At 39.1% G+C, this 142,723-nt stretch overlaps 14 protein-coding genes, 1 long non-coding RNA gene and 3 pseudogenes across 18 annotated transcripts; 13 read left to right on the top strand and 5 right to left on the bottom strand.

Annotated features, from left to right (window-relative positions):
- The first annotated feature begins 1,745 nt into the window (after positions 1–1,745).
- Positions 1,746–3,270, top strand: LOC116206081 (secoisolariciresinol dehydrogenase-like). Its single transcript, XM_031538834.1, has 2 exons — positions 1,746–1,799; positions 2,310–3,270. The coding sequence occupies exons 1-2, from the start codon at positions 1,762–1,764 to the stop codon at positions 3,112–3,114; spliced, it is 843 nt and encodes a 280-aa protein (XP_031394694.1). The 5' UTR covers positions 1,746–1,761; the 3' UTR covers positions 3,115–3,270.
- Positions 3,271–4,301: 1,031 nt separating this feature from the next.
- LOC116206080 (secoisolariciresinol dehydrogenase-like) lies at positions 4,302–5,628 on the bottom strand. The gene is made up of 2 exons (XM_031538833.1): positions 5,479–5,628; positions 4,302–5,358 (listed from the first exon to the last, which is right to left on the bottom strand). The coding sequence occupies exons 1-2, from the start codon at positions 5,514–5,516 to the stop codon at positions 4,545–4,547; spliced, it is 852 nt and encodes a 283-aa protein (XP_031394693.1). The 5' UTR covers positions 5,517–5,628; the 3' UTR covers positions 4,302–4,544.
- Positions 5,629–10,611: 4,983 nt separating this feature from the next.
- Positions 10,612–17,191, bottom strand: LOC116204179 (annotated as a pseudogene).
- A 2,912-nt stretch (positions 17,192–20,103) lies between these two features.
- On the top strand, positions 20,104–23,524 carry LOC116206057. Its single transcript, XR_004156627.1, has 3 exons — positions 20,104–20,203; positions 20,371–21,024; positions 21,427–23,524. It is a non-coding gene; the product is annotated as an uncharacterized LOC116206057 (long non-coding RNA).
- Positions 23,344–25,802, bottom strand: LOC116206056 (60S ribosomal protein L5-like). The gene is made up of 9 exons (XM_031538796.1): positions 25,647–25,802; positions 25,383–25,452; positions 25,209–25,300; positions 24,777–24,903; positions 24,586–24,665; positions 24,384–24,500; positions 24,105–24,239; positions 23,816–23,985; positions 23,344–23,670 (listed from the first exon to the last, which is right to left on the bottom strand). The coding sequence occupies exons 1-9, from the start codon at positions 25,647–25,649 to the stop codon at positions 23,565–23,567; spliced, it is 900 nt and encodes a 299-aa protein (XP_031394656.1). The 5' UTR covers positions 25,650–25,802; the 3' UTR covers positions 23,344–23,564.
- A 6,650-nt stretch (positions 25,803–32,452) lies between these two features.
- On the top strand, positions 32,453–36,645 carry LOC116206209. Of its 2 annotated transcripts, none has more exons than XM_031539020.1 (4): positions 32,453–32,660; positions 33,549–34,927; positions 35,329–35,354; positions 35,509–36,645. In XM_031539020.1, the coding sequence occupies exons 2-4, from the start codon at positions 33,619–33,621 to the stop codon at positions 36,289–36,291; spliced, it is 2,118 nt and encodes a 705-aa protein (XP_031394880.1). In that variant the 5' UTR covers positions 32,453–32,660; positions 33,549–33,618; the 3' UTR covers positions 36,292–36,645. The 2 variants fall into 2 exon arrangements, with proteins under 2 accessions (XP_031394880.1, XP_031394881.1); XM_031539021.1 differs by lacking the exon at positions 32,453–32,660 and adding an exon at positions 32,738–32,922.
- Positions 36,646–37,022: 377 nt separating this feature from the next.
- On the bottom strand, positions 37,023–38,867 carry LOC116206212 (40S ribosomal protein S25-2). The gene is made up of 4 exons (XM_031539024.1): positions 38,710–38,867; positions 38,473–38,547; positions 37,768–37,902; positions 37,023–37,365 (listed from the first exon to the last, which is right to left on the bottom strand). Exons 1-4 carry the CDS (start codon positions 38,710–38,712, stop codon positions 37,252–37,254), a joined length of 327 nt encoding a protein of 108 aa, XP_031394884.1. The 5' UTR covers positions 38,713–38,867; the 3' UTR covers positions 37,023–37,251.
- An 8-nt stretch (positions 38,868–38,875) lies between these two features.
- On the top strand, positions 38,876–41,250 carry LOC116206210. 2 transcript variants are annotated; one of them, XR_004156647.1, is made up of 2 exons: positions 38,876–39,843; positions 39,981–41,250. XR_004156647.1 is itself a non-coding variant. In XM_031539022.1 (2 exons), exons 1-2 carry the CDS (start codon positions 39,725–39,727, stop codon positions 40,560–40,562), a joined length of 711 nt encoding a protein of 236 aa, XP_031394882.1. In that variant the 5' UTR covers positions 38,942–39,724; the 3' UTR covers positions 40,563–41,224. The 2 variants fall into 2 exon arrangements, 1 of the variants encoding a protein (XP_031394882.1); XM_031539022.1 differs by having other exon boundaries at positions 38,942–39,843; positions 39,971–41,224.
- Positions 41,251–41,755: 505 nt separating this feature from the next.
- On the bottom strand, positions 41,756–43,337 carry LOC116206211. Its single transcript, XM_031539023.1, has 2 exons — positions 42,973–43,337; positions 41,756–42,055 (listed from the first exon to the last, which is right to left on the bottom strand). Exons 1-2 carry the CDS (start codon positions 43,202–43,204, stop codon positions 41,916–41,918), a joined length of 372 nt encoding a protein of 123 aa, XP_031394883.1. The 5' UTR covers positions 43,205–43,337; the 3' UTR covers positions 41,756–41,915.
- A 9,122-nt stretch (positions 43,338–52,459) lies between these two features.
- Positions 52,460–55,932, top strand: LOC116206208 (probable LRR receptor-like serine/threonine-protein kinase At3g47570). Its single transcript, XM_031539019.1, has 2 exons — positions 52,460–55,265; positions 55,366–55,932. Exons 1-2 carry the CDS (start codon positions 52,571–52,573, stop codon positions 55,746–55,748), a joined length of 3,078 nt encoding a protein of 1,025 aa, XP_031394879.1. The 5' UTR covers positions 52,460–52,570; the 3' UTR covers positions 55,749–55,932.
- A 6,647-nt stretch (positions 55,933–62,579) lies between these two features.
- Positions 62,580–66,188, top strand: LOC116202792 (probable LRR receptor-like serine/threonine-protein kinase At3g47570). The gene is made up of 2 exons (XM_031534404.1): positions 62,580–65,428; positions 65,532–66,188. Exons 1-2 carry the CDS (start codon positions 62,767–62,769, stop codon positions 65,900–65,902), a joined length of 3,033 nt encoding a protein of 1,010 aa, XP_031390264.1. The 5' UTR covers positions 62,580–62,766; the 3' UTR covers positions 65,903–66,188.
- A 6,295-nt stretch (positions 66,189–72,483) lies between these two features.
- Positions 72,484–77,445, top strand: LOC116204178 (annotated as a pseudogene).
- A 1,715-nt stretch (positions 77,446–79,160) lies between these two features.
- LOC116202263 (mitochondrial amidoxime-reducing component 1-like) lies at positions 79,161–82,677 on the top strand. Of its 2 annotated transcripts, none has more exons than XM_031533741.1 (8): positions 79,161–79,356; positions 80,563–80,712; positions 80,796–80,972; positions 81,384–81,472; positions 81,570–81,634; positions 81,790–81,892; positions 82,278–82,388; positions 82,466–82,677. In XM_031533741.1, exons 1-8 carry the CDS (start codon positions 79,269–79,271, stop codon positions 82,589–82,591), a joined length of 909 nt encoding a protein of 302 aa, XP_031389601.1. In that variant the 5' UTR covers positions 79,161–79,268; the 3' UTR covers positions 82,592–82,677. The 2 variants fall into 2 exon arrangements, with proteins under 2 accessions (XP_031389601.1, XP_031389602.1); XM_031533742.1 differs by lacking the exon at positions 79,161–79,356 and adding an exon at positions 79,927–80,450.
- Positions 82,678–93,902: 11,225 nt separating this feature from the next.
- Positions 93,903–99,199, top strand: LOC116204505 (putative receptor-like protein kinase At3g47110). Its single transcript, XM_031536625.1, has 2 exons — positions 93,903–98,322; positions 98,533–99,199. Exons 1-2 carry the CDS (start codon positions 95,916–95,918, stop codon positions 98,919–98,921), a joined length of 2,796 nt encoding a protein of 931 aa, XP_031392485.1. The 5' UTR covers positions 93,903–95,915; the 3' UTR covers positions 98,922–99,199.
- A 9,039-nt stretch (positions 99,200–108,238) lies between these two features.
- On the top strand, positions 108,239–111,856 carry LOC116206184 (probable LRR receptor-like serine/threonine-protein kinase At3g47570). The gene is made up of 2 exons (XM_031538984.1): positions 108,239–111,066; positions 111,272–111,856. The coding sequence occupies exons 1-2, from the start codon at positions 108,360–108,362 to the stop codon at positions 111,658–111,660; spliced, it is 3,096 nt and encodes a 1,031-aa protein (XP_031394844.1). The 5' UTR covers positions 108,239–108,359; the 3' UTR covers positions 111,661–111,856.
- Positions 111,857–120,495: 8,639 nt separating this feature from the next.
- On the top strand, positions 120,496–122,562 carry LOC116204177 (probable LRR receptor-like serine/threonine-protein kinase At3g47570). The gene is made up of 6 exons (XM_031536250.1): positions 120,496–121,294; positions 121,442–121,708; positions 121,889–122,055; positions 122,163–122,249; positions 122,318–122,452; positions 122,536–122,562. The coding sequence occupies exons 1-6, from the start codon at positions 120,496–120,498 to the stop codon at positions 122,560–122,562; spliced, it is 1,482 nt and encodes a 493-aa protein (XP_031392110.1).
- LOC116205801 lies at positions 121,919–123,187 on the top strand (annotated as a pseudogene).
- A 145-nt stretch (positions 123,188–123,332) lies between these two features.
- LOC116204176 (putative receptor-like protein kinase At3g47110) lies at positions 123,333–123,960 on the top strand. The gene is made up of 2 exons (XM_031536249.1): positions 123,333–123,351; positions 123,401–123,960. Exons 1-2 carry the CDS (start codon positions 123,333–123,335, stop codon positions 123,787–123,789), a joined length of 408 nt encoding a protein of 135 aa, XP_031392109.1. The 3' UTR covers positions 123,790–123,960.
- The last annotated feature ends 18,763 nt before the right edge of the window (positions 123,961–142,723 follow it).

Raw genomic sequence — 142,723 nt, 5'->3', positions numbered from 1 at the left:
AATTAGTATTTGCTCAGCTAATTTTACAATGTAATTGCTGCTCATTAGTTTACTTAGGGGCTTAAATGATGAACTTTCTAGACCAAGTTTTTTCAACTTTTGGAGCGTTGATACCACATATTATTATAACTAACTTCTGTGGCATAATTAATTAATATGAAGATTAAAATATAAGATATGGGTATTAAAAATAAATTAATAAAAAACACTGCAATAAAAAAAAGATTATTTTCTTTTCGTACGAAACTAAAAAACCTAATTTTCTATTATTATTTTTTTCTATTATCACTAGTTGACCCACAATATATGCTGCTTATAGGTGGGAAATTGTTTCTTTACAATAATATCAGGTCTCTTGAATAAAATAATACCAAGTCCAACTCTTATGCCACATCTTTTTTCCATCATTGATGTTCTTACATATATGAGCAAGCATTTACGTCTCTCTGATCTGAAAGCCCTAATTAATCATCAGCTAGTAGAGAGGAGCTTCTTCACTATCACCCATTGGCAAGAGATAAAATATGTAACTTGCTTATTGTGTATGAAACTTCATAAGAAATTATAATATCTGAGATATTTTTCTTTTCCCCCTCTTGTCAGATACTCTTGTTTCCATAATTTTGTCTACACAGCTCGTCTGATATATCTATAGTTCGGGGTAAGCCCGGATTGTTGATAGATAATAAGATATATACATATAATAAAGTTAACTAAACAATGTAGAGACGAGGTATATTTTAGCAGATGGTCAAGTAGAAGCAAAATCATCTCTCTCTCTCTCTCTCTCATTAATTTCGCGGTGCGATTTTTTTTTTCTATAGAGTGGGCTCAGATTAGTTGTGGAAGATAGAGATGGATTACTTCAATGTTCATGCAGGTTCAAATTATGTACTTAATTGTTAGGTTGGATTGAATTAATGTGTTTGCATATTAAAATTATTAAGCATTAAATAATTTATATGTATCTATTAATTTTAATTTAATAGTATATATTTACAATTACATCACTGTATTCAATTATATATATATAGAGCTGATATTCACCAAAAAATAAAAAAGATCATATATGATGTGGGTATCAATTACAAAATTTAAAATTGATGAAGTAAACACTACAAAAGAAAATTATTTTCTTTTCGTGCGAAACTGAAAAATCTAATTTTCTTTTATTATATTTTTTCGATGAAAAATTTTCTATCATTATTTTAGTCTAAAATCACTAGTTGGCCCACAATATATGCTGCATTATAGATGAAAAATAGTCTTTTTACGATAGCATATTAAACTAGTGTTTGATAAATTAAGTGTTTAAAAATTTAAATTAGTTAAAAATAGAAATGTATAGGAAGAAAAGAGGGATGATAAAAATGAGAAAATATTTTATGAGGAGAAAAGAGTACTAATAAATAAAAAATGACTTATTTTATTAAGTCAACATATTTTGCTTACTCATTAAACAATTTTTGACTGAATGATTAAGTAGATGTGACAATTATATTTCATTTTTCTCTTTCTTTCCAATTCATTTTCCCATGTAATTAACTTCTAAGTACTTAATTTCATTAAGTTATAAACAAACACAACCGTCTCTCTTGAATAAAATATATCCAAGTCCTAATCTTTTGCCGCATCTTTTAATTTTTGCCGGATGTATGGAAATTTCTCCCCTCCTCTTTCCACCATTGTTCTTATAAATACAAGCAAGCATCTAGATCTCTATGACCTGAAAAGCCCTAATTAGTCATCAGTTAACAGAAGATGGAAAGAGCCTCTTCACTATCACCCATTGCCAAGAGGTACAATTAATACTAGTTGTATATGAAACTCACGAAATTAATTATAAATCCAAATATTAATATGCGAGATCTTCTTTTTTCACCCCTCTTGCCAAATACTTTTGTTTCCATATTTTCCTCTATGTAGCCATTTCGAACTCTCTTAGTTCAAGGCAAGCCCGGAATGTTGATAAATAAAAAGAAGATACATATAAAAAGGTTAATTAAACAATGCAGAGATGAGGTACATTTCAGCAGATGGCCAAATAGAAGCAGAATCATGTCTCTCTCTTTCTTATAATTTCGGAGTGAGAGTTTTTATGGTAGAGTGAGTTCAGAATAGTTGTGGAAGATAGAGATGGATTATTTCGATTTTCATGTAGGTTTAAATTATCTGCTTAATTGTTAGGTTGGATTGAATTAATATTCTCATTTTTATAAAAATCTGTGAAAACTGTAGTTAGCCTTTTTTTTTCCCAGGTGGAAAGATAACTTATTATTCTACCTCTATCAACCCATGCGTGCGTGCAGGTTACTCGGTAAAATGGCTCTGATAACCGGTGGAGCCAGTGGCATCGGTGCGAGCACGGCGAGCCTGTTTGCCAAACAAGGCGCCAAAGTCGTGATTGCTGATGTTCAAGATGAGCTCAGCCAGTCTTTGTGCAGGGATATCGGATCCAATCAGAACCGGACTGTTTCTTACGTCCACTGCGACGTCGCGAGTGAGGCAGATGTTCAGAATGCAGTGGATAGTGCGGTGAAGAATCATGGTAAGCTCGATGTGATGTTCAGCAATGCAGGGACTGGAGGCAATTTTGATCCCAGAATCTTGACCATCAACTACGAGAACTTCAGGAGAGTTTTCGATGTCAACGTGTATGGCGCGTTCCTGGCCGCTAAACATGCTGCTAGGGTCATGACCCCGGCCAGAAGAGGGAGCATCCTGTTCACGTCGAGTATTGCTTCCGTGACCTATGGTGATGTTTCTCACACATACTTGGCATCGAAGCACGCTGTTGTCGGGCTGACAAAGAATCTAGGGGTTGAGCTGGGCCAATATGGGATCAGAGTTAACTGCATATCTCCTTTCGGTGTAGCCACGCCAATGTTAAGGAAAGGATTCGGCCGCATGGAGGCTGAAAAGGTCGAGGAAATAGTCTCGACAGCGGCCAATCTGAAAGGAGTCGTGCTGAAGGCCAAAGACGTAGCGGAGGCGGCTCTATACCTCGCAAGCGATGAGTCCACGTACGTGAGCGGGATGAACTTGGTGATCGATGGGGGCTACAGCACCACCAATGTCTCCCTTGGACTGACCATGAAGAAATTCTTTCCATGATCACTTCTTATAATATTGTTACCTAAGGTTGGAGATGGCACTTCGTTCCTACGTTGTTAACTAATGTAACTAATAAAAACACCTATTATGGTAACCAATATGAATTGGTTCACGTGATTCAGTACTTGTTCTGCTTAAATAATGTTTCAAGTTCAAGTTCTTTTGAATGCAGAAAGTTCACGTCGAGAGAACTTTTCCTCTTATGGGCCGACCCGGCTCGATGAGTTTGTTATTATTTTGATACCGATTGTCGAATCACTCGACAATTTGCGACGTGGCACCTTAATTGGCTTCATTCATAAACACTCCCTTCTAAGGATCCTCCATAGGGAAGTTTATCTCATTAATATATAGTCGAGGCACGTGCAGTGAACTCTTCTTATGTGAGGGGCTGGCCTTTACTTCCAAATAATTGATGATTCCAACTACCATCAATAGTCAAAGATGAAGAAAATGCGAACCATTATACATTTTTCCATATTTACACCACTTGATTGCCATTCACTGCACTTTAGTTTGGGAAATTTTTGTGTGTAATAGTTATATATAATGAGATTCGCGTTGGCAAAATCACAAGACATATAAAATTTGTTTATTTTTGTGATATTTCTAAAATTCAAGATAAATTAGAATGTCCAAGAGGATTGTGATTTTACCATAAGAACTCCGTTATATATAATTGTTACATACAAGACTTTATTCAAGTGTCACATGTGAGATTGAAAATTCGGCTTATTGCGACGGCACTCGTCTTTGAGCTGAAACAAAAAGGAAAAAACAAAAAAAGGTTTGCCGGATTCGATTCGTTCGATTGAACTTCATGGATTTAAATATCTCATCAATTGAAAGCACTTTTATCTGTTTCGAATTGTTAATGAATGAAAGAGATGTCATTCGGAAAAAAAAAAAAGAGTGTTGAATTGTATATGTATCTTGTTTAATATTGTGTATGAATATATAGTTGATTATAATATTTACCTCGATCATGAAAAGTTACTTCATGCGAATAAGCTACAAAATGTATCTTCATGCGAAGATCGATTGGTCAATCACGGCCGCAAAAGTCGGGAGATCATAACTCAGGCATTAATTAAAATTGCATAGACACTACAAACTTAAATAAACATGAAATTCGGGCTTCGACCCTGGATTTCTACTAAAAGAATAGGAAAAAGAAAAATGCAAACTTTTCGATGTGAATCCGGATATTCGAAAACTTAATTGGGCCCCGACTAATTCAGTCGAGTCGAGTCGGCACATTAATGGATAAAACTCTCCCAGCATAGATTTTCTACATTTACAAGGACTCAAATCCGAAACTTTGCTTAAGTGGAATAATCGCCGAACTGCTTGAACCAAGTAATGATGGTGAAAAATGCAAACTTTGCTAAGTACGAAACGTTTTACTCCCGAAATGAAACCAAAACTGGTCAAGAAACGAACTTCTTCAAAGCCAATCCTAGGGCAACGTTGGTGGTGCTGTAACCCCCGTCCACCACTAGGTTCACCCCGCTCACGTACTTGGACTCGTCGCTCGCGAGGTACAGAGCTGCATTCGCTATGTCCTCAGCCCTCAGCACGGCCCCTTTCAGATTTGCGCCCTTGCTGACAAGTCGCACTATGGTCTCGTCATCCACGCCGCCAAGCCCTTCCCTCGACATCGCCGTTGGCACGAGAAAAGGGGATATGCTGTTCACTCTGATCCCGTGCTCCCCCAGCTCGACCCCTAGATTTTTGGCCAGTCCAACGACAGCATGCTTTGCGGCAGTATAAGTATGAAGTCCGCCGTTGGCGGACACTGCTGCAAGGCTAGCGGTGAACAGGATGCTTCCCGTCTGCTCCGGGACCATGACCCTCGCCGCATGTTTTGCTGCCAGGATTGCACCGTAGACGTGGACGTCAAAGGTCTTCTTGAACTCCTCGTAGTTAAACCCAGAGATTCCGGATGCCGTGTGGATGTTGCCCCCTGTGCCCGCATTGCTGAACATTATGTCGAGCTTGCCGCGCCACCCCACAGCAGCATCGACCGCGTTGCTGACATCGGTTTCACTAGTGACATCGCAGTGGACGTAGGAAACGGCCAGGTTGCCGGCCTCATTATTAATGTTGTCACGGACCGAGCAGCCGAGCTCATCCTGGATATCGGCGATCACAACCTTGGCACCATGCCTGGCGAACAGCCTCGCAGTGCTCTCCCCGATGCCGCTGGCTCCGCCGGTTATCAGAGCCACCTTACCCTCCAACCTGTACTCCGACTCAGGATCTCTTAATTAAAAGGTCGAAAGAGTACTTTTTGATCGAATGATGATTCTATGTCGGATTCACTAAAAAGTTAAATTAGATCAATTATAATTAATAAATTACCTCTTGGCAATATGTGCCGATAATGAAGCTCCTTTCATCTTAGAGTCTCGAAATGGTCAACTGATCAGAATCACAGGATGATGGCCGGCCCGTTGAAGAGCAAGTAATGGTGAGTTAAAGGGGAAGACTTCATTCGGCTTAAATAAGAAATAATTTGGAGAAATTATGAATAATATCAGGTTATTTTTTTCGATTTCAAGATAGTCCAACTAGGTATCGTCGTGGTTATCAAGCGAACACGTGCACTACTGAGTTATATCATCTTTTGATAGAATAGTATTAGCTTTTTTTCTGCTCAACATAAAAGAATATATTTATCGAAGAGAAATTGTCAATATTGTATGAATATTTCTGATGTAATTGATGTTTTACCATAATATTAAAATAAAAACCGCCCAAGTCCCAACTAACATGGATCGGTTAAGTGGTTGAACATTTATTATGTCTAAACAAGGTCTCGAGTGAACCTGGTGGTGGACGCGGGATACAGCACCACCAACGTTGCCCTAGGGTTGGCTTTGAATGATCGTTTCTTGACAAATATTGATTTCAGTCCGGAAATAAAATCAAATGTTTCGTAGTTGAAGCAAAATTTGCATTGCAGATCATAATTATTTATTTTTGGGTAATTGCAGGTCATTAATTTACTTAGGGGCTTTGCTGATAAACTTTCTACACCAAGTTTTTTTTTCAACTTTTGGAGCGTTGACACCCCATATTATTATTATACCTGACTTGTGTGGCATAATAAATTGATATGAAGATTATAATATAAGATATAGGTATTAATTACAAAATTAAATTATTGCAAAAAAAAAATCAAAAAAATAGTAAATTATTGCAAAAAAAAAGATTATATTCTGTCCTTGAATGTCGTATCACATGCCGTGACAATTTTCTTCCCTGTGTTTGCGGCCATGTAGGACATACTCGTGATTGCGTGACTTAATTTTTAAATTCTCACCGATGCCAGATGACAAATAGTCCGGCTGAGTTGACACAGGGTGTGGGTGACCCGCCATCACAGCCGTGTATGGCGCATGGGCCCCACGTATCGGACGGCTATGGTAGCTGTTTTTACAATCTCTAGTCATCTTGAAATTCCCTCAACCATGAAGTTGAACTAAAATACATCGAGTACACCACTTTGGAGCCTTCATCAGCACACTTCTTCGGAGTCTTCATAGTCTCCTCTTCTATGAAAATAACTCTCTCTTTGCTTCCTTCCTCCTCTGACACAATGGGGCTTTCTATTAAAATCTTTTTTTAATAATAATTTTTTTATTAATATTATTAAAAATTAAGAGGAATTAAAAAATTCTATTAACTTATAATATTATCGCATAATATATTCTTTACACATAAGACTTTCTCTTATTAATAGAAGCCAATCCAAGGCTTCTTTTATTAATAAAAAACGAATATAGTACAATGACGTATGTCATTACCTTATAATAGAGAGATTTTAAATTTAATATTTGATAAAATTATTCATACTTTTTTATTAATTATTAAAAATTTTATTTTATTTTACGATATTTATAGGCTTTCATATAAAAAAAATTGCCCAGTTTAAGATATAGCCGCCACAAATCTCCCCATGTGTCATGTCTGCTCTTTGTCAGACAAAATGGTAGTTTGAGCTTTTTTATTTTTTCTAAATAAATAATCAAGCAAGTGCAGCTGGAGAGCTTTCAACAGTCATATTTATACGCAATCAATTTGACAAAACTCACAATTTAATCTTTGAAAGTATTCTCTCTAAAACTCGATTACTAAGGCCCCATTTGGATTCAAAGAAATTTGATTTTAAATTTAATTTTAACTTTAATTCAACACACTACACAATAAAAATACATATTTCTCAAGTCAAATTTATAATCACATCTTATTTGTCATTTTCCACAATCAAAATCAAAATAACTTTAACTCTAAATCTAAACGACCTCTAAAAGATTTCTCTTCTATATAGTCTCGACATTTGAAACAATAACACAATTTGATCATTCGATCCAAGTGTTGAGTAAATCCATGACAGAACATGCTGACCTGATATGTTATCTGCTCATGTGGCATGTTAAATGCCACGCTGGACCCCCATAGGACCCAAAAACCACATCATTTTTAACCTTTGTTAATTTATTATTATTATTATTTTGGAGTAGGGGTTTGGGGGCAGGTGTCCCCACCCCCTCTCTCTGCTATGGAGAAGCAGAAGAGAGAGAGGGGATGGGGCTCCCTTCCAGCTGGCAACCTCCCTGTCGAACAATGTCGCCGGAGCCCCTTCCTGTCCATTGAATATTGTCATTTAACTTACCATCAAATTCCTTTCCATGAATTGGGCAATCTAATCTTTGCCTTTGAGTGCTGTATGACATCCCCCGACAAAATTTCCTTGTGTATGCTGCAACCTTTATTGATCTCGAGGATTTTCTAGACCATGTCCAGTTCGATTTGCTGTAATCGATTTAGGTGGTTCAATATATGTGATTGTGTTGGTCAGGAAAAATATATAAATGTGTTTGTTAATTTTTCCCAGAAAATTATACAAAAATGTTGGTGACTTGACGTGAAGCTGATAGAAATTTTTACAAAATTCAACTCTAAAGATTCTCCCGATAAAGTCGCCCACGAGAACATTAATTAGCTGAACCGACATAGTTGGTGAGTACATTTTAATAGTATTACTCCATAATAATACAGTATAATTTATATACAATAATAAAAAGAGTAAACTGACAATTTATCGATATTAGATTAAATCATACATTAAGAAATTTTTTTATATCAAATTGGATATTGACAGATTAAGTGTATATCAAATAATCCATTATGTCTGTCTATTGTCCAATGAGGAACGTAAATATTGATGTGACATTATTTCTTACTTTTTTTTACATTAATTTTGATTTTAACCTATTAAATATATATCATATCGCTCTTTTCGTCAGGGGTTTCGTCAAGTTTTTAACGATAAATAGACAGAAATGGGTAATATGATGTACATTTAATAAATCGATGTCAGAATTAATGTAAAAAAAATTTTGAAGTTAGATTTAATATAACATCAATTAGTTTACTCTCATAAAAATATGACTGACACCTCCAACGATGCCATATCAGAAGAGTAACTCAATTTTTACCTTCTCATCGATCATAAAATGACAAATAGCCTTTCAATTATAAATTTGAAAAGTCCTCTATATGTAGTTTAAATAGAGAAAAAAGAAAAAGAAACTCATCATTGGTCCAGATATATGCCCTTAGCATCTTTGCAAAGAACGATACGAAAACCCTTTGACCACCCCCGAGTACGGTGGAATATACCAACCTGGATTGCTCATTAATTGGACACTTATTTTCATTAAATAAAATATCAAATTCGAGTCTTGTGAAAAAAAATTTACGCGAAGAGTTCAAGAACTAATTCGATTCAAGCGGAATTAGTCGGGACTTTTGAACTAGGTGTACAACGGAAAAAGGAATACCCTGGGATCTCCAAACTACAAAAAAATGAGCGTAATTGTTGATTCAAAAATCAAACTTTTATATGACATACACTGTCCACTTCTTTGTTAGTATTCATAGCATTGCATAGTCTCCTTTTCTATAAACATTCCATCTCTCTCTTTGCTTTCCTTTCATCCCGTCCAAGGCCAATCCATAGAAATCTTTGAGGAAGCCAATCCATGCTTCTTTTTTTATGACTCGCCAATTCAAGGCATCTATGGGGAAGCTTTCAAGTGGGCAATTTTCCTTTGCACGACGGAAAGATATCGCCGCCCATAAATCTTCTCATGTGTCATGTTTGCTCCTTGTCAGACAAAATGGCACTTTGTGCCTTATATTTAGTTTTTAAAAATTATAAATCAAGCAAGTGGGGCTGGAAGAAAAAAAAAATCATAGAACTAATATAATGAAATAAATGAGAGAAATAATCTAAAATATTAATTATTTTAATGAAATTTTTCGATCTATCAATTTTTTAAATATTGGTATAAAAAATCACTATGTTTACCTCTATTTTTCTAATATATCAATCCATTAATTAGGCCGTCAAAACTGCTGATGTAACCGTTAATGGCGCTGATGTGGCAAATGGTTGTCTACGTGGATGGCGTGCCACAAACTTTTTAACATAAAAAATCACATAATTTGTTTTGTTAAAAGAATTTTTAATAGAAAAGAAATGTTAGAACAATTACAAATTTGTTATTGGCAAATCAAAAACATATCCATATTCGTTATCACATTAAGTAATATAGGAATTTATACATATTATACTACAAAAAACAATAACCATGCCAAAATAACCGTTCCAACAAAATTTGTGTGCACCAGCATCTATAAAATTTTAGCATGGTTTAACTTGTTGGATACAAATTCTGTTGGAATGGTTACTTTATCATGGAAACGGAGGTAAACGTTATGATTTTTAAGTCAAAATTTAAAATTTTGGTAGATCAAGGAATTTCATTAAAGTAATTGATTTTTCAGTCTATTTCCTCCAAATGAATATTCTAATAACAATTATAGATACATCTGACACTATAAAATAAAATATTTTAAAAACTAATGAAGAAGTATAAGTAATTCTCAAGGAAAAATGAAACTGAAACCTTTTAATTACTAGATGAAAGTGTGTCATATTGCGCCACACCCTTTTCATTCAACACTCATATTTATATACAATCAAATTGGAAATATAGCACTACCTCTTTTTTCCAATTAATGTACAACGGACGAGCATGCCTAATACAATGAAATATAAATTCTAATAGCTATTAAAGAGGCACATATAATCACATCGAATATCAAACATAGAGCCTTTTGATTATCAAATAAGAACGTATGCCACTGCGCTATAATTTTTTTTATAAATTATCTTTATTATCAATAATTTTATTATTTTTTAAAAAACATCACCTTGATAAAAAAAATATATATATGATTAATAAGAAATAAACTTTCACTAAACGTAAGTCGAGTTGGTCATAATTTAAGCATTAAAGTTGCATCAATACTACTAACTTGAAAGAAAGCACAATTCTGCCTTCGACCCCATACTTCAACCAAAGAAAAGAAAAATGAAATGCGAAGTTGTTTCAAGTATGAAACATTATATATTATAGGTCAAGTAAAGAACTTCTTCAAAGTCAAATCAAGAGCAACGTTGGTGGTGCTATATCCCCCATCCACCACTAGGTTCACCCCGCTTACGTACTTGGACTCGTCGCTTGTGAGGTACAGAGCCGCACTCGCTATGTCGTCGATCCTCAGCGCCGCCCCTTTTAGATTTGCACACTCGCTTAGGATTCCCTATATCATCTCGTCGTCCACCCCTCCAAACCCTTCCCTCGACAATGCCGTGGGCACTAGGAAGGGAGATATGCTATTAACTCTGATCCCATGCTGCCCCAGCTCGACCCTGAGATTCCTGGCTAGTCCAACAACAGCATGCTTCGCCGCAACATAAGTATGAGGTGCGTCGCTGGCGGTCACTGCAGTGAGGCTCGCGGTGAACAGGATGCTCCCCATTCGCGTCGGGACCATGACCCTGGCGACATGTTTGGCTGCTAGGAACGCGCCATAGACATGGACGTCAAAGGTCTTCTTGAAGTCCCCGTAGTCGAACTCGCAGATTCTAGCAGTGGGGCTGCCCTCGGTTCCTGCATTATTGAATATCACATCGAGCTTGTCGTGCCACCCCACCGTACCATTGATGCAAATCGTAGCACGACTTCAAGGGATCTAGTTCAAGTTCCAATTTGACCAATTATGCGAGCACGAGCAAAGAAGTTTAAAGATAAATTTAACGGCCTGATTCAAGAGGTTTGGGCTCAAACAAATTCGTTGAGACCCATTGGACATGAATCACGTGATCAACAAAGATCCATTAACATGATTCAAGTTATAGAAGATTCCGAGCGGAGGCCCATTGGACATGAATCACGTGATCAACAAAGATCCATTAACATGATTCAAGTTATAGAAGATTCCAGGCAATGCTAAATTCAGCAAGTATTTGAGGAAGTTTTTAGAATATTTAATGATCAAGATAAGATATCATCAGATTTGTTTAAAGTTTAAATCTCATGGAGATATTCTCGGGATATTTAGATTTCATATCTTTATGAATTATGTCATATCTCTATCGATATTTTAGGTTTTATTTTCCTTATCTATAGAAGGAGATATGGCCAGATTAGGATTACTTTTTATCTATATATATTCATCTTAGTGAAATTTTAATAAAAAAAGGAACATTCAGAAAATTATGAGAGTATTCTCTTTGGTTCTTGGATAACTAATTCGAACTTATCGGAAGTTTTTGTGGCATTCATCATCGACTTATCAAACGGCTTTCCACCACCGTTTGTGGCGTCATCATCGACTTATCAAACGGCTTTTCACCACCGTTTGTGGCGTCTTCCTATATACCGAGGTTCTTGTTTCGCAATAAACAACGGGTTGAGGTCAGTTATACCAAGGTTCTTGTTTATGTTGTAAACAACGGGTCGAGAGTTCGTCAATCAAATCTGATCGTGAAACGATCTTAGGTTCCTTTAGTTGTCGGGTCTCGTCATTCCTGGCGGGAATCGCATAATTTGGTATCAGAGCATCAAACTCCAAATCAAGTTTTCGTTTCAATTTGCTGAGCTTCGTTTCGTCAAGTTTGATCTTTCTGGATTATTATTAGTAAAAAAAGGCAAAAAAAAGTGCTGAAAGAAAAATAAAACAAAACGAAAGAACATAAGAAAAGAAAGAAGTTGTTGTAGTCAATTTGATCCAAATTCTTTGTATCAGACCATTCTAAAGTTGTTATTTCCATTTCTTTGTAATCTACTTTGATTCTGATCCCAAAATTTCATAAAACATTCTAGTTTATTTAATCCTTCATAGTAGTTGTCTTCTCTCTTGTTTCCTTTCTTCCTTAAATTTCCTTCGACCACTAATTTTCCTTGGTAAGTTCTTGTTGAATTGCTACTGGAAATTTTGGAGAATTGTTCGTTTAGTTTCAAGAGATCTGAAAGAGAATTATCGAGTGGAAAAAGGCAGGAGTGGTGAGAACATTAGAGGGTTAAAAGCCACGTTTGTTTGAGTGAAAACACGAGTGTAGAGTGATTCACATTCTTGAGTGTAAACACGTAAGGGAGAGAATTGTGAGGTCATTTCTTTCTAACTTTATTTTGCAACAATCAGGTCTCACAACAGTTCTAAGAGTATTCCCGAAGGTGCTACGAAATTGACTGATTCGAAAATATTTATGGAAGCCATGATGAGTGAGATGAGGCGTGTGATGAGATTGGAGTTTGAGCAGGTTCATGAACGGATAGATCTAATGGAATAAATGTGTGGAGCAGCCACGAAATGCTCCTACTGCACGTAGGAGGGAAAGAGTTCAACCGAGGGAAGTGGGGGTTGAAGATGAAGAGAATTATGGGGCTGGTTTTGATGAAGAAAATGATCGAGATTCGGTTGTTAGTAATAGGAGACATGGAGGGCGGTTTAGAGAAGTTAGGAATCGAGAAGACAATAACTTTGGTAGTATTAAGATGATAATCCCATCGTTTCAAGGAAAGAGTGATCCCGAAGCATACCTTGAATGGGAGAAAAGGGTGGAGTTTGTATTTGATTGTTATAGTTATTCCGAGCTGAAGAAAGTCAAATTGGCTGCAATTGAATTCTCGAATTATGCAATTGTCTGGTGGGATCAATTGGTGATAAATAGGCGAAGAAATAGAGAGCCACCTATATATACGTGGGAGGAAATGAAAAGGGTGATGAGGACGCGATTTCTTCTTAGTTATTACTACCAGGAGCTGTATAATAAGTTACAAAGTTTTAGGCAAGGTAACCGGAGCGTAGAGGAATATTTTAAGGAGATGGAAGTGGCCATGATTAGAGCAAATGTAGAGGAGGATCGGGAGTCTACTATGACAAGATTTTTGGCTGGATTGAACCGAGAAATTCAAAATGCCGTGGAATTACAACATTATTTGGAGTTTGAGGATATGGTGCACATGGCCATCAAGATTAAGAACTAGTTCGAGAGGAGAGGCAATACATGTGCAAGCTAAAGTCTAAGCACATCCACTTGGAAACCGAATCAGCGGAAGAAAGATGAGAAGCAATCCACGTCGAAGTCGAAAACCGAGCAAAAGCAAGATGCAATCAGCCACGTTCCTCAAGATAAAACCGACATTTCTACCTCCAGGAATCGTGACATTAAGTGTTTTAAATGTCAAGGCAGGGGACGCATAGCAAGTCAATGCATGAATAAGCGGGTCATGGTGATGTGAGACAATGGTGACACTGAAGATTCCGACACCGATGACATGCCCCCATTGGAGGACATTCCCATGGAGGAATATTTAGCTCCAGATGCATTGACATTGGTGGCAAGGAGAGCATTCAGCTTACAAACAAAAGGAGTTGAATAAGTGTAGCGGGAGAACATCTTTCACACTAGGTGCTACATCAAAGACAATGTATGTAGTGTGGTTATTGATGGTGGTAGTTCCACTAATGTCGCAAGCACAACAACGGTGGAAAAATTGGGACTGCCCATGTTGAAGCACCTTAGGCCGTACAAGCTGCAATGGTTTAATGATAGTGGTGAGATAATAGTGAACAAGCAGGTGTTAGTTGCATTTCGAATTGGTAAATACGAAGATAAAATGTTGTGTGATGTAGTACTGATGCAAGCAGGACACTTGTTGCTAGGGCGTCTATGACAATTTAATAGGCATGTAAAGCATGACGACTTTACGAACAAATATTCATTTGTATTTAATCAGCGATTGATCACTCTTGTACCATTGACACCGCAGCAAGTATATGAGGATCAAGTGAGATTGCAAAAAGAGAGTGATCAAAAGAAAGAGAGTGATCACAAGAAAGAGAGTGAACAGAAGAAAATGAGTGAAAATCAGAGAGAGGTCGAGAAAAATGAGAGAGAAAAAGAAAATAGGCCATTGAGAGAAAATCAAAGAGAAAACAAAAAAAATTCTATGCAAAAATGAGTGAAATTAAGCGAACAATGTTTTCAAATCAGCCGATTATTGTATTTTTGTACAAAGAGGCATTTTTCAACACTAACGAACTTGATATCGTTCTGCCTAATTCTGTTGTTTCTCTTTTACAGGAGTATGATAATGTCTTTCCCGAGGAAACACCACATGAGTTACCTCCAATTCGAGGGATTCAACATCAAACTGATTTTGTTCCCGGTGCGACAATTCCAAACCGACCAGCCTATAGGAGCAATCCTGAGGAGACAAAAGAGTTTCAACGGCAGATAAGTGAGTTGTTGGAGAAAGGGTACGTGAAGGAGAGCATGAGCCCATGCGCCGTTCCGATTATACTTGTACCTAAGAAGGATGAGATGTGGAGAATGTGTATTGATTGCCGAGCAATCAATAATATAACGGTAAAGTATCATCATCCTATTCCTCGCTTAGATGATATGTTGATGAGCTGCATGGTTCTTGTGTATTTTCTAAAATTGTTTTAAAGAGTGGTTATCATCAGATTAGAATGAAAGAAGAAGATGAAGGGAAAACTGTCTTTAAAGCAAGATACGGTTTGTATGAATTGTTAGTTATGCCTTTTGGTTTGACTAATACTCCAAGCACTTTTATGAGACTTATGAATCATTTTTTGCGTGTATTTATAGGTAGATTTGTTGTTGTCTACTTTGATGATATACTCGTTTATAGCAAAAACTTAGATGATTATAATGTACATTTGAAATCTGTTTTAAATGTGCTTAGGAATGAATTATTTGCTAATATGAAGAAGTGTACTTTTTGCACCAATAAGCTTGTATTTTTGGGATTTGTTGTTAGTACACAAGGTATACAGGTTGATGAAGAGAAGGTACGTGCAATCCAAGAGTGGCATAGTCCCACAAGTGTAAGTAATGTTCGTAGTTTTTATGGACTTGCTAGTTTTTACAGGTGGTTTGTGAAGGACTTTAGTAGTATAGCCGCACCACTTACTGAAGTGATCAAGAAGAACGCCGGATTTAGATGGGGAGAAGAACAAGAGAAGGCGTTTCAGCTAATCAAAGAGAAGTTGACCAACGCTCCTTTATTATCTTTACCTAACTTTTCTAAAACTTTTGAGATTGAATGTAATGCTTCAGGTGTTGGTATAGGTGTAGTTCTCAAGCAGGAAGGACGACCAATTACTTATTTCAGCGAAAAACTAAGCGGGGCAGTCCTAAACTATCAAACTTATGATAAGGAGCAATATGCAAAACACGCCAACAAGAGGCGTCATAAGATGATTTTTGAACCCGGAGATTGGGTTTGGTTGCATATGGGAAAAGAGAGATTTTCGGCGCAAAGACGTTCCAAATTGCTTCCAAGAGGAGATGGTCCTTCTCAAGTCCTAAAGCGCATTAATGACAATGCTTACAAACTAGACTTACCTGGTGAGTACAATGTGAGTGCTACTTTTAATGTTCCTGATTTGCTTCCTTTTGATGAAAGTGATGATTTGAGGGCAAATCCTTTTCAAGAGGAGGGGAATGATGCAAATCGTAGCACGACTTTAAGAGATCCAGTTTAAGTTCCAATTGGACTGATTACGCGAGCACGAGCAAAAAAGTTTAAAGATGAACTCAATGACCTGATTCAAGATGTTTAGGCTCAAACAAATTTGTGGAGGCCCATTGGACATGAATCACATAATCAACAAAGATCCATTAACATTATTCAAGTTATAGAAGATTCCGGGTAAGGCTAAATTCAGCAAGTATTTGAGGAAGCTTCTAGAATATTTGATGATCAAGATAAGATATCATCAGATTTATTTAAAGTTTAAATCTCATGGAGATATTCTCGGGATATTTAGATTTCATATCTTTGTAGATTATGTCATATCTCTATCGATATTTTAGGTTTTATTTTCCTTATCTATAGGAGGAGATATGGCCAGATTAGGATTACTTTATGTCTATATATATTCATCTTAGTGAATTTTTAATAAAAAAAGGAACATTCGGAAAATTGTGAGAGTATTCTCTTTGGTTCTTGAATAACTAATTCGAACTTATTGGAAGTTTCTGTGGCGTTTATCATCGACTTATCAAATGGCTTTCCACCACCGTTTGTGGCGTCATTATCGACTTATCAAACGGCTTTTCACCATCGTTTGTGGCGTCTTCCTATCTACCGAGATTCTTGTTTTGTAATAAACAACGGGTTGAGGTCAGTTATACCAAGGTTCTTGTTTATGTTGTAAACAACGGGTCAAGGGTTTGTCAATCAAATCTGATCGTGGAACGATCTCGGGTTCCTTTAGTTGTCGGGTCTCGTCATTCATGGCGGAAATCGCATCAAGCATCCACCGCGTCCTTTACATCGGATTCTCTGGTGACATCCCAGTGGACATAGGACATGCTCCGCTCTTGATCAGAACCGTTATTATTGATGTCGTTGCAGACCGAGCGGCCGAGCTCGTCTTGGATATCGGCGATCACGACCTTGGCACCGTGCCTGGCGAACAGTCTCGCAGTGCTCTCTCCAATGCCGCTGGCTCCGCCGGTTATCAGAGCCACCTTGCCCTCCATCCTGTAAGGTAACAAAGATTTGACTGATCCCATAATTTCTGTATTCAACCAAAAAGATTAATTGATGAAATAAATATAATTAAATTGAAATTACCTCCTGGCAATGGGTGCTAATACAGAAGCCCCTTTCATGGATCTGAGCTTAGTTGGATTAATGGTGATGGATAGCTTGCTCTTGAAATGTTCAACTCAGACGAGGCCTGTTGAATGTTAATAGATGTATAAATAGAGGGAAGAGTACTCGATGGGCTAAGAAGTAATTTAATAGCTAAAATAATATATATCTCACGCAATAGTCTATCAATTAGTATTTGACTGATCTGAGATGATATTATTTAAGAGTTGAATTTTTTGATACTAGTCGTGCGGACCAATAGAAAAATAAATTTTTAATTAACTGCATGAAGTTATCTATCAACTTGCACGAGTCGTCCAAATAATAATGCATCTCTTTCCTTTCTTGGATATATACACACACAATGGAGGCTATGAACTTAATATATTGAAATAGAAATTATAAATACATAATAAAGTAATACGGATAGTTTTACTGGATATCAAATTTGGAACATTTTGATCACTATACGTGATGTGCATTACTACGCTGTATCATCTCTTAATCTCTCTTGGATATCTGCTTATACATTGTGCGTTAGTCTCACTTATTTTTAGTTTTTTGATCAAGTAGTCCGCCTTAAAAACATATCAGCCGATGATGTTGATGGTTCACCCAAAAAAAAAATCAGTCGAGCTCATCACTCGAAATATGTTTTGCGGTCAGAGCCGACAAATGGACGAAAATTAGTTTACATTTTGCCCAAGATTGGTCTGCGGCCACTCAGATGTTAGTCCAAAGGCTAAAAGCCGAAGGAGACAATCCCCAACGAACACTTTGTCCTTTTTTAAATATAATAATACACACATATATATATATAATATAAATTAGATGAAAACTCGCGTGTTGAGCAGACGATTATGAAGAAATTTAATATAGAAATCTTGAAATATCAAAACTTATTCATATTGTTAATTAAAACTGAAATAAATATTTTATTAAAACAATCAGTATCGAAAAAAATAGTTTGAAAAAGAAATTAATTTAAAAAATTCATTCTGCAAACTGAAATTCTACCAAAGAATAAAAATAACTAAATAAAACTACTTAAAGTTAATAGAGAAAATATTTTTATTAAATTATGAAATCAAAATAATAAAGAAATATTCACGGTATATAAATCAGAATAGTATTACCGTTACAGAAACGACGTCCATAATGTAACTCGAATAGAGATTATGTCAAAACGATCAATATCGAAACAATCAATCTCGAATAAAGTTCATTTAACAAATCAAAGTTCAATCAAGAAAAAGAAAATTTTGGTAAAGATTATTAAAACAACCAAAATATCATAGCAATTAGTTTGAAATTTGCATTAAGAAAATTCTTTCTATGAGTCAAAATTCAACCATGAAAAAAAAACAATTTGGAGACGAAAGTAAAAAAGAGATTTGGAATTATATATAGAATATTGTTCTCCTTTAACCCATTCTGGACTATATATATATATATATACATACAGAGGTCGAATTTGTTAAAAAATAACAATTATATATTTAATATATTTAATCTCTATATAGTAACCATTACAATCTATATATATTTAATTGAAGCGACAACTATATATGCCATCTATATATATTTTGTTGCGGCAACTATATTTTTTATATTATATATAGAGCAATGCAATTATGGTAATGCCTTTATTGAGCTATATTCTATTATAATCTAAATATTGAGAGATGTATATGTATAATCTATATATTCTAATGCATATTTTGTTTAATTGTATATATTTATGTGTGCCTTATGTCATATTAATTTTCTTTTATGTATTTGATTGAGCCTTATATAAATTTTATACATTTACTACATAATTAATTAATTAAATTTCCTTAATAAGAATATATAAAAATTTCCTTAGAATAAGTGATTTCCTTCCTTTATAAGAATATATAATAATTTTCTTAATATAAATCGATGACGTGGCAATGTGAGAGCTTCGCTTTTTATTTTTGATGATGTGGCAGCTTGAGAATTTGGCTTATACTTGTTTTTATATATATATGTGTGTGTAACTAACGGAATATATATAAATTGAAATATATTATCATAATGTAACTAAAAGAATATATATATTACTAAAAAGAAATTGTTAATATTACATAAAGATTTTGGATCAAATTGCTGACCATATATTAAACGTATGAATCATCCATTTATTATTGCGACGTTAAGTTTGACTGTTTGGTACTTTAATGATGTTATCATATCGTCGAATTATTATTGCGACGTTGAAGTTTGATTGTTTGGTACTTTAATGATGTTATCATATAGTAGGTTTTACGCATACATTGCATAGATTTTTTTTCTTTTGTGAACGCGCACATAGATAATTAAACATTTTTTCCCCTATGATTGAATAGATTATTATAATTTTTACATATTAATATATGCGTATATATTTTTTCTCCTTTGCAAATAAAATTTAACAAATTTCAACTCTGAAGAGTATCTTATATAAGGTCAATAGGGCGTACATTTCAACGAAGGCGATAATATAATTTATAACAGAAAACATGTGACAAGTGATAAGATATGACACTGATTATTATTCTTTCCCTCTCGAATATGTCATATCAACGTCCTCTGAAGCAGGGAAATTCTAGTATGACTCCGGAATCCAATCAGCCCTAAAACAATATGTAGATCTTACAATAGTACATATGAGTACTTAATTCTCATGGAAAATATTACTTCTAAGTCATTTCGAGAGAAACATTGGTGATGTTGTAGTCCCCGTCCACCGCCAAGTTCATCCCGATCACGTACTTGTACTCATCGCTCGCGAGGTAGAGAGCCACTTCGGCTATATCCTCGGCCTTCAGCACCGTCCCTTTCAGGTTTGCTGCTGCCGAGATTATTTCCTCGGCCTTTTCCACATCTACACCGCCGAATCCTTCCCTCACTGTTGGTGTGGCCACTCCGAAAGGAGATATGCAATTGACTCTGATCCCATATTGCCCCAACTCAACCCCGAGATTCTAAGTCAGTCGGACAACAGCATGTTTCGACGCCGAGCACATGTAAGTAAAAAAACCATGGGTTACAGGAGCAACGCTCCCCGTGAGCAGTACTTCCTCTATTTTCCGGCATCATGAACCTAGAAGCATGTTTGGCCGCCATGAATACTTCATACACATTACGTCAAAAAATTTCTTAAATATCTCATAATCGATTGCCGAAATTCTAGGATCGTAACCGCCCGGGATCCCCGCATTGCTGAACATCACATGGAGCTTACCGTAGTTCTTCACTGCACTGTCCACCGTGTTCTTAACATCTGTCTCGCTCCTGACGTCGCAGTGGATTAGGAAACTGTCTGGTTCTGGTCCGATCTAATATCCTTGCATACATACAGGCTGAGCTGATCCTGGACATCGGCGGTCACCACTTTCGTGCCGCGCCTTGCGACCAACCTCACGGTGCTCTCTCCGATGCCACTGGCTCCACCATTTTTCAGAGTCACCTTGCCCCCCAAACTGTACTCGAAGCTTGCGCACTCTTTTCAATATACGGTGCAAAAAGGTTGAGTCGTTCCATGGCATTTCCTATGGTAAATTAGCGTGTAATCAACATGTAGAAGACTCAGAGACTTTAAACCAAAAGAAAGTAAAATTACCTCTCGGCAATGGGAGCTAACAGAGGAGCCTCTTTCATCTCTGAGCTTGATTTGTGATTTCCCAAGACAATTGCTCTCAGATTAATGGTCAATTAATACAGCTAAAGGAAGATCAGTTCATTGGCTTAAAATATAAGAAATTATTCAGAGAAAGAGGTACAATGAGATACGCCTTCGCTTGGTAACGAAACGCTTTGGGTTCGATTTTCATCAGTCGGACTATAGGTACCTCTCTATTTAACTTTTCTTTTCATATACTAAATTCATGGATCTCATTGAAAAAATGAATATAAAGATTATTATTGAGAAAATATTGACATACATGATACTGGTGATTTGACTGAGACGAGACAAATTAAAATACTGTTAGAAGAAATCGTTAGTGTATACTAAATTCATGTACGTGATACGCGGGTCTTATATGAATATTTTTTTTTCCCATTCTAATCATATTTTAAACGTTGATTTATTTTGCAAGGCATTTTATTTTAATATCTCTAGTTAAGTAAAATCAATTTGTACCATTTTTCCAAGAGGAAGGTTGTGCTCTCTAGGACCCTCTACCAGAACCATGTGGAGGAGGTATTCAATTCAACATACTGATCCTCGTCCGGCCAACTTTCTTAGGATGGACAGAGGCGGATAATCAGCAGGGTGGTGGACATGCAAGGGTGCGGAGCGATGACGAAGCAGTCCAAGACCGGGGCTGATGCTGGATTCTATGATTTAGTGGAGCACACACTCCAGAAGGATATGGACTTGGATCGAAAGGCGAGAGGGATACAGGATCTTCGTGAGATGACAAAAAAAGGTCCTCCACTACTACTAGGGAGATTTCCTGGATGAACTGCCTGGACTTCAATGTGGCCCTCAACCTCAGCGGGCTACAGAGGCAGGAGGTAAAAGAAGCTCAAGCTGTTGGCCCGAAAGTTCAAGATGACCAACCGCCCAGGGGGGGGTGCAGTATACCTCCTGCACCCAGCCCTCCACTCAGCTGTGTGGAGCGATGCTGACATGGACGAGCTTCTTTTAGGGAAGATCAATGTCAGGCAGGCAGGGGTGTCAAGGCTAAGTTCTTCTTGAGTATGCTTAAGCTCTGCGAGTCCGCTGAAATTTTTGGAGGGAGAGATTGGTGGTAAAAGAGAGAGGGTAGTGCTTGGGGAAGGAAGTCTGTGTGATATCAGGGGAAACGATTCAACAACAATTCTCAGAGGCTTGTGGAGAGGGGATTTATTTGGTTGGAGCTTCACGAATTTATTACTCTCGACGTTCACCTCAACCCTTCAGTTACTCGCCAAGCTATAGGCCAAGCTTCAGGCCTGGGCAAAAGAAGAAGGTCTATGCCTATAGATTGGTCGCAGCAGATTCACCCGAGGAGGGGGAGGACCACGACACATGCTTCATTCAAGAAGGAGAAGATCACAAAGATGTGGTTCGAGTGGAATGAGAATTGGGGGGCTCGAGAGCTCGAGGTTGAGGTGGCTGAGTGCGGCAACGAATTCCTCGAGAGCCCCCGATGATGAGGGAAGATGTGAAAGCTTTGTACAAAAAGGTCAGTCACTTTATTTCTTTGCCCCTTCCACTTACTAACTTCGTCACGTTCTAACTTTCAGGCGAGCTTCCAGAATCAAAGGCCTCGCAATCGACCCTTTTACCGGCAACTCTTAGAAGAACTTGTATTGGTTTGTAGTGATAACAGGATCAGCTTTACGATGGCTTCTTGAAATGTAAAGATTCTTGCTCTCCTTTTAGATGTTCTGCCACAAACTGACATTGTGCTCCCTTGGTATCGCTAATCCCCAGCTGTGATTGGCATTTTTGCTTATCTTCTAATATCGTACTATGACAGTCATTGGCTTCCCCTCTGGACAGCGTCCAGTTGAACAGCAACATGGATGGAAATCGAAATTATGCTGAAAATCTCTCCCCTAACCCTCTATCTGTGTTTTTCAGTCAGGGCGTTGGGTTTGGAGTTTCTAATGCTGAAGATACATTTTTTTTTACCTTTTTCCATCTGTTTACAGGCTAAATTTATCAAACTCTCCCTGTTTAACCTAAATTTTACCGTTTCCTTGATACAGTCCAGGCCCAAAGTTTCGGCATATATTGTATACGCTATACATGTATGTATCTAATCTCATCTTTAATTACTAAGACGCTAACCTTCCCGAATAGAGCTTCTGTACACGATAACTCGAGTTTTATGTGTTTCCTCAAGAAAACTACACTATTATTGGATCGTACTCATCTTTCCAATGGCTCAAAGTATCTTCTCAGGCCACAAAATCATCCGGCAGCTGTCGGCTGGGACCGAGCCTGTGGTGCTTATTCTGAGGATTGCAGATGACCTCGAATTTTGTTGCCTCGTCCGGATTGAATAGCCGATGGTCCAATAGAATTTATGAACCTCTCATGGGAACAAATCCATTATACATGATTCCCGAGACCTTACTACTCTTTATCTTTTAATCTTGTAATTCTGTTTTATCTCTTTCTGAGTTAAAATGTCCAGTTGGAAGAATAAGGGTGTATACACACAGGAAGTTCAAGACGAGCCAAGTTAAAACCTGAAACTCCAGTCCATACCAAGCTAAAAACTCCGAGATTTTTGGGATGCAAATGTGACAGAAGATGATCAAAAATTCCCTCATGACTCTATCAGCCAAAAAATAAAATAAAAAAGAAGCTCAAGACAGTATATAGATAATAATTAAAAAAAAAAAAACTACAAGCTGCTTCTGTATGGCTCAAAGGCTGCTGAGCTTTCACTCGTCATCTTCATCTTCGTCGCCAGCAGCTGAATTGAGAGCATTCAGACGCTCGATCAGACGAGCCTTCCTCTCCTCATACGTAAGCTTCTTGAGGTTGTACCTGTTAACAAAAGTAAGCCAATAGCATTTATTTGTGCCCAAGGCCTACACCGAAGAAAAAAGATGGCTGCCCTACATGTGACTACCATGACCCGAATAGGCCAATATCATAAACCAATGAAGTGAACAATCAAAATTTGCCTTACCTCTTGTGTTCCTTGGGCAGTTGCTTCTCGGATTTCTTCAATGTGGGGTCAGCACGAATGGCAGCATGAACCTTCTTGTACATTGCCTCAATGTTATCAGGCTCAATACCTCTCTTGATGTATTCACTGAAGTGGGACTGATACTTTTCGGGTTCGTCCTCCATCAAGGTCTAGATAAAATAGAACCAGGCAGATGGCTCGATCTAAGTCTTAGTCCAGAACATAGACAGGAAACTCGGGGCTTCTGCTATGCAATCTTACAGAACACATTGAAGAAGATAGAACTTACGCTCATGTATGCAGCAACATGGCCACCATAAATATACTTGCGATGAACATCCACATCAAGCTGCTTGCTATCCTTAGAGAACCCAGCGAACCTCTTGTCACTGTGAGGAATATCAAGACCACCATCCAATGCCCCCTAAGAGATTATAGAAGAACATTTCAGCCTTTTCTCTTTATGAAGTTTAAACACTAAGCATCCGAACAAAAATCATCTCTGCAGAAACTAAGTAAAATCAGAACAAGCCCATGAGAATGAACTGATTCATGAAGTTCACAATACCTTAAGTGTAGCAAAGACACGGTTGCCAGTTGTGGTTCTGACAAGGCCAACATCAAGAAGGGCACGGAAGGGCCTTCTTTCCCCAGCAGGTTCAACAGAGTAATCCTCCCCAGTTGCCTAAAAACCGCAATTGGACAAACCACATATGTGACGCAAAAGATAACTAAAATTTTCGAAATCATCAAAATATCCACCGGCGTACCTCCACATTGCCTTCATATTCACCGTCCATCTCAAGCGTCTTCAACACACGGCGAGCCAAGAGAAGGCCAGTGCAGTAAGCTGATTCATAATAATATTTGCATTATAATACACACAAACTGATATAAAACTTTGCAGGAGAATTTCATGTATACGTGAAACAGAAAAAAGAGATTAGAGAAGCAGCATTACCAGCAGCATAGTTGGTGAGACCAACCTCAAGCCCATAACGAGGCAGCTCATGGGCGTAGGCTGCAGCAAGGACAATATCACCAGCAATGGTGGCGGACACTATTTGTGCAACAATATCCTTGTTGGTCTAATAAAAAGAGGTTAAGATGTAACATAAACTCTTATCTACTCTCCATGACTGCACAAGTGATCGTATTTAATTGTCAACACATTAAGGTCGCCAAAGTAAATTACTATCAGCTGCTCATAATCCAACCAGAGAATCCTAAATCAACAAGCAAGCATTTTGTGCTCATACGTCCATGCGAGGAATTACCACGATGATCATATAGGTGCTAAACCCAATGCAAAAGAAGTGCATGGGCACGAGCTGATCCACCGGATCATTGAAAAGAAAAGGCAAAAATGATAAAGGTGGGTCTTTTAGGATACGAATCGAACCACGAAGCGGTACTTCGGGGTGTTGTACTTGTTCTTGTCCTGGTTAATGAGGCGAATTCTCGCCCTATAGTCGGTCTTCCCTTCTGCAGAACCCAACAGCAATCACTGTTACAATGTATCCATTTCATGAGCCACCTATATCAGAAGTACGGGACAATTGCTTACCTCTTCTTCTCTTGAACTTGACCTGGTACCTCTTGAAGTAGGCCTTCGACTTCTGAGCCTTCACAAACGCCTGCCATAACGAAACCACATACGGAATAACATTAGCACTATGGAAGAGCACAGAATCCTCCAAACATGAGTAGACAGTGGGCAGATCAGATTCCCGTCATCAGAACAATCTACTCCGATTCACCATTAACAACGGATCTACAGCAGGAACTTGGAAATGCAGTAAAGTAACAGCACGAAGACATGCGTACTCACCATTACAGCTTGAGAGCTCGAGCGGGAGGAGAGAGAAGAAGCAGCCGGCCGAGTTGAGAAGAAGAAGAAGAAGATGCAGTGGAGCTAAACCCTACCGCCGATCTAATATAGACGGAATGGGCCGAATCAAGAACGAGGCCCATGCATTAGGGCCCATGGTCCGGCTTGGGCTTCTATGCAAGAGTCCCACTCATAATTCATGGGATCCCACTAATACTACTCTAACGAACACTTTCGTTCTTATGTAGGCTGAATATGCATACTCCCCAGGTCCATCCTCGAAGTTCGATGGATCTGATCAATCAAGACGTGTGATGCAATTGGAAGACTGCGGTTTATGTAGGTGGACTTTACATATAATACATGGTCACACTGACACTTAAGCGAGGATAGTCTATGCAATAGGTCGAAAGGCACCTTGCGTTCCTGCCGAAAAAGATCTATAGATCATATTCAAGCGGAAAACAGACTTTTATAGTCAAATTACTATGGTTCAGGATACCAAATAATGTCAAGGGCATGGTGACCCTACATCGAAGTCACTCGGCTGACCATATGTAGACACCCGACATGCATGTAGCTCATTGCCAAGCTCATACGAATCAGCATTACTAATTTTACTCGATTCGACAGATATGGCCACCCAACCGGCTGACCATATATGTATGTATATTTAGGGCGAGGCCCTAAATCCCCAAAACAATAAATTAGGCAGTGTCAATAGCTTTTTCCAACCTAAAATTGTGTTCAAAAACTTATAATCTCGTCGTGTTTTTTACCAAATTAAGATTAAGATGTCGAGTCGGAAGTATATATGCGCTCGGGAGACAAACCCGGGAAGTTAAAAGAGAAATCAATATCAAAAGTTGAAATTCCATCATACGATAACAAGCTAAAAGCTCCAAGTTCTCAGGGATGCCAATGTGACAAAAGATGAACAAAAATTACCTCACGATAGAAATATCGATAATAAGAAGAAATAAAACTACAAGCTGCTTCTGTATGGTTCGAAGACAAAAAGTATCCTAGAGCCATTAAAGCCCGCAGACCATTCACTCGTCATCTTCATCTTCGTCGCCAGCAGCTGAATTGAGAGGATGCAGTTGCTCGATCAACCGAGCCTTCCTCTCCTCCTCGTACGTAAGCTTCCTGAGGTTGTACCAGTTAAAACAGAAAGAAAGGCGGCTGCACCCAAACACGACCGTATATCATGAAACAACCAATCAGGTGAACAATCAAATTTGCCTTACCTCTTGTGTTCCTTGGGCGGTTGCTTCTCCAACTTCTTCTTGTTGTAGCATGGATAGCAACAAGAAATTCGGGTCGTTTAGGAAACAAATTCGGGTCCAATAGAACGCCTTTTGGACCTCGGAGCCAATTCGGGCCCAATACAACGCCTTGATCAAACATTCGACTGAAGGGACAGATTTTTTGCTTATTAGTGATTTTAACTTACTTATTACTAACACATAGCTCATCGTTAGATCAACCAGAATGTATGAATTAATGGAAGAAGGTATTTTACGGATTACCAATGTTTTGATGAACCGCGAGACGTGATACGTACTTTATTTGCAATACAGGTCGCAAGCCTGTTTGAAACATTTTATAGTTTAGGTTATCAGGCCTCATAATCTCGTGGACAAGTTTGACCAGATTCAATAGTTCTATGGTGTGTTCTATTTCATTATGTTACATCAAATTAATTACGAAAAAAAAAAGATATAATCTTCAAACTGTTCGATCTAGCTAGTACCTAGGTTAGATACGCACCGTAAATGACTTTTTTTACGGTCAATAGAGCAGAACAGTTGAGGAGCACAAAATGATGCCAAGAGCATCACGATTCTATACACAAAGCGTCAAGTGGATGATTAAATACGAATTCGTTACTGTCAATGATCAATACAGCTTTACCCGACGGCGTACAGAACGGGTAATTACGCCAAAAACACTTTGGTAGATCCAAGGGATTTCGAATTCAAAATCGAATAAATACTTAAATTCATTCTTACCATTAAGCCAAACTTCTTGAAATTGAAAGAAGAGAGAGTTTCTCCATGAATATGGGCATTTTGTAAGGCTTATACAATTTTTATTTTTTACAAAATTCAAAACTAATGTATGAGAGTAAGTGTTTTGTATTTGGACCGTGACTGAATAAATTGAGTCACGGAACCCAAACATTGTCCTTCAAGTTCCCCCGCACCTAAGTTTAAAGCACGAAATGAAATATTAACCGTGGTGCGCGTAAATTGATCTGAATGTTAACTCTTGCCCAAAGGGATAACAAAAATTATTGGGACAGCTTGCAATATTATATGCTGCCCTGCATCAGGAAGCGGATGACCGATAAGATAAGAAACGAACAAAAATGCGTCCCGTCTGAGAAGTACGAGAAAAAATAAACAGAGAGAGAGAGAGAGAGAGAGAGAGAAAGTACGATGACGTGGAAGTAAGACAGCCAAACGATTGGCATGTGTCTGGTGATCGGACACGCAGTGTGTGTGCGCCACTAACGTTGGACTGGGACTTTGAATTTGGCCCTATCAAATATCCATTCAAATCGCTCGCCCACCCCCATATTCCGATTTTGTGTTTTCCTAACATGATCGCGAGTCAGGCCACGCAACGTCATCAGGGCCGTCAATCCGCGAGCCCCACTTGAAGTGGATGGTCGTGATTTCAGTATCACCTAACATTGGGTCATGTAAGTGGCTCCGTCAAATTTTTTTATTTTTGATTATAAGATGAGTTCATGAGTGCGATTAATAAAAATGAAAAGAGTTAAAATAAAATTGCACCAGCAATTTCGTTGGCAAAAATTCGACGAAAAAAATCCTGGGGTTCTTAGAGCATCCGAAGTGCAAGGGTCGATTTCGGGGGCAATTCTCCTTTTGGGGGCCCCACATGTGGCTAAATAATCAAAGTGACACCTAAACAAAAGTGACGCTCCCTCTATAATGGAAGTCTCATTTTGTGGCCTGATTCCCACTTGATTTTTCTTTAAAAATATACTTTCATATTTATTAATTTATTATTATATTTACTTAATAAATTAGCATTTTAATTATTCCATTTTAATAAAAATTGCAATTATTTAACATTTATTTTTTAATTTAAATTTTCAATAAAAATATATATAATTAAACAAATATATTAATTACGGATAAGATCGAATGATTAACAATAATATTGCATAACTTAAACATTACATTAGAAAATACATTACATAGAGAACAATATTACATAATTGAAACACTAAAAAGGTAAGAATCGATAATTGGTGATCATGCCCTCAACGGTTATGAAACTGCCAAAGGTGTTCCATCAAATCCGCTTGTAATTGTCGATACTTTTGTTTATCACAAAGGTTAACACTCCTTTGGATATAACTCAAAGATGGAGTAATATTTCCCTTAAACCTTTGCATCGGTCCTACAACCACTTCTTCTTCATCGTCATCTAGGAGCGAGTCGAATCTTCTGACATACATTTCACACTCATCTTCAACAATCATATTATGCAAAATAAGCAAAAAACTTCCTTTTATCTCCTTGCGAACAGGAGATTATTTTGACAAACATTGCCCATTTAGGATATATTCCATCAATTAAGTTGTACCCTATTATGTAGGTATTACCATTGACAATGTAGGTTACTCTTGGAGTGCGACTGTTAAACATATCATCAAATAATGGTGACCGGTCTAACACGTTGAGATCGTTGTTATAACCGGCCACTCCAAAATATATGTGCCATATCCATAGGTCACTTGAAGCACAACTTCAAGTATTAGAGTCGGAACCTCATGGTGACCACCTTGAAACATACCTTTCCATGCTTTAAGGTAGTTCTTCCACCGTCAACGCATGCAATCCAAGCTCCCCAGCATATAAGTGAAGCAGCGGACCGCCTACATCTGTAATAATTTTTGGATATCATCTGCATTAAGGCTTCGAAAACATTGTTCACCGAACACCGATATCACAGCTTCGACAAATTTCTCTAGGCACTGATTTGGCGGTGCTTTCATCGATTCGTATGGAGTCATCGATGGAATCAGATGATATACCATACGCCAACATACGAATTGTAGTCGTGAACTTTTGCAATGGAATATGCATGCTCTGCCAATTGCATCGTCCTTTTGTTGGAAATATGGATCAACAACAGTGATCAAATCCATTATGCATTGGAAGAGCTCCACCTCATTCGAAACCTTCACTGGAAATATGATGGTGGGTACATAGGCTCCGGTGCGAAGTAGTCATTCCATAGACGATCATGCTCCTCTTGACGATATTTATCAATTCTTCGAGGCCTCCTAGAAGAGCTTTCATCCTCCTCCTAAATTTGCATTAAGAGGTCGAGCATTTGCTCATCCAAATCATCGAGCAACAACTCTTCAAGGATGGAAAATTTCTCAGATTACCTGGGGTTTCTAGCCATTTATTGGAAATCGAGATCAACAAGGGGAAGTGAGAGAAAATGTAAAATAAGCTTGTAATATGTGAGAGTGGTGGTCGTGAGAACGTGTGGTGGTCGAAGTTTTCATTTATAAAAGAATTTTATTTTAAATCAATTAAATTAGCCAAAGGCTACAAGTATCGTTGGCTGATTTTAAAAAAAATTAAATGTAACAGCTAGAACCGATTATTTAAAATAAATAAATAAATAAACTAGTCAACAGGGGCTGACAGGCGTATGGACCACGCCTGCCATGTGGCACTGATCCATTTCATTGGGCCAGTGTCGCGGGCTCGAGCCTACTGCAGTGGGAGTGTCATTTAGGGTCCGACCCAGTTGCCACGTGGACCTAACTGGCCTTGAAAATGGGCTCTCACTGCAGATGCTTTTAAAGGATTATGGCTCTCTGCATTACTCTAAATTTCTCGATCAATTTTACTTTTCTTTATTGAAATGGGAAAATAAAAAGAAAAAGAAAACCTCTACCCCTTGGGTCTTTATGCGTCAGCTCTCGTACCAACGCCTCCCAAACAAAAGTCTTTAAAAGATGTGTTATTTGAGCTCCTAATTACAATTTATCTTAACTCAATTTAATTATTTCATGTTGGACCTTACTATGTGGACTTTTTCTCTTATGTTTTAGTATTCATTTGCTCACAATTTCATTTGTACTTGTCAATTGCTGATATATATCATGGAGAAGTATCTTTGAATTCGACGTTCTGGCTAACAAATCGTATGACAATAAGTTTGAAACTCAGTAATAGATCAAACGTTTATGAAAATAATAATAAAGAAAAGGATTGTAAGAGGAATTATTCATGAATAGAAAATTAGTTTTGTTCCAATCCACCATCACCTTGATTAAAATCTTTAATAGATAGGATTAGTTCAAATGGTTCGAACGCTTATTCTCCTTAAATAAAGTCTCGAATTTTAGTTTTGCAAATATAGAAAATTCATGCAAAGAGAGTATTAACCCTTAGTTGACCGATCCGATTTGAACTGAACTAATCGAGCCTAATTTCACCTCTGAGTATAATGCCGACCCAAAAAGAATCTTCAATCATTCAATTAATCCTAAGTCACGACTAAGTCGAGTAAGTTTACTTATAGTTAAAGATCTCTCGGAATTTTCTCTCTTCACAAGATCGAATTTGAGAGCTTTATTGAAGGAGAAGAAGCTGTGTTGAAACACCTAAACCAATCCTGCTGTAGTAGAGACCTACTAATTAATTTGGAAAACGGAGAAACTTACTCCCATAAAAACCGTTTTGTTAGGGATGACACCTATTAAAAGGAAATAACTCACGCCAAAAAGAAAAAAAAAAAAAAGAAAAAGGAAATAACAGTACATGCAAATGGAAATTTTTAATCGTTCCTGTCTTTTAGGTCATAAATATTTCTTACCATGCAAATTGCAAAGTTAATGCTTTTGAGCATGATGTGCTACAGTTTCCTAGTTTATATTTATTTATTTATACTCTCACAAAACACAATCGGGTGCATGATGATCCCTTCATTCTTATACTTTTTTTTTTTAATAAGTGACAGAATTTTCATTGATTCAAAATGTATTTATATCAATATGACCATCCAAAAATAACTCGAACAAATCAAGACGAGTCAACAAAACATTTCGAATTCCGAGCGTGATAGGACAAGTGAAAAACAGATAATCTCAAAAGAGTCTTCAATTGTACGCAGCAGAATTTACATTCCTCAGCTGCTCCATTTCACCAATGGGTACCCTGTTTTTGGTACTTATTAGATTGCATAAATGCAACCTTTTGACCTTTTCACTGACATATGTGGGCCCCTCTCCAAGATTTTCAATTAAACTTTTAACAATTGAATCCCAGATTCCGTGCCTTACCCCAAAAAAAAATAAAAAAAAATCCCCGATCCATATGCGTTGGTATAAGGCGGTGTCTTTGCCGCTGTCTTCTTCTTAAATAATGGTGATATTATTTAACGATTCTAATCGGCCGCCGATGAATGCGGATTTTACTATAGAGGATTTAACGATTCTAACCGGCTGGCCGCCGATGAACTTGAGAATACGGAACACATCAACTGTCATGCCAAATCTAACCGAGCCAATCCGAGAGTGTCCACGCGAGTACGGGTACAATAAAGGATTTAGAAGTTGTAATAATATTATAATAATATAGCAAATTTAAGTCTTAAATATAGAATAATTAGTTATCATGAATATTTAATTGCGTAAAGAAGGGAAAAAACAGAAGGACCAATCAGAAAAGTGCATGTTAGTGGGGCCCTTGTCTCAGAGAAAAATTCTTGAAAATTACAGCTCGGCTGCGGCTGAAGAGGAGGGAGAGGAGAGCTCGGCTCGCAGTAGTTTTCTTTCCTTTCCTTTCTTCCATTGCCACAGCTGGGAAGGCCAACTCTCACTCGCTTTCCTCCTCCCCCCAACGACAGCAATCCCTCCACGACCAGATAAATTTTTTGATTCCTTCTCTCCATTTCTTGCCCTGTTGCTGTCGTTCTTGGATCCCTGCCATCCCAAAGAGAACTGTAACGGTGAGTCGATGCTGGTGAATTCAGTTGTAATTATTGTGGGTCTGCGTCTTTCTGTCTGGGGGTGATTGTTGTTGCCGCTGCCCATTACAGCATGTGCTGTAAAAGAATGATTGGGTGGAGTGACGCGTGTAGAGATTCTGGGGTTCCGTGGTTATTGACTTGTGAAGGGTTCTGTTGAGATGACATGGGATTGGGGTGTTTAAATATTGGTTTCTGGGGATGGTTCACTTTTTCTGTTTCCCTCTCTTCGAGAGGATTTAAGGTAAATTGTCGATCGGATGAAGATGATGAAGGGTGAAAGGACTGGAAGTCATCATTTAGTAGAAACTGTGTTTGGGTTTGGTTTTTCTGTGTTTGCTTCTTTTTGGGCTCTTTTGGTTTGTCACTACACAGGGAGAGGGGATGGACCTCGACGGAAGAGGGCCCTCTGCTCGTTGAATGAATGAACTTAGCATTGAAGAGTGATGGTCGGGTTCTTATTGCGCAGCAGGGGTTTGAGCAAGAGTGGTCGGATGTTTTCCAAAGATTTTGATGTGCTGGAGTTTGTTGACTGCCCCCCAAGCTTTCTCTAGGTCTTTCGGATAGTGTTCCCAACTTCCTATGACCTATGTTAGTTTATGTTTCCGGGAGACCTGTCTTACTTTAAAATGGTCTTGGTAAATCCTTTGCGATCGCTTAGTTTTCACATAATTTGCTTCATCGGTCTGCTGATTTTGCAAACCCATTTTTATTATCCAGTTTCTGTTCCTTGTCTGTAGAGGTTGCATTTTCTCATTTGCTTTAGCATACTCTGTGAGTTACTATTGACCGTCTTCTCTCTTGCTAGTTTCCTTAGAACTACAAAGCGGGCTGGAGTAATTAACTCGTTCTTTTGCTCCTCTTTTTCAGGTAATTCATGGCCTTTGTTTGAAGTGGGAGCTCTCTCGATCAAGTCCGCATTTCATCGTCTTGCCTTAACATGTCTAACCATGTCATGCAATCCTATCATGAAAAGAGAGACTCAGGCGAGGATTCTATTTATGCTCGTCAATCTGTTTGGATGGCTCATTGGAATCGAATGAGTAAAGCAGCATCTCATGCTCGGAACCATCTACTTGTTGATCATAAGCCAATGGAAGGCAATTCCGGTCCTGCAACTAGGCAGCAGCTGCCGTACCTCAGTAGACCTGACGCTGCAACCGATGCTTCTAACTGTGGCAGTGAGGAATTGACAGAAGTGCCTGTAGCGGGATCTGCCAATCCCCCCGATGAGAGTCTGAAAGTATTCTCACATTTCTCGAGGAAAGAGAGATTAGAACATGACCAGCCCTTTCCCATGTTTGGCCTCTCTAGAAATCGAGACAAGAGCATGATGACGCATAAGAATGACCAGGCTAGTCTCTTCTGTGGTCAGGCGGCGGGACCTCAGATTCATCCCAAAATTGGGCCCAGCGCTTCTCCAGGAGATTTTGTGAAGCAGGAGAAGATGTCTTTGTGGACCCCATCTGGTTATGAGACCCGATCACAAGAACGGCTTCTTGACCTGGGAGGTACCTCTCGTCATTTTGATGAGAAAAACAGCTTGGTTGTTTCGGCATCTTCTAAGGATGATTTTTTCACATTCAGCTGTGGATATCCAGTTGGGCCCAGTGCTGGTAGGCTGGAGAAAGTTACTGCCAAAGGGCGTTTGATGAACACGAGCCTTACTAAGTTGGGGCCTGATCAGTGTAATTATCATGGTAGTTCTGCAGTTTTTGTTCAGCAATCGGACAACGATCCCTTGACCAGCAAAGATCAGTTAGCATTCTATCTTGGTAATAATGTGTACCGAAAAAGCCTAAAAGATTTAGGGACTAGTTTCTTCCAAAGCCAAACCAGTCCCTTTGAGGTTGCAGAGGCAGAGTGTTCGTCTCGATCAAGAAGGTCCTTCTTTGATATAGAGACTATGAGAATATGCACCACTATAGATTCCGTGGAAGGCTCGAAGTTCCATCAAAAAATGAAGGAGTTATTCTTTACTGAGAAGAAGACAGATGCTAACTTGTTGAAAGGAGGTAAAATCTTAAGGGAGTCAGTGTCCAGCACCACCCAGTTTAAAGGAAATACCAATAAATTCAGTGAAGTTCTCAGGCTGTCCAGAGGTGGCGGGCAGCAAGGAGTGAAATTGCAACCTCTATGGAGCTCCACGGATAGTGAGGAGAAGGATAATGCTGATGATTTGAAGAACGAGTCTTCTGCGGAAACAGACACTATGGACATGGACGCCCTAAAGGACGACCATCTTTGCGGTATGTACTAACGTAGCCATCATCACTGGTCTCAAGGATTTTGGAAACGACACATATTTGTGATTTGCTAAATTTTCATCTTTTTAGGTTTATCTTTCTTGTCGTGCCAAGTGGATGAAATGATCATTATTAAAAAAAATAAAGTGAGTAAAATGAAGTCAAAAGGGGTTATGCATTTTGGGACGTCTTATAATCCAACATGTCTTGTAGATGTGAAGCGACAAGGGTATAACTTTCTTTTTCCCTCTCTTTTGAAGGAGAACATATAACTAAAAAACTGCTCCTGGTTTTTTATAAAACCGAGCTGCCTTTTGGACTCAATTTAAGATATCAGTGAAGTACATAATTTTTCACTTTAATACCGCATTATATGAAGTGTGTTTCTTTTCTTTCTAATGCAGGCGAAGGAGTGTCGCTGTCAAATAAGGTGCGTTCCATCTACCAACTTCCTATAATTAGTTATGAATATTTTCATTCTCTTGCATAATTTTTGTTCATTGTTGGGATGATACAGGGTCACTTGTTTGTGTAATGTAAGATATAATTTGTTTGAATCATTGGCTTTTGAATATTTATTGCAGAACTGTGTAGCATTCCCAAAATTATTAGCATCGCGAGCTGCTGCAGAGTCCATGAATGAAGAGGGGAGGAGCAGAGAAAATGCTGATATACCCCCTTTAGACCTGAACTATCTTGCGCTTCCTTCAGCTACATCGAGCTCTACGGATGATAAAGAACCGAGCATGTCGAAGACCCAGAGCTTGGATGCAGCGCACCTTCTCCCTACTGCTGATGGGCACATGAATCAGTCGAAATCAACTGAGAGTGCGTCTGACCCAGGGATCAGATGGGTGAAACGACTCAAGCTCAGCAATTCGGAGACCTTATTTGCCCGTGGCACTAAGATCTTGAAGATGGAAGAGGGGACTTCTTCCCCTGAGAAGTTCAACCCTTTCTTGGGGAAAACCATGAAGCGGCGCATGACTAGCTCAGAGCCGTTGACCAGTGAAAAATCCTATAAGAAGAAACCCATCCTGTCCGACCGGAACGACCATTCGGTAATGAAAGGTTGTGGGTCCTGCTCAACGAGTCAGTCCTTGGAAAAGAGTCGAAGTGAGCTGCTTTCGAATACGTGGATAAGGAGATGGTGCCGGGTTCAGAAGACCAAGAAGCATGAGGGAGAAGAGGCGGCCTTTGTGTTTTGTGAGCCCCAAAGCCTAAAGGCCTCCCTTGATGAGATTCGGAAGAAGCAGTTCCCAAGCCTTGCAGCCATGGCTCTGATGGGCAAGGCAATGCATGGGTTCCGCCCCTGCGAGTTTAAGAAAAGCGGGTCTTTTGTGGTCTGGAATACCAGGGGATGCTGATTCCCATTCCGAGTTCTGAATCGGATTGACTGATGAGGGTTTTGGTTGATGCTTTGGGAAATGCAGTGAGTTCATTATAAATGGGTGGTAAGAGGGTCGAATTGAATTTCCGGGGTACCAAAGAGATGGTGAATCTGTTGGATAGACTTCTTCCGGAAGTTTTATTCTGTAGCTATTATTTTAGGGTTGAATTGATTGTATTTTTGATGTTTATATGCATCTAAGAGGTTATGTTTTTGGTATGGTCGGTTTACTATGTCGAGATTAAAACATCCTTCGGCTGTTCATGGCAAATGTATCAATGTAAGCTGTGTTGGTTTTGATTATATGCCAATAATACTGATTATATGTCAATACTATTGCCTTCAATCGACTCCGGAGGAGGCATGCAACGCAAAAATATATTCAAATTCTGAGCCTCAGGACTATAGCTCATCCTTGTAATACAGGCAGCATTACTGTGTTTCTCAAGTTCAATCTCAAACATCAATAAGATTCTAAAAAATGTTGGTTCCAAGTTTATTATTAGTAAGAGGAATGTGTAATAAGAACTTGTTCATTAAGACAGACATGAGCAGTAAGCTGATAACATAATTTCGACCCAATTGTTAGAATGTCTTCATCACAAAAGGTATTAAATAAGGTAAAAAGATCTCTCTAAGCTTGTTCCCGAGTTATTTGGTAACTGAACCGATGCTGTCGGAAGACCAAGTACCTTTGACTGTAGAGAGTAAGGCAAGATAAGACAATCTCGATTCACGACCCGAAGGGATTTGGTAATGTAGAAGATCAATATCCATTAAACCATAATCAATTCTTGGAGGAGAATGAACTACGAAAACAGAAGTACAACACCAACTTCATCGTCTCAAAATTCCTAGCGATCACAGTACCAGCTGTAGATGCTGAATAAGTAAACTAAAAGATTGGTCGAAAGAACAAGAACAAAAAGTAGCAGCTTTAAGTGTTGGTAGCCCTGGTGTAGATTTGCTGGCTGGCATGGGCAGAAACCATCCTGATCAAACCTCTAGCCATCAGTTCCCTTATTGCCTTCCTAGCAAGCGATCCGTTAATCTGCACAATTTGTACCAAGCGACTCAAAAATAGAGAAAATTACAATACTGATGCCAGTGAGGGAAATTGCAACTTAAGCACTCCCATCTAATCTAAGAACGTCTCATGCATCCATAAATCCAACACCACTAAACTAGAAAATCTCATACTTGTATAATGCCTAATTCAAAGAAAATGGTAAGCATGACTGTATGAATAAAATCTCAACCAGATTCAGAGTGATTAATAATACATTTTGCATAACAGGGTGGCTACAGATTAAGGGTGCAAGAGCAACTGCACATGCAATAAAGTTGGAAAAGAATGCATCTTTGTGTCAGTTCCTCGAAAGAGAGTTAATCAATCAAACCACGATCATTCCCTATGTTCATTTAGGATAGTCGGAAGAAACAAGAAGAGTACCCTCAAACGATCAGAGAGGATGGAAGGGGTGATGAGCTTGTATTTGGGTGCCTCAGAAAGAAGCTTGTCATAGGTTGCCTGGTCAAACAGCACCATGTTGTTCACCTTCTCCTTTTGTTTTCCCTTGCTCCACTTCTGCTCACCATCAACAAAAACTAAATACATTCACTACCTAATGTAGCTAGTAAATAAATACAACATAATATAAGCTGAAAAACAGAGAATAACCACTTGAACATTAGACGACAAAGACACTTCTCGCAACATTAGTACAAGCAACAAAAGGGACGATTCTTCATACATACAAATATTGAAGTTTAATATAAAGGCAATGTCAGGGTCGCTAGTAAACTCCTTGAATGTTATAATATGCACCAAAATCCCATTTCTCTAAACTTGGAACAGCCAGGAAACTATGTGCAACGCATGGATGTTTGTTTTTCTTAATGGAGATCAGGTTATGAAGTAGAGAAATTTGCAACACGCCCTTCAGGTATATTTATCCAATAATTTGATTTCTCAGTGCCGCAAATCTCTCAGCACCAGAGAATGAAATGAAACATTAAAATGCGTCAATGTAGAGCTCAAACCCATGATACAAAAATGGATATGTTCAACAGGCAGTGAACAAAAATGAATATTTCGCCCACAAAGCAGCATCATCGTCAACATCAACCACAGATTTTGACAGAGAGAGATACGGACCTTCTTCTTCTGCTTGCCACCGCCGGATTTGGCGGGCTTGGAGGAAGGAGGAGGGGCCTTGTCCTTCTTAGGTGCCTGCAATCACCACAACACATCACATCCTGCTTAGAAGAACACGAAACTCCCAAAATCGCAGACAGAGAGATAAGAGATTGTTCGCGGTTGTTGATGATTCAAAACCAGTTGGATTCAGGGTAGAGATTTGAGCTGAAAGCAGCATAGAATGAGCGGACGCACCATTGAATCTGATCCCGGGAAGCCGAAGCAGCGGCGGCGGAGGCTGGACGAGAGAGAGCAAGAGCTCACAGCAAAGGCAGAGAGAGTGGCAAGACGACGATGTCAGAGTTAGGGTTTTTGATGTACATCCATCCCTTGAGGAAAACGGCGCCGTTTCGTTCCACCGTACAAAGCAAAGCAGTCATCACAATGGGCCCAGTTCAGTTCTTATGGGCCGAATTTGGACACAAATACAGGCCCGACCATAAAAGCCCATGAGACCATATGCTGAATAGTGGGGAATGAACGAGATGGAACTCCTTGATTCTAGCGTGTTCACTTCGTGGGAATAGATACAGATGGTGTAAGCATATGAATATCTAAAGGGTAAGAGTCGAGAATTCTTGGAGATAAATATTCCCAACCAAAAGAAAGATAGAAAGAGGACAAAAAGAGACATTCCGAGGTAGATTGGATCGGGCGGACAAGCTCGGTCGCGTGTCATCATTTCGCTCACTTTTCTAAATGAACCAGGTACCTTCTAGTACGTTGAGTTTATGATGATAATCCTATTACCTATTACTGCTAAACTAACTCTTCTTTCTACTCTCCTCAGGCCTCGAGTATCATTTTCACTTTGACGATTACGATGCGCTCATTTCTTATGCGCATCTTATGCTTTCATATCAACCGACAAGTGCTCGCTTAGGATACCACACAGACGGCATAATCCGAATTTAAGACCGAGGCGGATGGCATTTGGTTCCAACCCCTTGAGAGCAAATACTGGTGTAAATATGAGAAGGGATGAGGAAAGAATTTATGCTGCCAAAATCTATAAATAGCAAACGCATGAAATCTGCAGGAATCATTACCTTCAAAAGAAGCCGAGAGAGAGAGATCGGAAAACAAAATAGACTTGTTGCCTTTATTGGGTCAAAACAGAACACTCTGTTTTCTCTGTCTATATTCCAATCCCCTCCTTGGAAGTTCCCAACACTCTCATTCTGAGTCATTTGCATCCCCTGGATTCCCCATGAGCCCAGATAAGAATTTCTCGTCGTCACATACGACGATCGTAGTATTCGCTCTCCATTCTCAGATCAAAGAACTGGTCAGTGCCCAAAATTTCATTGCACACGACTCCGCGTTTGAGTGAGAAACTTCAGCCTTGAGTTCTTCTTCTAACGTTCTTGGTGACTTCTTTTTCAAGCTTCGTGTTTATCATTCTCTTGTTATTTTGTGCGCTGTGCTTCCGATAAATGGACTCATTCCACATAAGCACCTTCAAGGTTGAGAAAGCTCGGGCATTTCAGAGGTCCAACATCAGCAAGATAGCAAGTTTCTTCCGGGTGATTGAGCTCTGCATCGTTCTGGCACTGATCTTGAGGCTTTCAACTCAAGTTACAGCTACTGTTAAGAACTCTGGTGAGTATTTCAGGGGATTGAAGGTCGTGCTCGTGAGTCCTATCTTTGTGTTTGTGCTCGGGAACATGATAGTTGTCATTCTTTTGGCAAAACCGAGGAAACTTTTGGCTCATGATTCTGCCATGAAGATGGATCGGTTCTACGAGGAATGCGCAGAGAAATCTCGAATAGGACAAAATCAAGAAGCGGATGCTCACAGAAGGAACGAGACTTACAGGAAAATCCGATCCGAAAAATTCAGTCAAAAGAAGGATCAGAAACTAACCCGTGCACTGCATCAATCGAAGTCCGAGAAATGCATGAAAAGTTTTGATCCTGGTGAGAAATCAGAGAGAGCTGCATTTTGTGAGGATGCCATGAGCAACGAAGAGTTTCGCAGGACGATTGAGGAATTCATTGCTCGGCAGCAGAAGTTTCGAATGGAAGAGGAGCATATTGCAAACTGAAATCTTACAATAAATCGATCACGAAATACTGTATGATGTTTCTAGTTACACAAGTATCATAACTATACCATCATATGAACGTCATGCATTAAAAACCATCATTAGGTTCCAGTACCGTCAGCATCTTTGCGTATGTACATTTTCTGCTTTGCAAGGGAAAGAATAATTTGCCCGACAAAACCGAGCAGCAAGTTCCGATACCGAAACTTATCAGGTAGATGATGCGATCGGATAAGGTGATCAGAAGTTTTGAGGAAAGATTAGATGGAGGGGAATTTTCTGCAAGGTGCTGTTATATATTCTTTCCATCTTTCCAGGAGGAAAGAACATAACTTAAGTCAGGGAAGAATATGTGCCCAATCCACCTCTATTATGTATATGCCTCGACACTCGGCCACAAAAGAAAAGTTCAGAAAAAAAATGATTTTCTTTTCCTCATAGGTCTTCTTTTCATTTTCAGTTGATGTTCTATATGGGCATTGTACCGCAATGTCTCACGTTCGGTCGTCAACCCATCAACATATAGCTCGACGACAGTTTTCTTTTCATTGGCATGAGGGCAAGTAGGTTGAGCTTTAAACACCATCACAAAGCATCAAAGTATGCATAAAAAATTCCATGGTGTTACTCTTAACACTGATTTTCTTCCAACTTTTCCTTTCGCATTGTTGTACATCCAATCATCCAATCGTATCCTGGTTTACTGCACCAATGCAAACCTATGCTTTATGCAAGTTTCTGATGTATGAGATTTGTTGGCCTTTACCTTTACGCTCTCCGACCCACTTCTCCAAGAGCAAAATGTGGTGATATCTACCATTTACCCACCTTTCTTTCTTTAAGCTTAGGATCTGCTCTTCAAGTACTTTAGTTTCTGATCCACGGTTCATTTTGCAAGAGGCTTTCCCCGGACGGCATGACATTGAAAAACGCAGACTCTAAGAAAGTCTCCCCCAGTTTCAAAGATATGTCCTAATAAAGAAATGCTAAACAAGCAGCGACTCAAGGTCGATGGTGCCCAAGACAGGATAAAATAAACAGAGTGATGACTATCTTATATCATACAGCAAACAATTCCAATTCCTCATCACTTGAAATATCCACTCATCCCACCCCTAAGAATCAACATTTTATAAACAAAATGACGATCAAGACGAACAGAATTATCAATAGATATATATAACTCCAAAAGATATAAGGCAAAGAACTCATTCTGCATAGATAACAGTTGTTGGCACATAGTATTTATCAAAGATTCTCACCTACCGTTAAAAGATAATACATGAAGAATTCTAATCAAAACTTTCTGCAGCTCAACCACATTATACTCGAGCCATGGGAAGATATTTGAAGTTAAATGTTGCGTTTACTCCTGAGCAGGCCCTTACCACGACGCTTGCCTTTACCCATCTTGAATTTTTTCTTCAGCTTCCTCCCAATTGGCTTCAAGGGTTTCTTGGTTTCAGTTCCATCAGCCATTTCTACATCTCCATCTGCCATCAGATGACCATAAATGATTAATAAAAAACTCAATGTAGCTTCAATCAACAACTAGCTCAGAAAAGCATTATTGGGAGATGAAACACAAACATCGATATCCCTTTCCAGCTTATACAAGCCCAAGCTGCAAAGCATCAGCACTTGCAAGATGATATCTGACTTACTCATTTGGTATCTTTCCGGAAAATGAATACATATTTGAACTTGAACCAACAGAAAACAAGTTTAGAGATAACTGAGGCAATAATAACGAGTTACAAGATATCATGGATCTCACAGTTTTGACTGGAAAAAACACCGTGTCATCATTTCCTAATAGGAAAAGATATCCACCTAGAGCCTACAATGAGAATGATCTTTCCCACACAGATAACATCGAAAAGATCCAACTGTTTGTTGACAAAGGAGGGCATGAAATCAGTCCATAGTAGCAATAACAACCCAGTTGCAGTCGCTACAGACTGGCCTAAATCCATCCAGAGTGACATAGACCACATAATTTTGCCGAAGGGCAGAAGATAAAGAAAGAAATGCGGAGCAACAGCTCATAACCGAAGTCCAAAGAAAGCTAAGCTATTCTTCAGCTCATGATCTTCCTCACAGTTTCGAATATCTAAAATGGCTGCTTGGAAAGACATGGCAGTTCCTGAAAATTGCTACTTGAAAGATTTTACACAATCCTAAAACTTTATCAAATTCATTGAATATAATCAGCTGATCTTCACTGGCAAAATCGCAGGTTTCATGTTTCTCACCACATGTCCGCGAAATTAGCACTCAACGAGACCTAGGACTCGGACAAATTGCCGCAGCTCAAGAACCGAGGCGAATTTGCTCGAGAGAAGCAGACGGCGATTAATCCAGAACCGTTATGATTAGGGCTAGTAAGAGTTTGGTAGAGAGAGGTTACCCATGGTAAAGCACTTAGTGGGATCAGAGGCTGCATCGGCAGAAGCAGCAGTCACGTCCATGGAGGAGGAGCCGGCGTTAGGATTAGGTCGGACGGGGAGTTTGGGGGCGGCGAGGGCGGCTTCTAGGGCGGTGAGCTTGGCGGCTTCCTTCTTGTCGTAGAAGGGCTCGACGAGCTCCCTCCGAATGGCTCTCAGCCTCTTCTCCTTCTTCGATCTCAATGACTTCGCCATTGATACTTCTTCTGCTTCTGCTGCTGCCTTTGCTTCACCGGAGACCTCTCTTCGCTCCGACTCTGCTGCCGACCGCCGATAGATATAGAACGGCACCGACTTTGTCAGTTCTGAAGCGAGTCTAGGGTTTTTCTCCCTCCCTCCATAATAAACTTGTACGCTTTGTGTCCAATCGAACCGGCCGTCGGTTTGATCGATAGGACCGGGTTGGCTTTCAGCAGATTTTGCAAATGAGCGAACCGGTAAGAGCCGGCTGGCTCTTTATTTACTCCCTCTTCTGGACGAATTAGTGGCCGTTTGGTTTCTCTACTCCATGAGATTGGGACAAGATAGTTGGAAGAAATTATTATTAAAAAATTAATTATAATAATAATTAAAAAAATATGTGAGAAAATTTATTATAAAAATAAAAAAATGAAAAAAAAGTAATGAAAATTGTGAGAATTTAGTATTAAAAAATTTGTTATAAAAATAATTAAGAAAAAAATATATGAGAAAATTTATTATTAAATTGGAAAAAAACTAATGATTATATTGTTAAATTGAGAGAATAATAAAGCGGAGTAAAGTATGGTTGGATTATATTATGTAACCAAACAAAGCAAAGTGGGCTTTTATTTTATTGCAGTCTGTGACAGTACTTTGTGACCAAAATTTTCACTAGTTATTAACTAGTAAATTTGTTATTATTCTTTTTTATAAAAAAATTAGTTGATATCCGTAGGTTGCACGATAATATGTTATCAATATTTGTGTAATCGAATGTATCAACATATATGTCACAAATATATATAAAAAGTTGTATGCACTGAGTATATAAAGCAATATAAATTACGAGTAAAATTTAAAAAAATTGAATTATGACAACAAATAAATACTTACTCTAGTCTTATAAAACCACAAAATGCAAATACTTACTGGAGAGATATATTCAACTTGTAATGTGTATAGAGATATCCATGAGTCAAAGGAGCATGAAAAATATTTAAAAACTAATAAAAAGATTATGTATAAAATGAATTTTCATATAATCTGTTTATAAGATATTTAATGCATTGAATTTTAAAAAAATATCTCATATCTTGAGGAAATCTCTTTAAATTATTAAAAATATTTTTGATTTTCAATAAGATTCATAATTATGTATAAATACACACTAATAATACGGAAAAAATATAAAAAAATTCATCGAATATAGTACAAATAACATATGGTCAAAATTCATTTAATTGAAAACAAAAGGTTCATTAATGAGGAGCTGAGGGTTTTACGATTTGACTTACATGGAATAACCATGTCGTGCACCTCGAATTTTATAATTATAATTACTGATAAGGCGAAAACTAGCGCTTTACATGGATAAAAGTTTTAGTTATTTTAAGTCATTGGTAATGTTTAATATTTATAATTATAATTTCTATAAGTATATAAAATCTAATGTTAACGTTTATCATCCAGAAGTAAATATATATATAGTAATACTTGTGCAGTGCTCGGGTCGAAAATCATGTTCAGTAATTAGCTCTACAAATATTAAACTAAAAAGTATTAATCCCTTTTATTTTTTAATCTTTTTATGATAAAAAGATAATAACTAATATATGGTAGGTGTATATTTTATTATTTCTTCATAATTGCATTTCACTGTTTTTTTTAAAAAAAATTTCGGTAAGTGAGCATCTCATTATTGACCATGCTATATCAAATTTGGTTTTGCTTGTATTAACGTTATTATTTTAATATAAATTCTTCTTGACTCCATGCTTTGTCAATAGTTTTACAGACTGTTTATTGTTCCAAGTAATGTTGTATCTTAGAAAATTTATATACTTAATAAATTATGTTCTCAATCTTAATCTTCCATCCATTCACATTATAATTTTAACTTGTTTCTCTCCTTTCATGTTATTTTGATAACTTTATATGATTCAGATCTTTTTTGAGATAGATTTAAATTAGGAAATACTTTTTGTGTTATTTGATAAAGAAGAATACTAGCTAAAATAGTATGGACTCGATTGTGAGTGGAAATATTTAGAAGAAAGTCAATAATATTGCAATGCAGTAATATATATATATATATATATATATATAACCCACATCAAGATTATTATAATTCAATACATATGTGACACAAAGTAGGAGATAATATTTCCGGAATTATTTTTAGAGTATGATAATGGAAGAATAAGAAAAATGATAAAAAGCATTAGATTAATATAAAATGGAGTTTTCTGGCCATTTAAATTCATTTTTGTTTATTATACTTGCAAAAGGGTTTACTTTAATGTTTTCAAGAATTGCTTGACAAGACTACATCTATTTGAAGAAAATTAAATGGGTACATTAGTTAGTTGGAAGTAATTTTTTTTTTAAAATCCTTAACAATGGCGTAAAATATATCTATATATAATATAAACTTTACTGTATCATAATAAATAGGGGTAAAATACTAATTGCTATATAGAAACTAATAAAGTATAATAATAATTATTATTGTGATTAATAATACTATATAATACAAAAAATATTCAAAGAATTATTAAAAAAAGGATTAATTCATTAGATATAATACATAAAATATTCAAAGAATTGTTAAAAAAAGGATTCCTAATTTATTAGTAAATAAATTCATAAACTTTTAGAAGTATTGTATAGCTAACCTTGTTAAAACTTAATTAAGTATTTCTTTCATTCGAAGTGATGGGTCATTTTATCTAAAATTATTGAAATTCATAAATCCCTTTTATGTAATGTGAAAAGAATAAATGACTAGTAAATAATAAAATTAAAAAACTTAGAAGATTCTACATAATTATTTTTCTTTCATAGAATAAAACTAAAGAATTTGATTTTTTTTGGATTTTTAAATATAGATATTAAACTGATAATATAAATGATGTATATGGATCTATTACTTAATTTTTTTGCTTATGAGTTGAATACATATTCAACATAGTATAATATTTGGTATATTCCACTATATAACCTAACATTGATAAATATTCTTAGATCTATTCCAACATCGATTTTTTGCCTGAGGTATCCCAACGTAACTAATTTGATGTCACCATCTAGCCCCACGGGATAGTTGGTGAAGCAAAAATAACAACGTTGGGATCCATCAAGCAAAAAAACGGCGTTGTGATAGATCTAAGAATATCTGTCAACGTTAGGCTATATGGTGTAATAAACCTTATAATATTTATCGTATTAAAGTTCATAGTATACACTAAGCTTTTTTTGCAGATTAATATAAACTAGGGTAAATTGCCTAAAAAAATAAAATTTTCACATTTTATCAATTCTAGTATGAACTTTTTTTTTTATCTTGATCTAAAAATGCACGAACCATCCATTTGATATCAATTTTAGCATGCCTTAACTTTTCTGTTAATTTAAACAAGAGTCTATGGCCACACTCTCCGATCGAGGTACCCGAGGTCGCTGGCGACTTTATAGGGGCGGTGGCGAGCCCCAGTGAGGTCCTCGTTGCCCCAATTTGAAAAAGTAAAAGTAAAATTGAGAAAAGAATGAAGGGGGTATGTCACGAAAGTCTCATCGATGACCATTATCTCCCTAATTGGTATCAAAGCTACAATTTCAGAGATGGGTGATGTTGGGAGTTAAGTTCGAGGTGGAGAAGTTTGATGGATCAAATGACTTCGGGCTATAGAAGATTAAGATGAAGGCTTTGCTAGTGCAGCACGGCCTTAAAGGAGCACTAGAAGAAAAGGGGAAGCTGTCAGCGACTTAGTCACCAGAGGAGAAAGACGATGATGTTAAAGGTTTTGAGTGCCAGCCAATTGAGCTTATCGAATAAAGTTCAACGAGAGGTATTCGATCAGGACTTGGCATCGAAAGTGCGGGAGAAGCTGGAATCGCTATATTAGCAGAAGTCCATGACGGATAGGCTATACTTGAAACAAGGGTTGTACCAGTTGAAGATGAGTCTGTGGACCTCCATCAGTGATCACGTGGACCTCTTTAATCAAATCGTGATGGATCTTGCAAACGTGGACATTAAGATTCAAGACGAGGATCGGGCAATATTGTTGCTATGTTCTCTTCTCTAAGCATGCAAGAGTTTCGTGGATACCATGCTATGTGGTAGGATAAACATCACTTTAGAAGATGTCAACGCATCACTGAACTCAAAAGAGTTGTAGAAGAAGGTGATGAAGTACCATGGAGGCAACAGTGAAGGCCTAGTAGCAAGGGATAGATTGAGCGAGAAGGGGTCTAGTGATAGGAGAAAGTCAAGGGGTAGAAAGCCGATTTACTGGAACTGTAACGAGGAAGGCCATCTCAAGAGGAATTGTCCAATGCGAAGAGGCAAGAAAGACGAGCTCTCGAGGGATGTGACCGTAGCGGGGGAAAGCTACGAAGGAGGAGATATTATTACAACAACAGGTGATAGGAATATAGGTGCCAAAATTCTCACTACATCTGGCACGTTAAGTATCATGTGGATTCTTGATTCAAGATGCACTTTCCATACTTGCTATGATAGAGAATTATTTTCTACTTATCGGTCCATAGAAGGTCGGAAAGTCCTTATGGCTAATGGTGATACATGCGATATTATCAGGGTAGGAGAAGAGCGAATCAAGCTGCATACTGGTAGTGAGATATTGTTGGCTGGTGTTAAGCATGTCCCGAGATTAAAGAAAAATATGATCTCGTTGGTACACTTGACAAGCTTGGCTATAAGTACAAGTGCCAAGGTGGAGTCGTAGGAATCTCGAAGGGCGCTCTCGTGGTGATGAAGGGACTGTTGCAGAAGAGCCTGTATGTTCTGCAAGGAATGGCTTCAACGATAGCATTTGAGTGTCCGGCTTCTAAAGTAAAGTACTTGGAGTCACTTAGGGATCCAGTAACTTGCTCGGGACTGATAAGGTGGAAAAGCATAGGTTACATACGCATGGTAAGCTCTCAAAATTCCTTATTAGTAATGTGACTTTTAATGTTCCTATTTTGGTCAAGCAGATCGAGGGTGCATGTCGAAGACAAGTGGAGAAGCTTGGGAGGAAGGTGGAGCTCGGGCCAAAAGTTCCGGTAACTTCGCTTGGCATGGAGATTATTTAGGGTAGATCTGAATGGAGGCTGGAATCTCTACGATGGAATAATTTGCAAGCGAGAGACAGACAGAGTAAGCAGTTGAGATTGCGGGAATGTTATGGGGTTGCGGAGCTAGTGGTCTCATGTGATGCTGAAGTCGGAAATACGACTTGTCGAAAAGTTAGCTTCGAAGTGTGCACCATAGTGAAGTTAAAGAAGCCTGACACCTTGGAGGAGTCCAAGGGTGGCTTGGACTTGAGCGATCGCACAAGATGAGATGGAGCCCGCGAAGGGCTGTGACAGAGCAAGTGGAGTCTAGATCAATGCGGACATGGCGGAATACAAGTGAAGGTGGAGATTTGTTGAGTGTGTCCCGTATTCAACGGATAATCCGAAGGCCCAAAGACCGGCAACGAAATCGGACGAAAAATGAATGGGCGAGATCTCAGATTCTTTTGAGATTATATTTCCTATTTTGTAGGGATTTCATTGTATATATTAAATCTTTAAATGGGAAAATTATCTTTAGGGGATATTAGAGATAATTCTAGAACATCTTTAGAATATTTTAAATGGGAAGTGTCCTAGGATTATATTATGATATCTTTGAGATATTAAGAATGTATTGTATTTATTTAAAGGGCATAGGGTTTTGTATCAAGAAAATACGTTATGCGGAAATCACGGGTAATATTTTTGGGAGTTCTTGGGTTTACTCTATTGGAGTCTCTAGGGTCCGTATAGTGAGAAAGTGGTGAGAGTTGAGAAGATTGTGAAGTTATTCTCGGGGTGAGTCTTGTAACGGGGTTTGGAAAATGCGAGTGAGATCTCGAAGTTGTAATCTCCGGTTTATCGATCTATTGAAATTTCCTGCTTTGTTCGTTGACATTTCCCTCACTCTGAGGATTTTACCACGTATATCCCCGTATTCATGGTTCTTACTTCTCGATTAAATTCCTCTAATTTAGTATCTTCCACAACACTTTTCATTTCATATATGCATTTGTAGCTGACCCCCTCACAATTTGTTTTTCTTTTCTGTTTTGTTATATTCAAGATCCTGGTATGTTTTCACCATGTGATAATCAATAGAATAATCAAATAATTAACTTGGTCTCATTGGACTTGGATGAGGTAAGAAATTCGAATTACTTATTCTGATAAGGATCAGTTCCGGTCTTCGAGTTTGCTCCCGGAGCCAAGGACCTCGTCAATATAAGTGCCCTAGGATAATTATGAGAAAACAACATCATATGTTGAGTCTACGTCTATGACTCTCGTCGATGCAAATAGGCACTACTCTTTCACCGAAGTCTATAATGTCATCGTTTTTCTTCATTTCCTGACAATGAAGAGGACTATTTCCTTGAAAAAAAAAAAGTTACTATATTGCGGGTTGTCACTTGTATATTTAGTAGTGCTCTGTAGATTTGGTAGTTGTTATTATATACTTAGCATAGTTTTGTTTGTTCCTTGATTGAAGGGATTAATTCCCTGATTCTCTAATCTCTTTACTCGGCTGTGTTTATGTACATGCAATTCTTCATCAATTAAAATTAAGCCTTTCAGCTGAAGTCAAATTTGGTTCTGAGACCTTCTCGTATTTTCTATGGCTGAATCGAGCAACAAGAGTTCAGTCGTTTATCATCAGAGCTCGTCTAATAGTCGATATCATGAAGGAGCTTCTTAGCTGTTCTCATTTATCTCAATGATTTGCTACTGGTCGGCAACAATTCAAATCATTGCTAGATGCCCAAGAATCATCTCCATCAATGTTTTCGCATTAAAGACCTAGCACCTTTGAAGTACTTCCTGGGTATTGGGGGTAACCCGTATGGATTTTCGACTCCTTTTGTGTGAACACAAGTATATTCTGGATATTATTAAGTGTGTGGTATATATGTTAGGATCTAAGCGTTCTCCGTTTTTTATGAAAGAACACCAGAAGCTATCCTCGGATTCTAGTCCTCCTTTATCCGATCCTTCGTGCTATCAACGATTAGTGGGCCGCCTTATTTATCTAGAACTCTCTTATTTGTTTCATATTTTATCTCAGTTCATGCAGGACACACGAAAAAGAACACTGGGATGAAGCTACTAGAGTCCTCCGATGCTTTAAGGATTCTTCGAGGCAAGGCATTTTCATATGACCATCCTCTCTACATCTGACGACATTTTAAGATTCTGATTGGGAAGTTGTTCTTGATCAGCTGTTCTGTTACTGGATACTTCATTATATTGAGACGGAGTCCAATTTCATGAAAAACGAAGAAACAAACCACTGTCTCATTCCTCTGCAAAGAAGAATATGGTTGCTACTTCCAGGGATTTATTATGGTTACGGAGCCTACTTTCGTCCTTGGGTGTATATCTTTCGGAGCCTATGATGTTAATTTGTGATAATCAGGCAACGCTTCATGTCATTGCTTACCCCGTGTTTCATGAAGGAACAAAACACATTGATATTGATTATCATTTCGTTTGTGAACACATCAAGTGCCGGCACCACTTCTCATGTCTCCTCTTGGCTCCAACTTGCATATATCTTCACTAGGGAACTTAGTTGAGATTGCTTTTGCTTTCTAATTTGCAAGTTAGGCGTTCGAAATCCTCGTACTCCAACTTGAGGGGAGTATTATGGATTGTCACCTGTTTATCTAGTAGTTCTCTGTAGATTAGATAGTTACTGTATACTTAGCATAGATTTATTCGTTCCACGATTGATAGGATTAATTCCCTGATTCTCTTTATTCGGTTGTGTATGTGTACATGGAATTCTTCATCAATGAGGCCATGTTTGGCATAAGATTTTTTTTTCAACTCAACTCTGCTCAATTCCACTTAAATTCAATTCAACAACACAATTATTACTTTTCGTTTTTTCTTAAATTTTGTTAACCATTCAATTCAATTTTTAATACTAAATTCTCTTAACTATTCATTACTTTTTCCATAATTCAACAACACAATTATTACTTTCTCTTAATTATTCATTATTTTTTCCACACTTTTTCTCATAATTCAACAACACAATCATTACAAAATAATTAAAATAAAAACTCAACACAAATACCAAACACAAGTCAAATTTAAAAACGTCAAAGTTTTAGGGCGGAGAGCTGCCCCTCAGCCCCTCATTCGGTCCAACCCTGATTATGGGTAAGTTCTATGGTGCAATCACTTATTAGTTCGATCACTTTTCTAAACAATTTGGTTATAATTTATCGATGAAAAAAAGTTAATAAATAAACGGTGGTGAAGAAATTAATTGCACCACACAGCGGTTGCATCATAGAATTTGTCATCATAGTCAAGTTGCTCGTCCATCCTATTACTGATGATCTGTACAATGGGCATGCATCTGCTACTTACCAAGAGCTAACAAAAAGGGAAAAGTTTGTTGGTCACTCGTGTCTTGACATATTTTGAAGTGTAGCATTCAATCACAGGGCACCATACTGTCATAGTGGAGCTCAGAGGACCTCATAAATTAAATAAAATGCAACTTTAGTAATCAGTAGTCATGTAAAACCACGTGCTTGTTCACAAAACAACTATTAATTGTTCGTCATAGAGGAATTACTATAATATTTGAGACAACGTCTTGTCTCTTGATGTATACAGGCCTTTGAATGGGCGTTCTCGAATCTGTTTTCTTCTTCCTCCTGGTAAAAAAATTGTGGGAACACAAAAGCTGCCATCCTTTCTTTTTCCAGGAAAGAAAAGGATTGATCGTGCATCACATTTCTTGCAAATTGGAATCATTGAGGGGTTTCATATATAATCTCTACTCTTCTATAGAAACAAACTCACTCGAAAAATTGGTTCATATGCTTTAGAGTGCGTTTGGATTTAGAGTTGAGTTGAGTTGAGTTTTGATTTTAATTGGTTTGTAATGATTATATTGTTGAACTATGAGAAAAAGTGTGAAAAAGTAATAAATAATTGAGAGAAAGTAATGATTAAGTAATGATTGTGTTGTTAAATTGTGAAAAAGTAATGAATAGTTGAGAGAATTTAATATTAAAAATTGAATTGAATAGTTAATTTTTTTTTTAAAAAAAGTAATGATTGTGATGTTGAATTGAAAATAAGTAGAATTAAGTTGAGATGAATTAAACAATTTTCAAAAAACAAATATACCCTTATAATTTGGACTTAAGGAAGAGGATTGCGGTCAAGTCAAGAGAAGATCGGGGCCCCTGACTTAACTGCGTTCTCATTCTGCCAACCATTTCAATAGCAAAACCACTTCATCTAAGCTTTCTGCAGTTTGAATACTCCCCAAACAACAAGCAGACCCAAATGGAGTCCCACCTCCAGGGATGGTGTTCTGCTGCAACATTTTGGCTTCTTCAGTGCATCACTGCCATATCTCTTGCCGCTTCCTTGGTGTCCAGTGCACAAAGGACTAACGGGAATGAGACCGACTGGCTTGCTCTGTTGGAATTCAAGGCCAACATCATCGACCCACTCGGGGTCTTGAGCTCATGGAACTCTACCCACCATTTCTGTCAGTGGCACGGAGTTACTTGTTGGCGAAGGCACCAAAGAGTCACTGTCCTAAACTTGCAATCCCAAATGCTGTTGGGGACTTTATCCCCGCACATTGGGAATCTGAGCTTTTTAAGGGTACTCAATCTCCAAAACAATAGTTTCCGTTCGAGGATTCCCCCTGAAGTTGGTCACCTGTCAAGGTTGCAGTTTTTGAGCCTCAACAACAACTCACTCAATGGACCGATTCCTCCAAGCCTGGTAATTTGCTCCAATCTCGTCGGCATCAATCTCCATTCCAACATGCTTGAAGGGAACTTACCCTCTGATCTTGGCTTCTTGTCCAAGCTCACATGGCTTTCATTGGATTTCAATGATTTGAGTGGAACTATCCCACTTTCAGTTGGAAACTTGTCATCCATGGAGGCTATTCGGATGCAATTTAATAACTTTGAGGGTAAGATTCCAGATACGCTGAGCAACCTGAGAAACTTGAAGGTTCTTGATCTTACGAAGAACAATTTAGTTGGCAACTTTCCTTCATCGATCACCAACATTTCTTCCCTGGAATATCTTGATTTGGGTGATAACCAATTAGTGGGTATCTTACCATGGGACTTGGGCATCATTCTTCCAAAGCTCAAATTTCTATCAGTAGGCTATAACCGGTTGACTGGATCTATCCCAAAATCACTATCCAATGTGTCCAGTCTAAGTAGCTTCCAAGTTGTACGAAATAATTTCACTGGACAGGTTCCTTCTTTTGGGAAGATGAGTGACCTGCTTAGGTTTTCCATTGGTCAAAATAATCTGGGAAGTGGGCAAGCTAATGACCTCAACTTCCTCTGCCCATTGACAAATTCCACAAATCTCTATTTGTTGGGTATAAGGCAGAACAATTTCGGTGGGTCAATGCCCGAATGCACTGTTAACCTGTCAATCACTCTTGCAAGGTTCTGGTTAGATGGCAATGTTTTATCAGGCGGCTTGCTGAGTAGTATTGGGAATCTAAAAAATCTGGAGGTTTTGTCATTATCAAGCAATAGTATTTCAGGTATCATTCCTCACGAAATTGGAAATCTCAACAAGATGAAGGAATTGTATCTTGATTCTTGTGAGTTCACTGGACAAATTCCACATACCCTCGGGAATTTGACAATGATGACTCACCTCTATTTACAGAGAAATAGTCTCCAGGGCATCATACCTTTCTCTCTAAGCAAGTGCCAGAACCTGTTGTTATTAGATCTTGCAGATAACAAACTCACAGGTGCCATACCCGCTGAGATTGTTAGTCTCTCATCTCTATCAATATATGCAGACTTCTCAAAAAACAATTTGTCTGGAGAGCTTCCCATGGAAATCGGGAATCTGAAAAATCTCGGTGCTTTACGTCTGTATGGGAATAAGTTATCGGGAGAAATTCCAAGTACTCTGGGTAGCTGTATGTCGTTGGAGGTTTTGTACATGCAGGAAAATATTTTTACCAGTCTCATCCCTTCAACTCTGAGTTCCTTGAAAGGAATTCAAGAATTGAACCTCTCCCACAACAGGCTGTCGGGCCAAATTCCCAAGTTCTTTAAGGACCTCAATCTTTCAAGTTTAGATTTGTCTTTCAATAATTTTGAGGGCAATCTGCCAATGGAAGGAGTTTTTGCAAATACCAGTGCAACGTCGGTTCTGGGAAATGTAAAGCTTTGTGGGGGTCTACCAGAATATCAGCTGCCTAAATGTAAGCCAAGCAGATCAACCCATGGCAGATTGAGAGATGTCTCTATCTATACGGTGCCAGCGATTTTGGCAATAGCTTTTGTGCTCTCATTACTATATGCTCTCTGGTGTAGGAAAGAGAGGAGAACAGTTGGCTCTGGCTATTCGTTTGACGGGCTTCTGAAGGTCTCTTATCAAGACCTGCTGAATGCTACTGACCAGTTCTCCTCTGCCAATCTAATTGGAACCGGTAGCTTTGGATCTGTTTTTAAAGGGGTTCTTGGTCTGTATCAGACAACCATTGCAGTGAAAGTGTTTAATCTCACCCACCAAGGAGCATCGAAGAGCTTCATTGTAGAGTGTGAGGCCCAAAGAAACATCAGGCATCGAAATCTTGTGAAGGTACTCACTGCTTGTTCAGGGCTCGATTACAAAGGCAATGATTTCAAGGCCTTGGTAAATGAATTCATGGAAAATGGGAGCCTAGACCAGTGGCTACACCCAGAAATTGAGACCGGTAGAGAGTGGGAAGATGCGCCGAGGATATTAAGTCTTCTCCAGAGAGTGAACATCACCATTGATGTTGCTTGTGCTATAGATTATCTCCATCATCAGTGTGAAACAACAGTAGTCCACTGCGATTTGAAGCCAAACAATATTCTCCTTGATAGAGAGATGAATGGCCGAGTAGGCGATTTCGGGTTGGTTCGGTTCCTGCCAAAAGCCACCAGGGAGTTCATTTCTAATCAAACTAACTCCTTTGGAGTTGGAGGTTCTCTTGGCTATATTGCGCCAGGTAATTATCTAACTCCATCTGACCATATGTACTAATCGATTTCCTTATTTTTTTCTTCCTCGTACAAGCAAAAGAAGTTGACCCAACAGATTTTGTTCAGAGTATGGAGCGGGTGCTGAGGTGTCAACTGATGGAGATGTGTACAGCTACGGTATCCTCATATTGGAGATGTTCACAGGGAAGAGGCCCACCGATGACATGCTCAGTGATGGGTTGAACCTGCATTCCTTTGCTAAGGCAGCTATCCCGGAGCGAGTTCTGCAGATTATTGACCCTGTGCTGCTCCTGGACGAGGACAACAATCAGGATATCTCGAGAACCTGGATGAGCCACGATGAGTTCCTTCGCGGATGTCTGGTCTCGATCTTGGAAATAGGGATCATTTGTTCCTCTGAAGCGCCAAGAGACAGGATGAGAATGAGCAAAGTCGTTGCTGTGCTGCAGGCAATCAGGGAGATGCTTCTTGGAAGCCGAGGAAACTGAAGGCGGTTGAGATGAGGAAAACAATGGTATGCTGTTCTATGTTAAACTGTACTGTTAGTTTTAGGTTGCTTGACCAACGTCTTTGGTCAGGAGTGGTCTTTCTGCATTCTGCAAGTTATCGTAAATTTGTTAAATGTATATCTATGAACTCCTTGTTCTGAAATTACATGCTCCAGTTCTCTAATCCAACTGCTACACATCTGCCTTACGGAAGTAGTCGACTCTTAGGATCGACAGTTTAATATGACGCCTGTGTCTATGCAGCTCGATTTCATTGTGAATGGGAAGTCGCCATTCCTTTGCCCTGACTAGGTGATTCACCAAAGTATTCTCCCATGTCTATGCACCGAGACCAAATAACTTGCTGTTTCACCGCGCAAAATGAGAAATGCAGAATAACATGCATGGAAATCCAAAGTGCTTCTTTATTAAATTCAATCAATTTTAGCGAAGTTGTTCTTTGCTTTTCCCCATTAATTATGCACGTCAAATTATTAAGTGGTTAAAAAATCTGTCAATCTCCGGAGTCGCAATTCCACAAAACACTCAGGGTTGTCAGTTTTTCGAGCGGGAAGTACAACTATATGGTTTTACTTGTACATGTTAGGCTAAGTTGGGGCAGACAGGGTGGCCGGTCCCGTCGTAGTCGATTTCTTGGTGATCCTGTTATATTGTATTGATCTATATAGTGGTGACGTGGACCGGGCTAATTGACAATTTGGACTGGGCTTCCGACATAGGCCTGAATCCAATAAGTTGAGCCTACAGGCCCGGCCCATATGGGTAAAGCTCGTGAGCCGGCCCAATTGCCCCAACCCTCGGCCATAAAAGGCAATTTCCCAAAGAGGAAACTAACCTCAATAACCATATCTTCCTGCCTACTCTCTCTCTCTCTCTCTCTATAAAATCTCTCTTTCTCTCTCTACGTTGGGACCTCGCCGAGACCTTATCTCCAACGTGTCTCAGCCCTCATCCTCCACATTCTGACGTCATCATGGTGGCCGTGCAATCAGTCGGCACACATTTTGCTACATCAAGAGCATAACAAGACATTTTTCTTTATGAAAAAAGAATTTTTAGTCAATGATTCAACATCTTCTTGGTGTATAGATGTCTTCAAAGTCGGCTAATTTCAGACTATCTGACGAAGACCACACCTCTTGTGTGACTTACCAATTATAGATATTAGGGGCATATTATAACTTTATGGAAAAGTTTTCCACTTTCTTAGAAATATTTAAAAAGAAAAAAAATGAAAATTGGAAGAAATATGTTTGCAAGTTATAAAGGGGGGGTTTCAGGGGTGAAAAAAATAATTAAAAAAACCCATATGGCAAGGAGTTCTCTGACTTACGAACATTGAACACCACTTGCAGTAAAACTACAAAACCTGCAATCATTGAGGGCCTTCATGTGTGCTCTCTGACCCTCCTCTGTTCAAACAAACATTACTCAAAAGCTCCCTTCCATTTTGTTCAATGGAACTCCGGCTCACTTAAGGTCCGGTCGGGATAGGCTTATAATAAATTAATTTGATTATTAAAAACTTAATAGAATATAGTGTTTGAGATAGAGAACCCATTTTTTTTAGCTCCATGGACTTTGACATGGAGGGAAATGTGAGCAGAAATTCATCATCAATTTTTCTGCATAGATACTGCGAGGTAACCCCAAGGTTCTGGGTTCGAATCCCCTCTATGTATTTGTGTTAAAATATTTGTTAAAAGTGTGCTCCTTACTTGAGCTTGAGGGACACAGACTTTTGTGAACTATAGTATGCCTTTGGTGGTGTTACACTGACGGGGGTCGGTGCTTGCACTGATTGTTCAATTGATCTGATATGTTCGCCGTTGAACACGAGAGCCATAACATTGCCTATCGAGGGCAGTAAGGTTGTTATTACTGCTGTTCACCATATTAATTATAAAAAAAAAATGATATTAAGAGGTATGGTCTTGGAACCAGACATGCCTAGGTGAGTAAATTATATTACATACAGATTAGAGGGAGATGATTTTATATTAATTAGAGATCAAAATTTTTGTTTATGCAGTTAATCAACTATCTCTATTTATACGAGCGCTACTAGAAAAAGGGTTTAGAGCAACCCATATTGGGACCTAGGGCGACCCATAAAGGCGTTGTGATAGGTCTCACGACGTTTGTGCCAATGTTTAGCTATGGGTCGCTTAAGGTCCGGTCGGGATAGGGTTTTGCGACGTTTATAAGAAACTTCGCCAGAGACCTGTCTGTGCCGACCCATAACAGTAGTCGCCATAACCCCTAGTCGACAGAGGACCACCTATGGCAACGTTTGTATGGGTAGACCTAGATCTGACTATGATGACGTTTGTAAACGTCGGGGCATGACCACCCTATGACTAGCCATGCTAACGTCGGCCTTGAGTAACCTATGCCGATGTTTAGCTGACATTGCCTTACATCAACATGGGACGACCCATGCTAACGTCGGCCTTTAGTAACCTATGTAGACGCTTAGTAGATGTCGTCTAACATCAACATGGGATGACTCATGTTTGGGTTAGCGTAAAGTGACCTGGTCCAACCAAATTCAATGTTGCCTTAGGTTACATATGATGCCACATGGAGCAGCTCGATACTCGCTGTCTGTCAGCAAGCTGTCAACTTATTGACAGGTTAAATAAAACAATTGCCAGTCCATTATTAGCAAGCTAATAGCTAGCTGACAGTGGAAAGCTTGCTATCAGGATACTATCCTGAAATTTATTCTAATCAAACCCAAATACTTATACAAATATGCATGTAAATCGAAGAATTACATCACATAACTATGTTCGAAATATTATTACACCATAATTATCCAAACCCAATGTTACAAATCCCGACCAAAGTTAGGCCATCGTCACAAGTTCAATAACAATCGAAATAATAACAACTTGAAAACCTCATTCAAGTTTTCTTTAGGCGACTCCCATGTTTGAATTGAACATACTGCCCAACTCTATCAACATTTTTGGCCCAATATAGCATGCAATTGTTCGAGCTGGCATCGATCTTTCCATAACCAAGACCTAACTTTGTAATAGTCTTCTTGGCTTGGTGTTTACTCATGTTGGATTTTTTTTTTATGAATATAAAGGCTAGGAGGGGGAGACCAGCGTAGCAACTCCCTCTGGAGACTAGAGGAGCTCTACAGCCTCCTCATGTTGGCTATGAATCATTTAGCAACTCATGTTGGAGTTACTAAAGGATATGAATCATTTAGCAACTCTAACAAAACGGTGACGGATTTTGCAGACTGCCCAAAAAGTGCTTTAGGGTGCGTTTGATTTTAGAGTTAAAGTAAGTTTGATTTTGATTTTGATTTTGATTGTGGAAAAAGACAAATGAGATGATATTATAAATTTGACTCGAGAAACATGTATTTTTGTTGTGTAGTGTGTTGAGTTAAAATCAAAATCATGATTCTAAAATCAAATTTACAAATCAAACGGGGCCTTAATGTGGAAAAGACGGAGGAGGAATCAAATGGTCGAGTGCTTCTTGCAACCGGGGTAGAGCGGAACATCACAGTCATCCAATGGAGTATTTTTGGTACATGTTGTACCATGAGTCGTCTCATTAGGTTGATAAGTTTCGCAAGCACCATCATCCACAACTTCGTGTTGAAGCTCGTCATTATTGTTCAATCCGAGGGCGTCTGTAATGAGTTCTCTCACATTGAAATGATCGTCTATAATTGTGTGAGCCATTGGTGAACTCCTTGAAGGTTGCCTTGTTTGAATTGGTGGCCTCTCAATTGATTCTCCATGGAAAACCCAATGCTTGTGATCTTGTACAAAACCGCGGTCAAGAATATGATTATATACAATATTCGATGGATGTATAGACACATTGTTGCATCGTTGGCACGAACAATAAATCTTCCCATTAAGTGTAGAGTTTTGAACTGCGAATGCTATAAGTTTGTCAAGACCAGCCATAAAAGGCTTCATAAACCTTGGATAATCGACCCAACTAATATCCATTGCCTACAAAGATAATCAATGACATCACTTATAAACCTTCCATAACGATAATGAGTCATTAATAAAATGGAAACGCGAATCAAAATGTGCTAGTATGTTTCATCGAACACTTAGTGGGCATATTGAACAAAAATTGCATTTAACCAACATATCACTATATCAAGTCCCAAAAGAATATAGAATGCATAACACACACACGATATACATATATCCACATATCTATACAATAAGTTCTTATATGCAATTTACCTAAAATGGCCCATGGTTTGTCCGTTTTGTCAAATCTATCATATGCTTTTTTTTTGTCAAATCTATCACATGGTTTACTTTTTGCATCAAATCTATCCCGGCGTTATCTTTTTCGTTAACATCTAACGGTCGTGCTGACGTGGCGCCTACGTGGCAAGTGTGGCCCACTATTTCTCCACGTGCCACATCAGCATGGCCGTTAGATGTTAATGGAAAAGATAACGCCGTGATAGATTTGATGCAAAAAGTAAACCACGGGATAGATTTGACAAAAAAAAGCATAGGATAGATTTGACAAAACGGACAAACCATGGGCCATTTTAGATAAAAACCTCAAAACTCAATATGTAAAGCATGTGAAACATTTGATTACCACCTTAAGTAAGCTTACAAGTAGACAAATTATATAATTTGTGGGAAGTAAGTATGATAATTGTGTTTTAATATATTAAGTACCTGCAAGTACCTTCTTCCGATGAGATATTGAAGTGGGAGAAAATAGATAGTGTTTATGGGCAAAAGGTTAAATTCAGTTCTAGTGTTTATGTCGCTCGCAGTAAACTCAAAAAAAATTCGAAGTGATTAACTTTTGACGACCCAAAAGAACGTCGTCACAGGTATGCAATGGCGACACTAAGCCATGGATTGGCAAAAGCTTAACTTTAGGCGACGAAAAGTCCCGACCAAAAATAGAAAGTCGCCACAAGATAATCCTGTTGCGACATTAATCCAAACATCGCCTCAGAACGACCTTCTACCGACTCTTTTTTCTCGACTTTTAGGAATAGTCGTTTAAAGCTGGTCCTAAGGCAACTTTTGACTTTGAGTCATTATAGACCAATCTTTTGGCGACTGTTAGAGCCGATGCTTTGCTATGGGTCGTCTAGACCTCGTTTAGGCGATGCTAGATCCCAAGAAGTCACACCTAGGGCGACGTTTATTTGTAGATCGCCCTAGACTCTTTTTGTTGTAGTGGAGAGAAATACAATCATGTAATTTATGGGATATGATATATTATTTATTGTTGTGTTTTTGTTGGACGAATGAAACGGAACATATTAGAGGAGGAATTTTTTGTTTTAGGAAGAATTGATACATCTGTAACTGTGGGTGGAGTATTGAGACCGTTCAATTATCTCAAGGTGAGATATTATATTCATCATCAAACACTATAAATATGTATGAGAATAAAAATAATTTCATAGAGATTATAATGGAAGAATTTATAATAACAACTTTATTAATTATCAGAATAATTCTAGCTCGTACGGGTCGTTTGTATAGTTTTAATATTTTATATAATCTTTTCGGTGAAGTATAATTTTGGAGGATAGGGAACAAGACAAGGACCGTTTTAGGTGGTGGAATGGCAGGAAAAAAATAATAAGAAAAAAATCAACATGAATATTTGAATAGTGAATGAATAAAGAAAAACCTACAGCTAAAGCCCCGTTTGGATCGAGAGAAATTTGATTTTAACTTTAACTTTAACTTTAACTCAACACACTACACAATAAAAATATACGTTTCCCAAGCCAAATTTATAATCACATCTCATTTGTTCATTTTCACAATCAAAATCAAAATCAAAATCAAAGTAACTTTAATCCTGAATCTAAAATGAATCCACATCCGCGTCCGCCCAACCCTCAAAAAAAAAAACCACAAAAAAAAGACAAAAAAAAAAAGAAGAGAAAAAAGACAAATGCAAATGGCTATAAAATAAGTGCAGTCTTCTTTGACTCTCGTTTCCACGTCCTCAATGGGGACAATGTCAGAAACCGGATTATGTAAATCGTCACCAAGCACCCCTTGTATTGTATCACTAAGCACTGGTCCATGAACCTCTCCCGTTTCAATTACGATGTCATAGCGCCAGATCTGTCTCACGGATATAAGGTCCGTCTTCACGTATAGCTCGATTTCATTGCTAATGGAAGTCCCCATTCCTTTGTCCTAGTCAGGTGATTTCTTCGAAATATCCCCCAATTACAGTGCGACGCATTGATTATCATAGTGAAACCCACGACATTTCAATACCCTATAACTTGAAAAGGCTGTAAGTGGTAACCGTGCATGTCAGGTTACCACCAACTGATAATTGGTCTGCAAAATGAAATCTCTCTTTCGAGGCAATGTCTTCTAATTCGGCTAATTTCTGAGCTATCCGATGAAGACCACTTGTTGTGACCTACCAGTTATAGATATTACAAGGGCATTTCCCCCCTTTCAGGCCAAAACAAGAGGCACTGTTTAATTATACTTTATGGAAACTTTTCCCACTTCTCTTAGAACATTTTCAGAAAATAGAAAATTGAAAGATATCGACAACAATCTTTGTTGAGGATCAAGAACAAGGTTTAATTCCACATAGGAAACTTGAAAAGAAATCTCTGAGTATATTAGATGATTAGGCTTATCATCCTATCTACTCGAACTTTTAAATTAGCTCTATGAGTATAACTGCTTATAGGTCCGAGAATCCATGGAACTTGTCATCTGACTTCTTTATAATTCCTAACGTGAATGGTTGGCTTGGTTTCCCATCATGTTTCTTCTTCTCTTGGTCAAAAAGGTGGGAATGCAAAACCTTCCATCCTTTCCTTTCCGGGAAGGAAGAGATCATGCATGAACTTTGAACCCCACTTGCATTAAACTACATAACCTGCAATCATCGAGGGGCTTTATATGTCCTCTCCTATCTGAGTCTCTTCTATTCAAACAAACATTACTCAAAAGGCTCCCTTTCATTTTGTTCAATGGAGCTCCGGCTCTCCTACGCCACATTGTTTTGGCTTCTCTGTTGCATCGCCACCACAGCCCGTGCCCAAGTTGTTCGCAGCAATGATACTGATCGACTTGCTCTGCTGGAAATCAAGGTGAAGATGATCGACCCACTAGGGACCCTAGGCTCGTGGAACTCAAGCATCCACTTCTGCCAGTGGAATGGAGTTACTTGCGGACAAAGGCACTGGAGAGTCACCATCCTGGACTTGCAATCCGGGGAGCTGTCGGGAACCATATCCCCACATGTTGGGAACCTGAGCTTCCTGAGGGTGCTCAATCTCCAGAACAATAGCTTCCATTCGGCAATTCCCCCTGAAGTTGGCCGTCTGTCGAGGCTGCAGGTTCTCCGCCTCAGCAACAACTCTCTTAGCGGCCCTGTTCCTGCTAGCGTGACCCATTGCTCCAATCTCGTCAGCATGATCCTCGCTCAGAACATGCTCGAAGGAAAGGTACCTTCAAATCTGGGGTCCTTGTCTAAGCTCCGGCAACTTGATTTGAGGGGCAACAATTTCACTGGGGCAATCCCACTTTCAGTTGGAAATTTATCATCTCTTGAGTATCTTATGTTTTCAAGAAACAACTTCAGTGGTACGGTTCCGGATACACTGGGCAACTTGAGAAATATAAAGCAACTTGCTCTAGGGGAGAATTACTTCGTTGGTGCTGTTCCTTCAACTATCTTTAATATTACTTCCATGGAACTTCTTGATCTGGGTATTAGTCAATTGGAGGGTAGCTTACCGTGGGATATGGGTATCACTCTTCCGAATCTCAATTATCTCTCAGTAGGCAGTAACCAGTTTACTGGATCCATCCCCAAATCAATATCCAACATGTCCAGTCTAAGTGTCTTTATAATGGCAGCCAATAATTTCAATGGGGATGTCCCGTCCTTCAGAGGGTTGAGTGAGGTCACCTGGTTCCATATTGGTGGAAATAATTTGGGAGATGGGCAAGCCAATGACCTCAACTTCCTCTGCTCACTGACAAATTCCATTAATCTCCGAATTGTGGATATAAGTCAGAACCATTTCGCAGGGTCGATCCCGGGATGCATAGGCAACCTTTCTGGTCTCAGCATGCTTTCACTGAGTGACAATGTCTTATCTGGAAGCCTGCCGAGTGTTATCAAGAATCTCATCAACCTAGAGTATTTGTCGTTGTGGGGAAACAACATTTCAGGTATCATCCCTCCTGAAATCGGAGGCCTTATAAATATGAAGCAACTGCATCTTGGTTTCTGTAAGTTCACTGGGCAGATACCACACACCCTCGGGAATTTAACGATGATGACTCACCTTTCCTTGCGGGAGAATAATCTTCTGGGCACCATACCTTCCTCTTTTGGGAAGTGTCAGAGCTTGATATTGCTAGATCTTGGAGATAACAAACTTTCTGGTGCCATACCCCCTGAGATTATGAGCCTCTCTTCTCTATCAATCTATGCTGACTTCTCGCTGAACAATCTAACTGGCGAACTTCCTGTGGAAATTGGAAATCTGAAAAATCTCGGTGAGTTAGATCTCTATGGGAACAAGTTCTCGGGAGAAATTCCGGCTAGTCTAGGTAGTTGTATATCAATGGAGTATTTGTATATGCAGGACAACATGTTTACAGGTCCCATCCCTTCAACATTGAGTTCTTTGAAGGGGCTTCAAGCACTGAACTTTTCCAACGACAAGTTGTCTGGCAAAATTCCACAATTCTTGGAGGACCTCTCCTTGACGAGTTTGGGTCTGGCTTTTAATGACTTTGAGGGCACTGTACCGATGCAAGGAGTCTTCGCAAACACAAGTGGAACCTCAGTTGTGGGAAATGACAAGCTTTGTGGTGGTCTGCCAGAACTGAGACTGCCTAAATGCAAGACGGTGAGACCAACTACTAGCAGAGTGAGAAATGTTATTATTTTCACCGTGTCAGGGATTCTCGGAACAGTTTTGGTGCTGCTGTTAGTTTATTTCCTTTGGCAGAGGAAAGGGAGGAAGATGTCTGATTCGGGCTCCTCTATCAATGGCCATCTGAAAGTTTCTTATCAGAGCTTACTGAGAGCTACCGATGGGTTCTCCTCCGCTAACCTTATCGGAACTGGTAGTTTCGGCTCTGTGTTTAGAGGGGTTCTCGATTCGAATCAGATGACTGTTGCAGTCAAGGTGCTTAATCTTGCCCACTGTGGAGCATCGAAGAGCTTTATGGCAGAGTGTGAAGCCTTGAGAAACATCAGGCATCGCAATCTTGTCAAAGTAATCACAGCGTGTTCGGGCTTTGATTACAAAGGTAATGATTTCAAGGCCTTGATATACGAATTCATGGTAAACGGGAGCCTAGACGAGTGGCTACACCCTCAAATTGGGACTGATGGAGAAAGGGAAGATGCACCAAGGAAATTAAGTCTTCTCCAAAGAGTGAATATCGCCACGGACGTCGCTTGTGCTTTTGATTATCTCCATCATCAGTCTGAAACTCCAGTAGTCCACTGTGATTTGAAGCCAAGCAATATTTTACTTGATGACGAGATGAATGGCCATGTAGGCGATTTCGGGTTGGTCAGGTTCCTGCCAGAAGCCACTCAGGAGTTCCTTTCTAATCAAACAAGCTCCATCGGAGTTAGAGGATCTCTAGGCTATATTGCTCCAGGTAATTATCTTGCTCTGGCTGACCATTTGTAGTAATCAATTTCCATACGTTTCTCTTCCTTGAACGAAATTATGAGTTTACCTGACATATATTGTTCGTGTAGAGTATGGAGCAGGCAAAAATGTATCAACAGATGGAGATGTGTACAGCTATGGGATCCTCATACTGGAGATGTTCACGGGGAAGAGGCCAACCGATGGCATGTTCACTGATGGGTTGAATCTTAATTCCTTTGCTAAAGCAGCTTTGCCCGAGCAGGTCATGCATATAGTCGACCCTATCCTGTTTCAGGATAGCCAAGACCAGGAGAACAGTCGAGAGAACAACAGGTTCCTTAAGATTCAAGAGTGTCTAGTTTCGATAATGGAAATAGGAGTGCTCTGTTCTTCTGAATTGAAGGAAAACAGGATGAAGATGCCAGATGTTGTTGCAGCACTCCAGACGATCAGGAAGAAGCTCGTTGCAGCATTTTAGCGTATATAAAAATGAATAACGTTACTGCCAATTTTATTGGTTTCATGGCTAAATATGCTTCTTTTGCAGTTTTAGTTGTTTGGCCATTGTTTTTTGATGGGATAACCAGATGAATTTCTGTAGAGTTTGAGGAATAAAGATATATTAGGAAGTTCCCTACTCAGTATGTTTCTGTACTCTTGGCTTACCGCCCGAGGTCGGATTTGAAGCTTGTTTCACATATTTCTGTGCTTTTCTGAGACAGTTACCTGTCGAGAGACATTAGCTCTCGTGATTTTTTCGGTCATTATTAGCTCGTGATTTTTACTCAAGGAGAGTTTGCTTCCAAGCAGTGGTTGGATCTCCCGACCATTTCACACCATGGATCCAGCAAGGATCTGCCAAATTTAATGGAACGCCTTGCTTAGATAAATATGAGGGGCCTTGACAAATGCAGTCCATAGAGGAGTTGGTCTCTAGGATCTTGTCCTACCATCTCCTGCGCAGAATGTGGTTGGCTGCAAATGGGTTTATTGCATCAAACAGAAGGCTGATGGCACCATTGATCGCTATAAGGCTCGATTCGTGGCAAAGGGTTTTAATCAGAGAGAATGAGTCGACTATTCAGAGACGTTTAGTCCAGTCATAAAGCCGGTTACCATTTAGACAGTTCTCTCTATTGTTGTCTCCTCCCAGTGGCCGATTCGACAACTGGACGTGAAGAATGCATTCCTTCATGGGCATCTCACTGAGGAGGTTTATATGTCTCAACCTCCCGGCTTCATCGAAGCTTCTCGTCCTGATTATGTCTGTTGACTCCGCCGATCTCTCTACGGCTCAAACGAGCCCCCCCGGGCGTGGTTCCTTCCGTCTCAATACCTATTTTCAGAGACTTGGTTTTTCAGATTCTAAAGCTGATCCCTCGCTGTTTATTCTTCGCGGACCTAATTATCTCGTATATCTTCTCGTCTATGTTGATGATATCATCCTGACGGGAACCCCAGGTGCACCTTTTCATTCCATAATAACTGCTTTACAACGGGAATTTGCCACGAAGGACCTCGGTCCTCTTCACTTCTTTCTTGGAATGGAGGCTCGCACTGATGGTACTGGACTCTACCTCACACAATTCAAGTACATTCATGATATCTTAGCTCCCACTTTTATGCTGGAGTGCAAGCCCATTAGCTTCTCGATCTCATCAGGATCTCGGCTTTCTCTTCATGATGGGTGTCAGCACCCCATTTTGGTCCACCGGCTCCAAGAGAGGATATCGGCTGCAAATCCGGCCATAGCCCGATAGACATGACAAAACAAAGCTCAGTAATGCCCGGGCTACTATTCATAGTTGGGTCAATAGGGAGCAATCATATAGAAGAAACATCAAAACATCCATACAGGTCTCAGAAGGCAATTCAAAGAGACCAAAAAGGGCATTTGATTCTAGGACGATGGAAACCAGCTCATTACAGTGCTATTATTCAGTAGTTGTCCGGAGCATTAGAAAGTATTCAGTGTGAGACTCCAAAAGTCTTTCTCGGGATCAAATTGGAAATCCGCCCTAAGCATATTCAGGAAATCATGCAAATCTCCCGAGCAAATCCAAAACGGGCTCAAGCACAAGCCGAGACAGTCAGAATCTGTTTTCCACAAAACAGAGAGCACAAGTAGCTCTCGCACGTCAGAATACCTACAGGGCACCATGTGAGCACTAACCACAAATTCCAGGAACAAAATGGTCATTTGACCCCTAGAGCAGAACATCCCAAAACGAGCAGTACAATACTCAGATACACGAACATGCGACATAAATGACCAAATTGGCTCCGGTCATCCGCATTGAGCAAAACCAACTCTTGACCCTCCGACAGGGGCAAAATGGTCATTTCGACCGCATAAAAGTGCAGAACATGCTAAAATGAGCAGTGGAGCACGCAGAACCCTGAATAGGCGACAAAAATGGTCAATTTTGGTTTTGGACATCCGAATCGAGCAAAACTGGCCCCAAGCTCCCGGGTCACACAAAACACTCCTAAAATGCTCAAACATAATGAATTTGGTCTCATTTGAATCATTCTGCACGTACATTGCTTATTTAGTGCTCATTTGAGCCATCAACCTCGAATGCACGATTAACCAGGACTCGAGCTTTCCTAATTCTTCCTCCAAGCCATGTGGGACCCGCGGCCACTCAAACATTTACAATTTCCCGAATATGGCAATGTTGGTCTCGTTTGAATCGTCTTTACACGCGCGTCACCGATTCGGCAGTCATTCGAACCACGAAACTCGAATACGCGACTAACCGGGACCCAAACTTCCCCAACTCAACCCCAAACCACGTGAGACCCACAAGCCACCATAACCAGCTACCTTAGCCAGCTCCAAGCCTTGTGGGGCCCATGGGTTCAAGTCGGCAACAACCTTTCTCCCCCCTGGCCGATTTCTTCAAGATCAAGCCACCAAATTGCACTTTGCTTTCTCTTCTTCAATGCCAACCAAGCCAACTTGCTTCCTACCATTTTTGACTAATCCTCCCTCCTAATTGGCTCACAAATTCGGCCAGCCCTCAAAGTATTGCTTAATTGCACTTAATCTTGCCAAAATTACACTATTAAGCCCTCTGATATAAGCCTAAAGATAAGAAGATCAAATCGCTTTTGCTCTCACATTTCTCTCAAGTAAAACACTCAAAATCCTCTCAAGAAACCCTCTCAAAAGGCTCTGGTCGTCCAGCCTCTTGCAGCCACCGAAATCAAGCAAAATTTGCCGGAAAACAAACCATTTTACGACGACCGCCCACCTGACTTAACCTGAGCCTCAAACTAAACACATATCCCCCATGTTTTTGACCCCCCGATTCCATTGGTGGTGTTAGTTTTGCCATTTGAAGCTTCTAACACCTAGTTCTAGCCCACAATAGAAACGGGTCCTTACCCGGTCTCGAGTGACCATCCCCTTGGTCAGGGCTATTTCCCCTTAAGCGGGTTGCCTATTGACTTTTGGGCTCGAGCACATCCTTAAGCACCTACCAGGTGTCCTCTCGGAGTGAGGAGCCATCGTGACCACCAACAAAACGCACCAAAACTCACCGTTTCCTTCCTCAGTTAAAAAAAAAACAGTTTTGGCTCTAACCGTCTTTTCTTGCTTTGCGGATTAGCACAGGTCTTTGCACATCACGAGCCACCCATAGCCACCTCAAGCACCTTCTTAGGAGTCAAGATGACCCGTGCCTTCGTGGAGAGGCCATCTTGAGCCCCTTGAACCGACTAGTTTCTTCTCGGGGTGTCCTTGAGCCTTTCGGGTCCAGCCTTGCGCCCTGTTTCCAGCAAGCTTCCAGCCACTTTATTGACTCTTTTTCAAGCCTCAGGGTTAGGTATAACACTCTTACGACTTAAAGAACCTAGGACTTTTGGTTCTTTAGGTTTGTGGGGTGATAAGGTGGTCCCCAACCGGTTTTATTGCATATTTCATTTTTGCTTCGTTATTTGGACTTTGTAATGATGTATGTGCATGAATGGATGCGTGTAACACTTTAGCATGACGGGAAGTGTCTTAAATCGAAGTAAGGGAGACCACCATGGCTCAAAGGAGCCATGAGGGCCCTTGGTTACACCTTAAGGGAGAGGAGTCGAGAGCTCTCTTAACCTCTTTGAGCTTGTGGTGGCCTCTTCTCCTTTGATCTTGGTCATTTCCCATGTTCCTTTATCATTTGTCGATGCATGAGTTGGTGTCGTTTTATCGATTCCGTTTAATATCGTGTTATTTGAAATGTTTGAACGTTTGCATGAGTTTTTCTGCGAGCATGGCGGCACCGACTTAGTTGATATGCTTTATTATTGTGTTTGACATGTGTTCCATACGAGAAATGATCAAAACCGAGGCAAAGAGATCGAGCAAGACCTGTTACAGGTCAAGAAACCTCTCGGCTACTCTTAAGAGGAGGTGGGCCGAGAGCTCCTTGACCCATCTCCTGTCAAAAGCGGCCTCTTTTCTCCGATTTAAAGTCGTTACTCGGATTGGTTGTGATCGCACTTTCTATTTTGCTATTAACCGGATGATAAATTGCATGTCGGGCACATTAATTTAAACAAATTTGTATGGATTTGAGTATCGAGAACCATTTTGGGCCCACGAGGGTCTAATAGTGCATCGGCAATTGTTAACCAAGCATTCTTGGCCATTGAGGACCTGTCTTGGTTATCGTGTCGCAAATCGACTCATCGACCCCTGCGCTCAAGGCGCTAGGCCACAAGGATATAAAAATTTCCACAAACAGGAAATGGGACGTGCAATCCGATTAAACAAAGCACTCAGCCTATAAAACAAATCGCATGAATTGGTAATTAACCTGTAATCGTGTCAACGGTTCATAAACTGTCGGAAATACCATTTTAAAACTCACAATTTCAAAGAGCACCACCATACGTGGCACGCGTAGCATGGGCATATAGGGAGCACTCGTGTGTCTCTCGAGTCTGGGCTCGATTTGAGGCAGTTCAAGTCGGGGTGCACGAGTCTTCCTTAGGCCATTCCCGGGCATGGCGACCGTTTTCTCGGTCCTTTCGGGGTCGGCTTGACCCCAGGAGGCTCAAAGGATCGGTCGACATCGGCTACTGACTTTCGATAGTCTATGACACGTGATCCCAACTTTTGCACGAGCACATTGCACAATTTTCAGTTTGAGGGCATAACAGTTCATTTATGATACGTTGATACCATAAGTGTTAGGGGGATCGAAACACTTCGAGCCACGGGCGTAGACAGGCAACCTCGTGCGGGCAAACTGATAATTGCACAATCCTCTTCACCAGATTTAAGTGTTTCTGTCATCCTAGTGTAGATTCAAGTACTTAGAACTAGCTTGTCTATCACAAAACATACAAACTGGACTAACCATTCACTCAACTTGAGTAAACATTTGAAAATGGCTAGGAGAAACTCCATTTTTCGAATCTTGGGTCCAAATACGCATTCTTTGCATAATCTGTGAAGCCACACTGACATTAAACATAACAATTTTAAAACAAACTCACACACATTGTCAGACTAGTATTGCATGCATTTTGTCCGTCTAGGTTAAAAGAACTGTCTGCCAAACAACCCTGGGACATAATTGGTTAATCACGTAAACATGACTTAACACACCACTCGTATGTATTCATTTGCTTTTATCAGTTTTTGTTTGCCTTTATCTGTTTTCATCTGTCTTTGTCTGCTGCTTGCTGTATGATTGTAGTTCGAGCCTGAGCCCATAGCATACGCCTTGCACGAGGTCCAACGCCCCAAACCATCGATTACGAGTCTAACGCCCCATGCACACCGAGCGTGTGCAACCCGAGTGCGTAATGAGGTCTAGCCCCGAGTCACTCTCTTGCTCTGAGAAGGGTCTATGTGGCAGACGACTTGGATAGGGTGCGTGAATCACGGTTAGACAATTGCCTGGGAGCTCGACCGATCTTATGGCTATCTCGAGAGTCAAACGACTCTTCTGCTATCTATAGGTCCAGTCGAACTCGACCCCCGATTCTTTGAGCCTGCGTTGCATTAATTTACTTTTCGGTCGTTCAAAAACTCATGGTGAGCATGAGCAGAATATTTGGCCTAATGCAAACCAACTAGATCCATGTACTGTATCGTGTTTGTATTTCATTTGAGAACACATTGTAATGATGTATTTCTATACTTTATTTCAATTGTTGTAAGGACCCTGGTTGGTGAGCGGACGGTCTGAGTATTTCATCGAATTTACGGTGTCAAAATGGGCAAGGAGTGTGCAACCTAAGTAATGCTGTAAATAAGTAAAAAATGGCAAGCCCTAGACAAACAGAGTACTGAAAGCAACATGCGCAAGCAACTATCTATTCGCTTCATTAACTCCGATGATCAGCTAGCTGATGCACTCACCAAGGGCTCATCTTCTTCTCGCTTTGCTAACATCTGCTCTAAGCTTCATGTGGCAAAGTCCCTGTTTAGCTTGCGGGGGAGTAATAGAGAAGATTAGCACGAATAATTATCATTAATGCTTACCATGTACAGATAATGTATTTTAGTCGTGTATATATAGTTTCCATACCTAGAACTAGTTTCTATACTTAGAACTTTGTATACCACTATTTATTCTCCGCGAATTCTTTAGTAGGTTAACTTAAGAAAATATATTGGTCTACTGAAAAAAAATAATAATAATAACAATATATCTCTCTTGATTTCAAGTCATTCGACTGCATATGTTCTATTATGCAGATGTCGTGGCTTTGCAAAGAACATGTTCTTTTAGCTTTAGTAGTTGTGATTGGGAGATGGATTGGATAGCTTCGTCTATTTTTTGACTGATATTCTCCCGAATCCAATTCGCTAATACTTTCAAAGTCCTTTTTAATAAAAACTTGGAACTTAAACTTGGTGCTCTGTTTCATCCTCTGTTTTCCGCATTTCAGATTCTTCATCATCCGACAAACCAAAGAGAAATATCCGAATCTCAAAACTTTGAAAAGCTTCCAATTTCATTTTGTTGATGAATGTCATGACCGAGCGACATAATATATTCACCAATGGCTCCCTGATTTAACAGCTCTCTTTGATGATATATAAGTTAAATACTAAATCTTTCACGATGCTATTTTGCGAAGAAGGTATGGCATGGCCAACGGGCAGGCACTGTGGCAGTGCTAGTGGCTGATATCGTGGAGCCCCTGATCACCATGGACTCCCCCGAGGAGAGCAGTGATGCAGATGGTTACATAGAAAAGATCGAGATCCCATCGGCTCTGATCTAGAAATCAGTTGGTCAAACCCTGAAGGATGCCTTACTGAAAGGTGGGGAGGAAGTTGTTGAAGAACTAGAATGGTGGGAACCGATGCCCCACCCTGATGAGCTGGTTGAGTACGAGCTCTGGACCAACAGCAACGACGAGTGTGGGACCCGCTGCACTGAGCAGATGAACTTTGTGAAGAACTTCAAGGGCCATGCTCAGATCCTTGAGAGAGGAGGGTATACTCTTTTTACGCCTCACTATATTACGTGGTACTGTCCGGAGGCATTTATTCTCACCAGCCAATGCAAGTCTCAATGCATAAACTGGGGGAGGTACTGTGCCCCAGATCCCGAGCAGGATTTTGGGGAAGGCTACGAGGGGAAGGATGTCGTGTTCGAGAATCTGAGGCAGCTCTGCATTCATCGGGTTGCTAATGAGAGTAACCGATCATGGGTGTGGTCGGATTACGTGACAGATTTTCATATCAGGTGCTCAATGAAGGAGAAGAGGTACAGCAAGGATTGTGCTGAGGATGTTGTGAAATCGCTCGGTATGAGCTTCTCTTCATGCTAGGAAGGCCAGCGTAGATGCGTTTCTAGAACTAGCCCATGACGCCACAGTTTTCTTTCCGAGATATAATTGGCACCTGGGTATAAATGTTGCTTTTTCTCGTTCATTATTAGATTTGCCCATTGAGAAGATTAAAAAGTGTGTGGGAGATCCGGGAGCTGACACGGAGAATGAAGTCCTGAAAGCCGAGCAGGAACTCCAGGTTACAATACCTTTCATTTTCAGTTCGTAAATCTATATTTTTAGTCTTCCAATCATTTTGCAGTATCCCGTCTCTTAGTACTTCTATGATTGTTGCTGGATCAGGTTGGCCGGGGATCTCGTTCTATGATTGTTGCTGGATCAGGTTGGCCGGGGATCTCGTGGTGATGTTACCATTTTGCCAACACTGGTCATCAATAATGTTCAGTATCGAGGTTTGTTGATGGACTTAAATCTGTACTCATAACGATCTCGGGATTGCTTAGAATTTGGGCAGCAAATTTGACTACTTGGATTTGTACTTCTTGTAGTTACCTTCTGCATCCAAACTCCGTCGATTTGTTTTTCCAATTTCCTTATATTTTTCATCTACTGCATTTCTAAGAGCCAACCTATCACATTTTGTTCTCAAATAAAAAAATTTTCCCGAGCATAAGAGAGGTATTAAAAGAAAAGAAAAGAAGATTTCAGTTATGATACGACTCTATCCATTTGAGAGAGCTAACTTCTGGTTTGCTCTTGAAGGTAAATTGGAGAGAACTGCAGTCTTGAAGGCCACATGTGCCGGATTTAAAGAGACTACCGAGCCTGCGGTTTGTCTAAGTGGAGGTCGATTTGCCTATTCCAAACATTTCATCTCCATTTTTTTTTTCCTTTCTATCTTTTATCTCATTGTTGATTATAAGGACTTGAGAACCTTTTGCGGTTGAAAAACTACTCGACAGATCTCGAGACTAACGAGTGCCAAGAGAAGAATGGTGGATGTTGGGGGGACGATAAATCCAATGTCACTGCTTGCAAGATATACCTCAAACGTCTCACACCAGTTCTCCTTTTGTATATTCAGTTTCTATTTATGGGTTAATAACAAAAAAAAAGCACAAACTTTTCACATTTTAATAATTTTAACACGAGTTTTTTTACCTTAACCTAAAAATGCAAAACTTTCGATTTAATAACGATTCTAGCACGACGTCAAATTTTCCATTAATTTCTACGGAATCGAGGCCACAGAAGCGCCGATGACCCCAATCGGGGGAGGGCGCATGTGACCCCAATCGAGACCCACCCCTGCAATCGGGAGAATCCTCTATTTATGGAGCCACGATTATGGATATCACCCCCTTGATTGGGGTCGTCGGCGCCCTCTATGGACTCGATTCCATCCAAATTAACAAAAAATTTGACGCCGTGCTAGAATTGTTATCAAATTGAAAGTTTGTGTGTTTTTAGGATAAGAAAAAAAGTTCGTGTTAGAATTGCTAAAATGTGAAAAGTTTGTGCTCTTTTTTTATTTGTTTATTAACTCTTCTTTTTACTTATATTTGCGACTCGCCAAACACATTTAGAGTGCCCTGTCATGGATGGTATCCAATACCAAGGAGACGGATTCACATATTGTGAAGGTACTTTCTTTTTCTGTCAAAAGAGACTAGATGTTGCTTAATTATAAATTTTGCGAAAAATCAGACCCGAATAAGTAACTAGGCAGCTCAGGTTCATAATATTCATGCTTATGGAACAACAGATAATAATTTCAAAAATGAATAACTCCTTAGGTAGAATGTCAGTTATCTCTTTGTCTTGTTCAAGGGCAGGCAGTTAAGTTGGACTAAATTAATGTGCTTGCTCTTCGTATAATCAGAAGTGGTTAGGGAAGTAATTCAGAAAACCTTATATTGACGCAGAGGCTTTTGTGGTTTGTCTTAGCTGCATAATTATGACATCTACGTCATTCTCGAATTTGTTCCTATCACTGTCTACTAATCTGCTGCCATTATGCAAGTAGTAAGACGGACTTGCTCTGTCCAAATTACAGCTGTTGGACCGGGTCGCTGTGCAATTAACAATGGTGGTTGCTGGTCAGAGACCCAGAGGGGAAGGACTTTCTCGGCATGCTCAGTTTAGTTACCTTGTTTTTGTAGAATTTCTATTGACTTACCGATTAGCTCTCCAGTCATCTTATTCGGTCATCATCTGTTTGATCATGTGAATCAGGAGTCCCTCATGTCCGGATGCCGCTGTCCTCCAGGTTTTAGTGGCAATGGTCACAAATGCGAAGGTAAACTTCCTTCCTCCGTTATTTGATGTCCCAACTTTGCAGAAGCAGAGATGTATATGATTTATGCTGGATAGTCATTGTCTATGCACCTTACAATCTTAAGCCTAGTCTGCTGCTTTACTTGGTATTAGTGCTCGTATTTTTGGCTCCAGGATATTCTTCTTCTACTTATATTCACAATATTTTGAGGCTTTTTGTGGTCCATGTTTCCTTCTCCACATTTCAAGTCCAATTCACATGTGGGGGCAGCGCTGGCCCTTTGCTTAATAATGTCATTGATGCAGCTTCCTTACTGATAAACATCTGGGAAAATCAGTTGCTTAGCAGAAACTGATCAACCTCATTTGCTATGTGGTTGCGCGGTGCAGATGTTGACGAATGCAAGGAGCATTCAGTTTGTCAATGCGATGGCTGTTCATGTAAGAATACGTGGGGTGGATACGACTGCAAGTTCACAGGAAGCAAAATATACATAGCACAACATGATACTTGCATTGGTAGGTGCTCTGCACCACAAAGTTCTGGAATGACACGATTATGTTCATGTATTGGGTAGCGAGATAACAAATCGGAAACACCTAGATTAAGTTTCATCCATCAAGACTGTGGTAGCCACCAAGTGAGAATTTCAAAATATCATTTTTAAGCTCAATGAATGCCTTATCGGTGACGCATAGAGGTTTAGAATGTTCAGCATAGCAGATCATCAAGACGGTCAGTTATGTCAAGTATATGTATCTTTGGCTTTCTCATTAAGCTGTCATCCATTTTGCAGAGAGAAGCGGAACTAAATTTGGATGTTTCCTTGCGTTTGTGGTCCTGGCAGCTGTTGCAGGCCTTGGCATGGTTGCTTACATTTTCTACAAATACCGACTCCGGGTATGTGTATATATATAATATGACAATACCGGCCCGTTTATAATTTGTTTCATAGCGTATATGTCTTGTAGAACTGTTTCAATATTTCTTAAATAACATTATTTTTTCCTTTTTGCAGTCTTACATGGACTCAGAGATCATGGCAATCATGTCCCAATACATGCCCTTGGACAACCAACCTCCCCACGAAGTTAACCAAGCTGAAGGGCGACCGCTACGTGGAGGGTCCACGGACGTATAATAAGGTAAAGAAAATCACTAGTGTTTTATCAAATTTATGTTAATACCTAGTTTATCACCTTCTTGTATTCTTTCGGGGTCCTGACACAGAACATTGTTTCTTTCGTTGTTTCAGGAGAATAAGTTGCACGTGAGGCGAAAGCTGTGGCGTATGCGAATGGCCAATGGTTGAATGCCTTTTACATATTACACAGACCTATATATGGTCAGGGTCGGGGTTCGGTTTCTTTTCTTATAGTAGGAACTCAGAGAACTATATAAATACAGGAACTTCTTCGGGGAAAACGTGCAGCGCTTTTGTAGAAATGGAACTATTCAGATGTAAATTTAGGTGGAAGCATTAAGAGCAAGGGTCCATTTAGTGGCCATGCACAAATAAGACATGCATGGAAAGGAAGACTACATAGATAAAACAGAAAGAGCTGCAAAAGGAGTCATTTGCCAATGTTGAGCAGGTATTGGAGGAAAAAAAAACTCTTGTTTATGCCGTCGAAGGTTGTGTACATACGGAGGTTGTGAATATCACAAGACGTTATTGTGTGCCCTCTAATGCCTGTGCCAACATAAAATAAGTGGCATTTGTATGTTATCCCACGTAAAAGGGATTTGCATTCAATGTTTTTTTCCCCCCCCTTGAATTGCTCGTGTTGTTTCCGAAAAGGAATGCAAATAAGTTGCAAAATTAGGAGTGCACTTTTCTGCGGTGGCCATTAAGAAGCTTGCCGTCTTCTTCTTCTACTTTAAAATGGACAGATGAACCTCTTTAATAAAATGCCAGAGCACCCAGTTTACATGTAGCTTTCTATCCTATGATGCATTAGACAAGGACAATCAATTGATTGGATTCATTATCATGTCAAGCAGGAAGATTCTGAGATATTTCTCCCGATATTTAACCATATATCAAGACGGCATCCTCTTATCGTCAAGGTTGTAAATTGTCGTGTCAATGCTACTAATGTCTTGTAAAGCCCAGTAAATTATAGGCAAATTTTCATATTGATATGCTAAGGTTAAATTCTATCCCAGAATTTTTGGCATCCCTCCTTAAAATAGGTAACTGTTCAGTCTTTCCAATGACCTTCAAATAATGGTTGCTGGCGATGAGCGACCACGCCCTCCTCCTTTTCAGTCATTTAGCGCTCTTTTTTTTTTAATAATATTTATTTTTTGAATCTAAGAAAAGGTTTGCCAATTCCATGTTTAAAAAAAAAATGTGACACCAAATAAATGGTCAAATTAGTAAAAAGCATGAAAAAGGAAAAAGAAATTCGTAATAGTAGTGGGGTACGACAGCTCTAATGTTGTTACCAAATAAAATGGCTCTCAAAATAACCGGCGGATGACGGTTAACACGCGTGTCAGACGGTGACAAAACAACACTCCTTCTATTACAAAATTGCACAGCCTAAAATTACAGTAATGGGGCATGCAACCCTTTCATAGATTATAGATATGAAACTATCAGATGTAAATATTCTCATCATCAGCTCGTTATATATTAGCTAGGGGACGAGGCATAAAAAAAAAAAAATTCCCGTGTCAAAATCAAATGTAAGTGGACAAACCAGAAATTGATAAGCTTATAACAGATTTACCTAGATATCAAAGAAAAAGCATCGGCCCAATCACAAGGGAAAAAGAAAAGAAAAAATCAACGAAGAACTCCAAAATATAGATGCGTCATGAATTTTTCAATGCCCTCTTTGTTGAACTGACTCAAATGGTTCGGTAAATATTTCTGTCCTCCAAAGAACCAAACCGATGGCTAGTCCTTCCCTCTTCTCCCCTTCCTTTCCCTTCATTTCCCTCTTGTACCGAGACAAGGGAGGTTGTCATCTCTGGAGTAAGTTGAACTGTTGTGAGCAGGGACGGAGCCAGAAATAATGTTCGGGGAGGGGGGTCAAATTAAAAGTTTTGGGTCAAAAGTCAAATAATAAAATAATTAAGGGGGCATTGATTTTTTTAGGGGCAAAAGTTGAAATTTTTACAAATTTGTATGTGAAATCTTCAACAAATGAAAAAGTCAGGAGGGCAATTGCCCCCCCTGGAGCCTTAATGGCTCCGCCCCTGGTTGTGAGCTCCCGAGCGCCTTACCGAATCTCTTAAAGAACACACTAGGCCTTGAGAATGCGCCAACCGTCTTCTCATCTCCCGATACTTTTGTAGCTTGGAGTTTCAAACCCACCTGCCGATTGGTCGTAGCCACAAAACCCGAGAATAGTGCCCAAAATGTTGTGTTATGCCTTAAATTTTTTCCTAATTTCATAGGGCACGTGAGAAAAATTTCTCACTTTTGTCAGATCATAATTAACTCTACAATCTAAACGCTGTGTTATATAGTATAATTTTAAAATATTATGATAAAATTGACATAAAAGTAAAATGTTATATTGCGCCTTATATTTTTTTCCTAATTTCATAGGGCACATGAGAAAAATTTATCACACTTTTGTACAAAGACATGTGCATTTTTGGTAAGTCTGAACAGCGCAATGAAATAGAATCGACTGCATACCTACCAAACAAACATTATAAAACCCCAATCCAATTCCGTTTTCATGATTATTAACAGCACCGAGAGAGAGAGACACACACACAGAGAGAGTGAGAGAGAGAGGAGAGGAAGAGCAAGTCGGTGGAAGGGAAGAAGAAGGAAACGGAGGAGAAGTCAGCCATGGCCGCCATCGTATCGTCGTTATTCATATACCCAATAAAGTCATGTCGTGGAATCTCTGTCCCTGCAGCTCCTCTCACTCCCACTGGTACGATTCGTTCATTTATTCGGTCTTCTTTATGTGAAGTGAAATTTATCTGCAGTAACCACCACGGTGGCAGTCAAGTTGGAACCGACTTCGTCTTTTTTGAAAGATTAAAGGATTGAATCTCGACTTAAACACGAAAGTGCTTCCGTCAGTAGACCTTGTCTTTAACCTCAAGGGAGGTGTTATGATCTATTGTGCATTTTGGCGGGCTATGTCTCATCGAGCCTTTACTCCTTCGGCAAATGGAATATTCTATTGCAGCTGTCCTCTAGTCTCCAGAGGGTTTCTATGCTTGTTTCCCCCCTCAAGGCTGGTCTCTCCCTCCCGACCTATTATTCAGGAAAAAAAAAAAGAAGAATTATTTGCAGCATGAACTAAACTGGCAGGCAGAGCGCCCCCCCAAAAAAAAAAAACCTCTTTCGTTTCTGCCGTTCCGGAGCCCCACTGGCAGGCGCGTCCGGCTTCGGCCACCTTTCCTCGTGCTCCGGCGAGAGATCTCAACCATCCACTCGCTGGTGGCCGTATATACCCCGGCTTTTGTCCGGGGGCCCGTTCGTCCCCTTGGTGCTTTCTGCCGCTCTTCCTTTTCAATATTCTATAGCAGCGATATATGATAGCACCGCTGATCATCGGAATCCACGTTCCCGCGACAGTCCTCTCCTCCAACCCCCTGGTCGGATCCAGCTCGATCAATCGGATCCTGCTCTACTGATCCGTCTGGTCGGGTCTGATCCGTCCGGATCGGGTCATATCGGGTTGTATCTTAGTCCTCTCTCCGACACCATCCAATCCAGCTCTTTCTGCGAGAGCTGGTTGGGTTTGGGACTGATCCGTCGAGATCGGTTCGTATCTAAAAAAGATCCGACCGCATCTGATTTGATCGGGTCGGATCTGAACAAACCCCCATAATTCAGTGGTGTGCGCCTTGTCGCTCGAGTACCGCTCAAGACCGCCTTGCAAGCGTTATCGCTCGTGTACCGCTTTCGTTCATGTCTGTAGATGATACGAACGTTATTTCTACGTTTCCGGGTTGTGTAGTGAAATGGTATTTCAGTTGTTTAATCTCGAAAAAAAAAAAAGAAGAAAAAAGGAAGGTGATTAATAGTCTAATTCTCTCTATGAAATATGAATCATCAGCTTGTTCAAATTCAGTTTTGGTGTTATCTCTGCTTAAAAAGTTGTTTTTTTCCTTGGCCTCCTGTGTAGGATTGCGATGGGACAGGCAGTGGCTAGTTGTAAATTCGAAAGGGAGAGCCTACACCCAAAGAGTCGAACCGAAGCTTGCTTTGGTAGTTCCGGAGCTTCCTAATGATGCTTTCTTGGAAGATTGGGTGCCCTCTGCTAATTCCTACTTAGGTACGCGGAAGAGACAGTAACTATTGTTGTTGGGATTGAATTTCCCGGTTTTATGCTCACTTCGCACTGCTTTGCTGTGCCAGTTCTGAAAGCGCCGGGAATGAGTCCGCTGAAGGTCTCTTTGAGCCAGCCTGGTCAAATAACTGAAGGCATCTCGGTGTGGGAATGGAGTGGCTCTGCTCTGGATGAAGGAGAAGAAGCTGCAAAGTGGTTCTCAGATTATCTCGGGAAACCCAGTAGGCTAGTACGTTTCAATGCCGGTAAGAGTTCGATATATATCTTACGAAACATGGACTAATATTAAAGTCCCGTTTGGCATTGTTCGTGGAGCTGTTAAGGTTGTTTCTCGCACGGCTGTTACATACATTTCATTGGAATAAAAAATTTCGAAGGTAATACAAATATTTGTTTTATGAGACGCGGAAGCTCCATGGCATCAGGTAGGAATTTCTCATACAAATGCAAAAGTAAGCTTCAGTGTGGCAAGAAGGAAAAACAATTCTATTTTTTGACACTACAAGAGACAACTATGTTCGAGTAGTTAAATGCAATCCATAACGTTATAACATACGATTAAACGTTTATATGCACGCTTCTTGTTTGGTTTCGTTATTAGTTTAAAAGCGCATAGCAAAGCAAAGGTTATAGGTGTGATGTGCTATTTAATGCAGACTCACAAAAGAGGCCTGTCGATGCAAAGTATGCTCCAGGACACAAAACTATGTTTTCCGACGGATATCCATTTCTGCTGATATCTCAGGTGAATGATGTTAATGTTACTTTATATTAAAAGATTTACCGCTTGCTGTCTGATGATTTTGCATATTCAAGACATCTCATCTATTGCTCATTTGCAGGGATCATTGGACGCCCTTAATGAACTTCTCAAGGAGCCAGTACCCATAAATCGTTTCAGACCAAAGTAAACGTTATACTAACAATCCTAACTTCCATTGCTTTCACGAGATGATACTGGAGGTCTTTGCTGCAGTACTTGTTTTTGAAGTTTGCTTGTACGGTGTACAAGAAGTATATCTATTAGATCCAACTTTTGACTCGTATCTTTACATGCTACAGCATCCTTGTTAATGGGTGTAAGCCGTTCTCGGAGGACCTGTGGACCGAGATCAAAATAAACAAGTTCACATTTTCAGGCGTCAAGCTATGTTCTCGTTGTAAGGTAAAAATCTCTACTCTTTTCAAGTATGATTCCAATGTTTATTCATATTCGATCGTTCTCATTCAAGTCTGTTTAACAATCTTCAGACTATGCTTTACTAGCTAATGAGCCTTCTAAAGGAGTTTCATTTTTCACTTATCTGCACACCTCAGTGAAACGCATGACATGAAGGGGTTTGATTATTCATTCTCCTATCTGTTGTTGGGAATGTTTTACACAGTTTACATCTTCGGGTGTACTTGTGCGGGATGCTTTTTCAATTGCATCCATCTTTAGTGAACAATACAGTGTTTAATGTTTCGTAGACAGAGCTTCATTCTTTTACAAAATGAGCCTGAGCATGATTGGCATCATTGACATTTTTTTTCCTTCCTGTTTTGTTCAGGTGCCAACGATCAATCAAGAGACAGGTGTAGCCGGGTCTGAGCCAACTGAAACCCTGAAGACATTCCGCTCAGATAAGGCCTTGCGTCCAAATGGAAAACCGCGGGGACTGGTAAGATTTGTTAGTCGATTACTTTTCTTTTAACATTCTGTAAAATATATATTGTCTGTTTGGTCTGTTTTTCGCAGATTTATTTCGGGCAGAACTTGGTATTGAAAGAGAGTCTAGCAGGAGTAAAGGGCAAGATCATCAAAGCTGGGGATCCTGTGAATGTCCTAAAGATGGTCTCCTCACCTGCTGAAGCAGCAGTATGAAATTATAATCAACTCTAGATTGTATCAATAATGCTACCTTATTTATTGAATGGACCTATATAAGAAGGTTATATAACTCATGTCTATCTAGTGTTTATGATAACTAATAAATGTGGCCCTGCTGCCATATATGCACGAGCCTATTGTCGACTTAAATACATCATCGAACATGTGCCCGTAATAACTACAGTCATCAATCATTTAAATTTTTTGGTACCAACTCAATCAAGGGATCGCATCAGAAAGTTCATTTATTTATAAGACCTTCATTTGATAGAAAAAAGGAAGAGGGATGAAAACCAAGAAAATAATAAAAGCAAACTCTCTAATGTCTCGAATTTAGATGTTGGAAGACTTATAAAAAAATAAGGGTTAATTTTATCGAACAGTCCGATATTTTGAAAAGAATCTAAATAACTGCATACCGGTTCCATTGTAATCCTAGCATAAAGAAACTAGCCTATAAGGAATGTATAACATATAGGAGAATTCAATATAAATATTGCAATCAACTAGAAATGAACATGAGTTTAAGGTGGATGGCACAATTATGCCATAAAATGCAAAAACTTAAGCCAGAACCCTACTCCTTTTGTGTGCCCTCTGTTCCTTTGCCGTCCACAACTTTGTCCCACGCCCATAATTGAGCTCTTTCATATGGGAAGACCCAAGATATCCTCATTAACTAATGCCTCCAACAATAAAATTCAAATAAATATAAAGTAAAGACAAATCTAATAGAGTCTTCTCTTCCAAAATCGTGTCTTCTAAGTATTCCACGCTTGATATTTGTTTACCCACACTTCTTCTCTCCTCTCCCACAGATGCATCCATTTACACCAGCATGTCCTTCCCTTTGCCTCTTCTTCTTCTACCCACCCAGCGCGTCTCTCAATTTGCCACTGCTTCTTCCACTTGCCACCGACTAGCTTTGCACATCCACTCCGCCCCCATCCATGATACAGGTCCTTTCCTCCTATCGCATTTCGTTTCAGCGCGCTATCAGCCTGCCCTAGCCCCTTGCTCAGGGCCACCCCATCCTGCTGGTCACCCACCGTCTACCTATTGCCATTCTACTGGCCTCCAAAGCCCACCCCTCTGCCCACACAGCCAATATCGACACCTGAACAAGTATTGCCCTCCCTCTTCCCTCACGCCTCTTTACCAACAACACTGCACTCTGCTTTGTGCCTAGTAACGGAGCCTCACACTCTATGTTGCCAGTTGCTTCTTCACCGTGCTCACACGCATTTGAACTATATTTTTAGATACATGCCCCTAAAGAGAAGACTAGGTCATGTGTTTCTTTTCACTTTCACATTGTTTAAAAGATTTTGCTTTAGTCTCGAGTTGCTTGGAAGAAATTGATTTCTCATACTTCTGAGTTGCATAATTGTTACCTGCCCTATATGCCCCGTAGACACCTTATTTTGGCCCGGGGCACGAAAGGGAGGCAATATGAGATGAAAAAGTACCGGGGTAAAATGGTCAAAATTGATCGAAAAATCAAAATGGGTCTGATCAGGACTAATGAGTGGAAAAATGGGCTTTCCGGCCAGTAACAGAGCAAAGTGACAAAAACAGAGCAAGGAATGGGAAAGAAATGGATAAAAAACTGACTCGGTCAAACTTGATCAATGAAGATTAAAGGAGAGTCAATGATTAAATTTGGTCAAAGTCAAAATTAAACTTGACCATCGGAAGACCTGACCAATAGTTACCACTGGTCAGTACAAGACTCATGGCAAGCACTGTTTCGTCAATTAGATACCAGTTGGGTGTGGTCAAGGACGGTCAAGGTGTCAATTAGTGAAGCTAATTCAATTGGTCAAAATTGATCAAAACCAACCACATGAAGGCCAATCGGACAAGTTATCGGGATTCGTATGGACCCGGAATTTTTATGGTATATAATGCATATTGAGAGATCCATTCAGGAATTTTGTGGCGCTAACAACTCATCACAGATCCCAAGATATGACTTTTTAAAATTTCCGATCCAAGTGAGATTGTTCAAAATGACTGCTTCTCTGTACTTTTAAAATCAATATGATTAACGTGTAAAACGGCAATGATAGACACCTAAGCATTTTTCCCTCAAAGTTAATCAAGTCCGGGACGTTTTGACATAGAATACACTTCAATAACTCACCGGGATTAGGGGAGATGATTTTTCAAAGCCGGGATGCTCAGACAGTGAGTCTGGGACAGCCCAGATTTGGTAATAAGTCAGCATATCATATCAACTCCGATCCAAATGGAGCGATTCTCGAGGCTACAACGTACATCATCAAGTTAGAATTGATTTTTCAGGTATCCCGTCCCGAGATTCGACTCGAGCCGAGAGAACAAGAATTTAGAAGGAATTATGCACGCAGTTATGAACAGTGGACAGACTCGGGATGTCGGGGCAAATGATTCATCCAAAGTTCCTTGAGTCGAATTTACCTGCAAGTTCAATTCATATGGAATCACGACTCATCAATTTACGTGCCTAAGAAAAAATATGGGCATGGTATTCAGGGAAATTCGCCCAGATTCATTGATTAATTCAAATCAGTCCGGGAATGACCAGTTTTACATGATAAATGATTAGGCATGTCTCCCGAAGTCAAAACGAGCTGAAATTTTAACGGAACTTGTCTAACAGGAGATGTTTTCAGATAAAGATCTCATCTTGGGCAAAGGGTACCTTAGAAATTTCCTTAAATTCGCTCAATCTCCTGCCCTTAGATCTAATCACATTGCCTCTCTAATCACCATTGATTGGTGATATATGAGTGGAAATTTGCCCTCATTAGATCAATTAGAGTCAATTTGTTTTTATCCTAACTCGATGACTTCCAGTCTCAAACTGGACAGACCCCATCAAATTTAATATGGGCTTGATGCCCATTTTAGACTCCATGGATCGATCTGTACTGGTCTCTGGTCTTCAAGGAATCCAAGCCGACATCACTTTGCGAAAATTGAATAGACCCAGTGAGAATGAGTGGTAAAAACAACTTGGACCTAGAGCATTTGAGAACCGAACAAGGAGGATTTGCTTGGACGTGTTAGGATTAAATAAATAAAAATCACAAAAATAGATGGGTTTTAGTAAATAAGTGGATGTGAGCTCACGTAAAAGCCATTATCATGAAACTTAATCATGCATGGAAAAAAAAAACAAAAAGATGCATATAAGATTATGAATAATGAGCCAAGAGCACTAAATTAAATAGGGAGGTTTGGGCATACATATATAGACTTGAGCCTATGGGAGGCCCATAGAATATTTGATCCACGACCTATGCATACACACTCATCCAAACCTGAATAGGGCCGATGATCATAACATATAGTCATATGTCCAAGTGAGCCTAAATTGCTCGATTTGAATAGGATCATGTGAGATTGTAGGAAAACCAAATACAACTTGACTCAATTAATAAAATCGACAAATCTGGACAAGCAAAGTATCGAAAGAGCACGTGACTTTGGAGACATGTGTAATAGAACCCTAAACATACTCTTTGGTTCAAGACCGATCAATAAAAAACATAGGTGGTATAGTTGAGTATAAATCCTTTGTCTTTGGGCAATTCACTGGCCTAGGGTTTCAATGACCCCAGTAGGTAGTGGCGACTCCCATCCATCCGATCAAATCCGATCAGAGTATGATCCAAGCACCCCAATTTTCTATGTGTGGATTCAACATTTGCTCATGCCCCAGTGTATGGTTATTTATTTTTGGAGGGGAATTGAAAGTCTTTGTTATATCAGCCATATGTTTCAATCTTTGTTCATGCTTGACAACCCTTGGCTCAATTTTCAACTTGGTATATCCTCATGATTTACTAAAGTCATTGTTACCTTAAATTTGGAACAGAGAAAAATTGAATTATGTCGGTAGTGAATTCAAGCATTCAAGACATGATAACATGGACGTTGCAGGTTCAATCTATGCCTTGAACAATTATCATGGAAAAGAGATAGGAAACAAATTAGTTATTGATGTAAATATTTGTGGGGTGCAGAAGTGCAAAGGGATGAGGACTTCATTTCACTTGATTTCGGTTCTTCATGACAACATGACCCATTGCCGATTTTTGATGTAACTTACTTTCTGAGAAGTTTTTACATGGGGTATGTACTTAGGCTTCAAAGAAGATTCATGTAAAGCAAGTTCGACATTTTATTTGTTCGGACCATATATTTTAAAAAGGTAATAAGCTTGGGTGGTATAAAACCTTTTTTGGATGTTACAGTTTGATATACAATTTTTTTTTTGTAACGATTGAGTACAAAACTTCTCAAAATCTTATAATCAATTACATTCCGTTAATTATCCACCGATGTTATTAGTGATTTCTAGTCTGACGTGGAAAAAATAATATAATAAAAATTCCTTTAATAATAGTGAAAATTATTATTATAATAAATATAATGACTTTAAAAAAACCCTCACACACACTCTCTCCCCCTTCCTCTCTCTCCCTCCTCCCCTCTATCCAGATTCAGTGTCCACTCCCGTGATCAATCTGCTGTAGGAATAGTACAACCGAAACCTTGTATTGGCCGCAGCAAATCGATGAAACCGATCGAGGAGATTGAGGATTGGGGTTTCGGACCCGGAGGGATTCTAGAAATCAGAGGGCGAGAGAGCCGTGGTGAAGCTCAGCCGCTGCTCCTCTCCTCAGCTCTCCGATCAAACGTAGCTATGGACGGACGATGCAGAAGTGGGTGCGTGCATTATAATGGAGGGTTTCCCTCCGTTCGCTGTCTCTCTCAGCGCCGCCCCTCTCCTCCGACCCTTGTTGAACTTTCTCTCTCCTTCTGCCTTTTTTTCTCTTTTCAATTTTTTTGTTGTATGAGGTGGGGACGCCGCCGGCAGACTCCAGCTCAGTTGGGGGTGGCGTCGTCGGTCGTGCTCCCCCACCCAGACCGAGAGTTTTGGGCTTCTTCCGAGAACTCCCGTTCGAGAGACTTGGGGTCAGGGAAGGAATATATATATATATAGAAAACTAAATTTTAAAAAAAAAAAACGAGAGAGGAAAGAGAGATGAAGAGGAACATCAACTGCCATGTAGGGAGGAAGGACAACAGCTTCGGTGATGAGCTCTTCCCGTGGGTGGCTTGAGGATGGAGAGAGAGAGGAGAGAGATACGAGAGAGATGAGAGAAAGAGGAGGTTTATTTATCTTTATTTATTACTTTTTAATATTTTATTTGATTTTATAATTAATTCAAATATAAGAAATGAATTTTTACAGAGTATTGATCAATGTTATGGTCATTACAATACTCTGCTCATTACATTTATTTGATCAATGTTTTACAGTTTGGTATGTCAGAAATAACTAACGGTGTCAATGGGCAATTGATAAAATGTAGTTGATTGTAATATTTTGAAAAATTTTGTACTCTATTTTAAAAAAAAAAGTTTGTGCCAAACTATAACATTCAAGAAAGGTCTTGTACCACCCAAACTCTTTATCCAGAAAAAAAGTATTAATTTCAATCTCCATCTTGAAAGAATAAATTCATTGTGAACAGGGCTAAGCCGATGCTGGACATTTTTGATGATTTAATTATATATAACTGTCCTTAATTCCTGGATAGCCACTCTCTATCTTTAATCTTTATTTCCCCACCCTTAGGAAACTATGGACGAAACATTAAGGATGTGTTTGGTAATGGAGCGGAGTATGATTTAACTCAATTCCAAACTTTTTGAAAATTGAATAACAGCCCCATAATTTTTTCATTTTTTGAAACATGCCCCAGCCCTCCCTCTCTCTCTCTCTCTCATCTCAATCACCACCTTCGTTCTTCTTGTTGCCCTCACACTTTTCATCTTCCTCCATTCCCTAGAGCTTCCCTGGCTTGAATGTTGCAGATGTCTTCGGTGTAACTCCCCCAAGCATCCAATGCGGGTGGGTACTCGAGATGCTTTCGGAGCTGAAGAAGAACCTGGGTCTCAGAAGCTTGTAGTTGTTGGGTCCTCGGGATAACAAACAAGCTCCATGAAAGAACCACAAGAACGATGAACCCCGACACACCCATTGAGGAAAAGATCACAACTTTGGATTAATTGTTGCAGGGGAAGAGACAGACAAACCGTGCCCATGACTCATCTTTTCTTTTTTTCTTTTTCCGTTTTTGGTGAAAGCCCATGACCCATTTGAGGATTATCTCCAGACAATGGACTTTCCACGAAGACAAAGAGCCGAAGGGGGATGAAGGGAGAGGAAAGATGGCGTCCATGTTCGTCTCCGATCTCGATCTAACTTCGATTGAACTGTCATTGAGGGTTCAATAGAGGAGGTGAAAGGAGATCTTGGCTTTTAGGGTTTAGTCAAATTGAAATCTGATGTGAAATTTGGTTTGATTTCTCGTTCGAGGTTTGTCAAATCGAAATCTGAGACTCACCGTGGCTCGAGATGTATTACCATGAGTTGTAATTGGCTTGTCTTGGGTGGAATGGCCATGAAAGTGAAGTGAGAAGTTAGAGGAGAGTAGAGAAGGGCGTGAAAATGAGGAAGAAGATAAATCTGCCTATTGTATTAACTTTTAAATAAATATGTATGTCCATTAAATGATATTTTTAATTGCAAAATTATCACTAAATGATTTTAAAAGGATGAGCAATTACAATAAACAATCTTGTGCAAGGCATGGGATAGAATACTAGTGTATAATGATAAACTTTTACACTGGCCTCTCATGCAGTGGCAAAACAGGACAGAGCTTTATGGCATTGCCACGTCATCTGAGTTGTATAGTTTTTTCTTCTTTTATATCATGGAAACTTCTTATAAGAAATTCTTATATAGTCTAATAATATAATTCCTTGCATCCTTGGACGACAAGAATCAAACGATGACCTTGCCAATGGCGAGGAATTGAATCAACGGTAACATCATTGCCCCAACTTGCAACGACTTGGAGTCAATGGATATGGACGGACGCGGAAAAAGGTTTGTCAGGACAATAGCTAAGAGGACTTGATTGGACTACGATCACTCTCTTCTGTCGGAATTTGTTTCATTTCAAATAGTCTCTACTCTCTAGCATATGCTATCTAAGCTACATATATACCTTTCGAGCACATCCATCTTGTAAAAGAAAATGATGGACCTACTACTGTCAATAGCATTTTTCTATATATAACTCCCCTGCCTCCAACAGGAACCCCTCATGCTCACGTTCGCATCTGTCTATCTATCTATATATAAAGTTCTGTTCCACCCTATTTGTTAGCACCCCATTTTGGTACACCGGCTCTAGGATATGACATCAATAAGGCTCCCGACTAGGGTTCCACAACTCTAACAAAAAAATGGCGAGGGCAACATATGGAATTTTGTAGCACACACAATTGATCCCAAAGGGTAAGGCGCGAATTATCGATATTCGAATCGAAAGCAGTGGACAAAGGGAAAATCACGTCTCTGTATCATTTTCTTCTGTGAGAACGACTATCTTCGTGGATCCTAGAACCAAGTTCGATATTTTTAGATCAAGGTTTGGTGAGTCGGGGACATTTCAATGCAAAAATCACGTCGAGAGCCCATTCGACCAAAAAGATAAAATTCATGGGAGCTGGGGCGCCTAAATAGTGAATACAGCAGCTCGAGCATGGGATTCGACGCATTATATCATGCTCAATCCTGAACCTAAAAGGGTGAATTCCATATGCGCAACCTAGGAAATAGAGTTAGGTTCAATTTGACGGGTCATTCATTCCAAGATTCAATACGGAGAGAGAGTTATGAATTTTTGAGCTCACCATGCCCGAAACTGTTAAACCGGGACAGACTCTGTCAGTCAAGGGAGAAAATCCATAAAAAATTCAATTCTTCGTATTTTCAAGCATGGCCAATGTTATTGGATTCCTAATTCACTTAAAATTCAGAAAATAAAAAAAGGAGATTTTTTTGGCTAGATTAGGACAGAATCGAATATATTCTCATAGATCAGAACCAAATCTCCCTGTTCGGGCCAACTGTTAAAGAAAATTTGTTTCGGGAACTTCCCGAGGTCAAACGATCTTCAAATTTTACGAGGATGTTCCCAACTCATGTAGAGATCAAGGAAAAATATCAGATATACCGAAAGGTTCATGGGAAATTCAGGAAAATTCGGAATATTCAGATCAGCTCATGGACTGTTGGTGACAGCTAGCACAACACCTTGACTTCTCTCCTCCAGCTGCCTCCTTTCCTAAAAAAAGGCGGACTCCCTCGAAAAAAACCCTAGCCGCCACGACACTCCCTCAGCTCCCCATTCTCCCCGGAATTCTCGATCTCACTCGAAAACTTCCCCTCAGCTCACGTCCGACTCATCCCTCAGCTCACCCGGGCTCGGTTTCCCTCAGATCCGGAGCCCTCAGCTCATTCCCGTCCTCACCCTCAGCTCCAACAACGCAGACTCCTTCACTCTAAGATCGCACTCTTTCCCCAGCATGCACACACGCACATCCAGCTCGGGCTTCCATGGCAGCAGCCCTTCTCGAGCTCTCATCAGCTAAGTCCTCGTTCCCCTTTCCACTCTTGTTCTCTTGCTGGGCAATTATTTTTTTTTCTCTCTCTATATGTGCATGTGTTTCACTTTTCTATTATGCTTCCCCCTTTTTTTGTTTTATTATTATTATTATTATTTTTGTACGTTTGCACGTCTAGCCTAGTTGATAAGCTATCAAGACAGCCTCTTGCGTCGTCCGTTCAGCAGCTCGACACCGTTCAATAGAGGGTCAGGTGATCCTCTTTCGTCTTGAAAACCACTAGTTACTGGTGACTGAGCTTTAGTGTGGGTATTTAAATGGTTCGAACGCATTTCACTCAACTCTTGTGGCTTGAGATCGAGATTGAGACACCAACTGAGACGCATGTTGTTCCTTAAATAGATTCGAACGTGTTTGTCTTGGCTTTGATGATAGAATGACGCGTTCTTGCTGACGACTGAATTGTTTGGTGTACCCCTTCAATTTGGAATAGTTAATCTTGATCTTAATAATCGTCAGTCATGATTGGTATAGGACTGAGTTATTCAGTTTGATTTCGAGGACTTGACGACTTATTTGAGTACAAGCGTGTCCTGTGGCAGATTCTAAGATTTTCTAGAGGTCTAGCACTTTTTATTCTCTCATGTCAAGCTCGATTCAATGTTCTTGCGCATGCTGGTCATGAATGAATAACGGCCTTAGAGACTCATGTCAATCATATTTAAGTCGTACAATGAGTCATTCTCACACCTAGGCCTCTCAGAATAATTTTCCTTTATGTATCACGTTATTTCGAGTGTTTTAAGGCAACTATAAGAGTGATTTATAATCTGGACAGCATTGAGTTATGGCCTTAGAAATTTGCTTCGATCATATTTTTTTTTATGAAATGAACTGTCCTTATGTGTAGATGCCCTAAGGTCGTCTTCACTTAGCTTTTCATGTTGTCTTGGGTTCCGTTAAAGTCGATTTTGAGAAGATTTTGAAATCAAATATGAACTGATGTGTGGATTTTGAGACCTATCTCGATCGTGAATATGGAGAAAGAAACATCTCTTGGTGCTCGGATCGTCTTCATTTACTCTTGCTTGCATCTCGTGTCAATTACGAAATGAGAATGATAAATACATAATAAGGCATGAGAGGTCTTAATCGAATCATGAATGACAAGGGCGACATGAGTCTTCATCTTGTGCTTGATTGCCTCCGTGTTGGTTCCAGTACTTTAAAATCCTCTATTCCTATCTTGTCCCTTCTTCTTGTTTCCTTTTTCGTTTTCTTGCATGTCTCATGGGAGGAGAAGGTTGGCGAGACAGGAAGATAATAGGCCGATGCTGCTGGGGCTTGAAGACGACGTGGAGACTTACCTAGGCTTAGGTTGAGTCCCGACTTGAAGGCCGCCCCGGTCCGTGGTAGTCAAGGATCTTCCGAACTAGCTCATCCTGAGAATCTCTTGGGATCAGGTATGAATCTCCATCTTAGTAACATGCGATAGGTCTTTCGATGTTCGACGACTGAATTCAATGAGCTTGACATGATTGTGTGCCCGTGATTTGTGTGTCTGGATGTTTCCTTGATAATTTAATTAAAATCTCATACGAATTTGGATTAATCATATAAACTCAGTTTAAAAATTGAATTTAAATTTAGGACAGTTGGGAATTAGAGCTTTTGTCGGACGGTCCACCAATGACTGGCTCGATGGCTCGAAACTCGCAAACTAAAGCATTCGACATATTTTAATTGAACTCAATAATTCCACGTACGGGGAAAGGGACGTGTAATTGGGCTAAATAAATCACTCGACTTTAAGCAAAATGCATAAATTGATAAATTATCGGTAACCGCGCCGATAATTTAAGAACAAGTTCTTCTGTCATAAAATGCAGAATTTGACTAACTGTGCATTCGGCATAATCAAACATGGGTAAATAGGCAAAATGGGATAGATTTTGGGTTTTTAGGCGAAAACATTTTTGTCATAATCTGTAAAAGCCACATCATCACGGTACAGAATAATGTAAAAATAACTCACGCATTCGAGACTTGATTACAGACATCGTGTTTGTCAGGTCCACTAAAATAACGTCAAATGTTACATGCCCTCTCTATCACTCTTTTTGTTTATTTTAAGGTAGAATTTGTATGTCAAGATATCCCGGTTAATAATCAGTTAATTCACGTAAATTCAGCTATAACAAAAACTCATTGTTTGTTTATTTGAGCTTGCTTGTTACATTTTTGCACTTATTTGTTATGCGGGTCAAACCCGATCCTTTAGGACACGATTCACACAGGGTCCAACACCCCTAACCATCGATCACGGGGTCCAATGCCCCCATACACCGAGTGCGCATTTAATTTAATTTTCGGTCTTTTCCAAAATCATACGGTGAGCATGAGTGGAATAATGGCCGAACGCGAACCGATCGGGATTCAATCATTGTAATTTGTCTTTTATTTATTTGAGAGAACAATGTAAGGGTTTATATTGTATATTTATTCATGTAATAATCCCGATCGGAGAGTGGACGGTTCGAGTGTTTCTTCGAATTTACGGTGTCAAAACGGGCGAGTCAAGTGCAACCCTAAATCATGCAGTAAATAAATAAAATGACAAGCCTAGCAAGGTAGAGTACCGAAAGGGCGTGTGGGATATAAGCCCACACGTAATAGAACCACCGAATTCGGAATTTTCGGTTCTGTACAGACCATTGCCTTAACATACTAGGTGTATCCCATACCCCTAAACCCGGGCGACTCACCGGCCCTCGACCTTCGGGTCGTAAACAGGTAGTGGCGACTCCTTCTCACGTGCGTCCGTCGCGCTTCCCCGCGAAGGTGGACACTCCCAAGCCGCGTTGCATAGGCGCGCGCATGCGTGCCCCGACAAGACGAAATTCGGGTGCGCACACTATTAATAAGCATATAATAGTAAATTCCTCTATTAAATAGAGGTAGAATAATATATATTTTAAAAAATTAGTATGTTATATAGAAGTTGAATAATATCACTTATTATTGTAATTAAATAAAATATATCCAAAAGAAACATTAAAAAAGAATTTCTAATCACTAATTGTTATTCTATAAGCTATTTCTATTTTATTATTAAATAAAATAATAAGATGATTGGGTTGGCTGAATTAGGATGTAGCTGCACGGGCTCAGGGAATGCCACATAAAATGCTACCCCGTGACTCTTGCTTCTCCTTACTCGTTTGAACAATTCTAGGCAGGATCCCACGCGTTTTCAGAGGCTCCAGGAACGTAATTAAGTCATTCTCATCTAGAAAACTTTCCCTAAGGACGGCGAAGAATTTTTTTGTCCGTCATCTGATCTCATTGCGTATTTATTTCTTTTCTTTGACAAACGAAGCTGAACGTATATATGGGGTTAGCAACCAATAATTTCGTATACATTAGTCTTTTCAGACCAACATATTTCTTGTATTTTGCCTGCATAACGAAATAAATAGGGAGTTAACAAATGTGGATTGATTCAAGCGGTTCGGTACTTGTTCCCCTTAAATAAAGTCTCGGGTTCGAGTCTTATGAATGGAGATTATCCACGCTAGGAGAGATTTACCTCTTAATGGACCGACTCGGTTTGATTGGATTAATCAGAGCCCTATTAGGCTTCCGAATACCATGACAATTCAATAAGGACTGGTCGCCACAAAAAAATATTGGTATTAATTAATTAGTCCTTTTCCGACCATCAAGACTTAAAGTCTTCCGGGCACAATAATATGAGGAAGTCAAGCCATGGCAAGAGGGACCGCTAACAACCCCTGCTGCTGGCAAGACGAGTTATCTGTCTTGGACACATACTGAGGTGAAAACAAATTAACGGAACATGTTATGCTTCTATCGAATATTAATGTAAATTTAGGTTGGCAAATGTATGGATTCATACATATATCGATGCATAAAAAAGATACTAGCATATAAATGTTCAAATCAGCCATTGCTTTTATTCAAATTTTTGTCAAAATTTTAAAGTACTAAATAAACAAACGTGGACTAGTTCAAATGGTTTACCCTCCTTCCTCTTAAGTAAGATCTCGAGTTCAAGTAAATTGAGAAAATCCACGATCAAGAGAGCTATAGACCGACCTGGCTCGAACATTAATTAGTATGGGTCCATTGGATTCCGGATATCAGGTGGTGCAAATAAAAAAAGAAAGTAACAAATGACAAATATATAATGGTAGCATTTAATTAGTCGTAGTTGATCATCCATCTCCCCACTTTCTTGATTAAATTAGCAGTTGCAGGGTAATTAAATAATTATGTTGGTCCCTTTGCCACATGTGAGCTTGGTAAAAAGTTTAAGTTAATTGAAAATATATAATTTAATGATTTAATCTGACATAAAAAGAACGCTGGAATGTAAAATTAAGAAGCCTTTACGCAGCAAAGCCACCGAACTGCTGCAGATATATATGAACATAATCCGCAGCTCACACGCTCACACAAACAAGAAACATGCTAAAATCAAAAGCCCCATAATTAAATCGTCTGTACGTGCTAAATGGAGTCCTAGCTCCCCCTCCCCCATGGGTGGAGTCCTGCTGCCACCCTTTGGCTTCTTCAGCGCATCACCACCATTGCTCTTGTCGCCTGCTCCGTGTCCGGTGCAAAGTGGACTCATGGCAATGAGAACGATCGCCTTGCTCTACTAGAATTCAAGGCCAATATCATTGATCCCCTTGGTGTTTTGAGCTCATGGAACTCCAGTCACCGCATCTGTGAGTGGTTTGGAGTTACTTGCGGCCAAAGGCACCGGAGAGTCACGCGGTTAGAATTGAATTCCCAAGGCCTGTCCGGGACTATGTCCCCACATATTGGGAACCTGAGCTTCCTGAGGGTCCTGCATCTCGAGAACAACAGCTTCCATTCGAGGATTCCCCTTGAAGTCGGTCGTTTGTCGAGGTTGGGGTACTTTTCCCTCTACAACAACTCACTCCATGGACCAATTCCTCCGAGCTTGTCCAGCTGCTCTAATCTTGTCAGCATCATCCTCTTCAATAACAAACTCCAAGGGCAGCTACCTGTAGATCTTGGTTTCCTCTCAAAGCTCAAACGGCTTTCATTGGGGCTTAATGAGTTGAATGGGGTAATCCCAGCTTCAATTGGAAACTTGACATCTCTAGTGTACCTTTTTATGCAAGAAAACAAGCCTGGGGGTAGGATTCCATATACTCTGAGCAACTTGAGAAACTTAAAAGAGCTTGCTCTTTGGGGTAATAATTTCGTTGGAAACTTCCCTTCGTCAATCACCAACATTTCTTCCATGGAATATCTTGATTTATCCAATAACCAATTAGTGGGTACCTTGCCGTTGGACTTGGGCATCACTCTTCCAATTCTCCAAGATCTTGATATTAGCCAAAACCAATTCTTCGGACCTATCCCCAAATCGATATCCAACATGTCCCAACTATCTAGATTTGTAATTCAGTACAATAATTTCACAGGGGATGTTCCATCTTTCCAGCAGATGAGTAACCTCTCCTGGCTCAGCATGGCTGTTAACTATCTGGGAACTGAGCAAGCTAACGACCTCAACTTCCTCTGCTCATTGGCAAATTCCACAACTCTCCAGTGGTTAGATATAAGTGAGAACAATTTCGGAGGGACAATCCCCAAATGTATCGGTAACATGTCCAACACCCTTCATGTTTCCTCATCGCATGCCAATGCTTTATCTGGGCCCTTTCCGAGTAGTCTCTGGGATCTCATAGATCTGGAGGTTTTGTCCATATCTTCCAACAGTTTTTCAGGTATCATTCCTCCCGAAATTGGAAGTCTTAACAAGATAAAGGCATTGTTTCTGGGAATCTGTGAGTTCACAGGAGAGATCCCGCACTCTCTCGGAAATTTGACGGTGATGACTACCCTGTCCTTACGGGGAAATAATCTTACAGGCACCATACCTTCCTCTTTGGGCAAGTGTCAGAGCTTATTATTGCTAGATATTGCAGAGAACAAGCTTGCTGGTGCCATACCCCCTGAGATTATGAGCCTCTCTTCTCTATCAATCTATGCCGACTTCTCAGAAAACAATTTGTCCGGAGAGCTTCCGTTGGAAATTGGGAATCTGAAAAATCTTGGTGATTTACGCCTCAACGGGAACAAGTTGTCGGGAGAAATTCCGAGCAGTCTGGGTAGTTGTATGTCACTGATGTTCTTGTACATGCAGGATAACATGTTTACAGGTCCCATCCCTTCAACTCTGAGTTCATTGAAAGGGATTGAAGTATTGAACCTCTCCCACAACAGGCTCTCCGGTCAAATTCCTGAGTTCTTGAAGGACCTCAATCTTTCAATTTTAGATCTGTCTTTCAATAACTTTCAGGGCAAGTTGCCAAAGGAAGGAGTTTTTGCAAATACAAGTGCAACCTCGGTTCTGGGAAATAAGGAACTTTGTGGGGGTCTACCGGAATATCGGCTGCCCAAATGTGAGTCAACCGGTAAATCAACTAATGGTAGAGTGAGAACTGCTTCTATCTGCACGGTGTCAGGGATTTTGGCAACAACTTTGGTGCTCTTATTACTTTATTTTCTCTGGCATAGGAAACAGAGGAAAACCGTTGCTTCTAGTGCTTCAAAAGATGGATTTCTCAAGGTTTCTTATCGAGACTTGCTGAAAGCGACTGATGGGTTTTCCTCTGCCAATCTAATTGGAACCGGTAGCTTTGGATCTGTGTTCAGAGGGGTTCTTGGTCTAGAGCAGACGGCCATTGCAGTGAAAGTGCTAAATCTTGATCGTCACGGAGCATCGAAGAGCTTCATTGCCGAGTGTGAGGCCTTAAGGAACATCAGGCATCGTAATCTTGTTAAGGTACTCACAGCATGTTCGGGCTCCGATTACCTGGGCAATGACTTCAAGGCCTTGGTATATGAGTTTATGGTCAACGGGAGCTTAGATGAGTGGTTACATCCACCAGTCAGGACCAGTGGAGAGCGAGAGGACATACCACGGCAATTAGGTCTTGTCCAGAGAGTGAATATTGCCGCAGATGTTGCTTGTGCTTTAGATTATCTGCATCATCAGTGTGAAACACCCATAGTGCACTGTGATCTAAAGCCGAGCAACATCCTCATTGATGGTGAAATGACTGGGCATGTGGGTGATTTTGGGCTGGTCAGGTTCATGCCAGAAGCCACCAGGGAGCTGATTTCTGATCAAACAAGCTCTATAGGAGTAAAAGGATCTCTCGGCTATATCGCACCCGGTAATACCCAAATTCTAGCTGACCATGTTCCTTTCCGTTTCCTTATATATCTTGTTGTGTTTCCATGATCAGAACATGAACTGGAGATGAACAAAATATGCCAAGAAATGATATTGTTCATGAAAGTTGAAGCATATAAATGTTGTGCAGTCTTGATAATATATGAACAAAAAACAGCAAAATTTAGTATATGAACTCTTATTGGTGCAGAGTATGGAGCGGGAGCTGAGGTGTCAATTAATGGAGACGTGTACAGCTACGGCATCCTTGTACTGGAGATGTTCACAGGGAAGAGGCCCACCGATAACATGTTTGGTGATGGACTGAACCTTCATTCCTTTGCTAAGGCAGCTTTACCGGAGCAGGTTCTGCAGATTATTGATCCTGTCCTGCTTGGGGAGAGCCAAAACAAGGACGACAGTCGAGGCATCAGGAGAAGCCAGAGGAGCCACGAGAGGCTCCTTAAGATTCAAGAGTGTTTGGTTTCAATCGTGGAAATAGGAGTGGTCTGCTCTTCTGAAGTTCTGAGAGACAGAATGAGCATGGGCGATGTTGCAGCTGCTCTGCAAGCAGTTCGGAATAAGCTTCTTGGAAGCTGAGGAAATTGAAGACAGTCAAAATGGGAGAACGATTCATGGCATTCAAAGTATTGTGTAGATGATATCTAAAGAAGTGCACCTTCACATCGCTAGTCCAATGGCTTTGATCAGGAGTGATGTTCTGGTTCTGCAGGTTTTTATAATTTCCCAAATTTGTATGCATGAACTCTGTCGCATTGTTACTTTTTTTACTCTAATTCCACTCTTGCCTATGCTTCATAACTCTTGCAACTTCCTGAACCACATTGCAAAATGTTATTTGCTTGTCCGGGATTCAATCGATAGAGTTTGTCCAATAAACACCTCAGGGTGAAAGTGAAATCGAGTAAGGAATTACCGAGTTTGACATGAAACTGATGGTTGGTCCACGTGGATTAGCCATGGAATCGTCTGGGCTGGTGACCATACCCACTGCTGTGTATTGATCCTCCTAACCGAATCTTTTTATCATGCCTGCAAACATTACTCGCTACCTCCACTGCCAAGTTATGATCTCATGAAACTGATGGCTCCTGGGGGTCAGGCATGTATAAATCTTGGTCACCAGTACAGTTTTATGGTGGTGACAGTGATACATCCTTGTATTCATTGTAAGCCATGATCCTTTAAGCTTGTTGCTGTGCAAGTTGCTAATGAGTCTGGTCATGTAACTTTAAGTTTGGTCCTTTACAGTTCAGAAGCTGAGATCCAACTACCCAATGCGCCGATTGTTTCTGTGGAATGTAGACTGGCGGTTGAAGGCATTCTTGTCAGGAAGGGAGAACTGGGGCCATTGGGCGGTGAATGTGACCGGGTCGAATGCAGTGGGCATTGCGGCCCTGGAGGAGTTTCCAGCAATGCTCCTTTTCATTGTGTCATGATCCACACCTTCTACGGGTTTCAGAATCCACTAGAGTCTGGTCAGTTAATCAAGGAGGTCAAGAGATTCATTGCAGGAATGACAGCACACCATCCCTTTAGAGTAGTAGCACGGTTACTTTATATTGGGAAAGCCCCATATTGGAAGTAGAAATAGAGAAGACCTGTAAAAATAGCATATCATGAACTAACCTGCCTGATAAATAATATTGCAGGGAAATCAACTTCATTCACTACAGTATGTGTATATGGCTTTACACATGAAGGTTAATACTGCAATACTGAAAGAAGGTACCTGGCATACATCTCCAATAAGATAAGATGAAAGATCCTCAAACAAGTATAAGACGATATATTATCATCATATATATGATAATCTCCATTCAACATCTTCGAAGCATGCAGTCTAGACGATATATGATCATCGTATAAAAGTTGATGAAATATCCTCCCAACAGCAGGGACAGTTAAAGGTTGCATGATACTAACAGGCTCGAGTAAGAACTACATAAAACAGCTTTTCCGTACTAATCTGAACAGGTTGTGATTTACGAGTTGCAAGTAAGAGCTGGATAAAGCAGAGCATCCTGTTTCCTTCCTCTGTTTCTTATTCCCTCTGTTATCTTCCCAATCCTTTTCTCCCATTCTCTTCGCTTCAATTCTTAGCTGTCCACCTTCCTCGGATTCGGATACCTCCACAGACCAGATCATGATCATAGTGATGCACTTCCAGTGACTATTGTATTCACCTTCTGTTCCTGGCATGAATCCTTCTTCTAGATTTCCGCTGGCCACAGCTTGTCTGGGATGTCATTTCTTCTCTGCGCTTGCTTCCACCCACCCCTTCTCCCTCTCATGTTTCCTGTAAAAAGGATTCAATTGACTTCAGAATGTTCAAGCTTTGCATTGTCGCAATGTCAATCTCAAAGGCTTTTCAACTCCAATCCCATTTTCTACATGCGACATTGTGAGAGTTCAATTCCACATCTGCTGTCGGGGAGATATTATTAGTTCAGTGATTTTCACAGTTAGAGAGTTCATTTACAAGTTATACTTCCCATTGGCCTGAAAACCTTTCACATAGATTTTGGCCATATCGGTTTGGCCACAGTAATGTCTCTTAATTGGAAGCCTTATTTAGATTTTGGAGGAAGAGTGTGAAGTCGTAGAACCATAATGTTTGTACCCAGAAAAGCATGCTGCCGTGGCATAAATTTATTCTTTTTTTGATCTGCGGATCCCAAATAAGAAAACTTCTCGAGAATAGTTGAAATCTCGAGCTAATAGTGCCTGGCACGGGCATATGAAACGAGAATGACAGGAGATGTGGATGGTAACCAAGAACATAATTGATTTAGTGAGACATATATTTGATTTATATTCTAGAATAACTATCCATTTCTACAACTTGACCACGTCGCATGGTTGCACTTCCAAGTCGTATATGAACAATCTCTTGGTAAATAGGGCCCTATACCTAGTTAATTAATTAGAAAAGCTTAGAGTGAAAAATTAAAAAAAAAATGGGGGGAGAATGAAGAAGTAAACAAATTAAGAAAGATTTAGTGCAAAACCCACCAAGACTTTGTCTAGGATTAACTAAAGGAGACTAACAACTCCCGAGACTGTTCTGTATTCTCCACTTTTATGAAGCTCAAGTTTAGGATGCAGGCATGCAGCAACCTCATTATAGAAGTCAGCAAGACATCCGAGGCTATTATGCGTAAAGTTTAGGATGCAACAATTAATCTCAATACACCTCTTTAAAAAGTTCAAAGGCTGCATAAATGAAAGCAATTCATCTCTAGTGAGTTCATTGCATAATTCAATTCAGGGGCTATTACGCATGTATTGTGGAACTTTTTATTGTAGATTTCACCGAAGTCTGTAATTCTCAAAAAGCGACTTTTTTTATGACACAAGTTTCCATAAGCAGAAAAAAAATCCTTCATATTGAGACTGCGACTGTTAGACCAAACCAGGATATGAAATATCATTCACCGTACTTCCCATCTGCATCTAGACTGTCAACGGAAGGGGGGTCATATTTATGAATGCAGAGACATTTAGAAGAAAATCGATTCCGGCTTAAAACCATACTTTGATCGATTCACTTGGATATACTTGCATCTCCTTAGACAGGGTCCAATGTATTAGAGGCTTAATGTGAATGCGAGTTGTTCTTATATCTAGAATAATCTCTATAAAGGCGGCGAAGAATTCTTTTGTCTTCCCATATCTATCACTTTTTCTTGACAAAAGACGCTGAATGTATGTGTGGTGTTAGCAACCAATAATTTCGTATATATTAGTCTTCTGCAGACCAACACATTTTCTTGTAATTGGGCTGCATGACGAAATACATATATAGGAAGTCAAGTCATGACTAGACGGACCACTAAACAGCATCTCCATAAAGAATTAATCCACTAGTGACTTCCAATCAATAATTTCTTCAATTTCTTGGGCTTGGCCACCAAATTGGCATTTTCGGGTTGACCCGAGTCAAGTCAAGGGAAGACGAGCCCCTGACCGTAAAACACTCCCTTCCCATTAGTAACTTCCGATCAATACGTTCTTCTTCAACTTCTTGGCCAAAGAATTGGAATTTCCGAATTGAACCTATGTCAAGTCCAGGGCGGGGGGAAAAGAAGTCCCATCCTTTCCAGTAGCCCCGTGGAAGCGAAGCCACTGAAGTGCTCCTCATGCTGCGAAATTTTGGGCGCTTCCCTGCGTTAGAAATATAGCGTTAGAGATGAGAAATAGCACTGCTTAAAAAACTTGCAAAATGAAATTTATAAGTCTGAAATCAGTATGCCTAAATTGTATATTCATATTATATTCATGCACTTGAATGTTAGTAAAATAAATAATCACGCAATAGATTTTAAAAAATAGTAATTACATGAAAATTTGGCACTAGATATTTATTATATTACATAATGAAAATTGATTACAATATACAATTAATGCAGTAATTATTTTGATAATTGCTATTGAAAATAATATATTATTAGAGTAAATAAATATACGAAAATGGATGTTCCATTAGAAAATAATTAATTGAGTACATTTATAAATTATCCTAGCCACTAATTATACGAATTTGTGGTATAAAAATATAACATCTGAAAATAAGGATCTGGCATAACACTGTTTAAAAATAAACTGCAAAATAAAATTACTATATTTGTGTGTGTATTGGAAGCATGCACGATTCACATGTACGCCGCAGCCCCAGTGATCACTACATACACTCTTCGCACTTAAGCTTCGACCCCATGATCCCGACCTAATTGGCTGATACGTGGCACGTTAGTGGGCCCGCCTCCGGTCTCCAGGATCACACGGCTGCCGGTGTCTTCATCACCCCGGTGGAGTCCACTCGGAGAGCTAAACCCATCAGCACGTGGCACGTGGACCTCTCCCTGTGAGAGGGGTTATTATATTATGCCCACATGATCTGGAACATTGTTCTACTCATCGTCATCATCATCGTGTATATGGCCTTCTTGCACCAGCTAGCCGGTGATCAAAATCAACGGTCCAATCTTGCTAGAGGGATTATACAGGCCGCATGCACACGTGGAGGAAATCCAGTGGCTTGACTCCATCATGACACATCATTAAGCATGCGCCAAACACTGGGACACATTAGTCAGCCAAGTAATGGCCAAGACTGGCAAGGATCTCCATCATCGAAAGCTTATCATTAACCGATTCGACGACTGGCAAGGATTTCCATTTCTCTCTTTCTCCACGCATCAAGACATAGATTGAGCACTGATTGGATGGCTGCCTCACTCTCAAATGGAAACATCTGTCTCGAAATGTGTTTCGGTGCGTTTGGTTTGGGAGTTAAAAGTAACTTTGATTTTGATTGTGAAAAAAAACAAATGAGATGAGATGATAAATTTGACTTGGGAAACGTGTGTTTTTGTTGTGTAGTGTGCTAAGTTAAAGTTAAAGTTAAATTTTTGACTTGAAAAATGTGTATTTTCATTGTGTAGTGTGTTGAGTTAAACTTAAAATTTTTGTGATTTTAACTCTGAAACCAATCAGGGTGTTTCACCCTTTTTTTTGATTTCCTAACTACTAAAGATGATACTAGCATGTCAAACCTTTTTCTCTGTGTAGATGGCTGTCCGAGAGATAATATAGCTAGTTTTATTGAACCTCGTCTTAGGATGTCTTTTTACTTAGGTCGAAGAAAAATCTCGAATCTAAATTAGTTAGAACGTGTTACTCAAAAAAATTAGTTGGAACTTATTGAACTTTCAGATACTAGATGGTAATTATTTTATCTTGAACAAAAAAAGGGCAGAACGTCATGGTAGCTCGCCGTAGAAAATTGGTGTAGTCCAGATTGTCTCCTGATATGATAGAAAATGTTAGGTGAATTGTCACTCATACAATTATTAGGATTAAATATTCCATGAGTATTACTCCTATAATTTGAACGAGTAATAACTAATTAAAATATTTATAAATAAGAATCTTTGGGGGCATTTGTGCAATTTATCATTTACATGTATTTTGATTGGATATTACTCAATCAAGCGGCTGAAGTATTACGCATTGAATACTTGCTAAATCATTAGAAGTTTGCATAGTGCATCTGATGAATATAACTATCTAGTCTAATAATATAATTCCTTCATCCTTGGCGGAAGTGAATCAACCGTAACGTCACTGCCCAAACTTGCAACGACTTGGAGTCAATGGATATGGAGGACGCGGAAAAAGGTTTGTCAGGACAATAATAGCTAAAGAGGACTTGATTGGACTCCGATCACTCTCTTCTGTCGGAATTTGTTTCATTTCAAATAGTCTCTAGCAGAAAAGTTACATATATACCTTTCAAGCGCATCCATCTTGTAAAAGAAAATGATGGGCCTATCACTATCAATAGCATTTTTCCATATATAACTCCCCCACTCCCCTCCTCCCTCCAACAGCAACCCGACACGCGCGCGCGCATATCTATCTATCTATCTATAAAGTTCTATTTCACCCTATTAAATAGGTGTATCATAGTAAATGCCTCCATTATATAGAGGTAGAATAATACATGTTTCAAATAATCAGTATGCTATATAAAAGTTGAACAATATTACTTATTATTGTAATTAAATAAAATATATCCAAAAGAAACATTAAAGAAGAATTTCTAATCACTTATTCTATAAGCAATTTCTACTTTATTATTGAATAAATATGCATAGTTCTAAAGAAGTGAAGAATTATTAAATTTTACTTAATTAATTTTAATATTCATTTTTAGCCCTATAAAAGTTAAATTAAATTATTTCTTGTCGATGTAATTGTGATTAGTCATTTCATCTAAAATTATTCAAATTTACAAAAATTAATATATGAAATGTGAGTGAGGAAAAAAATCGCGAATACTTAATTTTAAAATTTTATATCCTCTATGTTTATTAATATTTCTTTCATTAATCAAAGCTACGAATTTTGTATTTTTGGATTTTATAATTACTTTCTTATTTGATAATTGAGGTCATGCCTATGAAATATTCTACATGAATTATTTGCTTATGAGCTCTTAAATTAATATTAACTATCATGGGCATGAAATTTATTGTATTAAAGTTTATATAGTGTAAAAACATATAAACCAATATAAATAATTGTATTATATCTACAATTCGAAAATAAATTTTGACAATAAATTTTCTTAACAAAATTCGCGGGACTCATAGGTATATTTTGAAAATAAATCAATCTCTGAAAATTGAAAAAAAAATTAAAACAGCAAAACAGGAAAGGAAAAGATAAGGACGACAGAGCTCGTCGAGTGGAGGGAATTCGCTGACCCCTCCTCTGAGGACGCCGGCGACTCAAAAGACTTCAGCTACCTCAAAGGATGGGTGGTTGCTACTGGCGACTCCCCCCGAATTGACGGATTCAACGGATCTAAGATCTCTATTGATTCACGGGGAACGGGACTCGCACGGCGACAACCACATCTTCTTAGAGGTTGCCGGCATCCTCTGAGCCGATCGGCGACCTTGGAGAAACCAAAAAAAAACTAAGCGTTGATGGTTCTCTTCATTGTTGGCCACCACCCCTCAGACTGGGTTGGCGACACCATTAGAGGCAGTCGACGACCTTGTCTGGACAGCGGTGGCAATCACCACTCAGATCTCCCTCACTCTCTTCCCCAATAATGTCACTAATAATCCCATTATTTCACGAAATTGGTCTCCGAATACCAATTTCTAGACAAAAAGAAAACACAAAAAATCAAAAAAATTATATTCAAGAGTTAAGCGTTTTAAGGCGTTTTGGCCGGACCCACCTTATATATATACATACAGGTATAGAGATAGATATAGATAGTCATGTTTGGATTCCCAAAAATCATTACAAACTAATTAAAATAAAAAATCAACTCAACTCAACTCAAAATTCAAACGCACTCTTAATTTTAACTTTAACTTTAACATTAACTCAACACACTACACAACAAAAACACACATTTTCCAAGTCAAAAATTTTAATTTTAACTTTAATTCAACATACTACACAACAACAACACATGTTTTTCAAGTCAAATTTATAATCACATCTCATTTGTCTTTTTCCACAATCAAAACTAAAATCAAAATTAAAGTTACTTTAACTCTGAATTCAAACGCATCCACAAATTCTTTGGCATCGATGAGAAACAAAACTTAGAAAGAAGGCAGTTTTTATCTTAGCTGTGAATTGTACCAGAAGTAACTTCTTGTCAATACCAGATATTCCTTCATATATATCTATGACCAAACAATGCAAGATGATCGTCCAACTATTTTTAAAGGATAGAAAATGATCGAGACTTATTAAAAGAGGGCGTAGCGCAATAACGTACTACTTCGCCTGGTAATCAAAATATTCTAAATTCGACACTAATAAAGATTACGCATGCCCCTTTATTAGTTATTAAGATTTTTATTTCATCATATTAAATCCATAAATCTTTCTTATAAGTGAAAAAAAAAAGATTGAGATTTCCAAATATTAATCACTTGAGCAACTGCTGTCTCTCCCATCCTCTTCTAAAACTCGACCCCATCGCATGGTTCCATCTCCAAGGGGAATATCAACGGTTAAGGATCTTGGTATCCCACATCAGACTAATAAAGAGAAAGCACTGGATTTATAAGACGATTGGGTTGGCTGAATTAGGATCTACATCCTATAAGGCTGCACGGGCTCGGGGAACGCCACATAAAAAGCTAGCCCGTGACACTTCGATCTCCGTACTCGTTTGAACAATTCTAGACAGGTTCCCACGTGTTTTCAGAGGCTCCAGGAACGTACTTAATTCTCATCCAGAAAACTTTTTATAGGGGCGGCGAAGAATTTTTTTGTCCATCATCTGATCTCATTGCGTATTTATTACTTTTCTTTGACAAACGAAGCTGAACGTAAATATGGGGTTAGCAACCAATAATTTCGGATACATTAGTCCTTTTCAGACCAACACATTTCTTGTATTTTGTCTGCATAACGAAATAAATAGGAAGTTAACGGATGGGAATAGGTTCAAACGGTTCGATATTTATTCCATTTAAGTAAAATCTCGAGTTCGAGTCTCGTGAATGAAAATTCACGCTATGAGAATTTTATCTCTTAGTGAGCTGACTCGAATGGATTGAATTAATTAGAACCCCATTGGATTTTCGAATACCATGACAATTCAATAAGGACGGGTAGCCACCAAAAATTATTGGTATTAATTAATTAGCCCTTTTCCGACCATCAAGACTTGCAGTCTTCCGGACACGATAATATGAGGAAGCCAAGCCATGGAAAGAGGGACCGCTAACAACGCCTGCTGCTGGGAAGACGAGTTATCCGTGTTGGAAACATACTAAGGTGAAAAACAAATTTAACGGAACATGTTATGCTTCTATCGAATATTAATGTAAATTTAAGTTGGCAAATGTATAGATTCATACATACATCGATGCATAAAAAAAAAATACTAGCATATAAATGTTCAAATCAACCATTCCTTTTATTCAATTTTTTTTTCAAAAATTTTAAAGTACCAAATAAAACAAACGTGTATTGGTGCAAATGGTTTGCCCCTTCTTCCTCTTAAGCAAGATCTCAAGTTCAACTATTATAAATAGAGAAAATCCACGATCGAGAAAGCTATAGACCGACCCGGCTCAAGCATGAATTAGTATGGGTCCACTGGAATCCGGATATCAAGTGATGCAAATAAAAAATAATAACAAATGACAATTTTATAATGGTAGCATTTAATTAGTCGTAGCTGATCATCCATCTCCCCACTTTCTTGATTAAATTAGCTATTGCGGGGTAACTATATGATTATTTTGGTCCTTTTGCCACATGTGAGCTTCTTAGAGAGTTTAAGTGAATTGAAAATATATAATTTAATCGGATATAAAAAGAGCGCTGGAATGTAAAATTAAGAAGCCTTAACATAACAAAGCCACAGAGCTGCTGCAGATATATATGAACATAATCCGCAGCTCACACAAACAAGAAACATGCTAAAATCACAAGCCCCATAATTAAATCGTCTGTACGTACTAAATGGAGTCCCAGCTGCCCCTTCCCCATCGGCGGAGTCCTGCTGCCACGCTTTGGCTTCTTCACTGCATCACCGCCATTGCTCTTGTCACTTGCTCCGCGTCTGGTGCAAAGTGGACTCATGGGAATGAGAACGATCACCTTGCTCTACTAGAATTCAAGGCCAATATCATTGATCCCCTTGGTGTTTTGAGCTCATGGAACTCCAGTCACCACATCTGTGAGTGGTTTGGAGTTACTTGTGGCCGAAGGCACCGGAGAGTCGCGCGGTTAGAATTGAAATCCCAAGGCCTGTGTGGGACTATATCCCCTCATATTGGGAATCTGAGCTTCCTAAGGGTCCTCGATCTCGTCAACAACAGCTTCCATTCGAGGATTCCCCTCGAAGTCGGTCGTTTGTCGAGGTTGCAGTACTTTTACCTCTCCAACAACTCACTCCATGGATCAATTCCTCCGAGCTTGTCCAGCTGCTCTAATCTTGTCGGTATCAGGCTCTCCAATAACAAACTCGAAGGGCAGCTACCAGTAGATCTTGGCTTCCTCTCCAAGCTCAAACGGCTTATATTGGGGCTTAATGAGTTGAATGGGGTAATCCCAGCTTCAATTGGAAACTTGACATCTCTAGAGCACCTTGTTATGCAAGAAAACAAGCTTGGGGGTAAGATTCCCGATACTCTGGGCAACTTGAGAAACTTGAAGGTTCTTTCTCTTTGGGATAATAACTTAGTTGGCAATATCCCTTCATCAGTCACCAACATTTCTTCCATGGAAGTTCTTGCTGTGAGTCATAACCGATTAGCGGGTACCTTGCCATTGGACTTGGGCATCACTCTTCCAAATATCCAATATTTCTCTATTGCCATAAACCAGTTCTTCGGACCTATCCCCAGATCCATATCCAACATGTCCCAACTATCTAGCTTTATAATTCAGTCCAACAATTTCACAGGGGATGTTCCATCTTTCCAGCAGATGAGTAACCTCTACTGGTTCAGCGTGGCTGATAACTATCTGGGAAGTGAGCAAGCTAACGACCTCAACTTCCTCTGCTCATTGGCAAATTCTACAACTCTCCACAGGTTGCATATAAGTGTGAACAATTTCGGAGGGGCAATGCCCAAATGTATCGGTAACATGTCCAACACCCTTAATGATTTCACATTGCATGGCAATGCTTTGTCTGGGACCTTGCCAAGCAGTATCGGGTATCTCGTAGGTCTGGAGGTTTTGTCCTTATCTTACAACAGTTTTTCTGGTATCATTCCACCCGAAATTGGAAGTCTTAACAAGATAAAGAGATTGTATCTCGCAATCTGTGAGTTCACTGGAGAGATCCCGCGCACTCTCGGAAATTTGACGGTGATGACTATTCTGTCCTTACTGGGAAATAATCTTACAGGCACCATACCTTCTTCTTTGGGCAAGTGTCAGAGCTTATTATCACTAGATCTCTCAGAGAACAAGCTTGCTGGTGCCATACCCCCCGAGATTATGAGCCTCTCGTCCCTATCAATCTATGCCGACTTCTCAGAGAATGATTTGGCTGGAGAGCTTCCCATGGAAATCGGGAATCTGAAAAGTCTCACCCAACTTGATCTCTCCCGAAACAGGCTGTTGGGAGAAATTCCGAGCAGTCTGGGTAGTTGTATGTCGTTGATGTTCTTGTCCATGCAGGATAACATGTTCACAGGTCCCATCCCTTCAACTCTGAGTTCGTTGAAAGGGATTCAAGAATTGAACCTCTCCCACAACAGGCTCTCCGGTCAAATTCCTGAGTTCTTGAAGGACCTCAATCTTTCAATTTTAGATCTGTCTTTCAATAACTTTCAGGGCAAGTTGCCAAAGGAAGGAGTTTTTGCAAATTCAAGTGCAACCTCGGTTCGGGGAAATAAGGAGCTTTGTGGGGGTCTACCAGAATATCGGCTGCCCAAATGTCAGTCAACTGGTAAATCATCTAATGGTAGAGTGAGAAATGCTTCTATCTATAAGGTGTCCGGGATTTTGGCAACAACTTTGGTTTTCTTATTACTTTTTTTCCTCTGGCATAGAAAGCAGAGGAAAACCGTTGCTTCTGGTGCTTCAAACGATGGATTTCTCAAGGTTTCTTATGGAGACTTGCTGAAAGCAACCGATGGGTTTTCCTCTGCCAATCTAATTGGAACCGGTAGCTTTGGATCCGTGTTCAGAGGGGTTCTTGGTCTAGAGCAGACGGCCATTGCAGTGAAAGTGCTAAATCTTGATCGTCACGGAGCATCGAAGAGCTTCATTGCCGAGTGTGAGGCCTTAAGGAACATCAGGCATCGTAATCTTGTTAAGGTACTCACAGCATGTTCGGGCTCCGATTACCAGGGCAATGACTTCAAGGCCTTGGTATATGAGTTTATGGTCAACGGGAGTTTAGATGAGTGGTTACATCCACCAGTCGGGACCAGTGGAGAGCGAGAGGACATACAGCGGGAATTAGGTCTTGTCCAGAGAGTGAATATTGCCTCAGATGTTGCTTGTGCTTTAGATTATCTGCATCATCAGTGTGAAACACCCATAGTGCACTGTGATCTAAAGCCGAGCAACATCCTCATTGATGGTGAAATGACTGGGCATGTGGGTGATTTTGGGCTGGTCAGGTTCATGCCAGAAGCCACCAGGGAGCTGATTTCTGATCAAACAAGCTCTATAGGAGTAAAAGGATCTCTCGGCTATATCGCACCCGGTAATACCCAAATTCTTGCTGACGAAGTTCCTTTTCATTTCCTCATATATCTTGTTGTTTCTATGATCAGAATATGAACTGGAGATGAAAAAAATATGCCAAGAAATGATATTGTTCATGAAAGTCGAAGCATACAAATGTTGTGCAATGTTGATAGTATATGAGCAAAGAGCAAAATTTATTATATGAACTCTTATTGGTGCAGAGTATGGAGCGGGAGCTGAGGTGTCCATTAATGGAGATGTGTACAGCTACGGCATCCTCATACTGGAGATGTTCACAGGGAAGAGGCCCACTGATAACATGTTTGGTGATGGACTGAACTTTCATTCCTTTGCTATGGCAGCTTTACCGGAGCAGGTTCTGCAGATTATTGATCCTGTCCTGCTTGGGGAGAGCCAAAATGAGGACGAAAGTCGAGGCATCAGGAGAAGCCGGAGGAGCCACGAGAGGCTCCTTAAGATTCAAGAGTGTTTGGTATCAATTGTGGAAATTGGAGTGGTCTGTTCTTCTGAAGTTCCAAGAGACAGAATGAGCATAGGCGATGTTGCAGCTGCTCTGCAAGCAATTCAGAATAAGCTTCTTGGAAGCTGAGGAAATTGAAGACAGTCGAAATGGGAGCACGATTCATGGCATTCGAAGTATTGTGTAGATGATATCTAAAGAAAGTGTACCTTCACATCGCTGGTCCAATGGCTTTGGTCAGGAGTGATGTTCTGGTTCTTCAGGTTTCTATAATTTCCCAAATTTATATGCATGAACTCTCGCATTGTTACTTTTTGGACTCTAATTCCACTCTTACCCCTGCTTCATAACTTGTGCAACCTCCTGAACCACATTGAAAAATGTTATTTGCTCGCTGGGATTCAATCGTTGGAATTACCGAGTTTGACTTGAAACTGATGGTTGGTCCACGTGGATTAGCCATGGAATCGTCTGGGCTGCTAACCATACCCACTGCTGTATATTGATCCTCCTAACCAAATCTTTTTATCATGCCTGCAAACATTACTTGCTACTCCCGCTGCCACGTTATGATCTCATTAAACTGATGGCTCCCGGGGGTCAGGCATGTATAAGTCTCGGTGACCAGTACGGTTTTTATGGTGGTGACAGTGATAGATCCTTGTAGCTGTGCAAGTTGCTAACGAGTCTGGTCATGTAACTTTAAGCTTGGTCCTTTTACAGTTCAGAAGCTGAGATCCAACTACCCAATGCACCGATTGTCTCTGTGGAATGTAGACTGGTGGAAGAAGGCATTGTTGTCAGAAGAGAACTACGGCCATTGGTCGATGAATGTTACCGAATCAAATGCAGTGGGCATTGAGGCCCTGGAGGAGTTTCCAGCAATGCTTCTTTTCATTGCGTCATGATCCACACCTTCTACAGGTTTCAGAAACCATGAGAATCTGGTCAGTTAATCAAGGAGGTCTAGAGATTCATTGCAGGAATGAGAGTAGTAGCATGGTTACTTTATATTCGGAAAGCCCCAGATTGGAAGTAGAAATAGAGAAGACCCGTAAAAATAGCATATCATGACCTAACCTTCCTGATAAATAGTATTGCAGGGAAATCAACTTCATTCACTTCAGGATGTGTATATGGCTTTACACGTGAAAGTTAATACCGCAATACTGAAAGAAGGTACCCGGCATACATCTCCGATAAGATTTGATGAAAGATCCTCAAACAAGTATAAGACGTATATTATCATCATATATATGATCATCTCCATTCAACATCTTCTAAGCATGCATTCTAGACGATATATGATCATCATATAAAAAGGTGATGAAATATCCTCCGAACAGCAGGGACAGTTAAAAGGTTGCATGATATTAACAGGCTCGAGTAAGAACTACATAAAACAGCATTTCCGTACTAATCTGAACAGGTTGCGATTTACGAGTTGCAAGTAAGAGCTGGATAGAGCAGAACACCCTGTTTCCTTCCTCCGGTTCTTTTTCCCTCTGTTATCTTCCCAATCCTTTTCTCCCATTCTCTTCTCTTCAATTCTCAGCTGTCCACCTTCCTCAGATACCTCCACAGACAAGATCATGATCATCGCGATGCACTTACAGTGACTATTATATTCCCCTCCTAGTTTTCCGCTGGCTACAGCTTGTTTGGGATGTCGTTTCTTCAGTGCGCTTGCTTCTGCCCACCCCTTCTCCCTGTCATGTTTCCTGTAAAAGGGATTCAATTGACTTCAGAATGTTCAAGCTTTGCATTGTCGCAATGTCAATCTCAAAGGCTTTTCAACTCCAATCCCATTTTCTACTGCAGACAAACAAAAGACTGTCCATGCGGCATTGTGAGAGTTCAATTCCACATCTGCTGTTGGGGAGATATTATTAGGTCAGTGATTTTCACAGTGAAAGAGTTCAATTACAAGTTATACTTCCCATTGGCCTGAAAACCTTTCCACATAGACCTTGACAGGCCAACTAGCCAAGTGAATTTATATCATCCTATCAGTTTGGCCACGGTAATGTCTCTTAATTGGAAGCCTTATACAGATTTTGGAGGAAGAGTGTGAAGTCGTAGAACCATAATGTTTGTGCCCAGAAAAGGATGCTGCCGTGGCATAAATTTATTCTTTTTTGATCTGCGGATCCCAAATAAGAAAACTTCTCGAGAATAATCAAAATCTCTAGCTGATAGTGCCTGTCACGGGCAGATGAAACGAGAATGACAGGAAATGTGGATCGTAACCAAGAACATAATTGATTTCGTGAGACCTATATTTGATTTATATTTTAGAATAACTATCCATTTCTAAAACTTGACTAAATCGCATGGTTGCATTTCCAAGTCGTACATTAACAATCTCTTGGTAAATAGGGCCCTATACCTAGTTAATTAATTAGAAAAGCTTAGAGTGAAAAGGAAAAAAGGGGGGAGAATGAACAAGTAAACAAATTAAGAAAGATTTAGAGCAAAGCCCACCAAGACTTCGTCTAGGATTAAATGGAGGATACTGACAACTACCGAGACTGTTCTGTATTCTCCGATTTTATGAAGCTCAAGTTTAGGATGCAGGCATGCAGCAATCTCATTATAGAAGTCAGCAAGAAATCCAGGGCTATTATGCATAAAGTTAAGGATGCTACAATTAACCTCAATACACCACTTTAAAATGATCAAAGGCTGCATAAATAAAGCAATTCATCTCTAGCGAGTTCATTGCATAATTCAATTCAGGGGCTATTACGCATGTATTGTGGAACATTTTATTGTAGATTTCACCGAAGTCTGTAATTCTCGAAAAACGACTTCTTTTATGACACAAGTTTCCATAAGTAGAAAAAAGATCCTTCATATTGAGACTGCGACTATTAAACCAAACCAGGATATGAAATATCATTCACTGTACTTTCCATCTGCATCTAGACTGTCAACGAAGGGGGGGTCATATTTATGAATGCAGAGACATTTAGAAGAAAATCGATTCTGGCTTAAAACCGTACTTTGATCGTTTCACTTGGATAGACATGCATCTCCTTAGACAGGGTCCTATGTGTTTTCAGAGGCTTAATCTGAATGCGATTTGTTCTCATATCTAGAATATTTTCTATAAAGACGGCGAAGAATTTTTTTGTCTTCTCATATCTATCACTTTTTCTCGACAAAAGAAGTTGAATGTATGTGCGGGGTTAGCAACCAATAATTTCGTATATATTAGACTTTTGCAGACCAACACATTTTCTTGTCATTTGTCTGCATGACGAAATACAGATATAGGAAGTCAAGTCATATATAAACTATTAATTAATTGAAAATGAATATATGAAAATGGATGTTCCATTAGAAAATAATTAATTGAGTACATATATAAACTATCCTAGCCACTAATTATACGAATTGTGGTATAAAAATATAACGTCGGAAAATAAGGATCTGGCATAACACTGTTTAAAAATAAATTGCAAAATAAAATTACTATATTATTTTGTATGGGACATATATCAATATATGTTAATATATTATATTGTAGTTAATTAAATAAACAATTATACAAGACACCATTTTAAGAAATTATGGCATTTGAATTTAAGGATTAAAAAAATATTTCCATAAAAATATGCAATGTGTCAATTTTGTACATCTTAACGTAATAGATGTTATGAAATGAATATGCCTATTTCCACCGAAAAAATGAATCTGCCTATTGTATTAACTTTTAAATAAATATGTATGTCCATTAAATGAGATTATTAATTGCAAAATTATCACTAAATGATTTTAAAAGCATGAGCAATTACGATAAACAATCTTATGTAACACATGGGATAGAAAACTAGTGTATAATGATAAACTTTTACACTGACCTCTCATGTAGTGGCAAAACAAGACCGAGCTTTATGGCATTGCCACGTCTCATAGTTGTACAGTTTTTTCTTCTTTTATATCATGGAAACTTCTTCTAATCAGAATTTCTTATATATTTTGTAATTTTTACTATTTTCTTCCTCTAATAAATTTTTATAATATTTTATCGATAGAAAATTTCTCTTTTCACATTCCCGAAACATCAAAATAAGAAATTTCTGTTATGAATAAATCAAAATATATATATATATATGTATATATATATATACGGAAAAAAACTTGAAATATAGAATATATAGAAAAACATATATATAGAAATGTGTAAAATATAAATATAATATATATATCCTATCCAAAAAATGTAATATATAATTTATTAGGGATATATAAAAATAGATTTGAAATATACATAATATATATGGATATTGAACTATTTCGTAATATTTTTTATGATTATAATACATACTCATGTAATACGGTAGCAAATTAGAAAAAATTTAAATAAGAATATAAGAATATGTGTGTGTGTGTGTATATACTAGTCAATTTACACGTGCGTTTGATAGGGTTAAAATACATAATACTTGAACGAAAGAATATATAAGAAAACTCTTTTAAAAAAAGAAATATATTAATTTTAAGTAAATTAATAGTATCTCTTTTTTATTGGATTTGTGATCATTTCTAGTTAAAATATGTTCTTACTTTAATTTATAAATAAAAAATAAAGAATAGTTAATAATATCTATGAGGATTGATGACCAAGCAAAAATTTGGTCTCTTTTTTATTTCTAGCACAATTTTTTTTTGAAAAATTACAAACTATGAGTTTCTTATCACATCTAGTGTGTTATCACTTTCCTGTCAATTTTAACTATCAAATGGACCCCATAGGTATTTAAATATTAATTAAAAATAAATATTATTAATGGAAACTAATAATATTCACAAAAAATATTTCATTTAATTTTATTATAAAATAAATAATATTAAATTCAGTGGAAACATATATATGTATGTATAATAATAATAGTATGTACATATGTGTAACATAGAAAAGTATACACAAAATTAACATATTAATGATAAATCACTATATCTAAATTATGGATAAGTTTTTGCACATTTTTACTAAATTATGCCCATTATTTTTCACTCTATTGAAGAAAAGTAAAACTGAAGGTAAGAATAAAAGTATAAAACTGCTAGAAGTTTAAATTAATATATCTTATATTGTTCCTCCATCAATTCACACATGGTCATTTTCTACTATACTTTTTACTTATTTCTCTTCAACCCCCACTCTATCTCTATCTTAACCTAAGTTATTTTTATTTTTTTCACCAAAAAAATTATTTTTTTCAATTCTGATCACATTTTTTTCAATTTTTTAATCATAGCACAACCATGTATTATTACAAATGGTATATAATGATGAAAATACAGAGGCAACGTTTTAAACTATGTTTTTATTTCGCACTACACGTAGCACTAGTGCGAAATCTACTGTATGAATAATAAAAAATTGATAAGTACGAACAAAATAGTGGAAATAATTTTAAAAAAATGAATCTCAATCGAAAATCAACCTAGTAGCTCATATTCCATTCTAAAATTTTACTGGACCTACAAGTAATTGAGCTCATGATCAATTTTAAAGTTTAAATTAATAAGTGGTGGTACTCGAGTTTATTATAAATTCTTGATTTTCTATTTATTATTCTGGTGCGTGATTGTAGGATTCCTTGGCACTACCCTTACGTGAAATGGAGACACCGATGTGAAATTCTATCAAACACCCTCTCTCACATGTAGCATGGATTTCCATTTCTCTCTTTCTCCACGCATGGATTCAATATTTGCTCAATCATTGGCCCAACTTGCAACGACTTGGAGTCATTGGAGAACGACCACTCTCTTCTCTCGGAATTTGTTTCATTTGAAATAGTCTCTAGCAGATAAGCTACATCTATAACTTTCAAGCACATCCATCTCGTAAAAGAAAACGATGGACCTATTACTATCAATAGCATTTTTCTATATATAACTCCCCTACCCCCTCCTGCCTCCAACAACAACCCCACACGCGCGCGCACATCTATCTATCTATCTATATATATATATATAAAGTTCTTTTTCACCCTATTAAATATGCGTACAACAGTAAATGCCTCTATTATATAGAGGTAGAATAATACATGTTTTAAAAAATCAGTATGCTATATAGAAGTTGAATAATATTACTTATTATTGTGTAATTAAATAAAATATATCCAAAAGAAACATTAAAAAAGAATTCTAATCATTTATTGTTATTCTATAAGCAATTTTTATTTTATCATTAAATAAATATACATAATTTTACAGAAATGAAGACTTATTAAATTTTACTTAATTAATTTTAATAATCATTCTTAGCCCTATAAAAGTTAAATTAATTTTTTTTCTCATGGATGTGATTAACGTTTTATCTAAAATTATTCAAGTTTACAAAACTTAATATATGAATTATGAGTGAGGAAAAAAAATCGAATACTTAATGTTAAAATTTTATATCCTCTATGATTATTAATATTTCTTTCATTAATTAAAGTTACGAATTTCGTATTTTTGGATTTTATAATTACTTTCTTATTTGATAATTGAGATCATGTCTATGAAATAGTCTACATGAATTATTTGCTTATGAGCTCTTAAATTAATATTATCTAGCATGAGTATGAAATTTATTGTATTAAAGTGTATATAGTGTAAAAACATATAAATCAATATTAATAATTATCTTATATCCATATTTCGAAATAAATTTTCTTGAAAAAATCCGAAGGACGCACGGGTATCTTTTTGAAAATAAATCAATTTGTGAAAATTGAAAAAAAAAATTAAAACAGCAAAAAAGGAAAGAAAAGGATAGGGACAATAGAGCTCATCGGGTGGAGGGAATTCGCCGGCCATAACACCTCTCCTCCAAGGTCACCGGCAACTCAAACGACTCTAGCTACCTCAAATCACCACTCAGATCTCCCTCACTCTCTCCCCCACTAATGTCACTAATAATCCCATTATCTTACGAAATTAGTCTCCAAATACCAGTGTCCAGGCAAAAAAAAAAACTCAAAAAACCAAAAAAATTATATTCAAGAATCAAGCGTTTTAAGGCGATTTGGCAAGGCCCACCTTTTTATATATATATATATATATATAGATTTGTAGATTCTTTGACATCGGTGAGAAACAAAACTTAGAAAGAAGGCAGGTATAGAGATAGATATAGATACTTTGACATCGATGAGAAACAAAACTTAGAAAGAAGGCAGTTTTTATCACAGCTGTAAATTGCAGCAGAAGTAAGTTCTTGTCAATACCAGATACTCCTTCATATTTGTCTATGAACAAACAATGCAAGATCTTATCAAAAGAGGGCGTAGCGCAATAGCGTACTCATTCGCCTGGTAACCAAAAGTTCCAAATTCGATACCCATAAGGATTATCCATGCCCTTTTATTAGCTATTAGGACTTCTATTTCATCGTATTAGGCCCACTAGTCTCCCTTCTAATTGGAAAAAAAAAAAAAAAGATTGAGACTTCCAAATGTTTATCACTTGAGCAACGGTTAAGGATCTTGGTATCCTACATCAGACAAATAAAGAGAAAGCATTGGATTTACAAGATGATTGGGTTGGCAGAATTAGTATCAACACACTATAAGGCTGCACGGGCTCAGGTAGCGCCGCATAAAAAGCTAGCCCCTGAAACTTGCATCTCCTTACTCGTTTGAACAATTCTCATCTAGAAAACTTGCATCTCCTTACTGGTGTTTTCAGAGGCTCCAGGAACGTAATTAAGTCAATTCTCATCTAGAAAACTTTCTATAAGGCCGGCGAAGAATTTTTTTGTCCGTCGTCTGATCTCATTGCATAATAATTACTTTTCTTTGACAAACGAAGCTGAAGGTATATATGGGGTTAGCAACCAATAATTTCCCATACCTTAGTCCTTTTCAGACCAACATATTTCTTGTATTTTGTCTGCATAACGAAATAAATAGGAAGTTAACAAACGTGGGTTAGTTCAAGCGGTTCGGTACTTATTTCCCTTAAGTAAAGTCTCAGGTTCGAGTCTTGCGAATGGAGATTATCCACGCTATAAGAGTTTTCTTTCTTAGTGGGTCGATCTGGCTCGATTGGATTAATCGGAGACCTATTGGGCTTCCGAATACCATGACAATTCAGTAAGGACTGGTAGCCACCAAAAATTATTGATTAATTAGTCCTTTTCCGACCATCAAGCCTTGCAAAGTCTTCCGGGCACAATAATATGAGGAAGTCAAGCCATGGCAAGAGGGACCACTAATAACACCTGCAGCTGGCAAGACGAGGTATCCGTCTTGGACACATACTAAGGTGAAAACAAATTAACGGAACATGTTATGCTTCTATCGAATATTATTGTAAATTTAAGTTGGCAAATGTATAGATTCATACATACATCGATGCATAAAAAAATACTAGCATATAAATGTTCAAATCAACCATTCCTTTTATTCAAATTTTTTTCAAAATTTTAAAGGTATCAATTAAAACAAGCGTGGATTGGTCCGAATGGTTTGCCTCATCTTCCTCTTAAATAAGATCTCGAGTTCAAATTTTATAAATAGAGAAAATCCATGATCGAGAGAGCTATAGACCGACTCGGATCGAACATGAATTAGTAGGGGTCCATTAGACTCCGGATATCAGGTGGTGCAAACCGAAAAAAAAAGAGTAACAAAACGACAAATATATAATTGTAGCATTTAATTAGTCGTAGTTGATCATCCATCTCCCCACTTTCTTGATTAAATTAGCAGTTGCAGGGTAATTATATAATTATGTTGTTCCCTTTGCCACATGTGAGCTTGGTAAAAGGTTGAAGTGAATTGAAAATATATAATTTAATCTAACATAAAAAGAGCGTTGGAATGTAAAATTAAGAAGCCTTCACATAGCTAAGCAACCGAACTGCTGCAGATGTATATGAACATAATCCGCAGCTCACACAAACAAGAAACATGCTAAAATCAAAAGCCCCATAATTAAATCGTCTAGACGTACTAAATGGAGTCCCAGCTCACCCTCCCCCATGGGCGGAGTCCTGCAGCCACGCTTTGGCTTCTTCACTGCATCACCGCCATTTCGCTTGTCGCCTGCTCCATGTCCAGTGCAAAGTGGACTCATGGGAATGAGAACGATCACCTTGCTCTACTAGAATTCAAGGCCAATACCATTGATCCCGTTGGTGTTTTGAGCTCATGGAACTCCAGTCACCACATCTGTGAGTGGTTTGGAGTTACTTGCGGCCGAAGGCACTGGAGAGTCACGCGTTTAGAATTGAAATCCCAAGGCCTGTCCGGGACTATATCCCCACATATTGGGAACCTGAACTTCCTGAGGGTCCTCCATCTTGGGAACAACAGCTTCCATTCGAGGATTCCCCTCGAAGTCGATCGTTTGTCGAGGCTAGAGTACTTTCTCCTCTACAACAACTCACTCCATGGACCAATTCCTCCGAGCTTGCGCACCTGCTCTAATCTTGTCAGCATCAGCCTCTTCAATAACAAACTCGAAGGGCAGCTACCTGTAGATCTTGGCTTCCTCTCCAAGCTCAAACGGCTTACATTGGCTCTTAATGAGTTAAATGGGGTAATCCCAGCTTCAATTGGAAACTTGACATCTCTAGAGCACCTTATTATGGATGATAACAAGCTTGGGGGTAGGATTCCAGATACTCTGGGCAACTTGAGAAACTTAAAAACGCTTGCTCTTTGGGATAATAATTTAGCTGGAAATCTTCCTTCGTCAATCATCAATATTTCTTCCATGGAATTTCTTTATTTATATAATAACCAATTAGTGGGTACCTTGCCGTTGGACTTGGGCATCACTCTTCCAATTCTCCAAGCTCTCGATATTGGCCAAAACTAATTCTTCGGACCTATCCCCAAATCGATATCCAACATGTCCCAACTATATAAATTTGCAATTCAGTCCAATAATTTCACAGGGGATGTTCCATCTTTCCAGCAGATGAGTAACCTCTACTGGTTCAGCGCGGCTGATAACTATCTGGGAAGTGAGCAAGCTAACGATCTCAACTTCCTCTGCTCATTGGCAAATTCCACAACTCTCAAGACGTTGCTTATAAGTGAGAACAAATTAGGAGGGGCAATGCCCAAATGTATCGGTAAAATGTCCAACACCCTTGATGATTTCCAATCGCATGCCAATGCTTTATCTGGGACCTTGCCGAGTAGTATCGGGTATCTCATAGGTCTGGACGTTTTGTCCTTATGTCACAACAGTTTTTCAAATTCATTCCTCCCGAAATTGGAAGTCTTAACAAGATAAAGGAATTGTATCTCGGAATCTGTGAGTTCACCGGAGATCCCGCGTACTCTCGGAAATTTGACAGTGATGATTCACCTGTCCTTACTGAGAAATAATCTTACAGGCTCCATACCTTCCTCTTTGGGCAAGTGTCAGAGCTTATTATTACTAGATCTTTCAAAGAACAAGCTTGCTGGTGCCATACCCCCTGAGATTATGAGCCTCTCTTCTCTATCAATGGCTCCGACTTCTCGGAAAACAATTTGTCTGGAGAGCTTCCCGTGGAAATTGGTAATCTGAAAAATCTTGGTGATTTACGCCTCTACGGGAACAAGTTGTCACGAGAAATTCCAAGCAGTCTGGGCAGTTGTATATCCCTGGAGTATTTGGACATGCAGGATAACATGTTTACAGGTCCCATACCTTCAACTCTGAGTTCGTTGAAAGGGATTCAAGAATTGAACCTCTCCCACAACAGGCTCCCGGTCAAATTCCTGAGTTCTTGAAGGACCTCAATCTTTCAATTTTAGATCTGTCTTTCAATAACTTTCAGGGCGAGTTGCCAAAGGAAGGAGTTTTTGCAAATACGAGTGCAACCTCGGTTCTGGGAAATAAGGAGCTTTGTGGGGGTCTACCAGAATATCGGCTGCCCAAATGTAAGTCAACTGGCAAATCAACTAATGGTAGAGTGAGAACTGCTTCTATCTACGCGGTGTCAGGGATTTTGGCAACAACTTTGGTGCTCTTACTACTTTATTTCCTCTGGCATAGGAAACAGAGGAAAACCGTTGCTCCTAGTGCTTCAAACGATGGATTTCTCAAGGTTTCTCATAGAGACTTGCTGAAAGCAACTGATGGGTTTTCCTCTGCCAATCTAATTGGAACCGGTAGCTTTGGATATATGTTCAGAGGGGTTCTTGGTCTAGAGCAGACGGCCATTGCAGTGAAAGTGCTAAATCTTGATCGTCATGGAGCATCGGAGAGCTTCATTGCCGAGTGTGAGGCCTTAAGGAACATCAGGCATCGTAATCTTTTTAAGGTACTCACAGCATGTTCCGGCTCCGATTACCAGGGCAATGACTTCAAGGCCTTGGTCTACGAGTTTATGGTCAACGGGAGTTTAGATGAGTGGTTACATCCACAAGGCGGGACCAGTGGAGAGCGAGAGGACATACTGCAGCAATTAGGTCTTGTCCAGAGAGTGAATATTGCCGCCGATGTTGCTTGTGCTTTAGATTATCTGCATCATCAGTGTGAAACACCCATAGTGCACTGTGATCAATAGGCGAGCAATATCCTCAGTGATGGTGAAATGACTGGGCATGTGGGTGATTTTGGGCTGGTCAGGTTCATGACAGAAGCCACCAGGGAGCTGATTTCTGAACAAGCTCTATAGGAGTAAAAGGATCTCTTGGCTATATCGCACCCGGTAATACCCAAATTCTGGCTGACCATGTTCCTTTTCATTTCCTTATATATCTTGTTGTGTTTCTATGATCAGAACATGAACTGGAGATAAACAAAATATGCCAAGAAATGATATTGTTCATGAAAGTCGAAGCATATAAATGTTGTGCAGTCTTGATAGTATATGAACAAAGAGCAAAATTTAGTATATGAACTCTTATTGGTGCAGAGTATGGAGCAGGAGCTGAGGTGTCAATTAATGGAGACGTGTACAGCTACGGCATCCTCATACTGGAGATGTTCACGGGGAAGAGGCCCACCAATAACATGTTTGGTGATGGACTGAACCTTCATTCCTTTGCTAAGGCAGCTTTACCGGAGCAGGCTCCTCAGATTATTGATCCTGTCCTGCTTGGGGAGAGCCAAAACAAGGATGACAGTCGAGGCATCAGGAGAAGCCAGAGGAGCCACGAGAGGCTCCTTAAGATTCAAGAGTGTTTGGTATCAATCGTGGAAGTAGGAGTGGTCTGTTCTTCTGAAGTTCCGACCGACAGAATGAGCATGGGCAATGCTGCAGCTGCTCTGCAAGCAATTCGGAATAAGCTTCTTGGAAGCTGAGGAAATTGAAGACAATCCAAATGGGAGCACGATTCATGGCATTCGAAGTATTGTGTAGATGATATCTAAAGAAGTGTACCTTCACATCGCTGGTCCAATGGCTTTGTTCAGGAGTTTCTATAGTTTCTCAAATTTGTATGCATGAACTCTGTCGCATTGTTACTTTTTGGACCCTAATTCCACTTTTACCTATGCTTCGTGACTCGTGCAACTTCCTGAACCACATTGCAAAATGTTATTTTCTCGTCATGGATTCAGTCGTTAGAGTTTGTCCAATAAGCAACTCAGGGTGAAAATGAAATTGAGTAAGGAATAACCGAGTTTGACATGAAACTGACGGTTGGTCCATGTGGATTAGCCATGGAATCGTCTGGGCTGGTGACCATACCCACTGCTGTATATTGATCCTCCTAACCAAATCTTTTTATCATGCCTGCAAACGTTACTCGCTACCTCCGCTGCCACGTTATGATCTCATGAAACTGATGGCTCTCGGGGGTCAGGCATGTATAAGTCTTGGTGTCCGGTATGGTTTTTATGGTGGTGACTGTGATAGATCCTTGTTGCCATGCAAGTTGCTAACGAGTCTGGTCATGTAACTTTAAGCTTGGTCCTTTACATTTCAGAAGCTGAGATCCAACTACCCAATGCACCGATTGTCTCTGTGGAATGTAGACTGGTGGTTGAAGGCATTCTTGTCAGAAGGGGAGAACTGGGGCCATTGGGCAGTGAATGTGACCAGGTCGAACGCAGTGGGCATTGCAGCCCTGGAGGAGTTTCCAGCAATTCTCCTTTTCATTGTGTCATGATCCACACCTTCTACAGGTTTCAGAATCCACTAGAGTCTGGTCCGTTAATCAAGGAGGTCAAGAGATTCATTGCAGGAATGAGAGCACACCATCCCTTTAGAGTAGTAGCATGGTTACTTTATATTCGGAAAGCCCCAGATTGGAAGTAGAAATAGAGAAGACCAGGTAAAAATAGCATATCGTGAGCTAACCTTCCTGATAAATAATATTGCAGGGAAATCAACTTCATTCACTTCAGGATGAGTATATGGCTTTACACATGAAGGTTAATACCGCAATACTGAAAGAAGGTACCCGGCATTCATTTCCAGTAAGATTTGATGAAAGATCCTCAAACAAGTATAAGACGATATATTATCATCATATATATGATCATCTCCATTCAACATCTTCTAAGCATGCAGTCTAGACGATATACGATCATTGTATAAAAGTTGATGAAATATCCTCCCAACAGCAGGGACAGTTAAAGGTTGGATGATACTAACAGGCTCGAGTAAGAACTACATAAAACAGCTTTTCCGCTCTAACCCGAACAGGCTGCGATTTACTAGTTGCAAGTAAGAGCTGGATAGAGCAGAGCACAGGTTTCCTTCCTCTGGTTCTTTTTCCCTCTGTTATCTTCCCAATCCTTTTCTCCCATTCTCTTCGCTTCAAGTCTCAGCTGCCCACCTTCCTCGGATACCTCCACAGACAAGATCATGATCATCCTGATGCACTTACAGTGACTATTGTATTCTCCTTATATTCCTGGCGTGAATCCTTCTTCTTGATTTCCACTGGCTACAGTTGTTTGGGATGTCATTTCTTCTCTGCGCTTGCTTCTGCCCACCCCTTCCCCTTCTCATGTTTCCTGTAAAAAGGATTCAATTAGCTTCAGAATGTTCAAGCTTTGCGTTGTCGCAATGTCAATCTCAAAGGCTTTTCAACTCCAATCCCATTTTCTACTACAGACAAACAAAAGACTGTCCATGCGACATTGTGAGAATTCAATTCCACATCTACTGTCTGGGAGATATTATTAGCTCAGTGATTTTCACAGGGAGAGAATTCAATTACAAGTTATCCTTCCCATTGGCCTGGAAACCTTCCACATAGACCTTGGCAGGCCAACTAGCCGAGTGAATTTATATCATCCTAACGGTTTGGCCACTGTAATGTCTCTTAATTGGAAGCCTTAATAGATTTCCGAGGAAGAGTGTGAAGTTGTAGAACTGTAATGTTTGTACTCAGAAAAGGATGCTGCCATGGCATAAATTTATTCTTTTTTTAATCTGCGGATCACAAATAAGAAAACTTCTCGAGAATAATCGAAATCTCTAGCTGATAGTGCCTGGCACGGGCAGATGAAACTAGAATGACAGGAGGTGTGGATGGTAACCAAGAACATAATTGATTTCGTGAGACATATATTTGATTTATATTCTAGAATAACTATCCATTTCTAAAACTTGACCACGTCTCATGGTTGCATTTCCAAGTCGTATATTAACAATCTCTAGGTAAATAGGGCCCTATACCTAGTTCATTAATTAGAAAAGCTTAGAGTGAAAAGGAAGTAAACAAATTAAGAAAGATTTAGAGCAAAACCCACCAAGACTTTGTCTAGGATTAACTAGAAGACACCGACAACTCCCGAGACTGTTCTGTATTCTCCAATTTTATGAAGCTCATGTTTAGGATGCAGGCATGCAGCAATCTCATTAGAGAAGTCAGCAAGACATCCGGGGCTATTAGGCATAAAGTTTAGGATGCAATAATTAATCTCAACACACCTCTTTAAAAAGTTCAAAGGCTGCACAAATAAAAGCAATTCATCTCTAGTGAGTTCATTGCATAATTCAATTCAAGGGCTATTACGCATATATTGTGGAACTTTTTATTGTAGATTCACCGAAGTCTGTAATTCTCGAAAAACGACTTCTTTTACGACACAAGTTTCCATAAGCAGAAAAAAGATCCTTCATATTGAGAATGCGACTGTTAAACCAAACCACGATGTGAAATATCATTCACCGTACTTCCCATCTGCATCTAGACTATGAACGGTGGGGTGGTCATGATTCTGGCTTAAAACCATACTTTGATCGTTTCACTTGGATAGACTTGCATCTCCTTAGACAGGGTCCAATGTGTTAGAGGCTTAATCTGAATGTGAGTTGTTCTTATATCTAGAATATTTTCTATAAAGGCGCCAAAGAATTCTTTTGTCTTCGCTTATCTATCACTTTTTCTTGACAAAAGAAGCTGAATGTATGCGTGGGGTTGGCAACCAGTAATTTCGTATATATTAGTCCTTTGCAGACCAATACATTTTCTTGTAATTTGGCTGCATGACGAAATACATATATAGGAAGTCAAGTCATGACCACTAAACAGCATCTCCATAAAGAATTAATCTAGTAGTGATTTCCCATCAATAAATTCTTCAATTTCTTGGGCTTGGCCACCAAATTGGCATTTTCGGGTTGACCCCAGTCAAGCCAAGGGATTACGAGCCCGACCGTAAAACACTCCCCTCCCATTAGTGAACTTTCGATCAATACGTTCTTCAACTTCTTGGCCAAAGAATTGGAATTTTCGAATTGAGCCTATGTCAAGTCAAGGGAAGAGGTGGCCCCGACTGAAAAGAAGTCCCATCCTTTCAGTAGCCCCGTGGAAGCGAAGCCACTGAAGTGCAGCATTTTGGGCGCTTCACTGCGTTAGAAATATAGCGTTAGAGATGAGAAATAGCACTGCTTAAAAAAACTTGCAAAATGAAATTTATAAGTCTGAAATCAGTATGTCTAAACTGTATATTCATATTATATTCATGTACTTGAATGTCAGTAATAAATAATCACACAATAGATTTTAAAAAATAATAATTACAGGAAAATTGACACTAGATATCTATTATATTATATAATAAAAATTGATTGCAATATACAATTAATGCAATAATTATTTTGAACATTGCTATTGAAAATAATATATTATTAGAGTAAATAAATATTTTAAAATGGATGTTCCATTAGAAAATAATTAATTGAGCATATATAGAAATTATCCTAGCCACTACTTATACTAATTTGTTGTAAAAAAAATATAACGTCTGAAAATAAGGATTTGGCATAACACAGTTTATTTTACACAGTTTAAAAATAAACTGCAAAATAAAATTACTATATTTTTTGTATGGGACAGATATCAATATAAGTTAATATATTATATTGCAATTAATTAAATAAACAATTATACAAGACACCATTTCAAGAAATTATGGTGATATAAAAATAAATATTTAGCATTTGAATTTAAGGATTAAAAGAAATTATTTCCATAAAAATATGCAATATATCAATTTTGTATATCTTAACGTAATAGTTGTTATGAAATGAATATGCCTATTTCCACCAAAAAAATGAATCTGCCTATTGTATTAACTTTTAAATAAATATGTTTGTCCATTAAATTAGATTATTAATTGCAAAATTAACACTCAAGGATTTTAAAAACATGAGCATTACGATAAACAATCTCGTGCAATGCATGGGATAGAAAACTAGTGTATAATGATAAATTATTATACTTAACAAATAAAATAAAAAAATAAACAATACACTTTAGATCCTACCTAAGGCACAAGGGTAAATTTAATTTCAATTGCAAACTGATAAGTTGTATTGATAATCGATATTAGATTTACATTGGAAGCAACTTACCTCTCCATTTTTACACACATTATCCTTGAGGAGCAAGAACGAAAAATGTACCTAGAGCTGATGAAGGAGGACATTGACAGCATGATGACTTTAAGTATGTGCCACATTATTAGCAGATGGTGGTGGCAGACACTAAAATGGCAATGGATAAAATAGTAGCCGATGTCTATGGATAGAAGAAAAGGAAGGAAATAAGAATAGGGAGATAAGAATAAACTTGAGATCAAAGAAAATAAAATAATGACATGGTATATATTTTCTTTGAAACTCTTCATCTCTTTCATTCATTTTTGTTCTCCCAAATGCATACTTTTTTATCCATAGAATCCCATAAAAAATTTGATTGAGATTTTGAAAATAAATTACCGATGGCATAATGTCTTAAATAATTTTTAAATAAATTACTATTAATTATGAAAAATTGGTCAAAAAATAATAAAAATAATAATCACAGGATATATGTCAGTAACTCATCTGAAAATATCCATTTATAAAATATTTTTTTAAAAAATTCTTTATATAAATTTTTGGGAATCCATCAATACAAATGTAAATAGGAGACATGAGAGAGGATCTATAAGCATTGAATGGAGAAGTTATTTCATATTTGATACGTGCATCAAAGTGAATAATTTTGGAAAATAACATGCTAGGTAGTTTTTATAGTGAAAAAGTATGAAATGGTGCCTTGAAATCGAAGGTTCAAGAGAAAGAATAGGTATAAGTTGGTTTTTGAAACTTCAAAAAAAATAAAAGGATTATGGTCGAAGAAAGAGAACACATGATTTTTTTTCAATGATTAGCAAAGTCAAAAAATAAGAATAATTAAAAGGAGAAGTAATTAAAAACCAAAAGAAAATAGAAAAGATACAAATGTAAATAGGAAAGGGAAGAGAGGAAACATAACCGTTGAATGGAGAAGTTATTTCATGTTTGATGCATTCCTCAGACTGAATAATTATGAGAACGAACATGCTAGATTGTTTTTATAGTTAAGAAGTATGAAAGGGTGCCTTGAAGTCGAAAGCTCATGAGAAAGAATATATAAATGTTAGTTTATCTAATAAAACGAATGAAATGATGCCGTGCTATTACAAAATGTGATGTTTGGTAACATTCGTATTATTTGAGTTAATGGTAAAATAGTAATATTATTAATTTACCAAGGGCAAAAGGGAAAAAAAGTTTGGAGAAATACTTTGGGTAGAGTCGTACTTTAGAAGAGATATACAAAGTTTAACTAGGCTGACGCAATATATGATAAAACATGTGAGGCAACAAATGATGAGAATGAGCGACGAATAGAGAATTAAAAGTACGTGAGAAAAATTCATACTAACAAAGCACACCAAAAATGTGAGAGTAAAATGTATGAAAAGAAATGTACAAATTTACAAAGGATACATGTATTTTTTTGGAACAAAAATTGGGAAAATTGGAAATTTTGAAAACAATCACGTGATTTATAGCGATGAGATAAAGAATATATGAACCTGTTTGGACAACATACATTGAAAACGATTATATGGTACAACGAAATTTTAAAAATATAAATCATTATGAAATAATAATATAATAAACATACCTGTAATGAAGCATTCGCGCCCATATTCAATTGGGCCTATAAGTGATTAGGTCCATCTTCAACGAAATTTTACTATGCTTGTAGTGTAAAATTTTCACTAGGCCTATAAGTAATCGGACTCATCTTCAACCAAAAAGTTCGAGCTGATAGATTGTAGAACTCAATCTATTTAATTTTTCCATGTGGGGCATAACATCTTCTAACACCCACCCTCCCGTGACAACATGTAATCCAACACGTGCCACATGAACTCTGCCATGTCGGGCATCCTCTTCCTTGTTCGTGTGATGGGGGACAAACTAAGCTAACCACGAGTTCCACACTCGGGCCTGACTAACTTGAGGAGCACTCTAGGCTCAGTCGAAATTGGACTAGGTTACACATTGGCCAACACGGGTACACTTTGGCTACCATCGCACAAAAAGACATAGACTTAGCGTGGTGTGAGCCCCACATGGGCGCGCGAAAAATTTACCTACTTTGATACCATGTAAAATTTCCACTAGGTTATAAGCAATTGAACCAATCTATAATCTAAAAGCTCAAACTGATAGGTTGTAAAACACAGTCTCTTATAAACTTGTGGTCTATTGTTCGATTTTTTAGTGTCGGACATAGCATCTCTCAACATTCGCCCTCACATGGCAATATGTGATCCAGCGTGTACTACGTGGACTTTAACATGTAGGATTCTCTATTAATTTTTTAAAATTGTCATGATAAGGTTTACAAGATAGGATATAATTTATCAATTTTCCTTATAGGTGATAAATTCATCTAATTTTTAGTGTTTAAGAAGTTATTTCTTTAAAAGATCGGTGTTAATTATTCCCTAAATTTTCCGAGAAAACTTTTATCGTTGTATCAATTCCTTATATATATTTACTTTAATATTGTCATCAAAAAATATTTTAGGGTTTTTCCCCCTAAAATTTCCTACTCCCTTAGTCATAATATAGTTTTTTTTATTAATATTATAGCTTTCAAAATTTTCTTATGATAACAAATTAGGGATATGTTAAAAATTAGATGATATATATGTGCATGTTTTCATTATGCACTAAGTATGTCAATAGATGTAATTCCTTAATAGCTTATGATTTTTTTAATTGATATCCTAGAATAATTATCTTAGATTTCTTATTTCGTTGCACTGCACCATCGAATCGAAATTGGCGATTTTATAAATAGTGCTTAATCTTTGAATAAGTATCTTAAGTAATTATATTTTCCACTTACATGCTTTAGTGAAATAATTACTTAAGATTGTACGTTCTGTTATACTGAAAAATTGGCACTTTACTTGTTTTTTTGACTTTGTTATTAATCTCACGTTCTCTCTTCTCTCAGTAATTGTTACTTTCTCAAACACACAGCGCAATTCTGCAGGATTCTGCAGATAAAAAAAACAGACAGACAGACAGAGAGAACAAACAGAGAGAGTGGGGAGAAGATCAGAACATTCATTGTGTCATCATCCACCATCTGCAGCCCCGACTTACATATATAAAGACACAGGCATCTACTAGGTAACTGCTTCTTACGGTTACTTTGAAATTTAAAACAACAAAAGTAACTGTCTTACAAACTGTCTGACAAAACTAAACTAAGTAACAAATACAAACTAACTCAGACAAAGCACACACTTAATTAGTGACTGATCCAAACACCACCAACCTCCTTGAATCAGGTGTTGATGCACACTCCAAATTTTTGCCTGAGCCACTCGAGCCTTGCAACATGAAAAGGCATAGTAAACAGATCAGCCACTTGGTCCTCAGTCTTGCAGTACAGCAACTTCAATTCTCCATCTTGCTGCACTTCTCTCAGATAATAAAACTTCACTTTGAAATGTTTCGTCCTCCCATGGAACACTGGATTCTATGAAATGGAAAGTGTAGCCTGATTATCAACAAATACTTATGTTGCTTCTTCAGAACCCATGTCTAAATCTTTCATCAACTTCCTTAGCCAAACTGCTTGATTTGTTGCTGTTGTGGCTGCAATGAATTCAGCCTCTGCTGTGGACCGTGCCACCACTTCCTGCTTCATAGAACTCCATGAAAAGAAAGCTGAGCCAAGCGAAAAATAGTATCCAGAAGTGATCTTCATGTCATCTAAGGACCCTGCCCAATCACTATCTGCATAGCTTTGCAGCTTAAACACAGAACTCCTGGTGAATTTCACTCCATAGGATGAGATTTCTTTTAGATATCTTACCACCCTTTTTGCAGCCACCATATGAGTCTCACTTCACAATTTAGGAACCTTGACAGCACACTAACTGCATACGACACATCAGGTCTTGTGGCAGTCAAATACATCAAACATCCAATGAGACTCTTGTACCTAGCACCATCTGCAGGATCAGCTCCATCATTCTTCTGTAACTTCTCCTTCTGATTCATGGGTGTGCTGACACTCTTGCACTCTTCCATCTGAAATCTCTTCAAAATCTCCTTGGGATACTTCTTCTGACAAATGAACACTTCATGTGTTCTCTGTTGAATATCCATACTAGGAATAAAGCATTTTTCCCACGTCTGTCATTTCAAAAATTTTCTGTAAATTCATTTTGAGCTTCTCAATTTGCAGTGGATTGTCTCATGCCACAAGGAGATCATCAACATACAATGAAAGAACCACCACTCCATGCCTGCTCTTCTTAACATAGAGTGTAAATTCACTCAAAGTCCTATCAAAACCCAGATTCAACAGCTAATTATCTATCCTACCGTACCAGGCCCTAGGTGCTTGCTTCAAGCCATACAAAGCTTTCTTCAACCTGTAAACCTTATTTTCTTCAACCTTAACAACAAAACCTTCAGGTTGCTTCACATAAATCTCTTCCTCGAGCACACCATTGAGGAAATTTGATTTCACATCCATCTGGTAGATCTTCCACCCTTTCTCACTGCAAGTGCAAGCAACAGTCTTATGGTATCTAGCCTCGCCACGGGTGCAAAAGTCTCTGCATAATCCACAGCCCAAATCTGAGCATTCCCTTGACAACTAACCTTGCCTTGTACTTGTTGATAGAACCATATGCATTTAGCTTAGTTCTGTGCACCTACTTCACCCCAATGACTTTTCTGTCTTGAGGTTTATCCACCAAATCCCAAGTCTAGTTCTTCTCAATCATGCTCAGCTCCTCCTGCATTCCAGTCCTCCATTTCTTGTCTTCCTTGGCTTCCTCGTAGCTTGCTGGTTCAAATAAAGCCACATTACACCTTTGATAAACATCTGCTAGTGACCTGGTTCCTCTCACAGGAGGATAATCAATCATCTCCTCGAGATCTAAAGATTGTTCGATGGTATGTGTGTTCTGAGGGACACTTAGCTGCTATTGTGCACCACCATTCTCCTTCTTTTCATATTCAGACCAATTCCGTTTCTCACCTCCATAAACTTCACATCCCCGCTCACTATCACTTTTCCAGGAAGTAGCTGATAAATCCTATAACCTTTTGACTATAAGCTGTAACCAATGAAGATCCCAGCCTCAGCTTTCTAATCAAGTTGGTCCTTTGATATGAGGAGCATGGGAATAACACACACAGTCAAATACTTTCAAAATGCTCAAGTATGGCTTAATACCTGACCAAGCCCCTAATGGAGTCTTCTTGTCAACTGCCTTGGTAGGTAACCTGTTGAGCAAGAAAACTGCAGTGTTAGCAGCTTTTGCCCAGAACTTCTTTGGCAGTCCTTTCTCTTGTAGCAGACACCTTGCCATCTCCATGATGCTCATGTTCTTTCTTTTACTCACACCATTCTGTTGAGGTGAGTATGGCATAGTGAATTGATGATGAATGCCAAACTCTTCACACATTGCCTTGAACCCATTGGAAGTATACTCACTTACATTGTCAGACCTTATGGCTTGTATCTTGCATCCACTCTCATTCTCTACAAGGTTCTTGAACCTCTGAAAAGCTTCAAACACCTCACACTTTGCCTTCGAGAAATGAATCCAACACATCCTGCTATAGTCATCAATTAAGATAACAAAGTGCCGGCTGCCATTGAGGGACTCCACTAATATAAGACCACACACATCAATGTGCACTAAATGGAGCTTCTCAACTGCTCTCCAACTCGACCTTTTGAAGGGAAGTCTTGTTTGCTTTCCCATAAATAGGTCCTGCAATCTATTATTTGCTTCTGCAGTAATGGCAATGCCATCACCATATCATGCTTCTGCAAGAAATCCACCCCCCCTTGCTGTGGAAGTGACTGAACCTTTTATGCCATACCTCTTCCTCCTCCATTTGACTTTTCATTGCCACATGCTTCTTGTCCATGGGATTAAACGAGAAGCATTTTCCCTTCATAGGAATTCTAGATAACATCTCCTAATCTTTGTCTACAATGACACATTCCTCCTTCTCAAACACAATCCTATAGCCTTTTTAAACTAACTGACCAACACTAACCGAGTTTTGGTCAATTTCAGGAGCAGACAACACCTCAGTGATTAACTTCACACTACCAACACATTCAAGCATCACATCTCCTCTTCCCTCTACAACAACATACTCACCATTTCCTATCTTACTTTCGACTTTACTGACTTATTCAAGTCACTAAACATACTTTCATTGCTTGTCATATGATTTGTACAACCACCATCTACTAGCCAACCATCTTTAACTACACTTGAAGTAAAGCATGATGCTACAAACAATTGCTCTACCTCATTGCTTGCTGCATTGTGTGCCTCCCCTAGTTGCTGGTGACTTTTCTCCTTGTAGATGCCCTCCACATGGCCAATCTTGTGGCAATTTCTACACTTCACATCTTTCTTCAACATTTGAAATGTGGATGATTCTTGCATCCACAATGCTTGCAAGGAAGAGGAATTCGCTTCTTTTTTTTATTACTTTTGCTGGAGTTTCCATGCTTTGGTGCTACATAACTTTGCTTCTTCTGTTGTTGCCACCTCTTCTCTTTCTCTTCATGATTACTCTGCACTTTGGCCTGCAAAGCTCCCTCAATTGGTGCATTTCTCCTCATCATGCTCCTTTGTTCTTGAGCCTGCAGTGCATTAGCAACCTCAGCAAACTTAATGTTTGAAAGCTCCTTAGTATTCTCTAACAAGGCAATGGTTGTCTCAAACCTTTCTAGTACTAAGACCTGAATCTTTTGCACCAGCCTATCATCCTTGACATTTGTTCCCAACACTCTTATCTTGTTTGCAATCTCCACAAGCCTATTTGCAATCTCCTTCACAGTTTCTTTCTCTCCTACGTGCAGCCTTTCAAATTCTCTCAACAGATTTAATACTTTTCATTCCTCTGATCTTCTCATCCCCTTCATATTTTTTCTTCAAGTAATCCCAGATCTCCTTTGTAGACCCGAGCCTCATAATCCCTGTGAAAATGGTGGGTGACACAGCAGCATACATGCACAATTTTGCCTTGGCCTTCCTTGTCACTCTCTCCTTCCGGTACTTAACCTGGTTCATGGTGGGGTTGTCTGGCAGGTCAGCAACTTCGTAATCTTCCTCTACTGCTTCCCACAAGTCAAAAATGAATGCTTGGATCTTCACAGCCCAAGCTTGGTAATTTTATCCATCAAACACAAATGGTGTGATGGTGGAGATACCAGTTGCTAATGCAGATACTTCCATCTCTAAACGCTTGACAGTTACCTTCTCAGTCAACTATTCCTTCTTCACATACCCTTAAGATCCTTTTGAAGCTACGATACCACTGCTATTCTCTCAATCACACGTTCTCTCTTCTCTCAATAATTGTTACTTTCTCAAACACATAGGGCAATTCTTTCGATGTCAAATTAATTGCACAAAAGTTTTCATTTTTTTTTTTTACTTTCTTAAGATATCTATCTTAGATCATATCATTTCGGTTTAGGATACAGAAACCCATTTGGGATATCAAAGCTAAGTTCTTTGATTAGAGGACAAATATCCTCCTAAAATTATTAATTTTTATGTGGAACAATCTTAATCCAGTATATATTTTTCTTGGAAAATCCACAATATATTTAATCTAAAATTTTACTTGCTACCAAAAAAATTAGAAATCTTTCCTGCACAACACGCATCTTTTCACCTTATTGTCCTTGTATCTATTTTATGTTGGAATGTAATATTAAGAAGCCTTTAAATAGCAAAGCCAATGAACTGCTGCAAAGATATATATGAACATTTGCAGCTCCCGCAAACAACAGATCCAAATCAAAAGCCCCACAAACCTCCTGTACGTAGCAAATGGAGTCCCAGCTCCCCCTCTCCCATAGAATTAGGAGTCCTGCTGCCACTTTTTGGCTTCTTCACTGCATCACCACCTTTGCTCCTTTCGCCTGCCCCATGTCCAGTGCGAAGGGGACTCTCAGAATGAGACCGACCGACTTGCTCTGCTGCAGTTCAGGCCGATATCGTTGATCCCCTCGGGGTCTTGAGGTCATGGAACTCCAATAATCATTTCTGTCAGTGGTTCGGAGTTACTTGTGGCCAGGCACCAGAGGGTCATGCGGTTAGAATTGTATTCCCAAGACCTATCAGAGGGTCATGCAGTTAGAATTGTATTCCCAAGACCTATCAGAGGGTCATGCGGTTAGAATTGTATTCCCAAGACCTATCGAGGCCTATATTCCGGCATATTGGGAACCTGAGCTTCCAGCGGGTGCTCAATCTTGAAAACAACAGCTTCCATTCGATGGTTCCCCTCGAAGTCAGTCAATTGTCGAGGTTGCGCACTTTGTACCTCAATAACAACTCGCTCAGTGGACCGATTCCTCCAAGCCTGTCCAGTTGCTCCGATCTCGCCAACATCGACCTCTGTTATAACATGCTTGAAGGGTAGGTACCTGTAGATCTCAGCTCCCTGTCCAAGCTCAGAATGAAGTCATTGATGTACTACGATTTGAGCGGAGAGATCCCACTTTCAGTCGGAAACTTATAGTCTCTGGAGTATATTTATTTGGCATATAATGAGCTGGGGGGGAAGGATTCCATATACTCTGGGCAACATGAGGAAGTTAAAGAGACTTTTTCTTCGGTATAGCGATTTAGTTGGCCATATTCCTTCAGCGGTCACCAACATTTCTTCCATGGAAGTTCTCGATGTGAGTGGTAGCCAATTAGTGGGTACCTTGCCATTGGACTTGGGCATCACTCTTCCAAATATCCAGTTTCTCTCGATTGGTCATAACCAGTTCTTCGGACCTATCCGATATCCAGCATGTCACAACTATCTTATTTTCAAATTCAATCCAATAATTTCACAGGCGATGTTCCATCTTTGCAAAAGATGAGTAACCTCTAGTGGTTCTCTGCATTTGATAATCATTTGGGAAGTGGGCAAGCAAATGACGTCGACTTCCTCTTCTCCTTGAGAAATTCCTCAAATATCAATTATATTGATATAGGTGCGAACAATTTTGGAGGGGCAATACCCAAATGCATCGGCAACCTGTCCATCACTCTTGACAAGTTCTTGTTGTATGACAATACTTTACCTGGAAGTGTGTCGAGTAATATCGGGAATCTCATAGATCTGCAGGTTTTATATTTATCAGGAAACAATATTTCGGGCAACGTTCCTCCCGAAATTGGAAATCTTAAGAGAGTGAAGAAATTGGATCTTGCACGCTGTGTATTCACTGGAGAGATCCACACTCCCAGGGGAATCTGTCGATGTTGACCCACATATCCTTGCGGGAAAGTAACCTTGCTGGCACCATACCTTCCTCTCTGGGCAACTGAAAGCCTGCTGTCACTAGATCTTGGAGATAACAAACTCACCGGTGCCATAACCCCTGAGATTATGAGCCTCTTATCTGTATCAATCATTGCCGACTTCTCGGAAAACAACTTGTCTGAAGAGCTTCCCATGGAGACCAGGAGTCTGAAAATTCGCGGCGCTTTGCTTCTCCATGGGAACAAGTTCTCTGGAGAAATTCCTAGCAGTATAGGCGGTAGTATATCATTGGAGAACTTGTAAATGCAGGAAAACGTTCTTACAGGTCCTGTTGTTCCAAAAATGTCCAAATGATATTAGAATAACGAGAAATCGAAAAATAAACAACACCAAATATACATGGTAAGACCCTCAAGCAGAGGAAAACATCCACGGACAAAGTAGGAGTATCCACCAGATCGAAAAACTAGAGATTACAACCGAGATACCACTCGTGTTTCCCAAGCCCCTTACTGACCCAAATCTCACTGCGAAGAGTATTCCTCACCTCTCAATTCTCTCACCTTTCTCCCTCTAAATCCCTAGAGTTATAGAGAAAATATTCCTGAGAGAATTATGTCCCTCGCAATATTGTACACTTGAATACAAGACTCACTCCCTATATATAGACACGAGACCCCTCATATCTCAAAATTTCCTAAATCATTCTAGAATATTCTTTCATTTGAGATATAGATATTCTCCTTTTAAATAATCTAAAGGATATCCTAAAAATATTCATAATATCTCATAGGAATATTTTACTTTTCAAATATTCAAAAAATACAACGAAATCCCTAGAAAATAGGAAATATATCGCCCCTTCCTCTTTTCGACCAATCTCGTTGCCGACTACCGGGTCTTCGATACATATAAGACTAATGATAATTCAATTTAACAAATAAGATTGGAAAAAAAAATACATAAAATAAGATAACACAATATCTATTATTGATATATTTATTTAAAGTATGGAGCTCAAAATGTGTTTCTCCACATTTTATATTTTTCATTTTACCCTTTACTGCATTTCATAATTCTCATTCTACCCCTTCTTTTTTTATTTACCATTCGTTGTACATAGACATGGCCAATTTTAAAAACTTACAATTCGTTGTATGTAGACATGACCGGTTTTATTGATGTCTTTTCGTGACCACTGGAAAGGACTGTCTCACTATCATACCCCTTCACATCTATTAGTTATATTTATATTCCCCAAAAATTCAATCTAACTATATATGTACCAAAGAAATAAATAAATAAATAAAAGATTTTCACCCATACATGAAAGAAACAGAAATTCGACAATTGGTATTCTAGGAGTATTTGTAGTTAGGGCTGGTAATATTTCACACGATACGATAAATCGATACATATACGACACGGATTTAAACGGATTTGGGTTGGACGTTTTTTATAATCGGTCTAAACGGATCCAACCCATTTAAACATGGTTAATAAGCGTGTCTTACTGGGTTGAATGTGTAACCCGATTATACACGATTAAACATGTTTATTTAGACATGTTTAATCATGTTACTATAATCGTGTAACCCGTTTATGTATCTGGATTTACCAAAATATCCTTATGTAACCTTAAGTTTCTAAGTCCCTAACCTAATTTTCTTTCCTTTCTTTCACCCAATCCAACACAGCATAACCGCACTTCCACTTCCACTTCTACTTCTCTACTACCCTCCCTCAAATCTCATATGTGATTTGATTTCCTTTTTCTCGTCCATCAATGGCGAAGTTCTACTTCTTTGCTCTCATTGCTCTCATCTCCATGTACCTCGCATTGTCCGCAGATCCGCCTCAGATCTTGCCCTCCCCTGCTCCCAAGCTCGCTGCCGACTCCACTCCCACCATCTCCCCTTCGAAGCCCACCGCTTCGCCGGCTCCCGCTCCTACCAATGCGCCTCACGGCTCGATCTCATCCTCACCGTCGCTGCCTCCCTCGGATGCGGCTCCCGCTTCTTCCCCGTCCACATCCCCCTCCCCTCCATCTCAATCTCCGTGTTAACGTGTAAACATGTCGTGTTAACGTGTTCGGGTAAACGAGTTAATCGAATAAACAAGTCGTGTTAATGTGTCCGGGTAACTGGGTTGATCGGATAAACAAGTCGTGTTAACGTGTTCGGATAATGGTTATAATCGTGTCGTGTATACGTGTACCTATTATGACACGTTTCGATAAACGGGTTGACACGGATATAAACGTGTTGTGTACGGGTTTCCAAAACCTGACCCGTTTAATAATCGTTTCGTGTGCGGATTATGACTTCAATGACACGAACCCATTTAAACGCGACACGTATAAACACGACACGACACGAATTGCCACCCCTATTTGTAGTTTTCCATCTTTCTGGTTTTACTTAAATCTTTAGCCGACAACTTCCAAAATTCTCATAACACCGTTCCCCATTTATACTCTGATTGATGTTGGCCTTTTAATATTTCTAAAAAAACCTCAAACAATGAAAAAAAAATGACTGGTCCCATAAATTTATATTTATATTATTTCAAAAATTTTAAAAAATAACTTTTTAAAAGAATACATCAAAAGATCGAGAAAACAATGAACGTCCCCCATAAATGTCTTTTTATTTTTAAAAAATTTTAAAATTTATTTTTGTGAAAAAACTAAAAAAAGTTGAGAAAATCTCATTCAGCAACTAAGCGTACTAAGGCCATTTGGTCGGGCCCACCATGTTCTTGTTTTCATAGATACTAGTCGTTGAGCTCGTGCTCTGCACGAGATTAATGTGATTATCTTTCGCTAATTTTATTAAATAAAATATGTGCCATAAATTTTTATAAATAGTAATTTATAATCAATAATATATAGTATATTTTTTGACATATAAGACTAATGATAATTTAATTTAACAAATAAGATTGAAAAAAATGCATGAAATAAGAGAACTCAATATCTATTATTTATATATATTTATATAAAAGTACACAGCTCAAAATATGATTTTCCACATTTCATATTTTTCATTTTACCCTTTAATGCATTTCATAATTCCCATTCTATCCCTTTTTTAAAAATTTACCATTCATTGCATATAGACATGACCGGTTTTATTGATGTCTTTTCATGACCACTGGATAGGACTGTCTCGCTATCATACCCTTTCCCATCTATTAGTTATATTTATATTCCCCAAAAATTCAATCTAACTATATATGTGCCAAGGAAATTAAAAAAAAAAAGATTTTCACCCATACATGAAAGAAACAGAAATTCGACAATTCGTTTTCCACGACTATTTGTAATTTTCCATCTTTCTGGTTTCAATTAAATCTTCGGTCGATAACTTCCAAAATTCTCATAACCCCATCCCCTATTTATATTTATACTCTGATATATGTTGGCCTTTTAAAAAGTTATCCACATTCAAGCTATATATATATATATATATATATATGAAACACAGTCGCAGCTCTTTGATCGAAAGAAAAAAGTCACATGCCTTTGTCTTAGAAACAATGCATAATATAGTACTTTATTATGTAAAAGTGTATTAAAAATAGTTTAATTTTGACAAGAGGCACCAATATTAATCACCTTTTCCAAAAATTGACTTCTTTTCATAACCTTTCACTCATAACCTTTCACAGCTTCTCTATGTAACTGTCTCTCTCTTCTCTAATAACTGTCTCTCTCAGCCTCTATTCTTTTCCCCTCCCAATTTCTGATGGAAATCGATACTAATTCTTTGTTTATGAAATGTCTAGAGCAATGTAGAATAATCTGGCAAGATAATTAGGGATGTAAAATATCTTAGATCTTAGTGTGGAATAGTCTAGAAAATAGGAGTAGGAAAAATCTTGAGGACTATTCTAGGAATAGACAGAAATATCTAGGTGAGATAGAAGAAAAAAAAATCTAGAACTAAGAAGAAGATCGAAGGGTGGCGGTGGAATCACCGACACATACACCGATATATATGTGTGTGTGGTGTATGTGTGTATAAGCACCAGAAGTCAGTGCATGCCTATCAAAGGGAGTGAGAGTATGAGAGAGAGAGAGTGTGTGTGCGCGAGAGTAGTGTGGGTGAGTGGGAGTGAAAGTGTGTGTATATTTGGGTAATATTTCCGTGATTAATAAAGGTTAGTTACTAGATTAGTGTTTGGAGAGCTTCTACAATCGGTATTAGAGCACCTACAAGTGGCACCAGAACGGGTCGATCAGGGACCGAGATACCGCAGAAGGATCAATGTTCGTCCCAGTGCGAGTTCGGTCGAGGACCGAGGTGGTGCCAAAGTGAGGACAGTTAGGGACCGTTGATAAGGGGAAACCCTGCTGGAATTGAGTCAGTCAGGGACCAGACTCGGAAGAAGTTCTGTCGAAGCCAAGAAATTGGTCGGGGACCGAGATGAGGTGCTGTGAGCGACCACAGTCTGGGACTGTGAAGTCATTGGTCTGAGACTATCACAGGCACGTGAGCAGGCTAGACGACAGGAATGGCGTAGTTGCGATCAGCAGTGTAAAGAAATTAAATAATTTAGCGCGAGATTGTAGGCTGAAGAAGAAAGTTGCTGAAGGTAACACGGCAACTAAGGCCCACAAAGAGGATGAATATTGGGATGAGGACAAGATTCAGACATCCTAGAGAAAGTTCGTAATTGCGGCGACAAGTATAGTGGCGAAGGAGACAGAGAAGCTGACACTAGCAGTGTCGAAGTCCAGTGGAGTCGATTATAGCGAGGATTGGATCATCGACTCGGGGTGTTTCAACCACATGACCGGCAACCGGAAGAAGTTTCAGAGCACATCAATGTGATCGTGTTGGCGGACAACACAAAGCTATCTATTGTCAACATTGGGAAGGCGAAGATTTCCCCAAAGCTTAGCACAAGGAAGTTGCTGCCCCAGGACATCTACCATGTACCGGGTATGAAAAAGAATCTACTTTCAGTAGCGCAATTGACACCCGCTGGCAATTATGTAGTGTTTGGACCTAAGGATGTAAAAGTGCATTGGAATATGAGAATTTTCGATACACCAATTATGGAAGGAAGGCGCATGAATTTTGTCTACTTAATGTCAGCAGAGAAGAGTTACTTAGAATAGGTGCGGAAGAATGAGACTGCAGATCTGGGGCATGCACGCCTTGG

The sequence above is a fragment of the Punica granatum genome, chromosome 4, assembly GCF_007655135.1.
Source record: "Punica granatum isolate Tunisia-2019 chromosome 4, ASM765513v2, whole genome shotgun sequence".
Taxonomy (NCBI): Eukaryota; Viridiplantae; Streptophyta; class Magnoliopsida; order Myrtales; family Lythraceae; genus Punica; species Punica granatum.
This window is presented reverse-complemented; position numbering and strand designations above follow the sequence as displayed.

Bases quoted from the DNA above. Each gene is read 5' to 3' on its own strand.
- LOC116206081 (XM_031538834.1), top strand. From the start codon at position 1,762: ATGGAAAGAGCCTCTTCACTATCACCCATTGCCAAGAG. The intron at 1,800-2,309 runs GTACAATTAATA...GCGTGCGTGCAG, and splicing joins CTATCACCCATTGCCAAGAG to GTTACTCGGTAAAATGGCTC.
- LOC116206080 (XM_031538833.1), bottom strand. From the start codon at position 5,516: ATGAAAGGAGCTTCATTATCGGCACATATTGCCAAGAG. The intron at 5,359-5,478 runs GTAATTTATTAA...GTCGGAGTACAG, and splicing joins TCGGCACATATTGCCAAGAG to GTTGGAGGGTAAGGTGGCTC.
- LOC116206056 (XM_031538796.1), bottom strand. The intron at 24,904-25,208 runs GTATCCTAAAAG...TCTTTTTATTAG, and splicing joins ACCGCTTCGTGGTTCGATTC to ACCAACAAGGATATTGTTGC. The intron at 23,671-23,815 runs GTAAGGCAAATT...TTTTGTTAACAG, and splicing joins CTGCCCAAGGAACACAAGAG to GTACAACCTCAAGAAGCTTA.
- LOC116206209 (XM_031539020.1), top strand. From the start codon at position 33,619: ATGTCTAACCATGTCATGCAATCCTATCATGAAAAGAGAGACTCAGGC. The intron at 34,928-35,328 runs GTATGTACTAAC...TTTCTAATGCAG, and splicing joins AAAGGACGACCATCTTTGCG to GCGAAGGAGTGTCGCTGTCA. The intron at 35,355-35,508 runs GTGCGTTCCATC...TATTTATTGCAG, and splicing joins GAGTGTCGCTGTCAAATAAG to AACTGTGTAGCATTCCCAAA.
- LOC116206212 (XM_031539024.1), bottom strand. The intron at 37,903-38,472 runs GTCCGTATCTCT...GATGGTGAGCAG, and splicing joins GTGGCAAGCAGAAGAAGAAG to AAGTGGAGCAAGGGAAAACA. The intron at 37,366-37,767 runs GTACTCTTCTTG...CAAATTGTGCAG, and splicing joins TCCTCTCTGATCGTTTGAGG to ATTAACGGATCGCTTGCTAG.
- LOC116206210 (XM_031539022.1), top strand. From the start codon at position 39,725: ATGAGCCCAGATAAGAATTTCTCGTCGTCACATACGACGATCGTAGTA. The intron at 39,844-39,970 runs GTGAGAAACTTC...ATTCCACATAAG, and splicing joins GCACACGACTCCGCGTTTGA to CACCTTCAAGGTTGAGAAAG.
- LOC116206211 (XM_031539023.1), bottom strand. From the start codon at position 43,204: ATGGCGAAGTCATTGAGATCGAAGAAGGAGAAGAGGCTGAGAGCCATT. The intron at 42,056-42,972 runs GTAACCTCTCTC...ATCTGATGGCAG, and splicing joins CACTAAGTGCTTTACCATGG to ATGGAGATGTAGAAATGGCT.
- LOC116206208 (XM_031539019.1), top strand. From the start codon at position 52,571: ATGGAGTCCCACCTCCAGGGATGGTGTTCTGCTGCAACATTTTGGCTT. The intron at 55,266-55,365 runs GTAATTATCTAA...GATTTTGTTCAG, and splicing joins TCTTGGCTATATTGCGCCAG to AGTATGGAGCGGGTGCTGAG.
- LOC116202792 (XM_031534404.1), top strand. From the start codon at position 62,767: ATGGAGCTCCGGCTCTCCTACGCCACATTGTTTTGGCTTCTCTGTTGC. The intron at 65,429-65,531 runs GTAATTATCTTG...TTGTTCGTGTAG, and splicing joins TCTAGGCTATATTGCTCCAG to AGTATGGAGCAGGCAAAAAT.
- LOC116202263 (XM_031533741.1), top strand. From the start codon at position 79,269: ATGGCCGCCATCGTATCGTCGTTATTCATATACCCAATAAAGTCATGT. The intron at 80,713-80,795 runs GTACGCGGAAGA...TTGCTGTGCCAG, and splicing joins CTCTGCTAATTCCTACTTAG to TTCTGAAAGCGCCGGGAATG. The intron at 81,893-82,277 runs GTAAAAATCTCT...TGTTTTGTTCAG, and splicing joins AGCTATGTTCTCGTTGTAAG to GTGCCAACGATCAATCAAGA.
- LOC116204505 (XM_031536625.1), top strand. From the start codon at position 95,916: ATGTCCCCACATATTGGGAACCTGAGCTTCCTGAGGGTCCTGCATCTC. The intron at 98,323-98,532 runs GTAATACCCAAA...TTATTGGTGCAG, and splicing joins TCTCGGCTATATCGCACCCG to AGTATGGAGCGGGAGCTGAG.
- LOC116206184 (XM_031538984.1), top strand. From the start codon at position 108,360: ATGGAGTCCCAGCTGCCCCTTCCCCATCGGCGGAGTCCTGCTGCCACG. The intron at 111,067-111,271 runs GTAATACCCAAA...TTATTGGTGCAG, and splicing joins TCTCGGCTATATCGCACCCG to AGTATGGAGCGGGAGCTGAG.
- LOC116204177 (XM_031536250.1), top strand. From the start codon at position 120,496: ATGGAGTCCCAGCTCACCCTCCCCCATGGGCGGAGTCCTGCAGCCACG. The intron at 121,709-121,888 runs GTCTGGACGTTT...ATAATCTTACAG, and splicing joins TAGTATCGGGTATCTCATAG to GCTCCATACCTTCCTCTTTG. The intron at 122,250-122,317 runs GTCAAATTCCTG...AATAACTTTCAG, and splicing joins TCTCCCACAACAGGCTCCCG to GGCGAGTTGCCAAAGGAAGG.